A 121,864-nucleotide genomic window follows, 5' to 3' on the forward strand; every position below is an offset into this window, starting at 1 on the left:
TCTACCTCGAGTTGATCGAGGAAATCCAATTGACAGCCGCGCACTGTATACGCAAGGTCGAAGACTGGATGCACTCGAGCAAAGTGGAGTTAGCGCACCATAAGACGGAGGTCACGGTTGTGAATAACCACAAAATAGTGCAACAGGTGGTTGTCAGAATCGGAGACTGCACCATCACCTCAAAGCGATCTTTAAAGCTCTAAGGGGTTATGGTTGACGATAAGCTCACATTTAAAAGTCACGTCAACTATGCTTGCAAGAAAGCTTTAACGGCTATTGCAGCACTATCTCGAATGATGGCGAATAGCTCAACGGTGGATGGCAGCAAGCGTAAACTTCGTGTCAGTGTGGTTTAGTCTATACTTTGGTATGGAGGCCCAGTGTGGTCCAAAGCGCTAGCTACTAACAGTTATCGTGGTAAACTGGAGAGTACCTAAAGGCTCATGTGCCTGAGGGTTGCGAGTGCGTTTCGTACAGCTTCATACGACGCAATCTGCGTCCTGTCCGGCATGATGCCTATCAGTATAGCCATTAGGGAGGACGTAGACACACGTGCTTCGACCAACGTGACACAAGGGGCATAGAGATACCAGAAGATCATTATCGATGATCAGATGGCAGCAAGAATTGTCTAATCCCACGAAAGATAGATGGACGCACCGACTTTTTCCGAAGGTATCCTGATGGGTCGGGAGGCGCCATGGAGAAGTTAACTTCCGCTTGACACAGATCCTGTCAGGTCATGCTTGCTTCTGGCAGTATCTACACAGGTTCGGGCATGCGGGGTCCCCCATGTGCCCCGAAAGCGTACATGCAGAAGAGGCTACTGAGCGTTTCTTCTTCGTATGTTCCGTTTTGCGCGTGCGCGTGCGCGGAGCGACATGATGGTAGTGAGCGGGCCAGACATTACTTCGGACAACCTAGATCAGAGGATATGCGAAGACCCTAACATCTGGAGGGCAGTTTGTGCAGCCGCCTTTCAAATAGTCCTAAAATTGCAAAGCAGGCGACAGATTGACCCCCGACGCGCCAGTGTTAGCTAACTGCCAGTCTCCAGGTTAGATAGCTAATTAGCTAGGAGACTTGATAGAGCCAGGATGTTGCACAAAGCACAGAAGCCGCCTCCCGAAGCAATCCCTAGCGGTCGTCCCGTCGAGTATTATGGGCTGGAGATTGAAGGGTTGTGTGGGTCGAACCCTCAGGTGCTTAGCAGCAAATTTTCCCTCTACCTGAAATGAAAAAAACCTAAATTAATCCACCTAGCGATCAGACCCAGCCTTTCTCATTCAAACTTATTATTTGCAAAAATAGATTTACATGAACGCTTCAATCCAATAAATGTATATTCACTCTTAAGGTTCTAAAAAAATGATGTTGTAATCCATACATATAAAAATGCAGTCCGGTCTGTCTGTATGATCCATAAAGGCTCGAAAACTACCGAACCGATCGACGTGAAAATTTGTATGTAGGGGTTTTTGGTGCCGATAAAGGTTCCTATGATAGTTTGAGACCCCTTCCTGTTCTGGAAGGGAGGGGTCCCATACAAATGAAACACAAATTTCTGCACATCTCGAGAACTAACCAACTAAATGAAACGAAATTTGGCAGGTGAATGTTTTTAGAGGTAACAAATATTTCCATAATGGTTCGACGCCCCTTCCTCTTCTGGAAGCACATGTTTCTGCACATCTCGCGAACTGATCAACTGGCAACATCCGGTTTCCGGAAAACAGCCAAAAATGGCCGATTTCCACCCAATATAATAATATTCGGATCTAGAATGATACACAGAAGCACAAATTGACCACAGCTACCATTTTGAATTCCGGCGACTTCTGGTTTCTGAAAAACAGCAGAAAATAACAAAATACCACCCAATAGGAGTGTTTTTTAACCAGTAAAAAAACAAAGCCTTGGTGCTACATTCTGATTCGGAACTTGACCTTCTGTTTATTTACACACAGACTTCGCAGCCGACTGTTTAGTGTACAGGACAATTGCGGGGCTAGTGCTACGATCCTACTGACACTAACAGTATCTCCCGAGCCGAGACTCGAACATACGACGACTGGCTTGTTAGGCCAGTATCGTACCTCGAGACCATCTGGGAGATCTTTCTTTAACCAGTATGACGTTCAAAATCCAGAAATTGTTTCCAAATGCCATTATGAAATCCCAAATGGCGACTTCCGGTTTCGGGAAAACAGCGGTAAACGACCAAATACCACCCAATATGGGTATTTCCGGAATCGTAATGATGCACTGGAGCCACAAATCGACTTCAGACAACATTTTGAATTGTAAGATGGCAACTTCCGGTTTCTGAAAAAACAGCCTGAAATGGACGATTCCCATTATATATGAGTAGCTCCGGAACCAGAAAGATGCACAGAAGCAAAAAATTAATCACAGACACCATTATGAATTGTAGGATGGCAACTTCTGGTTTCTGGAAAAACAGCCAAAAATGGCCGATTTCCGTCTTAGATGAGTATCTCCGGATCTAGAATGATACACAGCAGCTGAAATCGACCACAGACCCTATTTTGGATTCTAGGTTGGCGACTTCCGGTTCCAGGGAAACAGCCGAAAATGATCGAATAACACCCAATATGGGTGTTTCTTCAACCAGAATGACGCTCAGAGTCTAGAAATTATTACCATGTTGAAATCTAAGACGGCGACTTCCGGTTTGTGAAAAACTGCCTAAAATAACCAAATACCATCCAATATGAGTATCTCTGGAACTAGAATGATGCAATGAGCTAATAATTGACGTCAGGCACCATTTTGAATTGCTAAATGGCAACTTCTAGGAAACAGCCGAAAATGACCGAATAATACTCAATATGGATATTTCCGTAATCGAGATGATGCATAGAAACCAAACATTGACCCTGGACACCATTTTGAATTTAAAGACGACCCCTTTTAGTTTCTGGAAAACAACCAAAATAACTAAATACTTCCCAATATGGGTATTTCCGGTGTCAGATTGATGCCAGAAAATCTGCTGAAAATGACCGAATACCACCCAACATAAATATATTCAGAATTAAGGCGATATACAGAAACCAAAAGTCGAGGATGTTGTCATTCCGAAAAAAAAACATTATTTGACTTCGATCATATCCTATGGTCGATTCGTCGTGCATTTGCAGACTTTAAACACATCGCAAGGAATCTATGAATTTGGAACGTTCAAATAGTACGACACCACATTTAAATTATTTTGAGGCCACATATATCGATCAAAGCAGGTATAGTTTTAAATAGTCTTTGTTCTTTCCTCTCCATAACTTTTGAGCCACATATCAAATTGCTATGAAATTTGTTATTTGTAAGTTTGAGAGATGACTCGTTCGTATGACACTAGTTATGTTCAAATAAGTCATGTAGTCTTTAAGATAATAGACTTTCGTTGTTTTATTAACAATTTTATACATAACGGTTGCTTAAGTTCGATTATAATCAAATGAAATGGGAACGTATAGGGCAGCCAAACTTTGAAACCACGTGTTCAATCATAATTCATCAGTTAACCTTTAACTAGCTCGATCATCTGATAATAATATTGATCAAATCGGTTGTGTAGTTTCTGAGATAATGAAGTTTCATGATTTTCACATTTCGGTACATTACAGACGAAGTTACAGTTCGATTACAGTAGAATTCATTAGGGTGTTATGAGGCAGCTAGACCTTTCATTTGACACTAATTTTGTGGAAATCGGGTCAGCCATCTCTGAGAAAAGTGAGTGAGTCCAAGTAGTCTTCGGAATATGTTCCTTTGCATAGCTGGATTTCACATTTTTAAACATAACAGGCAAAGTAATAGTCCGATTGCAAAACAAATCAATAGGGTCTTATGGGGCTACTAGACCTTCCATTTGACACTGATTTTATGAAAATCGGTCCAGCCATCTCTGAGCAAGATGAGTGAGATTAAACAGTCTTCACAACACGTTTCTTTTCATAACTTTTGAACCATGAGTCCAATCTTTATAAAATTCAAAAGTTAAGGGTTTTTCAGGTAGCCCGTTTATTTGAAACCAGATATGTTCAAATCGGTTGCAAGGTTTTGGAGATAATGATGTTTCATGATTTTTACATTTTGAGACATAACCTCTAAACTAAAAATCCGATTACAATAAAATTGAATAGGGTCTTATGGAACAACAAGACCTTTCATTTGGAATTAATTTCATGAAAATCGGTCCAGCCATCTCTGAGAAAAGTGAGTGAGAATAAAAATCTGCACATACACACACACATTCACACACACACATACATACAGAAAATGCTCAGCTCGTCGAGCTGAGTCGAGTGATATATGCCATTCGGCCCTTTGGAGCACTTTTATACTTTCGGTTTTGCAAGTGATTGCTATACCTTTATAGGAGAAAGGCAAAAACCTTTGCGGCTTGCAGAAACATTTTGACGCGGAACTGCCCGGGTATCGTAACTGGTACCAACGAATTGCGGGATTCTTTGAGCCACAGCTTCTCTGCGTGTGTCGCTGATAAACGTTGAGGTGAAAGAGAGTAAAGATGAGACAGAAACTCAGGAAAAATTAAGTTTTAATTGTATAGTTGAAAAAGTACGTCTTATTCGGACGAGAGCTTAAATAGAAATGAGGTAATCTAAAGCCTTTCGTGAGTTTATAATAGTTATTGTTAGGTGGAGGAAGGTCAGCGGTTGTGTTTTTTCTCGAAATAGGTATAAATTCAAAAATAATTTGTAGATATACTTTGAAAAACGTCAGCAAATCCAATGGATTTTTTAAATTCATTCTTGTTGGACATGAATGTATTGTGGAGAGAATATCCTTTATATTTCATGTTCATTTTCAGACGTCAATTACCGATAAACAATTGTATTTACATCGTACATTAGGTAGTGAAACCGATCGTCATAGTAACATGCATCAACTACATGAATAAATTATAGAACTTCGATATTGTGAAACTAAATTTATAATTTTAACCACTTGTCCTGACTAATGGACTAGACCAGACCAATTTAAGACCACATCGTTCATTGTGGTGGATTCAAGAATTATTGAGCTCTTGTCCTTTGTGGAAATGTAATAAATTCTCTTTCCAATGCATGCGTTGAAATTCTTTCCTCATTCAAAAACTTCGACGGGTACAACTTCGAAAAATGAGAATGAAATTCGTTCGGATGTTGTAAGAAAAAAATAAGTGATGGAAAACCTGAAAGTAAACATTCCAGGTTAGAGCTAACTGGACTTTCTAATCTAGTAAAATTGAAGCTTTTAATAACACTGTTCAGTCCTACGTTATCATTCCATACAACCGCCTAGTATTTTTACAAATTGGAATTGGAGCACAATTAAATCCGTTCTGTCTTCTGTCTGTAATATTTTATTATTCTTATTTGTACTTTCCTGTGACATATTCCTTATCCTTGTGAAATATTCTCGTTTTCCAAAAGATCTCTCGGAGTATGGTTGAAAATATTGAAATGAACATGAAGTTGACAGTATCATTTCTCTAAAGTCTAGTTTCTGATGTATTTCTGTGTGTGTGAGTATTTTATTGATTTGTTTATTTTAATTCATTTTTATCAGCGAATGATGAGACGCTCCAACCAATTCTTTGTTTCATTTTGGAACCAATGAAATATACTCAATACCGCATAGAATACCGCATTATTAAGTAAAAAAAATGCTGGAATCACCCGAAATTATCTGAAAAGTTGTCAATAAGTGCATCAAATGTATGACAGATCACAGGTTTGGCATGTTATAATTATGGAGAATAATTCTATATTTCACTCAGCTTTCAATCTATCTACTCATATAACATATCCTTTTTCAAGCTTTGGAAAATTTGTGTAGATTTTAAACAATTCAGCAAAAAGTAAGAAATTTACGAATATATGAGTCATAATGCGTAAAATCTGTAGTCTATAACTTTGTACTCGACATGAAATCGAATTTGAAGTTTTCAACAATGGGACACCCGAAACAATGTTAAATTCTAAGAGATGGCGCTGTAGTGGTAGTGGTAGTAAAATCGAAATTTCTACGAGCATTTTGCTTATTGACCGGAAAAACTGCTATAAGTTACCTTGTTTTCATATTATTCTAACTTTCTAGTAGGTAATTTTATTATATGCAATCTATTTTAATCAAAAAACTTGATTTTCTTATACAACTCCGCTGACTCAATATAGTAGTACAGCAAAATCAAGTTTTTTGATAAAAATAGATTGAATATAGTAAAAGTAAGTACTAGAAAGTTAGAATAATATAAAAACAGAGTAACTAGTAGCAGTTCTTCCGGTCATTAAGTAAAATGCTCGTAAAAATTTCGATTTTACTACCACTACCACTGCAGCGCCATCTCTTAGAATTGAACATTGTTTCGGGTGTCCCATTAACTGCGAAAAATTGAGAATTCCGATTTACATTATTAAAATGTAACGAGATCATTTGGATGATTAAAATTTCACAAATTTATTTGATGCATTGCCTTTTGAAGTAAACCAGCTCTGTAATGCGTGTAACATTCAAAAAGTTAAATAACAGGAACGAATAAAACTATAGTAACCCGAATCATTTCCTAAATCTTTCGTCTGGCAGTGTTCGTCCAGGCTCCCGAATCGAGCCATAAACACACCCGGTTAGTGAGCGTTATCCCTCGAGGGCAAATCAATTCGCCTGTCCCGAATTAAAATTTATGATTGTCAACAGTGGCTGATTCCCCCTGGTTAGAGAGCGCCCTGCAATAAAGGAAAAACCAGCAGCAGCAGCAGAGGGGTAAATGTTCTCCACGAATCGAAAAACGGTAGTTTAATTGAGGGGACATTATCATCCGCTGTGGCCGGCGTGTAAGATTATGTCCTTGGGACAAACCGTCGTCGGTCGCATGCGGAATCATATTTCGGCTAGAGTGTCTCGATTCTACGCTGACTAGGACCGAAGCTTTATGATTTGAACGTTCTTTTCGAGGGGGGTTATGAGAGTTTTTATGTTCGAAGATTAACACGTGGACCATCTTAGTGCAGAACCGTTTCGTAATAAATAACCTTTATGGCAATGAACTGACCATTGTAAATCATTCAACTAACTGGCCGATCGTGTTTGTATTTCGGTATCATTTTAACTTCGGTGGCACCCAAGTTGAAACGTGTTCAACAAAACCAGCTGCTGGGTGAAATTTTTAACTAAACACTTGAATGAGTCCATGAGGGATTAGGCGAACGCCAGCCAGCAATGTTTTGAATTCAGATTAAACAACATCGATAGGACAGCTTCCTTTCAATTTTCGTACCTGATTCGGCACCAGGATACAACAAACGATGTAATTTTATACCAGCTGATGGGCACAATCCGCCTTTTCTTTTTCAGGATCTTCGCTAATCCTGTTTATCTGTGTATGCTTCTACAATCACGATCACTCTGACCGGAACATCTGGTGTATCATTTTTGGACCGATCCAATAGCTATCGCTGTTGAGATGATCGAGTGCTGCTACTTGGGATTAAATCTACCTTGGAGTAATTGAACTTTTCTGTACTTAGTATACCCAACGCGCTGAAATTTTCAACCATCGATTTGGAAACAACAGTAAATTTAAGAATGGAGAAACAACGAACGAGAGGAAAAAAACCTTCTCAAGTTTCCAGGTGTTTCCTTTCTTCGGATTTATTCTTTGTTCCCACTAATGCATGCGTACCTGAATACTGGATTGTGCTCCTTTTCAATCCTCTTCTCCAGCGGTAGGCAGAGGCATCCTGTTGGTTGAAGTGTTTGAACAAAGGAGTTTTTTTTTCGGATGCTGCAGCTTTAGAGAGCCGCAAACCAGCAGCTAGGAGCTGCTTGGGGTGGATGTATAATTATTGTAGAATTTTCAAACGTGGTCAAACTTCAGGAATACTCTGATTATTCTGAAAAATTTCGTGGCGTTTGCTGGACGAAATTATCAGACTCTTACCCGCCAGGGGTTGTGAAACTGTCCGGGAAAGGGGGAAAAATTGCTCCCTTCTTACGATTTAATGTCTGCTCGTGTGCGTGCCCTTCTCGGGGATTAGTGAGAATTTCAGAAGGAGACATTTATGCTGTGGTAACGATGTGCGAAACTGGACGATTAGAGGGAAAGAATTGAATGTTTGTACGATTGTTATGATTGTTTGCTGCGTGGCAAAATAGCTTCCCGTAGAGGGTTATAATTCAAGGACACATCTCTCCCCTTACAGTCATTTAGTCATGCGACTTGAAGAAAATTTTATTTTGTACTTCAACACTTCGCTCGAAGCACTGCCGTAAAGTTAGGAAAGTAAATTTTTGGAAAAAATTGAGTTATCTATTCATTTAAAACTGAGTAAAAATTTCACCCTCGTTTAAACTGCATGCATTACAGGCTAGACAGCAAACAACATACAATTAAAATGTTACGCATGATTTCATCTCAACCGGCGAATAATAGCAGAAAGGTGTTGTTGCATCTCTCTGAATGTACCCTGCGATGCCGGTACACTGCTACTGTCTAGAACAGCTGCAACAAACCAGATTTTGGAAGCAAAATTGCACGAGCATATGAACAAAAGACAACCTCGAAAAACTGCAGTAGTGCAACCAACGGCACCGGTGTGTGCATCTCCAATTCGAACCATGCTGCTACTCCGATCCCGGCGTCACGTCCGTCGATGCCAGCGGTTGCCTCCTTTAGTCTCCTCGAAACAACTGGGGCCCGGGGGTGGTGGTGGTGGCGATGGTAGCTCAACAAAGGTGCGGAAGATGATGATGGATTTCTGCATTTCGTTTGGCGTAATGAAGATTGATGACAATGTGGTCGCGCAGAACAATTCCGCCGACAGTTGTCTGACAGTAGGCACACGAAGGGACCTGAAGAACAAAAACAAAATCAATTTTACCTGGAAAACTACTTTGTGAACAGAGGAAAACAACATTGTGTCAGTTACTCTTGGTGGGCAGCGTGTACGACGGCCTCAAAAGTACACAGTAAGAAATACAGACAAAAAAAAGTATGCAGAGAATGCGAAAAGGTACAGTAACCCAGCATCGTCGGGTCACCTCCTTTCCACACCCTATAACCATTCCGAATTTTTTTTTACTGTGTCGATATGACCATTCGGAATGAAAAAAAAACAGCGAATCGACAGTTGCCATGCGCGCACAATTTTCGCCCAAAAGTGGCTGCTGGCCAGCCGGCAGAACAAAAGGATCGACCGGTGTGTGCGTGTGCAAGCGTTCGATGGAAAATCCTCGTAGTTTTATTAATACCTTGCCCGATACAGGCCCAAGCGCCAAAGGTACGTTTTCTTCGGCTCACGCACAGCGAAAGAAATCAGCTCTTCCTGTGTGCTACAAAAGGAGCAGATGCTGAATGGGCAGATCGAATCGTAATGGTTCGTATCCTCTAGCTAAAAGGATCAAACGATAGATCCGGATACGAGAGGAAATGGGAAACAATATTAATAATCTATATGCAATGCCTGAATGAAAAAAAAAGAAATTAAGGAATTAGTTTTTATTTACAATATTAGGATTGGTTTTTGATACTTACGCGCAACTTAAATTAAATGAAAATTAATATAATTTCATAAACAGTAACAATACCTATAATCATCAGGTTATCAAGCCTAAAAAAAAGTTTTATATAATGTCTCAATAGAAATTATGGGTTCATTTTTTCATAGGTCGACTATAAGAAAAAGAAAGTTCCACTATGGTTATAGGGAGATAGATTTTCAAATGGCCCGCTGAGGTGAAATGTGCAAGCACGACATTTCACGTATTTGGTCGGCGTGCGACCAGACCGAGCCAAGCGCCATTTTCTTTAAAATTGAGTTATTAGCACCAGTGGATGTGCAAACTGATAATCTATGTTCCATTAAAGAATGAAATCATTTGAACAGTTCATAGGCGTGTTATAATAAAAAATCTCTGTTGCTCTTTGTGAAAAGAACGAAATTGCGTTCGACCAGAGTGAACCGTAAACACAGACATGGCATCTAAAGAAAGTGATTGCTTGTGATTTAAAAGCAAACTATGCGATTTATTTTAACCCGTAACTGATTTCTCCGCTCCGGACAGCTCGTTAATACGACTGTCATCAGAATTAGATAAATAAACAGCCAGGTGGTTTTCGTAGAGCCGAACCTTGTTTCAATGGGTACATCACTTTTTTTTCTAGATCTTGTTGAGCCAGACCGAACCAAGTGCATTTTATTTTCATTTGATATTTTTCAAATAAAATTAAATTTTTTCTTTTAACAAACGTCAGGACTGAGTTAATATACGTTTAATCAATAAAATTAGACAATACCCGCTTCAAAATACCAGAGCATTCCATGTTGATACTATCTTAACACTTAGGGGAATTGTGGGTAAAATGAACAGGGGTGGTAAAATGGACACCCGTTAAAATCTCGACTATTACGTTGAAAAATAGTACAAACTTCTTTGGCACCTTATCTTAGAAGCACTAGAAGCTATTTGAGACAAAGTATGCGACATGAAATAGTGAACAAGTCAAAATAATAAACAAAAACAAAAAACACGTGTACATTCGTGGTGGTGATCTTATTTTTAGCCTATAAAAAATAAGGTTTTTTCTAGTGTAAAACAGTATTTTAGAGCGATTTTTCTGCAAATATCTGTACTCAGACCACTATCCAGCAGAAATCATCAAAGGTTAGTAATTGTTTAAATGATTTTCTCGATATATTAAGGTATTTTCAATAATATTTATGTGCGGGTAAAATGGACAGCCCATGGTGATCGTGAAAAAATTGTGTTAATTTCTATTGAAAAATCTAGATGCTTCGTGTTTATATCAGAAAAACGCAAAGGTAAACTCGGACCGATGAACAGATGACCGCCGCTAAACGTACCATTGAATGCGGAATGTCCGTAAAAAAAGCTTCCGCCATTTCTCAGTTTCTTGCGGATAAGGTCATATATTGTTATTAATTCTACGACAAACGGTAAAAATTGAACTGTTGGTGAATGCATAAGTGTGTCACGTGCTATGGAACAACATTTCACTATCTGTAAAAGGATAATTGATGTTCACGCCCAAGGTGTTCATATTACCACCTCCATATGTTCATTTTACCCACACGTGTCCATTTTACCCCCAAAAAACTGCTTTCGAAAATGCTCATGAAAACTCCGAAAAATATTATATTTGAGTATTTCTTCTTATTTTTTGTATCAACCATTAGTGACTCAGTTAATGTGCGCTATCGACTCATAGTTGTAGTGTTAAACTGTGGAGGAAATTGGAAAATGGCTTGGGGTGTCCATTTTATCACCCCTTCCCCTACCCTTGGTACGCTGTGGCACCAGGAAACAGAGCAACAGAAATAAAGCTCTGCTTAACTATCAGCTGTATAACTTTTGATACAGATTGGACTGAGAGTTAAAGCAGCGTTGATATCTATGTATTACGTTTGACTAGTGAGAAAAATTAGCTTGTTTAATAGGGCGGTTCGATTTGTAGGGGATCAAAAAATCGCTTAGGCACATATGATTTTCGGATTCTAGGGATCAAAATAAGATACTTTGCTCAAAAAACCATACCTCTAAAATGAATTCTGATGTCCCTTGTACTAACGTGTAGGTACCCAAAAGGTCAAATTTCAAAAAATCCTGTGTTGACCCATTTAGAGTGCCCCAATCGAGTCCAAATGTATGACCGACCCCCACTAACTTTCCCTCTTTGATGGCGAACAGAGTAGTTCGTGTTATTTTGTGGTGATATTTAATCGTTATTTTACGTGTGAAATAGTGAAGTGATTCACGGTAGATATATTCTAACGTGTTTCGGTAGTGAATCTACACAAGGCTAAGTACAAGAACAGTTGCTTAAGCAGCTTGTTCGCATTAAAGTTTGTTTAAATAAAATCCCCCCAGCGCATTAGCTGCGGTGGTGATCATTTTTTTTTTTGCCTATCTCTTGTTTCCCTGCATGTCTGTTGGTATAGCGTCCCGTGTTAACGTGTGTTGTGTGCGATGATTTGTTCTGGCTGTGGAACGGCAATTGTCCTATCGGATTTGCCGTTGAAATGTGTGGGCTTCAACTGTGCACGTTTGTTTCACTACAAGTGCACTGGACTCACCAAGGCAACGGCAAAGATTATAACAGATAACGATAACCTTTGCTTCAAGTGTGATGAATGTTTATCAAACCAGTGTTGTGGTGGGCAGCATTTGGTTTCGGACGTCAAGCGTATCGAAGAAGAGATGAAGAAATTATCTTCTCTCACTGATTCGGTCATTGCAATGCGAGACCAAATATCGGCCCAGATAAACAACGCGTTGAGTGCCGGTGTTGAACAGTTGAGATTAAATGTTAATGAGTCTCTTGAAAAATTATTTTGTGAGCAATTTGAAAAATTGAATAACTCAGTTTTGGAATTAAATACGCGTCAGAATATAGCTGCGATGAAAGATGCTCGCGTGCGGAATGGGCCGGTTCCTTCTGAATCGGACCAAATCGGCAAAAAGCGCAAAATTGAATATGATAACAACGATCAAAATGATGTCTTTGATGACGACGCAACATTTGCGGAAGTCGTTAAAAGACACAGTAAAAGTAAAAAAACGAGTACAAGTCAAATGATTAGTAATAGTAATAATAATAATGGTTTTAAACCGGCCAAACCTAAGACTCGTCCGGTTATTGTGATTAAACCTAAAGAGTCCAAACAAGCTTGCGAGGAAACTCGGAAGTTTTTGAAAACTAACTTAGATCCAAAAACACACAAAGTTAGTAATTTTAGGAACGGTAAAGATGGTTCCATTATTGTTGAATGCGCTATTGGCGAAAATGTTGAAAATGTGAAAAATGGCATTGAAAATAATCTGGGTGAAAATTACAGCGCTGTTGTACCCACATCGGTGCCAAGATTGAAAATAGTGGGCATGAGCGAGAATCTTTCTCCTGATGTTTTCATTGACTATTTAAAGAGTCAAAATGAAGGCATCACAATAAATAATATAAAAGTAGTAAATACCTTTGAAAATCCACGCTTCACTTATAACAAGTATAGCGCGGTAATAGAAGTTGATTTAGAAGCGTATAATAGCTTATTAGCTGCTAAGCAAGTGAATGTAGAGTTTGATCGATGCTTAGTACTTCCCGCGATAAACGTGTTGAGATGCTTCAAATGTGGAGAATTTGGACACAAGAGCATGGATTGCAAAAATTGTGATACATGCTCTAGGTGTAGCCAAAAGCACAAGACATCTGAGTGCACGTCTACTGTATTGAAATGCGTTAATTGTTTAAAAATGAATAGAGAGCGTAAAATGAACTTGGACGTCAACCATGCCGCATTCAGTTCAGAGTGCGTGATTTATAAAAGACTTTTTAATCAAAAGAGAAGCAGCTTGCGTTTCAATAAATAGCAAACAAGTTCCAAGAAGAGTGTGAATCACATTGATTTTCTGTATTTTAATATTGCAGGGTTGACAACAAACTACGTTGCATTACGTCAGGTTGTTGAAGATAAACGTCCACTTTTAGTGTTCTTATCAGAGACACATATTGTCGATATTGAAGCATTTGATCAATATAGTATTCCGGGATATAACGTTGCTGCTTGTTTATCACACTCTAGACAAACTGGCGGTGTTGCTATTTATGTCAGAGAATCGGTTCAGTTCGAGCTTTGCCGAAACGAAGCTAAGGATGGTAACTGGTTCTTGGGCATTACAGTAATTCGTGGCATGAAGTTGGGTAATTTTGGTGTTTTATATCATTCTCCTAATACCAGTGACCAGCGTTTCCTTGAAATATTGGAAAACTGGCTTGAGGAATTTCTTGATTTTAGTAAATTGAACATATTGGCTGGTGATTTCAATATTAACTGGCGTGATGATGCAAATTCGAATCATTTGAAGCGCTTAGTTGAATCTTTCAATTTAAAACAAAGTGTTGACGAATATACGCGCATTTCTCAGCGAAGTAGAACTTTGATTGATCATGTTTATTCCAATTTTGATTCTATTCGTTCAGTTACGAATTCCGACTTGAAAATAACCGATCATGAGACATTGATGATTAATGTATTAGATATAATGAATGATTATAATGATTTAATAAAATTGAAATGCTGGAGAAAATATTCGAAACAGGCTGTTTCGAATCTTGTTGAAAGAAGCTTGGATTTTCCAATCGCGGGCCGTAATTTAGATGATTCGGCAGCTGTTCTTACAAACATCTTGAAAACGTGTACGAATCAATTAGTTGAACACAAATTAGTTTCTCTGAAAAACTCGAACAGCTGGTACAATTTTGATCTTTTGCGCCTTAAACGCAAGAGGGATAAATTGTACAAAAAGTTTTGTAGGTCTAACAGGCAGAATCATTGGAAGGAGTACACGATCGCGCGTAATAAGTATTCACAAACGTTAAAAAAGACGCGTTGTGAATATATACAGAGGAAGATTATTCAGCATCAATACAACAGCAGAGTTATGGAAAATTTTGAAATCTTTATTAAAACCTAGTAATAATAAACCGCGGTCCATAACTTTTGATGGCACATTAGAACAAACAGAACAAGTAATTGCTAGTAAGTTCAATGATTATTTCATCAATAGTGTTTCATTGATCAATCAATCAATTGAACTGGTCGATGAACCGGATGAAATAAAACAGCCGACTAACGTTAATAGTAGATTTGATGGTTTTCACCCAATCACAATGGATGACCTTAAAAATATTTGTTTTTCATTAGGTAAAACGGCTGGAGTAGACAATGTAAATGCTAGGGTCATTCAAGATTGCTTCAATGTTATTGGTCACACTCTGCTGAACCTTATTAATAAATCATTGCTAACTGGGTACGTGCCTAAAGTGTGGAAAGAATCGTTGGTTGTTCCGATTCAAAAGGTTGCTGGAACGATTAAAGCCGAAGAGTTTCGTCCCATCAACATGTTACACACGTTAGAAAAGATATTAGAACTTGTTGTTAAAGGTCAGCTGTTAGAATATTTAAATAGTAACTCGTTATTAATTCCGGAACAATCTGGCTACCGGGAAGGCCATTCGTGTGAAACCGCGTTGAACTTAGTACTAGCAAAATGGAAAGACAACTTAGAGAATAGAGACACAATATTTGCTGTTTTTTTGGATCTAAAACGCGCTTTTGAGACAATTTCTAGGCCCTTATTGTTGAACACAATCAAGCGCTTTGGAATTTCGAGTACTGCATTCAGATGGTTTGAGAGCTATTTGTCTGACAGAACTCAACGGACTGTTTTTAATGATTCGGTATCTAGTCCCGTGGAGAATGATCTTGGAGTTCCACAGGGAAGTGTATTAGGGCCCCTTTTGTTCATTATGTATATAAATGACATACGACGAGTTTTACGTTTTTGTGATATCAATCTTTTTGCCGACGACACCGTATTATTCATTGCAGCTAAGAATGTAGAAGAAGCCGTTTCACACTTGAACGAAGATTTACGTTCTCTAAACAGATGGTTGAAGTATAAGCAATTGAAATTAAATATAGATAAAACTAAATATATGATTTTCTCGCGCACCGTTGTAAATGACGATGTCTCTGTTTTGATTGATGATGAGGCAATTGGTCGCGTTCGGGAGATTAAATATCTTGGCGTGATTATTGATGACAACCTAAAGTTCAACGCTCACATTGACAATGTCATCAAGAAAATTGCCAAAAAGTATGGAATTCTATGCCGTTTGAAAAACGAATTAACGATTAGTAGTAAAATACAGCTATACAAGTCAATCATCTCTCCACATTTGGATTTTTGCCCTACCTTTTTGTTTTTAGCCAATAACACACAATTATTGAGGTTACAGCGTTTGCAGAATAGAATAATGCGTTTGATTTTAAATTGTGATAGATTAACTTCCTCTACCTTTATGTTGGACGCTTTGCAATGGTTATCCGTGAAGCAACGAATTGTCTATTTGTCTATGGTGTTCATTTTCAAAATAATTAATGGTTTGCTACCTCAATATTTGTGTGATCGAATTGAAAGAGGAAGAGATTTTCATAGATATAACACTAGAAACGCGGATGAACTAAGAACACCTTTCTTTCTAACAAGAGCTTCACAAAATTCATTGTTTTATAAAGGTATAATTTTTTTCAATTCGATGCCAAGACATGTTAAACGTGCACCAACGCTTGCGGAGTTCAAGAGACAATGTATTTCACACGTGAAAGTTTCTGTTGTACAGAACGAAAATTAAAACTTTTATAAAATGACGAGAGTTTATCTGACGAAGTTTAAATAACGGATTTATTTTGGATGAACTATTTATTTTTGGAACCTATCTATTTATTTATTGTTCTATTGAAGAATGTAACTGACGAAGTTTTTACGAACGGATCTGATTGTGTTGTAAAATTTTATTCATATTTTATATTAGATCTTTTTTAATATGTAATGTAATAACAAAAACTACTGTGTTCGTCACGGTGGTGATGATGGATTTTTTCCTTTATGTTGTTGTAGCTTTAAAAAATAATAGAAAGTGACTACATAAGTTTGAGCCTCGCGCGCGGAATTCAGATATAAATGGATTCTTTAACAATGCTTAGAGAAAAATCATGAAGTAGTTGTGGTTAGTCTGGCTGAAGGTCATGAAAACCCTGTGCTAGTTTTGTGTAGCTCTATAGCTCTTCACATTCTTACCGATGTGAATCAAGTAATCAGTTTTTGAAGAAATTTATATCTGGAGGTAAAATCAGTTCGTTTTTTTTTTTTTGTATAACTGATTTAAATGTGACTACATTAATTATCTATAGATAAATCGTCCAGCTCAAACCTTTGTAGGGGTATGTGGCGGGACCATCATCATCATCATCATCATCAACTTTGGAGGGCCGACCCACCCATGCTAGTGTTACCCCCTTGGGACCCCCCTAGGGGGTCTCCCATACAAAAATATCAAAAAATATCAAAAAATCACCATTTTTGGCACTTTATATGACGAAAATCAGTGAAATGGCTATTATTTTTCCGCACAAATGAAGTTTCTAGGAAAAAAATGTTTTTTTTTTTGTTTTTGGATTTTTGTTTTCTCCTGCTTCACATGGGATTCGGTCCTGAGTCTTCAGCGCATACATACACAATTACACATATTTCTGAGCCATTCTCATTGCAGATGGCGTTTGCAGTTGGCGTCCCCTTGAACATAAAATCGTATATCACTCTGTTACATCATATGTAATATTTTTATTTCGACCAGTCAGGCGAGCACCGCTGGTATGCTACCACAACGGCTACCACGCACGGACGCTCCGTTTCCACTGTTCCCACGCACACTGTAGAACCAGAGTGAATAAATAGAGTGACGCAGAGTCTGAAACCAGAAAACCCAAACGAACACTGCAAAGTCGGGTGTTTTCGTCAATGAAATAGTCTGCTGGGAGGCAACAAAAATCCATCCACTGTTTCCTCACAATCGGATTCTCCGGGAACCGAAAAAAAACTCACATTCCTTACTGTTTTTTGTTATTACACAAAACGCACTTCATTTTATCTATCTCTATCAAACTTTATCAAACGAACTTGTTTTAAATTTAAATAAAATAACTATCTTTTCACTCTGACAATAACAACACTCCGTTGAAGTCAACTGGAACCAGGGTTGCCACATTTAAATCTGTGTTTTCCCTTGAAAAAATCTGAGCATCTGTATAAGAAACAAACATATCTGTAAAAAAAATCTGTATTGTTTAAACATAAAAAACTTTGTATTTTTCAAGTTTTTATGGTACACAAACAAAATTTTTAGCTAAGAAAGGTGTGAGGAGTTGAAAATATGTTCAATTTGCTTAGAATTTAATAAAATAAAATTTGGAATGTTTATAAAAATTAATGTCAATTTCGGAAAATCTGTATATCTGTACTTTTCGACGAAAATCTATACACCTGTACATACAGATCCTGTACCGTTATTTCAGCCAAAAATCTGTAAAATACAGATTAATCTGTACATGTGGCATCCCTGACTGGAACTTGAGCAAAAAGGGGCTGCCAGAAAAATATTTTGGTGGATACATAAAAAAAACGTGTTGCTGTTTTGACTGAATTTCTCTCTGCGTCACTCTATCTCAGAGATGCCAGATATACAGACAAATCTGTATTATACAGACTTTCTGTGTTGCGATACAGACACGCATAAGCCTACAGATTTTATACAGACATTTAGTATAATACAGATATTACACAGATATCTGATATTACACATAATGGTTTTACCAGTATACACAAAAAAACGAACACAAAAACCAAAAGTCACTGTAGCCGTTGCTGGAAAAAGTGAACTAGGAACTGAACACTTTGCTGAACATATTAATCTTGCGTTTTTGAGAGTGAAATCATGACAACGGGAATCGAGTCAGGCTATCGGGGTTTTTAATCGGCCCCGTGGGCACTAATCTGCCTGTTTCGCCCCTAGTAACAAACAGCTGATTGTCTCGATCGATTGCCATGCAGGTGAAAAGACCGTTTGTTCTATTCGGAGCAATATCCAACGTTGAAGAATTGCTTAAAATGTCCCAAACCATGAAGGTACTATTTTTATAACCGCGAGACTTCTGCCATCATGTATCAGTTTAGCTACATTACGGCGAACGGCGATTTTTATCACGGGAAAGACTCTTACTTCTATGTGTTACTTAGATTTAAAAGATAAATTAGTTATCGATTAATCGACCAACTATGATAGACTCGAAAAAGAACAATCAAAACAAGCAATAAAACAAAACAATCTGACAGGTCGACAAATAATTAGGTATCAATGTATCGGTAACTTTTTTTCGCAGCGGTATACAGACTTATACAGACATTTTTATGGATTATACAGACTTGCCAAAAAACAGTCTGGCATCTCTGCTCTATCTATTCACTCTGTGTAGAACTAGTGTAGGTTTCGTATAGGATAGAAACGTCAACATAAATCATTCTACATCGTCCGCCAAAGAGTCAACACCTAAAATAAAAACCTGAAAGTGAAAGTGAAAGTGAAAATTGTTAAAGTCAAAATATATTTTTTTTAGTTTACAATGAACCCGCAAGATAAAATAGCAACAACATCATCAGCTATCGAAAACCCAATGAGTCATATACCCAAGCATGATGTTGCTGTTTTTGGTGTGTCTTCTGATTTGAATGATAATAATTTACCAACCGATCTGGATATCTTGAGATATTATTTTTACTTAAGCGAACGTGCAAAAACAGAACAAAAAAAGTTTTCTTATAAACAATTCTCTAATCACGTAACAGATAGGTTGGTTGGAATTTGGGAAAAACTTGGTATGGAAATAATTTCAAAAAAATATGTTGCTGTTAAATTGAATAGATTGGTTGACAAATACCAAGCCGAAATTAAGAAGACGAATAGAGACCTTTTAGTGTTTACCGGTACTCTGAACGAAATTTTTTATATTGGAGCATGTAAATGCGATTTGACGGCAGCTCAATGTAACTGCGGTTTGGTTCCAGAACGCCTCAAAGAGTTTATGCACGATCAACATAAACAGAGAAGACTAACAATTGATGCATTTCTGATGGAAATTGAAGAGCAAGGGACATCGTCATCAATGCCAACAATGCCAACATACGAAGATTCTGATGATACAACATACGTAGACGTACCGATGACGGTTGATGAAGATGTTATGAATAGAAGCACAAGTTCACAATACACAGAAAGATACGATTGTTTTAACTTTGCCTTGATGTGTGACAGATTTGGTGTGTCTGATAGAGTAGCGTCAGCATTGGCAACCAGTCTTTTCAAAGATTTTGAAATGAAAGATCAGCATGGCGAACCTCTCATCATGGATGAATCGAAAGTTCGTAGAGAAAGAGAGAAATGCAGACGAATAGTGCTCCGCAAAAGGTTTGATGATTCCAGTTTAATAGCGTTTTCATTCGACGGCAGAAAAGATGATACTTATACGAGAGAAAAAATTGATGGTAAGTATCATACTAGGATGGTAAAAGAACCTCACCTTGTTATTTTGAGAGAACCGAATTCCCGATTGATTGGTTACGCAAGACTGGTAGAGGAAAGTGCTGAATACAAAACAACAAAATTGAATGAATTTTTCAACGATAAAAACATATCTCTGGATGCATTGATTGGCATATGCACTGACGGTGAGCCAACTAACACTGGCACACACGGTGGAATTATACGAAGATTCGAATTGCTGCTAAAAAGACCATTGCATTGGTTTGTTTGCCTTCTACACTTCAACGAACTTCCGTTTCGACATTTGTTTGGGGTTTTGGATAAATCATCCACCACTGGACCAACATCAACAACCGGGAAACTAAGCAAGCAAATTGAAAATTCTGAAGCTCTTCCGGTAAGTCATTGCTATCACTCATTTATTATAATTTTCTAACATTTTGAATGGTGAAATCATAATCAATTTATTTAATTATTATATATTTTTAGGTGGTGAGCAACTTTCAGAGAATTGCGTTGGAAAATATGCCTCCTGTTGCAGAACAGCACGAATATTCCACCGATTCGCAGTACGTATACGACATGGCACATGCAATTTCTAATGGCGTGGTTTCTGTGGATCTGGCTAACATAAAACCAGGGAAAATTGTACATTCTCGCTGGCTCACCAAGGCCGCTAGATTATTACGATTATATGTGACAATGAAAAAACCACCTAAAAATTTAAGAATTCTAGTTGAATTTATAATTAAGGTTTATGTGCCAATGTATTTTAATATCAAGTATTACAGCTCTGTCGTGTACGGTAGTGTATTATTTTTCAAGTACATTACTTGGGCACAATTTCTGGAGCCAAATTTACGCACTGTTGTCAATCATGTAATTAAAAATAATCCATATTTTGCACATTCGGAAAATATCTTGCTATCAATGTTGTTTGATGATAGGAAAGAGGTGCGCGACTCTGCTATCAAGAAAATTTTACGATATCGAGACAACGTTGAAGACCCATCGGAACTAAGAGAATATAAAAAACCAGATATAAACTTCCATTGCTTCGATTACACGAACATGATCGATTTGACTGATAAAAATAACGTATTTGAACCACCATTCACGCGAATCATTCCGTATGAAACATTGATAGCATATTTAAATGAAGATGATTCACCATTCACTGATCCGCATATTCCATTACATATACAAGGAACGGAACAACACGTTCAACTGCTAGCTAGCGTTTCCAAACGAGTAATATCGGAAAATGTAGAGGCTGTTATGGAGGCGACATTAGAGAGCCGTGCGAAATTGCCCAGAAAAGACTTCAAACAATAATTTTTTAGTTTCTTTCCTATGTTCTGATCGAATAAATTTTTAAAGAGATAACAAAAATCCAAAAACAAAAAAAATACATTTTTTTCCTAGAAACTTCATTTGTGCGGAAAAATAATAGCCATTTCACTGATTTTTGTCATAGAAAGTGCCAAAAATGGTGATTTTTTGATATTTTGACGTGGGACACGTCTTTGTTTACTATACTGGGATGCATTCTGTAAAATTGGAAATGAAACGGGCAAATGTTGCGTCAGATTTCAAACGCTAATAACAGCATAACCACATGATGGATAACAATAACCAATATGTTGTTGGATAGATAAAATGTATAACAATTTTGTAATGTGTTAATTATCACTCTAATTTCATTGCTAAGCGGTAAAATTGATAATAATTTCAATAACAAATTTACGCGAATAATGAACCAATTACATGCGAGCATTCCTAGCACAGACGACGTGAATGGACACCATCCGTTCCCTGTGATATTCCCTGTATCAATTTCGAAATAAAAATTGACAGAGTCTCCCCGTCCCAATAGGTCAATTTATTTTTGCTTCCATGAGCTTAGACTAATATGATGTCTCGAAGGTAAAAGTTTTCCTAAAAGTTTGAAACAATACCCATCCTTGAACAATCTCTAAACCTGCGTGTTAGGTACTGTAGAACCTAATAAAAACTGATGTCTTGAAAGAAAACATGCCAGTAAAAGCAACAGTACCAGTGGAGTATAGAACCGCAGGTCTCTCGTCGTCTATGATTGCATTGGTACTCTTCTATACGTACTGCAGCAGTACTATTCGTATTGCAGTGGTACACTTTTGTCCGTACATTTCTATTCGTATGCAATTGAGGAAAAACTACAATGCTGCTGTTGATGGTGATTGAAAGTTTATTTCATAAATATGATTGCCATGAATTACTCAACAAGAATTGTAAATTTTTGCAACGGATATTTTTTAAATTTTATCTTCGATATTCACTAAATAATCGTGACCGGATAGTATCGAAAGAGTAAATTCCTAAATATATACATTTATAGAAGAGTAAGAAGTTGCGAATGCTTGTGATTTTTTAGTTTATTTAGTAAGATTCGTACAGAATCTCTTTTTATATTTCAAAACTGTTAGATGATATATTATTATTCTAAGATTTACCATAATAAACGTATATTTCCTGTCTTCGTAATACAGCGAATGTAGTTGCAGGCAAATGAAAAAATTGTCAAGCAAAAAATAAAAATGTAATTGTGGATTTCTACGATTTTTTGCTGGAACTTGTTAGGAATTTTGTTCAAAATATTTTCTTATGTTTTCCAATTGATGAACCTTTGTAAGGGCTTCCATATTATTTTGAAAGTAATATCCATACTATAGATTTGATTTAGTTAGAGTTAAATAAGACAAAACCATTCATTATGATAACGTAAGCATTATTGGATTTGGTTTTTGAAGATATAGAGATAATTCTGACTTTGACGCATTATGAGAAATTCTTGGTGCTTCTTCAACAAGCACGATATGCTTGTGCCTTGTTAAATACATATTTTTTTGCAAAAAAAAAATACTAAAGGCATAATATCGCCAAATATAAATGATATTTCTTCGAGTGTTGTTGAATATATTCCAAAAATTGATTTCCAGGGGAGGCTGAAAATAAACACATTGATTCTGTCTGCAGACTCTGTATATTTTGTAACAAAAAATCCCCTAATTACAGTGTTTAGTCCCACGTCACCATTTCATACAACCCTAGGGCTGTATACCTTGTAGTATTTTATATTTTTGTATGGGAGACCCCCTAGGGGGGTCCCAGGGGGGTAACACTAGCATGGGTGGGTCAGCCCTCCAATGTTAGTGGGGGTCGGTCATACATTTGAACTCGATTGGGTCACTCTAAATGGGTCAACACAGGATTTTTTGAAATTTGACCTTTTGGGTACCTACACGTTAGTACAAGGGACATCAGAATTCATTTTAGAGGTATGGTTTCTTGAGAAAAGTATCTTATTTTGATCCCTAAAATCCGAAAATCATATGTGCCTAAGCGATTTTTAAATCGACCCACCCTAATGTCCATGTTCTCCTGATACTTGTTCACTGTTTTACCGCATGCACCAACCTCCCGGCCAAGTGCACGCAGCGATTTAGCCACTTCTCCCTCGGTCTTCCTCTTCAGCATCCTTTGAAGCTTCTTGTCGCTCAGGGTCGTTGGCCGTCCAAAACCGGGCTTTCTTTCAATGCTCTGATCGTCGTCCAATAGTGTCAAGATGTAGTAGATGCCGGAACGGGCACACCCGGCGTCCACAAAGCGGAGTAGCTTCACTTTTTTCGCCATCACAGTTAGAGTTTGACTGATAGAGCTGTCAATTTTTTCTTTGTTAACTCATAGGTTACTATGATTGATAATGCATGAGTAGTTTCGTCAGTGCGCTTAAAGGTAAACTCATGAAAAATCGTCAATTTTTGTTCATTTTTTTGCCGCAAACGTTATCAAGAGACATCGCTATGCGCTTTCCTTGATATTAAAGGTGCTTTTGACAATACATCCTATGCTTAGATCAATGCAGCTCTCCTGAAGAGAAGAGTTGATAACACTACAATGATCTGAATTCAGAATATGCTCCTTAGCAGAGAATTCACAGCTATGTTGAGAAAAGACTGTCCACAAGGAGGAGTCCTCTCCTTCCTTCAAAAGGTCAAATATATGACCCATGGTCAAAGAGTGTAATACAGGCTTTAGTCCCAAGACATACAAAAAAATCCAAGCGTGGGAAGCTCCCACTAGTGTTTATCGAAAAAAAAAACCTTAAAAAACAACGCCGCTGCGTACTTTAACGCACTTTGGGACCCATACGAGAAGAATTATTGCACCTTTAAACGGAACGGCACATCGGCCCACACGGCCATCATAGTCCGAGCGTCTCTCTCTCTCTCTCTCTCTCTCTGAGTATGGCTTCTGCCAGGCTGAATGCCAACGCGAGCGATCGGGCGAGATTCTTGCCGTAGATCAATAAACAACCGTAAGTAGAGCTATTCATTAACCTACGGCAAAAATCTCGCCCGTCGCTCGCGTTGGCGTTCAGCCTGGCAGAGGCCTATCTCTAATAAAAACTGGTATAACTTTACTGCCGTGAGATGACAAAGTGACGTAAAGGCCATTTTTTCGAATATGGGTTTTTCATGCCAATTTGTTCATTATTCGAAGACCTATCCTTTGGTATCTTCCGTTTCGTTGTTACTTATTCGTACGTTGTATAGGTTAAAAAAAAAAACAAAGTGACGTAGACACCCATTTCAATACAAAAGTGGCGAGAAATTCATGCGTTTTTGGGCCGTACTGAAAAACTGATCACTTGGATCTACGTCACAATGTCATATCACGGCAGTTTAGGACCCAATTAAAACCATCGAAGCAGCGCCAACTACAGATGGTGTTATGAACAGATACGCAAAGAGTGAGGTCGAAAACTCCAAGTGAACCGTCAAATCGAGGCTCCAAGTGTGCAAAGTAAACAAACTCAGGAGTGTTACTTTTCGTACAGAATGTGTATTGTAATCAGTATAATTGTTGTGAACCACGTGCAATTATGGTTTGAACGGAAAATGTGTTCGTTATGCTCGTATTATGAGTGATGCATTGAAAATTATAAAAGTGTATAAAAGCTTTGAAACTCAGTTATACATCCTTACAAAGCTTCGGAATTTCATTACACTTTCTAGTGCGTATGAAAAGTCATGCGAAATTAAATGTGGTTGCCAGAACTGTTTGGAATAGAATATTAGCAAAGGGTTGCCATATTTACCGCTTTTCTCTTTGCGTATCTCTTTAATACAGTCTCTAGCGCCAACTACATGTCGAGTAACGCTTGTATTACTCTACTTAACGAATCCTTTCGTTAATCAACAAAATTTAATGTGTTTACCTGTGTTTTCTCACCTTACTCACCACAACCGTGTTACCCAGTTTCATAAATTTTGTTTTGAAATTTAGCGCGAGGTGCGAGCTAATGAAATTAGATCAAGTACCCATTATATTATATTAAATAGAGTCCTACAACAATGAACGATTTCACACTGAAAACAATCGCCTCAGACTTAGTTCCAACCAACTATCTTTCAGTGGCAAATAACGCCCGTACTAACCGCGATAAACGAATCAAAGTTTTACTGGAAAAGGTAAACTATTCCGCTATCACATAAACAGTAGAATATTCAAGCATACAAATTCTAGAAAAAACTTCCAGAGAATGGATGGGATAATGCCACTATAGAATATTTCATCGGGGAGCTAGCCCTAATGGATAGCAACAACTTCATCAATCCTTGCGGAATGGGAGAACGTGAAGGAAGAGTTATCTGCGGTAAGTTTCCAGTCACGATGAAAAACGTTATGAATTATTTGTCGCATTGTAGAACTGGTCCGCAGCCGGCACTTCAACTTTGCCCACGGCGTTGGGCGATCGGGTAATCTAACTGAGCCGCAACCCAAAGCAACTGGTTCGACAATCATGAGCAATCTTACCAACAGTTTATTGCTCGATTTGATACGAGAAGTTGGTGTTAGAAGTTGTAAAAAAGCTATTCTTATGCCGCTGGCAACTGGTATGACGGTAATGTTAACTCTGTTGTCGTTGAAAGCAAATCGACCTGAATCTAAGTACGTGCTATGGTCTCGAATCGATCAAAAATCATGTTATAAAAGCATAAACACCGCGGGTCTAATACCGATTGTTATTGATACTATAACTCGGAACGAGAATGGTCATGACATGCTTGGAACGAACGTTGATGCTTTTAAGTCTAAAATAGAAGAGCTAGGAAGCCATAACATCTGTTGTGTCCTATCAACGACAAGTTGTTTCGCACCAAGAACTTGTGATAGTATTACAGAACTAGCGGAACTTTGCGAACGAAATGACATTCCACACATAGTTAACAATGCCTATGGCTTACAGAGTACATATCTTACTCATCAGATAGAGCAAGCCGGACGCCATGGGCGTATAGACGCTTTTATCCAAAGTACTGATAAGAATTTGCTGGTACCAGTCGGTGGAGCAATTATAGCAAGCTTTGAAAAGTCGTTTCTGAATCAAATTTCAGCATCATACCCTGGAAGAGCATCTGGTTCCCAAACTTTAGATGTGCTAATAACTTTACTATCCTTAGGGAAAAATGGTTATTTGAAATTGGTTTTAGAACGTAAAGAACTTCATCGATATCTCCTGGAACAAATGAAGGAGATTGCTGCAACATATGGGGCAGCGTTGCTATCTGGCAAGAATCCTATTTCGATGGCACTGACATTGAATCATTTCGACTCCAACGCAGACATGCTCGGTTCCATGTTACACCTTAGAGGAATCACTGGCTGCCGGGTGGTCAATTCCAAGGATTGTAAAACTATAGCCGGTCATAGTTTCCAAGCGTGGGGTGCTCACTGCGACTTTGCATCTGTTCCGTATCTGACCGCAAGTGCTGCTATCGGTGTTAGTCGTGACGAAATTGATACCTTTCTCGAGAAACTAAGACGTGTTTTCCAAGACTGGAAAGCTGAACATACTAGCGTTGCAAGTGATAAAACGGATCAAGCAATTTAAGGTTAATTATGTACTTATAAAACTATATTATAAATTGTTTTGTTATTTACACTTCAAATCACTATGTTCATTTTCACTAATAGTTTCTGAATCGCCACCGTATTCACGATCAAGATAGTTCAGATTGGAGCTTGACTGTTTCAGAATTTCTGGATGCTGTCTAATCAGCTGATTAGTGTACGCCATGCTGGACAAAATAGATTGCAAATTCCAATCGTTTCTAAGGAGCGAATATTCCAACTCGAAATGTCCATGACGAATGCAGCGTATGCTTACACAATAAGCGACCGATTTAAGACTCAATCCAATCTCGTGAATCAGAGTACCCATATAAGCTTCGGTTTCATCGATGGCATGGATTTCTACAAATACGAGCGAAATACTTATTGAGAGTGAATGTACAGGTGAATGTAGCTTACCAATTGTGAAAAACGGTCTACGGAATTCGACCAACTTGATACCATAAATCATAGGCTGTGAGTTGTCCGCCGGACGAATAGTTCCTTTAACTGCCATATCGTATGCCGCCTGCGACTGAATGTCGATACCGCAAAGTTCGAACATTTTTTTCTGATGTGAGGCCTGCATTGACGCCAACAGCCGTCCAATTTTGTCCGACCCAATGTGATTTACGGTGGCTTTGGCTGTTACCCTTGAGCCTTCGAAGTGACTTTCAGTTGCTTTACCAAGAAATCCTGTTATCCTGTATACTCGCAGGGGACGATTCTGTTGAATTTGATAAGCCATACTAATGCCCTTATTGATGCCTAAAACTTAATTTTCAAGAACATAATTTTCATCGGCTGGTATGACGATTTATTTTTATTTCATACCTAGTACACCACTAGTTAAGCGACCATGGTTAGCACTCATGCGGACCTTAACATCTTCGGTTTGATAACGCGGACCAGCAACTAGCACATTGTCGGATAAATCTTCCGTTCGCCGTACAAGGTACTTCGAGTTCGTCCCCGATTCAATTGCAATACGCTGCAGGGGTGGTCTTACCTTCATTTGGTTTAGATCTTAAATACAAAGCTGTTAAAATTTGTGAGGGTTTAATATTTTCATCAATATCATTTACCCCTGCAAAGATTTCCGATAATTGTGTGTCGAACCTGCTGTACTGTGAGTCTGGCTGGTTTATAAACATTGATAACTCCATTCAAATATCTCCAAGCTACAGGAGCATATACAACTTTCGCAAGAGCCATTTCAAAAGTTTGTTTACTATTGCTGCTTCTTTGAACTGATCTCTTTGAAAAGGGGTTTTTTATTTAACTGTACATTACTAAATCTTGCTTGAATAATGTTGCACTTTGCACTAGAAACAGTGACCATAGTCGTTGTTTACATTTTCCATGCGCTATATAGTTTCGTTAAGTTGAATATCAAATCATCTACGCTCGTCGCTTTTTTTTTTGCTAAACTGAGTGAGTATTACTCATATGGATGGTTTTTAATCTTTTGTTAGATAGTTAATTTTAGACGTACTATACGTTACAATCATTTTTGCGTTTCGTCTGGTTCTGTTTACTGTTTTGTGGTTTTGTTATGCTCATATTCCCGGTGTTCCAATATATTTTTAGAAATTGTGTAACTTTACGGGGTATTTTTGAAATAAAATGTCAAATTATAAATGATATTTGAATTCAGCCGCTTTTTCCATTTCAGCTGTTAACGTAGGAATTCGGCATCGTTGCATAATGGTCGATGCAAAGTTGGAAGCTGTACCGGCGGTTGAAATCGATGAAGGTATTTTCAAGTACATCTTGATCAAGGTGTACGGAAAAGAACGAGCTGACGGAAGTGAACCCAGTAAAAATATAGTTCGTGGATTTGCTCGAGCCCAGTGGCACAACGATATTTACGAGGAGGTCAGCAGTTCCTTGGCCGGTCTAGGGCTGGAAACCGAGTGCCTCGGTGGAGGACGAATCGAACACCGGCCGGACCAGAAACTTATCAAAGTTTACGGTTACTCTCAAGGGTACGGAAAAGCGGACCATCAAGAGACGAGACGAATTCTGCTGACCAAATACGGCGGTTTTCAGATAGAGACGTCCGATGAAGGGTACTAGATCCGAAACCCGCTCAAGCGTTTTAATAAAATTTATCTTGTTTTGAATCTGTAAATTTGCGTATTTAGTCATCCGGTAATTTATGCTTCTACTTATACTTTCACTTTAGAATATCGTCAAATAAATGCTAGTTAAAGCGAGAACCGTGACCGTGATTTGATTTTCTTTTTGTTCTTCATTTTTAAGAATGCACATTTCCCAAAAATAAGCATGCAAGCCACCCTCATTTTCCAAAAAATCAGTAAAAAACAATTAGGTTCAGTATAGCTCGAAACAAAATCCTAATACACCTCACCTTAAGAATTTCGGATGGTCAATAAAAAAAGTTTCATTTCAATTCTTAACTCATTTCAACCATTTTTATTTTTTCTATTTTGGACTGTTTTTTTTCTCTCTGGCATTGAAATCGTAGTATTATAAATGAAATTACAAAAACAACTCAATTCGATGCGTATTCAAAATGCAACGGTTTGATCCAAAAGCGGAATGACGTGACAAATTACGTTCGTAAAAATTGTTTACTTGTTTCTAGTAACAATACTGCTCAAATTAGAACTATAATTGAGTTAAAAATTTATTTTATTTATTTATTTATAAGTATGTTTCTTGTAGTCGTTTAATCGACTTCCTCGATGGTAGGTCCAGAACCGGTTCCGGCACCAGGGGCAGCGCCACCAGCTCCAGCTCCTGGCGCACCACCTGGGAATCCAGGCATTCCACCAGGTGCACCACCAGCGCTCTGGTACAACTTGGTAATGATGGGACTGCAGACGGATTCCAGCTCCTTCTGACGATGTTCGTACTCTTCCTTCTCAGCCAACTGATTAGCGTCCAACCACTTGATGGTGTCGTTACACTTGTCCATGATCAAAGTTTTGTCACTGTCGGTGATCTTGTCCTTGAGTTTGTCGTCCTCCATGGTGGCTTTCATGTTGAAACAGTACGACTCCAAGGCATTCTTGGCGGAAATGGTTTCCTTCTGTTTCTCGTCCTCGGAACGGTATTTTTCCGCTTCGTTCACCATTCGCTCGATGTCCTCTTTGCTGAGACGGCCCTTGTCGTTGGTGATGGTGATCTTATTCTCCTTGTTGGTCGATTTCTCTAGTGCCGTCACATTCAAGATACCGTTGGCATCGATATCGAAGGTTACCTCGATCTGTGGAACACCTCGCGGCGCTGGTGGAATTCCAGAAAGTTCAAACTTTCCGAGTAAATTATTGTCCTTGGTCATTGCGCGTTCGCCTTCAAATACCTGAATCAGCACACCAGGTTGGTTGTCCGAGTAGGTGGTGAAGGTCTGGGTCTGCTTGGTTGGAATAGTGGTATTTCGCTTAATAAGAACGCTCATAACACCTCCAGCGGTTTCGATACCGAGCGACAACGGCGTAACATCGAGCAACAGCAAATCCTGCACCTCCTCCGACTTATCACCGTGCAAAATGGCTGCCTGGACAGCAGCACCATAAGCAACTGCCTCATCGGGGTTGATGGATTTGTTGAGTTCTTTACCGTTGAAGAAGTCCTGCAGCAACTTCTGCACTTTCGGGATACGGGTGGATCCACCGACTAGGACGATATCGTGAATGGCAGCTTTGTCCATTTTAGCATCACGGATAGCCTTCTCGACCGGTTCCATTGTTGAACGGAAAAGATCCGAGTTCAGCTCTTCGAAACGAGCACGGGTAATCGAGGTATAAAAGTCGGTACCCTCGAACAACGAGTCGATCTCAATGCTAGCCTGAGTCGACGATGACAAAGTACGCTTCGCACGTTCGCACGCCGTACGCAGACGACGCAGGGCACGCTTGTTGGTGGACAAATCTTTCTTGTGCTTCCGCTTGAATTCCTGAGCAAAATGAGTTACCAGCCGGTTATCGAAATCCTCTCCACCAAGATGAGTGTCACCAGCGGTGGATTTGACCTCGAAAATACCATCGTCAATCGACAGAATCGAAACATCGAACGTACCTCCGCCAAGATCGAAGATAAGCACGTTTCGTTCGCCAGCGGTCTTCTTGTCCAGTCCGTAAGCGATGGCTGCTGCTGTCGGTTCGTTGATGATACGTAAGACATTCAACCCGGCGATCGTTCCGGCATCTTTGGTTGCCTGACGCTGAGAATCGTTGAAGTAAGCGGGAACGGTAATGACGGCATTGGTTACCGTCTTACCCAGGTAAGCTTCGGCAGTCTCCTTCATTTTGGTTAGAACCATCGAACTGATTTCCTCTGGGAAAAAGTTCTTCGTCTCACCCTTGTATTCGACCTGAATCTTTGGTTTGCCCTCGATAGACACAACTTCAAAAGGCCAATGTTTCATATCGGCCTGCACGGTGCTATCGTCGAATTTGCGACCGATCAGTCGCTTAGCATCGAAGATTGTATTCGTCGGGTTCATGGCGACCTGGTTTTTGGCTGCGTCACCGATCAAACGCTCCGTATCGGTGAATGCAACGTAGGACGGCGTCGTCCGGTTACCTTGGTCGTTTGCAATAATTTCCACCTTGCCATGTTGGAAAACTCCCACACAACTGTAGGTGGTTCCGAGATCGATTCCGACTGCTGGTGCCTTGGCTGCCATCTACAAACAAATGAAGACAAACGAGATTATTTTTTGATAACTGAAAAAAATGAAAATTAGAATATAACCTAACAAAGGATTGACCACTTTTAATTTTTAAAAGTTCAATCCACAGCATTCCATATTTTCTAGGTCAAATTTCAATACTGAATGACCAACTTACATCATGCAAAATAGTGATTCATGGTTACTATTACTCGGCAAACTGGCTTGGCCATGATTCTTCGTGAATGATGAATCATTTTGTTTGAAGTACAATATACAAACAAAACTGCCGTCTTTCTTTCAGATTTGATCTACAGCCAACTTCATATATTGATAAATAGGGTCAACGGCTATAACAAGTAATATACCTACTTCCGTTTTTTGCATATTTGCTCCATGTTTTAAATCGAATAAACTTCGTTTTTTTCTACAATTGCAAACATTTTTAATTTTTGAAAGAAACGTGAAATTTAACTGTTCAATAGTAAAACATGAATATCGACAAGGGACAAATATGCATGGCTCGATGCATGCACACGCGCATCAGCAGCTGCATTGGATGCATCGCCTCTGCAGTGTCTGCACGATATCCTTGTAAAGACTTGTATAAGACGTACATCACAAAAAGCAGTATGAACAAATTCACATCCATCTGCAAATTTACATGCTCCGTAAAAGGCTTGCTAACATTGTAGTTGAGCTTGCAGTTGAACGCATTCGAGGTTATCCGGTATATTCAATACACAATTAAACAAGAAGTCTTGTTCAATGAAAAGTAACTCATGACTAACGATTACTATCACTAGGGAAAAATTTAACTAAGGTTATTCAATCTACTAACTTTGCGCTACGTAAAACTTCTTCTGTGCAATACTTATTAGGGTCGCGTTGCTCATTGAGGTTAAGCATCGAATCAATTCCAGTACATTCTAGAACACACCTGGAAGCATGCGGTCTACTTCCGCATTTTCTTTTTCTACTACATAGAAGTTTTAATTTAAAATAAAACTGACCGCTAGATCTACATGCAGATTGCATAGATTTGAAAGAAATTGCCAATAACTTAATTAAACAAAAGAAAGTGATTAAATTGTTGCACCGGAAAGCCATTTTGTTTCCATGAGATTTTGGATGAATCATCTATAATTTACACGCCCTATCATCGTGTTACATATTTCTTTGGAAAATCTACATAAAGGATGATAAGCACAAATTTTACTTACCTTCGTGTGATTAAACTAGTTTTTAAGGATTTTGAACACTTAACCGTGTGACTGCTAATTGCTTCACTTAATTCCTTTTTCTTTTTTCTCGAACGGGATGATCACTTCTAGGAACTCGTTACGCGTGCACTAGCAAAGCGCTGTTCAATGAATGAGCGCGTAATACTCGAACCATTTTATATATAACTTTCCGCATGTTCCAGATGGTTCTAGATTAGTCAGCCTATACACCAGAGAGACGCCGAGACACTCACCGTTAGCAACTGTCAACATCAAAACGGGTGACAGCAATGCAAAATTATACAACTCGCCCGTTTTGATGTTGACAGTTGCTTTAACGGTGAGTGTCTCGGCGTCTCTCTGGTGTATAGGCTGACTATTCTAGATGGATGGACAAGGTTGCCAGTATCCAGTACATTTTCTATGTTAGTCATTTTAAAGATTCTATTTAGAGAATATTATGCTCCATTGATTTCTGTTTTTTTTTAGACGAACAAATCTTACCAACTGTAAGGCCCTGGCCATAGTGGACGTGAACATCAGCGCGAACCAATTCACCCTGACGAGCTTCAACGTACAGCTCTACTTACGGCTGTACATTAACCCACGGCAGGGCGAATCGGTTCGCGTCCACTATGGTCAAGGCTCAACGAGCATCGAAACATTTCTCGCGTAATTTTTCAAAGCGACCTATCTAAATTGAGAGACTCTCTCTGTTTACTTTCTCTTTGATCAATAGTTATGTTATTTTTTCCATATTTCATAACATTCAATGCATAGTAAGCAAGACAGTATTACTATCTCTCAATTAAGGGGAAGAAAGCTTATGTCGAATTCGTTTTTACGGCAGGACTATCCCGTCCCGGACTACGCTTTGCAGCTGAAAAAAAAAACACTTTCCGAGCAGTTGCAATGGTGTGCGTAATACCGGTAATACCAGAGGTAACTGTTACTTTTGTTTTGGTTCATTATCGCCATTGTCTTTTATCGCATTTGTGCTACTGTACGAAAATTTGCCAATTTACTGAAAATTGACGAAATAACAAAATAAAATAAATAAAATTCAACCTGATGTTTGACACGCGAAGAACAATAATCAAAGCAAACCGATTTTGACACATTTTTTTTTTTTGGTTTTGACACATACGTGAGAATGTGTTGGTGTCTTCAAAACTGCACTCTGTTTCTTGCGCGGACTGTCCGGGACAGAAAAAGGGTAGTCCGGGATAGTCCGGAAAATGTAAAACAACAGTGATAGGACAAAGTGTAGTCCGCGGGGTAGCTACACCGCAAAAACGAAAACGACATTAGAAAATATATATAATGACGACGTAATTAACGGAACAAGGTGAGAGAGGGGAGAATCTGTCATTGTTACTTAGGTCCCTTTGAAAAATTACGCGAGATTTCTTTAGAAAGTGTACAGGAAATGGATAGTAATGTATTTGTGTGCACACATTGTCATCCTTTTATGACCAAGATCTAAAACTCAGATCATTCTGTGAATACGGCATCCCAGTTCATAGAGGCTTGCTTGGCAACACAGAGAAAATGGAACCAATGACACGTGTGGAGCATGGAACCCATGGAACATTTTAATCATGGAACAGATGAAAAGAAAACGAGTTAAGTGAAACGGTACATCCAGAACTTCTTTTTCTGGCGTTTGTTTTATTGTTTTTCAAACTGCTTCTGACAACTGGCACTTAAAGACGACTGGGGGATATTTTGGCGCGTTTTTAATAGATGCGATGTTGTCAATTCTTAACAGAATCGTTTATCATGTTACTTTTAAAAATTTCTAATAGTCAAATTAAATTTTAAAATAAGCCTTGTTTGGTTGAAATGATTAGAAATGTACAACATGGGTGCTTTAATCGCTTTTTTCTAAACACATGTCTACTGCTAAAATTTAATTCTTGGTTTTTCTGACTTAATTAAAAGTTGTTTTAAATACTACTCAAATTAGTACAGTTGTCTTTTTTCATCTACTTAGGATTTCAGCTTGACAAACGTAGTACGATGTGTTAATGAACTATTACCTTTTACTAGTACAAAACCAAATTTGGAATTGATGTCTTCGCAAAAAATAAAACAAACTTATAAGCTGCGAATCGAAACATAACCTGCTTTTCACTTCGTCAAGAATTATGAGACCAACCTTCGAATTATTTCAATTATCTACCTAGTACTAACATAGTACAACGCTCACGAAATATCTAACAATCGAGGAAGAAAATATCCGTGTTTGGAAGTTATTGTACATTGCTTAAGTGCCTCATCTTTCCTAAACGTAACCTGAAACAGCTCCTCTAGAAAAGGCACAGTGGGGAGGAAATATGTTTTGATTTCCGCTAGCACGTTGATGGCTCCCTTGTACGTACTGTCCTTCCGGTAGCAATGCATAGCCCACGCAAAAGCTTCTATAACGTTTCCGGTCTCGCAAAACAACTGGAGCAATCCTTCCAGACTTGGCCAATGGTCTGGGTTTCGGGCAACGCATTTTTCGTAGCATATCTTCGCTATATGTATTTGTCCGATAGAAAAGGCTAGTTTAGCAAGACTGTATACAGTATAGACATCTGTTTCATCCATATCCACTGCTTTACAGAGATGTTCGAGTGCTAAGTACGAATCGTTCTTTTCCTTATAGATCAAACCAATATTACGGTGGCAGTTGTATTTTATCATAAATAGCTTGTTTTGCGCATCGTTTGTTATCTAACAATATAAATAATCAGATATTAGTGGTATAATGTCCCCTTGCATATTTATAACTACCAAAATAGGTTTATACTCACGTTAATTAGCACTTCGCTATCGATCAATTTCAAGAAAGCTGCTAATGCCTTATCCAACTGATTTTGATCTTTTAATTTCAATGCATCAAGGTATTCGGACAGGATAGCTGTTTCCTATTTAATAAATGACTAAAATGTATACATTCGACTTATTAGTAATAGTTATGACTTACTGCATCTTTGGGTTCACTCGCATTTTCGTTATCACTACAGCTGCTACTGTCGTCCGAGTCCTCGTTAAGTGCACAGATTCGTAACATATTTGGTATTGACTAATTTTAATGTTTTACAAAGCACACAATTTGTTCAGTAGTGCAGTGTACTTTTAATTCTAAAGGTTCTTAACCTGCACAGGTAAACAAAACACGCAAAACAGTGATTGACAGAGGCGAGTACAAAACAAAAAATCAAGGGGCTGCTCTTTTTGATGTTGACGCGTTTGGCACACGCTCGCATGAACTATCTACCGGACTGAGTTATTTTTACTCAGTTTTGAACGATGTTCATATTTTTTTTTAAATTTGCAGCCTTAATATTTTCGTTCGAATTTAATTTATATCCAGGTAATCATATGTAGTACAATTGAGCTACCCGCTCTGAAATTTTTACCAGATTTCGCTTTATTTTCCTAAAATTCCCAAATATAATAGCCGAAAATATTTAATTGCCGAATTGTTGGTTTAATGATTTTTATTTTTCATTTAAAATTATTTCTATTTTTCATTTAAAAATCGAAAAGCAATGATGAATTTTATGTTCTAAAAAATCACGTTTTGCTCGGAAGATTACACTCTTTCACCTGATAAATAAAAATCAGAAATCCGTGAGTAGCTAAACAATCCAATCAAAACGATATTTATTTTCGACAATCACATCACATCACAACTACATTTTATATCATTCATACGAACAAAAACTTGAACGGCTTGGCACTTCTCGAAAATTAACGGAATGGCTCAGTTCTTATCGTCCCCTTAATACTAGAACTAGATACCTCGAAATTTGTCGATTTTGAGTTAAGTATGTCATCATATAACATATTTTGAGTTAAGTACACTCGGGTCTTTTTTTACGCGGATTATTTTTATGAATTTTATTGAACGCGATTTTTTTACAATACAGCGGATTATTTTCACGAGATTCGTAGGATTATTTGTATGCGGTTCCAAATAAGTTTAGTATAAGTAAATCTAATCTAATCTTTTAAACGCGGTACAATCAACCGCGTAAAAAAAGACCCCAGTGTATGTCATCTATAACATATCCAAAACTCGTTGAAACACGATTACAAGAAAAAGTGTTATTCATCAATTGAAAAACTAGATATCTCAACGAAAAACAAGCGTATTTTGGAGTAAAACTAAATAACCCGGTTTTTTGTTGATTTTTTCGTTGCTATAACGGGCCTGAACCGATATGGATGCGTTTCATAAAATCTGAACCTTTAATAATTGCATTTGAATCGTCATCACCAGAATAGGTAAAATTTTCAAACTCGTTTTTCTCAAAACGTCAATTTTCGAGTTATCTAGTTCTAGCATTAAGGGGACGATATTTGGTCGGCGTGCGACCAGACCGAACCAAGCGCCATTTTTTTTGAAAATTGAGTTTTTAACACCACTGGATGTGAAAATTAATAATCTATCTTTTAAGAACAAATGAAATCATTTAAACAGTTCATAGTAACATTACGACAAAAATTTCCTGCAGTAGCTTGCCGAAAACATACGGGGTGGTAAAACTTTCAACGCCGATTACTCGAAATAATGTTTTTGGCGCTTGGTTCGGTCTGGTCGCACGCCGACCATTTATACGATAGAGCTCTTCGTGGGTAGATTGATTCCTGTTTTTCGTCGAAGTTCACCAACGTTTCCGGTGTTTCTCAGGGCAGCAATTTAGGGCCTCTGTTGTTCAGTTTATTTTTTAACGACATCGTCTTGCTACTTGGAGCCGGCTGTAAATTACCTGTATGCTGATGATCTAAAATTATGTTCAGTAGTTCAATCCTAGGTTCAATCTGTTGGCGAATGCAAACGTTTACAAACGCTGTTGATTACGTTTGTTGATTGGTATCGACGAAATAGGTTTGTCCTTAGTGATTCTAAACGTCAAGTTATGACCTTTCACCGAATAAGCAGTTCATCAGTTTTCATTTACCGAATCGATGGGCATGCCCTTAAGAGAGTTGACCAGGTCAACGACCTTGGTGTTCTACTTGATAAGCATCACTCGGCTGTTATCACAAATGCTTACGTCAACTTGAATTTATCACAGAAGAGACTTTAAACGCCCACACTGTTTATAAATGCTTTATTGCTCGTTGGTACTGCCTCTGATCGAAGATTAATCTTTAATTTGGTGCCTTCATCAGCTAAGGTGTAATTTAAGCATCGACGTGTTCAGAAAAGATTTCTACGATTTGTGCTAAGAGATTTACCTCGTTGTGTTAGGAGGTGAGATCTCGTAAATCTTCGTCTACATGGCCTTGAGACACTGGAACGATGAAGGAATGACTCCCCAAGAACGCTGTCTTTAGTAAACTACACTTCTTCTTCTTCTATCTGGCGAGCATGCTGCTCTGTCAAAGGGCTAGTGACTCGACTATATGCCCTGTTGTAAGCTTTTAAAAGATTTTTACTCGGTACAGTAACTTTTCACAGGTTTAGTTTACACCTTTTTACGAATTCTACAATCTCCTTATATCATTCAAAATTTCCAAGATAACGATGACTTCGAACTGTTTCCAAGAGGATTCCATCTATGTTGACGTTTAAGTTTTTTGTACCATTGGTAAATAGGATAGCTTTGGTTTTTTCGGCATTTATCTTGAAGTTAAGGCTTGCTGCTAAGCCGCAGAATTCATCAATCGTGTTTTGTACCTTTACTTCTAAATCTTCCACCTTTCGGGCCTTTACGAGGATTCCGAAATCATCCGCGTATTGAACCAATATAACATCTCCATTTCTTGATATTTCGTGTAATCCCACGGTATACAAATTGAAAAGGGTCGGCGATAGTACATCGCCCTGGGTTATTCAAGTGCATGATGATTCGCCGATTGCGGAGAAAGCCTGTTATCCACACAACTATTTCGTTGGGGACGGAGAAAGACTCCAGAGTTTGCTCCAACTTATTTGTTTGTACCGCATTAAATGCATTTGTTAAATCAACGCAAATCATCGCCGAAACGAAACCATCTCGCTTATTCTGCTTGATGCAATTCACGACATAAGTTAGGCAGGTACTTGTACAAGTATTTTTCCTTAAACCAAATGACGTTCGAGGAAGTATGTTCTGAGCTTTGATGAAATCTTGTAGCATGTCTAATACAGCAGTGTTTACAACCTTCGTTGGTGTGGGTACTAACGAGATTGGTCGTTTACCAGCCGCCGTACTCTGATCCTTTCCGGGTTTTGGGATAGCCACCACTTGGATAGTTTTTAGAGATTCATCTGGGCCAGTGATGCCACATTTTCATCTGTACTTTAGAGCTCAAAAAATCTTATCACCTTGGTAAAATTTGAAAAAAACTGTAAAATAAAAACAAATGCAATATAGCTTGTTTAACATTTTTTCAGCGAATTCATTCATGCACACGTTTATGCGTAGCATATGAATATAATAAAACCTCCGACACACTCCACCGCATTTGAGTTAATTTATATTTTTCAACTATATAAAGAAGTTTAATTTACGACCCCATGAAAACCAAAAAAATCTGTATAAGTCTGTATTATTTCCAGAAAATCTGTAATCTGTATATGCAGATATCTGTATGTAAAATACGCAAAAAATCTGTATAAATGCAGATAAATCTGTATATGTGGCATCACTGATCTGGGCTACCATTCCACCACATACGGTTTAAATCTGCAATGATATTTCGTCTCACCTTGCCGGAGCATTTCATATGAAATACGATCTTCTCCAGGGGCTGATTTTTTCTTTTTTCTGTTCAGGATGTTTAACCATACCTCTTCATTGAGTAGATTGTACTCTGCTCCTCCTCGTTGTAGTTGCTGGTATTCGTTTTGTCCAAAATGGACATCCAGGAATTTCTCTGCCTCGTCTTGTAAGTCCATCAGTATGTTGTTATTGGTTTTAACGTTCCTTTTTTCCAGTGAGTCGTCCGATTTTCGCCCAAAGTTCTTTCGATCCCATAAATGGGTTGATCTCGTTTCGAAAATTTTCCAAATTCCTGTCAATCTCCAGTCTTTTGGCTGCCTTTTTCCTAAACTCCAACAAATTTTCCAAACTCGAAACACGGTTGAAATTACGCCTCGCTTCTGTTTTTTCCTTCCATGCATTGTCCACTTGTTCACACCACCAAAATTTTGGTTCTCTCTTGTCCTTTCTTCTGTTCTGTTGGCATATTTTTTTAACTCTTTTTTGTAGATCACTTATTCCATTCACTGATTCGCTGCTTAGTTCTGACAAGTCGGTGTTTATTCTCTTATAGTCCAAAATGTATTTTCCAGACCGGCTCCTCGACTCTGATTGTATGACTGTTTCCACGGCAAGATGCTGGCTTCCGATTCCCAAGTCTAATACTTTCCAGGATGTATTCATGTATAAGTTACTCGAACTAATAGTGACATCTATGGCAGTCGGTGTTTGATCCAGTCTAACTGGGATATATGTAGGTGAACCATCGTTCAGGAGTAACAAGTCATAATCATTCACGAGTTGCATCAGAAGCTCTCCACGCTTGTCATTATTTTCGTTTCCCCAAAGGCGGTGATGAGCGTTAAGGTCCCCACCAATCAGTACTTTCCGGTAAGGTTGTAAGGTGCTGAAAATCTTCGATAAGTCGTCCTCAACTATTCGCTCTGACGGAGTTACGCTGCTGCCACCTTCAATTTGTTTACTCTGTGAGTGCAGAAGATAGGAATTTCTTCAAGAGTGAATGAGATAGCAAACATTTTAATATTTTTCCCCAAAATTCGCATACGGGCAGTTCAATGTGTGTGAAGAAGATGATTTAATTCCGTCAGGGCGAATAGTGTTGGTTCCGGTTGGGTTAATATATATGGACACTAAGACCAGATCTAGTGACAACACCCTAATAGCTACTGCTTAAGTGGAGTCGGACAGTGTGGGAATGGCTAGTTGTACATAATTGAAATTATTTTTTAAAAGAATCGCTGCACCTCCGTAGTTATCGAATCGAGAATGCAAAATTTCGTGGTATGACGAAATATGGTATTTGCGGGTCTTTTCTAAATCCGCATGTGTCCATGTTTCTGAGAGTAGTGACACATCATAATCATCTGCTGTCAACACTCGATGGAGCTCTGACTTATGTTTATGAAGACTTTGGATATTGCATTGCAATATCTTAAAAGAACTATTCATAGTGAAGAGGATTATATTATTGTTCTAGTGAAATCGAAGCATTGCTTCGAGATGACTTTGAATTTCTCTTTCACGTCCCTTGGAAGATCTTGTTGAATAAAAGTCGTGTAAAACGTCATAATTTTTTCGTTGAATTGCATGTGTGCTGTTTCCCAGGTTTTTTGCTGAGCTGCCTCAACCAGCTTTTCCAGTTTTTTTTTTTTTATTCTCGCTTATTTTCCGTCGGTCTAGTTCCGCCACTGTTGTGGCCAATCACCGACGCCCAGGAGGCGACTCCACACCCAGGACCCTAACTCACGACCCGTTTATTAACGGACCGGCGCCAACGGCTTTACTTCCTCATGCGATGGAAGGCGTGATCCTAGAGATTTTTCGCCTCAGAAAATCTCTCGGTGTCGGCTAGGATTGAATCTAGACCAGTTGGGTTGGTTGTGAGTGGATCACGCCACCTCACAACCATCGACACCTATGTCGGCGGTGGGATTCGAACCCAGGCGTCGAGCGTGGTTGGCGGAGACGTGAGCTTTTCCAGTTGTTTTTGCTCGGTTACGCGGTATGGGTTGTTCAGTCCAACACCATCACGTCGCTCTTGTTTCTCCGTGCTATTTCGTTGTTCTTTTTGGGCTAAGGATGCTTGCTGTTCGGTACTAAGTTCTTCTGTCGAAAGCCGTCGTTTGGTCGCCTTCTTTTTATCCTTTTCTTTGGGGTCCGACTTATATAATTTGACCACCGGCTGCATTTTTTTATCGAGGTAAGTTTGTTCTTTCCCACTGTTGCTTGAGATTCTCTGTGTTTTCGTTGACGACGGAAGCAAATGTTTCCGTTAGTGTAGGATATTCCTGTATGTTTGATAATAGTTCAAAAGGGTTCCTACTGTATACCGGATACAGATCGCGGGCCTCTGCGTATGTTAGATTACGTCTAGCCCGAATGTTGTTTATGTTTTATTGTTTTTTCTTCTCTGTGTTTGTTGCACAGATAGTAGTATTTGGAAAACCTTGTCTGTTGTAGGTTTATTTTCCAATTTAGAGAACCTTCATTCATATTTGAGCGAAGACAACTGCATGAACAAGGGAATTTCTTTTTATTCGACATCAACTACTAGAGGATAGATTGTTTGACTTTATCACAGATAATGGGCTGAATCCCAATTGAACGAAAATTTTACGAATTAGTAATCGTGGGATTTTCTAAACATGGTATACCTATACATAATGTTCGGGTATTTTGACATGCACGCAAAAACCTGACAAGCAGACAGTTTTTGATCCTCAATGACTTTTTTTTTATCACGATTTGACACTATTTCCCAAACCAAAAACACAAAACTAAACACTCGGCGGACATTGTTGCAGAACACATTCGGGATATCTAATACGAAAAAATCCAACTACTGAGGCGCTATTTTTTTAATTGTGATATTACCTACTCTAAAGAGTACATCCATACCCGGCCGACCGCTTGTACTTTGTATAATAGTGTTGATCTTCTGATGGGTTGCAGTTTTTGTCGTTTGGTCCGATAGTTGCATAGGTGCAATAGTTCGGGCTTCGGGTTGCTGAACTACCTGGACCTTCTGCTCCTCACTAAACGAGAAATCGTCCTCATCGGAGTCATCTTCCAGATTCATACGTTCGCGCATGTTGTTCAGTGCCTCGATTATATCGACAGCATCGACAGTTTTTCTCACCCGTTGGGATTTGTACGAATTGTTCAGTTTACCTTTCTTCACATTCAGTTCCCTAGATAGACGCCGTGGTGGGAGACGTCTTTTGGCAGTTACGATGGAACCGTCTTTAGCGGTTTTGAGGTTTTCGTCGGTTGATACTGACAAAGAATTTTTGCTCGGCGGCAAACGAGGCCTTTTGTAAAGATCATTCAGCAGGGAAAGAGCTTTCACTTTATCAGTCGCCTGTGTGGGTTTTACTTGATCGCGAGGTGGTCGTTTTGGGGGTCTGATTCTCGGCACGCTGGTTGACGGACCGTCTTGTATGTGTTGCTCAGCCTTTTTCGCTTTGGAAAGGAACGCTGTAAAACAAGGAAAAATTGTTTTTTATTCAGTATCATTACACCAATCGTGATTTTACCTCTATTGTTTCTTGTTACTGGTGTGGCACTTGAATCAGATGTGTGCATTGGAGCTTGTGGCACAAAATTTCTGCTTATTTCGTTCTCGATATCCTGAGGAGAGCTCGGACTAGGTCGAGGCGATTGAAATTGTGGCATAGTGGGATAGGTTCTTTGTAAAGAGTAACGCACAATATCTTCCAATGTTGAGTGCGGCGGATATTCGATGGACATTTGTGGAATCTCGACCACCGGTACGTTGTAATCATGTTCAACATCTTCATTTATTTCATCTACATAGTAGAAACAATTGCTTTCCTCATCGAAAATTTGAGAAGGTGTCTGAACGATCAACGAGTTAGTGTGATCCATTGTATTACAATCTGCATAAACTATTGTATCTTGAGAGGAATTCTCTCGACACGTTGCATTGTCCATGTTTTGCACGCTCTGTTTATATGCTTCTGTAATACGTAAAATATTATTGGCTCTCTGAATAACCTCCTGTAGACAATCATCATCCACTGGCGGAGTTTCGAAATTTTCCATCATGTTCTCGGTTTCTTCCTGTGCTTCAACTTCTGGCGGTTCTTCTTTAATAATAACATCATCATCGTCTATCACAATGATTTCATTATTATTTTGGAACTCCTCGTCACACTGTGTTGGTTGGAAGCGCAATCGAATGGGATCACTCTTCTCCCACAACTCTTGATGCAATTCAATCTCTTCCTCATTTGCGTCATTCAAATGGGTCCATCGCCACCATCGTTCAGTGCTTATAATCGTCGGATTTAACAATTTCAGCTTACCAACACGACTGTAGGTTTTCTTGGGCACCTCTATGAGGGCAGGTTCTACAATGAAATCTAACTGATCGACGGAAGAACTCGGAAACGATAAGTTCATGCTGCACTCGGCTTTCACCTCTTTGGACGCTACTGATGAGAAGTTCGTCTCAGAAATATTTGTAGCTTTAGACACATGGAGATCTAATGGTTCTTCAAAATCCAATGATTGTGACCTCCTCAAAGAATTTTTAAACAAATTAGGCTCATCGCAATATCCACCTGTTGGTGTTGCATTTAATTCTTCGATGACATAGTCTCCGATGTTGGTTACATGAGTCACTCTAGATTGCAACATATTCGCAGAGGAACGTGCAGAGACTACGCTGCATGTTTCCGACAGCGAAATATCAGCATTGTCTAAAAAGAGAATCAGGCGAAAATGGTTAAAAACAATTGCAACTTGGTAAAATTTGAATATTAATCAAAGATTTTTAAATTTGAATATTAATCAAAAATTTTCATAATATCATTTCAACTCACCATCATCGATATTATCATTCTCCACTTCATCATGGGGCAGCGGCGAATGTGGTTGCTGTTCTTGCGACAGCTGCTGATCATGGTCATCATTTTCTTGAAAGTCATCATGCTCATCGCTACGGCACGTTTCACCGTCGGCGCAATCGGTTTTAATCGGCAACGACTCGGTGCACTCGCGTTGTTCAAAGTTCTGGGGCAATAAAGACGGATTTTCTCTACATTCGTCTCGACTGTCATGCAATTCTGTTACTGCAAAGGAAAATGACGATGGTGGCGGGACAGCTGGTGGCAAATTGTCGGGATCAATCACGGTTATTTGAGCCACAAGATCTAGGTTCTCAGCTGGTGTCGTAACAGACTGCAAACATTGATCCGTTGACTGAATTACTGGTTGCACAATAACGGGAGAGCAAGTTGAAAAGGTAACTCTATCGACAGCAGTCAATGATTCCTTATTTGTCACACTAGTAGCGTGTGGCTGTGAATCATAGTCTGATGGATGACCGACTAAAAATGCTAATTGCAGCTGATAAGCTGTATTCATTTCAGTAGATGCGTGTTGTAGATTACTTTGCAGTTCACTTTGGTGTAGGACATCTATATTCGAAGAGGATGCTTCATGTAATTTTTCTTGAAGAGAAATCTGACTGATGGGTAAACTGGCAGTAGGTGAAGAGTTTATATCAAACGGACGATTCGCTAGATTAAGTTGATCCAGGCAGACAGTCGTTTCTTCTGCAAGTACTTTCGTTCGTTTTTTATTTCTGGATAATCTTGGGCTGTTGTAAAGTTTCGAAAGCTGCTCGAGAGATACTTGTTTTTCGATTCTGTCATTGGTAAGCTCAAGCTGTTGTATTGGTAATGTAAATGTAATGGAACTAGATTCTTGCTCATTAGATAAACGTTCGGTTTTAAAATCAGCGTCTCGAGGATTTTGCGCAACCAGCAGCATGGTCCAGGTAAAAAGCATCCGAAAACGGTCTTTAAAGGTTTCCAAAGCATTTTGGTATTCTGTATCATTTTCTTCACAAGCAACATCCTCCTTGCTTTTGACTACCGATTCCTCTGGATAAGTAGCGTTCAATACTACTCCTCGCAAACCCAGGAGGGTGTTGTAATTAGGAGGAAACAAAAAGCAATACATTGCCCTTCTTAGAAAAAATTCTAAGCCTGGATTGAGCTCCACTGTAAGACTTCTGCGGATCATTAACGCTTCCTCCGCTGTAACACGTTCCAAATAACTATCTAAATTTTTTACCGTTGCGGGACAATTTAACAACATGAAAATTGCCTTGTTATTGCTGAACACTCTCTGGTTATCCACAGGCGGACTCTGATCATTCATCTTATAGTGAAACGAATACTTCATTTTTTCGTATAAATGCTTTTTGAAGATACACTTCAAGCTGTTGAAGAAATGCGTTTTTTTCTTCACAGTCGTAAATTTTGGTACCTTATTCTGTTTGTTTGTTCCACTGGAAGACGGTTGTTCTTGTGCATCAGCCATCTCGGCTTCACCCGAAACGGGATCATTGCGAATATCTATAATAGTTTTAACCCAATTTTCATTCGTTACGCTAGATGATAGCTTTTTGTCTTTTCTGGGCACATCGTCTAATGTGGCATCGGGAAATTTTTCCAAAAATTTCTCAATTGTGTAATATCTCGTTCGACAGCTAAGTCTGGAGTGGTTACCCAAAACCTTCGAACAAGCCGCCCAAGATATTTTCCGTGGGCCTTCATCCGTAAGATTTTCTTTGATGAAATTCATCAGTCGCATATCGTCTTCAATAGTCCAACCAGAATGCTTATTCACGTATTTCAGCGTCTGATTGTAGCGGGCCCATATCTGGCGATTTGTTCGACCTGGAAGGAGATTCGGCTGGACGAAGCGAAAATCATCACCGTATTGCTGTACGTAGGCAATTATTATGCAGTCCTCTTCCGGGGTAAATTTAGCTTTCTTCGTTGGGCGCATCAACGTGAACATGTACCGGTTGTAGCATTGAATTTTATTCCGCAGCGGCATTTTTTCCACAACTTTGTTCCAAACAATGTTTGTCCCTATTCGATTTTCATCTACCAATTTTACTAATAGAGCATCCTCTTCGTCTGTCCATTTTGCGTGCTTGATCTGAGCCAACTCGGAGAAGGTAGTCTGATAATGTACAAAGCATTGGTATGGCGATCGTCCAGGCACATATGAGGCAATCGCTGCCCAATCCTGTCTTTCGTGGCTTTCAACTGCTTCTAACAATTGTCTCTCCTCTTCTGCTTTCCAAGCATCTCGTATCAATCCTGGCAGCATGTAATTATTCCAGATACCTATACAAGCCTCCACTGAATGACGTCCACTTATGTTAACATTAGAGATCCGTAACCAATCAATTGCAAATTTCCGATCTGGATACTCTTTGGGAAAGTTTTTCACTTTCTCCCACAGATCCGTTATTTCTATTCCTTTCAAGGAAACAATCTCCCGTCTTAATCTTTCCGCTTCCAAGCCATTACCAATCTTTTTAATTTTTAACCGATTTTCCACATCGATAAATTCAATAATTTGTTGCTTCACTCCTTTCAGAATATTGACCTTATCCTTGACCGTCCAATTTGTATCGGTAACTTCGAATAAATCCAGCGGGAAAAATTCTTTGAGTGCATTTTTTCGATACAGGTAATCCTCATTATGCGGTCCCGGATACAAGTCTTCATCCTTGAAGAACGGCTGTCCACAAATGTAACCCGAGGTTCGCGACTTTCCGGTCAGTGGCTTGCGATTGTTTCGATAATCATCGATTTGCTTTTCAATCTCAATTTGCCGCTCCTGACAGTGCGCAAGCAGTACTTCCAGTTTGTTCCGCAGCACCTTGAGCATATTATGATAACCGCTGTTTAACTTCAGAGCATTTTCGGTTGTAATGTTCACATCCTCACAGATAATATCTTTCGCAGTGGCCGTGTAATCGACTTCCTTCTGCTCTTTATCCTGGAAAGAAAATCCACTTTAACAGTTGATATCAGGGTGATCGACTGTAGACAATAGGTGTTTACTTCTCCCCACGTAGAATCATGCTCCGATTCCGATTCAGTTTGAAAACTTGGATAACTCTCCGGATCGGAACTGAGCTCTGACATGGCTGTTAGAAAACTTCTGTTACTTAGTCGTTGAACAGGTTTTTAATATGAATATCGTATATATAGGTAAATATAAACGAATAAAACTGAGATAAATTCTTCCGAAATATGAGCATTTCACCAAACGATTACGTTACGATTTGACAGTATGAAGCCAAAGTGAATAATGTTAGGTAGCTTATTACGCCCATGTGTTATGCCGTGTTCAGGGTTGTTTTTTTTCTCGAAAATTTCTTAAATTTTTTTATCGAGCAAACCAAGAATGTTGGATGGAAAAAATTTTCCCTGCAGAATATTTTAAAACAAATCATCATTGTTAGCTTTAGCTTTATTTTTCTTGATTTCAAACTTATAATTTGGCAATAATCTAATATGTTAACTGAACACCGTATTATTCATTTTTCTCTACGTGATGTTGATACATGATTTTGTTAATTTATCTTTTAATGTTTTCGTTAATTTTTTATTAGTAGCAACATAGCTTTTAGCTTTAAAAATTGAGCTTTTGGCCATTGAGGGCCATGTGATTCCTGGCTTTAGACTTCTTTCAGTTTTATATTGACAATATTGAGTATTAAAAAGCTGGATATAATCTATATGTATATGTCCTATATGTCCAACCATATGTATTCATACTATTAATTAAGCCCTGTTTAAAGTTTCAAGCGAAGTGAAAATCTCACACAAAACGTTCATTTTTTCACGCGCGTAAAAATGTACCCTGCAAAAATTTCACTTCGCTCGAAACTACAAACAAATTCGATTCAGCGAAATCAAAGGTTGTAGATGTCATCTTTTTCATTTGGGCTTACTTTTTTCACGCATGCACACACTAGCGAAAAAAGGAGCAGCTAGCGAAAACTTGACTTTTCAGCGCGTTTATATTCTGTCAGTTCCGGCTAATTTTCACTTCGGTCGAAGTGCTTCGCTTGGATTGTTGGTGAAATACATGGGTGGTTCCACAATTTTTAACTTTGCTTGGAACTGTAAACCATACTTTAGATTGGGAGCGTTGAAGTTGTTTCTATTCGGCGCATTTGTGTCAGTCAACAGTAGTGGCTACAGCACGACTTTAAGTTCTTCTCGTTCGATTATTTCTAGAGAAATTATGCCGTAGCCGTTAGCTAAAGAAAACGAAACGTCATTGCCATGATATATTGGGATTCTCCACGAAAATACTTACCCTCGATACAGACAAACAGTCGTTCCACCCCATACAAAATTCCAAAAAAATGTGGCTCCGATTAATATTCCGCGTAGCTGAAACTCATTTGAAATGACCGTTATCTGATCCACGAAATTAAATTTCGCAACACGTCTGTTCGTCTGTGCCCTCTATACCGTCACCACTTATACCCCGTTCACAGTACACCACATACATACCTGATATCAGGCGATTCGTGCTATAGAGGCCATAGCACCATCAATATCACCTGATATCCCATACAATCGGACTGTCATCAAATACCACCTCGGATATCATGTTCGAAAACCAATAATAACCACATTTCCAGCAGTTGGCAACACGGCCAACAGACATTTGACGCAACCCTACCAATTTCGCAATTCGCGTTGCATGCGAGAAAACAGGAAGGATGTATTTGTGCTATTTTCATCCCACTCCCACTCCCATTTTCATCAGCTCACTGTAGTGTGAACGCTCGAAGTGATATCCGATATCATCTGACGATATCAGGCGATATCCGGCGTAGTCTGACAAGGCATTAGTGTCGGAAAATAAAGCTAAAGTGGTAGTCTATTGTTGTGTAAAGGATTGGCCCACGCAATACTAGAGCAACAGATCGGACAACTTTTGTTTCTCACGCTTTTCGATCCACAGTGCATCCAAGTTGCGACCGTTCGTACAAACCTGAAGCTGTCAAAAGTTGAAATCAAACTGAAATCAGCTGATCGCAACTGTCTCGTGGATTACCTTATTTGTGTTGCACACAGAAAAATAAAAATACCCAAATATGCGCATTTTTGACGCAAATCAGCCCTTCTGTACTTTTGGGTAAAGGTGATTTACCAACTTTTGAGTACCTGCACGGAAGTCATCATTTAGGTAAAATCAGATACCTTGAATCATTAATATCAATATCAAAAACTCCATGCAAATTTTTAAACAAAATTAAATATTAGCATAAAATGCTGTTGCGTTGTTTTCAACAATTTTTATGCGTATTATCTACCTGTCGTGGAGACCCGTTTGTGGAATACGCGGGTATTTTACCAGCCTGCAGTTTACAGTTTAAGTGAAGTGAAATTCACGAGTTCACACTTCGAGCGAAGTGAAAATTGGCTGCAACTGACAGAATATAAACGCATGCAAGTTTTCGCTTGCTGCTGCTTTTTTCACTAGCGTTTGCATGCGTGAAAAAAGTAAACCCAAGTCAAAAAGATGAGATCCACAACCTTCGAGTTCACTGGATCGAATTTGTTTGTAGTTCCAAGCGAAGTGAAATTTTTGCAGGTTGCATTTTTCACGGGCGTGAAAAATTAACGTTTCGTATGAGATTTTCACTTCGCTTGGAAATCTAAATAGGCCTATAGCGACATCGCAAGGGACTGTCGTTATAGTGAAATGTCGCAATAATACAAAGAATTTTTGTATATATAGAACAGAAGGTACCATTGAGAATGTCGTTATAGATTTAGCAATGTCGTTATAGAAAGATTCGACTGTACTATTGTCGCAACAAAGAATGACAAGTATGAGTGTTGGTATGCCGTTATAGAGGAAGGTCGTAATAGCGAAAGCGAGTCGCAATAAAACGAAGAATTTTAGTATAAAACTGAGGGACCTTTTAGAGTGTCGCTATAGCGAGATTTGTCGTTATAAAAAATGATATTTTAGAAGGATTCAACTGTAGTTTAAATGAAACGCAATTATATTTCGGTTTGGACCGTCCTCAGCCTAAATATCTAAGTACAATTGCCGTTGCGTTTGCGACAATTTAACAGTTAGCGCATACATATTGTTTCAAATTAATGTCAACGGAACGCAAACGCATGCATTGTGCTAGGGCCATCCCGCATAATCAAAAACCATTGCTGCATTGGTAAGGATTTTAACTGTACTTAATGAAGTATGGTAACTGTTCGTGATAATGCCTTTCATCAGTTATAACTGTACTAAACTGAATGACTTAAACTATTTATATTCAGTATCCCCACATAGGATAGTGAGCACTGTTTGTCCACCACACCTTCAACGGTTGAAGCTCCATCGAAAAACAAAGAGAACCAGTATACGCTGTAGTCGCAGGTGTTTGTCAAACTATAATGAAAGGAAATCAAATTGGTCACAAATCTTTCGGCTTTAGTATTTATACAATCCTTTTTTCTATCCAGTATCTTCGAGCAGAACGATAATAAAGTCCACATTGCACGACGACGAATGCAAAACAGCGCCCTCGCAGCCTGGAAGAATACAAATATGACCAGTCACAAAAAGAAATGTGCAAGATGGCTGGCAAGTGATGATATCTGCAGCTGAAAAACAAAAACATGATTTCGCAAAAAAAAAGAAATCGCCACTGACAATCTTTATATTCAAAACAATATCACGACTATTCCACGAACGATTATCAGAATATAAATCAATATAAACATACCATTCATGAAATGATACCTGAACAACTGGAAACTACTGCACAATAACATATTTATACTATTTGAAGAATAGTTTTAGTACAAAATTTTGAATTATTAGTTTACCATATCGTGTATAATATCGAAAAAAATATGTTCGGGAAAATCGCTGTTTTTGAATGGTAACCATACCTAACGCCTAGTTCACCAAATGGTTATTTGTCAGTTTACTATAAACTAGATGGTCAAAACTAAAGCTGATATGGTATGTAAATGGTTATGTGACTGTTTTATAAATGGTTAAGATACTATACGGGAAACAATTCGTGTATGGTATTTGTTTATGCGGGATTACATTATGACATTGGATACTACACGCTCGTAAATAATAACTCATGAACTGAGCAACTCTAACTCAGTTTAGAACAATGTTCTCAGACGTCAAAAAATGAGTAGAAGTCCTTTTTGATTTTGAGTAACTTTGACTCACTTTTTGGGTTCCCTTCATATAACTTCTTTCTGAGTAACGTCGCATATAACGACGTCCATTTTGAAAGATGATTACGATGTGCTTCAGTTTGTGACATATGTTTTTAATTGTGTGTGCCTCAGAAGGCATTATAACTGTTTACTTTTATTACAAGGTAATTATTGATGAACATGTGGTGTCGTTTACTGGCCGTGGCGGATTTCTAGCCAATAATGAAACTGAACTGTACCCAAAAAATGAGTAATGTCGTACTCAAATTTTGAGTAATAACGACTCATTTTAAAGACGCCTAGTGTTACTCAGTTTTGAGTATTTGTAAAGTTACTCAATTTAAGAGTTGTTCCACTTTTTACGAAAATGCGTCAAATGTTACTCATTTTAGAGTCATTATTTACGAGCGTGTATGTATATGTCGTTTTGAAATGTTACACTTGAAGCTGTTTCGAAATTTGAGAGCGAATTGATTTTGTTCTAATCTAACCCTGTTCGGGCGAAACATCTAGCCTGACAGCTCGGTTTCGCCTTAGCGTACAGGCTTTGGCCTCGGGCAGGTAGGATTGTTTTACTGCTGTAGGACGCTTTCAAATAATTGATAGACAAAATTCGCTTTGGTTTCGATTTTGTGTATAGATTTTAACAATTTATCAAAAACACCACATTTAAAATGTCCCTCAAAACGTACGGCGACAAGCCGGTAAGCTTCCAAATCGAAGAAAATGGAGAATATTTCTGCATCGGCTCAGAGGTGAGTTGCCTTGTTACTTGTGTTATGGCCGCTCGTTGCATGATGGCTGCTGTTTTATTTTCAGGTCGGAAATTATCTTCGATTGTTTCGTGGTTTGCTATATAAAAAGTATCCTGGCATGCTCCGGCGTACACTGAGTCCCGAAGAACGAAAAAAGTTGCTTGACTCTGGAATAAGTAATCAATTCCTGGCGAGTTCAGTTTCTCTACTGAGAGCAAATGAAGTTCAGGATATCCTCGAAGGAAACGATGAAAAATACAAAGCCGTGTCGGTTACAACATCCGAGCCGCCTGCTCCACGGGAGAGCAAATCAAGTAAAAAACAACCCCCTTGGGTTCCCACGATGCCGAATTCCAGCCATTTAGATGCTGTACCGCAGGCCACTCCAATTAACCGGAATCGAGTACACAACAAAAAGATTAGAACTTTTCCCATGTGTTTTGACGATACAGATCCCACGTTAAATGTCGAGAATGCTTCACAGACAGAAATTCTTGTTCCCGTTCGGTTGGATATGGAAATCGAAGGTCAAAAATTACGTGATACCTTTACGTGGAACAGAAACGAATCAATGATCACTCCGGAGCAATTTGCCGAAGTTTTATGTGACGATTTGGACTTAAATCCGACACCATTCGTGCCGGCCATAGCTGCTGCAATTCGGCAGCAGATTGAAGCTTATCCCAGCGAACCAGTAGTTTTGGAAGAGGGCTCTGACCAACGAGTTCTGGTTAAGCTCAACATTCACGTGGGCAACACGTCTCTGGTCGATCAAGTCGAGTGGGACATGGCTGAGAAAGAAAACAATCCAGAGGATTTTGCTGTCAAACTGTGCGCTGAGTTGGGCTTGGGTGGGGAATTTGTGACCGCTATATCCTACTCGATTCGGGGTCAATTGTCCTGGCATCAGCGCACTTACGCGTACAGTGAAGCGCCCCTGGCAACGGTTGAAGTACCCTTTAGAGCACCGAGTGATGCAGACCAATGGGCACCGTTCCTGGAAACACTAACCGACGCCGAAATGGAGAAAAAGATCCGAGATCAGGATCGTAACACGCGACGAATGCGTCGGTTGGCTAATACCTATACGTAAGCGGCTCGTTCCGGCAGGAGTCATGGATATACTTGTATCTTTTCTTTAATGTGCTAGATTATTAGTTGATAAGAGACGCTCATCGTCTGTATTGCTATTACAAATTAATAATTCATAAAATATATGTCTACTGTGGAACTGTCCATTTATGCACAAAATAGTTTTTTTTTTAGATTTTTGATTTGTTCTACCAAATTCTCAATTATAGTTAACAGTTATCAAATATAAGTTTAGTAAATTTTTAGGGTACAGAGCTTTACTTTCTGTATGACTGAATTGTGCGGCGGCGCACAAGCAAGTTTTTGTTGACAACTCAAAATCGATATTTTTCCATTCTGCCTGGCATATCTCCATCGAGTGAAACTCCCTAATTCAGCCCGGAACATCGTTGCAATGCCAACAAAACAAAAAGCAAGCTCGAACAATGCTAGGGATGGTAATTTACATCAACGTTGCAATTCAACAAAGCCTGTATTATCTATTTTGCAGAGGATTTATCTTCGGAATCGGTGGAAGTCCTTCGCGAGCGATTGAACCAAATGAAGAGATTGATTGCCGAGCGGCAAAACCAGAACACTAGTGGCAGCGCTTCCGATCTTTGGTCTCCGCCTATACGATCCAGTTGCAGTGGCATCATCGACGGCAATTTCCTATCGATGGCATTCGGGGGCGCATTGATCGTTATTCTGTCGGTGTCGGTGTATGCTTTCTATAATTTGTACCATGCCGTACTGAAGAAATTTCCCTCGCAACACACCGAGTTGTAAACTAGTGAGGGCTGAGCTCCGTTTGATGTGCCAAGAGAGTGGAATAGTGTGATTTTTTATATCTGTATAGACGATCGTTTGGAATTGTTCAATGCATTTCAGAACTTGAGTTTTTCCCTGACTCCTAATAAATAAAACAAGCCTGAATGTGGGCCAAATACTGCAGCTAATCTAGAGTGCATGATATTTAATGAGAAAATTGTACTAGATTAAAAAATTAAACAATAAGTGCAAAGGTAATAGACTACAGAAGCGCTCATCATTATACATGAGTTGTACGAACAATTATTCTTACATTTCAGTTTATTTTTATTTGGATTGGAAAGATGATTGACGGTCTTTTTACTGAAAACCTATACTGCTTCCTTTTTGTTGAAGTGCCGGAAATCTCTTATTTCGCTCAACCGAATTTAGGAAAGCTTTTGCGTATTTACACGAGAAACTCAATAGACTGTTTTATTTTTCATTAGTACCCATGGCTTCAGCCAACGACGAAGATTGGGCAAAAAAGAAACACCAGTTAATAGATTTCAGTACTGTATTATCGCGATTGCTCCACCGTGGTCCTTATCATTTGCACCCGGGGGCTATCAAATCCAAACGACGAGCGCATGAGTTTTCTTTTCTTTAGCAGTTTCTAGTCCGTTCAAATAATTTCTTAAGCCTGTATTACACTCTTTGTCTAATGGTCAAATATTTGACCTTATGACATAATGGTCAAATTTATTTGACATCATGGTTGTTGTTTGCCCGTGTTTGCCCCATGTTGAAATTGGAGAGTGACAAACAATTATCTTTAACCAAATTTTTATTTGTCAAAAAGTGACAAATATTTGACGCTTGGTCAAAGAGTGTATTAGAGCCTTTATCCAGCTTTCTACGCGCCATAATGGCGGACGCTATAATGCAAAGTTCGTAATAAATTACCCATCCTTTTGACAACTCTGCTTACGTCAGTTCGAAGTCTTCCATAGACCTTTTTACGTACGAATGTATTAGTGCACCTAGTTGAGGAAAGTATTTACAAATCGCCTTTTTGTTTGCTATGCTATGTTTTTGGCAGCTGGACAAATATTCAGTTGAATACTTGTTATAAGTTCTAAACTCGTTTCTGAATGAATTTCTCATTCGTGATCATGAATCGGGGAAAGCTGCTTAACATTATCGACCAAAAATGGTAAAAAGTGATAAAAAGTCGGAGCAACGAGATGCGTTGATTTACATTTTGGAGGAAACAAAAGCAACTTTACATGAGTTTACACGTTCATTAGTGTGCGTAGGTGAAAAGTCACTTATCTCTATATATTTTATCGAAAGAAAAATATATCTGGCAACATTTGTGTTGCCAATTTTTCAGAAATCGTAAATCTGACGTAAGCAGAGAGGTTCGCATATTACGAACACGCATTATAGCGACCGCCATTATGGTGCGTTAAAAGCTGGATACACAGCAGAATTGGGTTGTTTAGCTTTTTTTTTATATCATCTGAAAGATATTGTCGATTGTGGGAGAATTTATCTCGCAAGATGCATGAAAAACGCCGTTTAAGTGCGCGGGTATAACCAATCATGTTGGAGTCTTCTACAAAAAGTGCGCAAACCCAATTTCCGCACTTTTGTAGAAGATATTACCGCGATTAGACGGCTCGCGCTTTTCTACGAGAATTTTCCGCGAAAAAATTTGTCGCAATCAAAAATATGCATTTTCTAAGTAAAACATGATTGAAAAAAAAAATTCTATCTTTGTCCTTCGCTTTTCAAATCACGATTAAATACTGCTCGAAATCACTACAATGACATTTCGCCCACATACTTAGACATACGTAACACTGGCGATTTTTTTTTTGTACTCTTTGCCCCACACCACCCGGTACCAACACCAGTATGAACTGCTCGACGAAAATGAACGCAATGAATTTTCTTCAAAGCGGCTCTACTCGAGCCCTCAACAAAATCCCTTACGAAACTGTCAAAAAGTTGTTTACAAAATCAATGCTGCATTTTTCGAGTGGGAACGAGACAAATGCAGGGCTGCGCAGGTACACAACCTCCATAAACTACTCAAACAGAGGTTTTTTTTACAGAGGTTGGTACTTTCGAGTAGTTCATTTTGTACCAACTTTTTTGGAAGATTTCTTCCTGAGTGTTACGTATGTCTTATGTATGTGGTTCGCCTATATATACCAACTGTCATTGTAGCGATTTAGAGTGAATTTTTATTCTTCATTTAAAAATCGAAGGATAATGATATGAAGTTTTGACAAATCACGTTTTGCTCAGAAAATTACACTCTTTCAGATGATATATAAAAATCGGAAATCCGTGAATAGCTAAACAACCCAATTATATGGTTGTAACACGGATTAAAGGGAATGTCAGGAAAAAACGAAAATCATTGATTTTAGTCCAGCTATAAATCATAAAATATATCAAATTAAATAAAACAATAGATTTATTGCCAAAATTTTCTTCAAATGAATGGTCTTGCAAACACAAATACATTGAAGTTACTTTTAACACGGAGGCGGTTCTCAAATGTTTCAAAGCTCGAGTATTTAGTTTTCGAGCAGTTACAATTGGGTTGTTTAGCTATTGACGGATTTCCGATTTTTATGTATCATCTGAAAGAGTGTAATTTTCTAAGCAAAACGTGATTTTTTAAACTTTATATCATCATCCGTCGATTTTTAATTTTTAATTAATAAAAAAATAAATGGCGCACTGTCATTGTAGCGATTTCGAGCAGTTTTAAATCTTGATTTAAAAAACGAAGGACAACGATAGAAATTTTTTTTTAAATCACGTTTTACTTAGAACATGCAGATCTTTCAGATGATATGAAAAACTGATATAGCGAGCTAAACGAGGGAATGCCTTTTCCTATCCCTCGCTGTACATTTGACAGAGTAGAACATCGAAGGTACGGAAACGTCAAACCTGATACGAAAACGTTACACCTGATACAAAAACGTCAATATCGGTCGAATTGTTTTCATTACTTTGCTGTTTCGGTTGGGGCTTAGCCCTTGCGCTTCTCAAGTAGACACCGTGGACCTGGTTATTATCCAAAAAGTGACAAAACTATTTATAAAAAACTCTTTATAACTTATATATGAGCTTTCCGTTCGAAAATCAGGGAGCGACGAGACTTTTGTATCTCTAGCAAACACAAGCAAGAAAACAGAAAAGAACAAAATTATCAGATTTGATGTTTCTATGTTGTACTCGATGTTATAACCCATAGCACATTCCCTCGGAGCTAAACAACCCAATTGTTTTCCAAAAAAAATCATCTGGCATCTCTGATTGTCATCGGAAAACGTGCGAGTTGTTTTGCCGAACATTGAAACCAGCATGTTTTTATTTGTGCATCGGTATTTATAATCATAAGAAACTGAACTCTTTCCCACTTAAAATCAAACCAAATATATCTTCAAAATATGGGCCTAACAAAGCAGTATTTGGCCTTCAAGCCAGTGTCCATTTTCAACATAATTGCCAGTGGTCGAGCGAATGTTTCGTTTGTCTCTATAGGCGGCGAGGATGGCCACTTCGTGGCTGTAGCTGCAGCCGAGAAGGTTCTGATTTGGAACACAAGGTAGGCACGTTGCGATTATGTTAAACTGTTGTAAATCTCGTTACTAAAACTCTTCAGGCGTGGCGAAAAAGTCCTCGAGTTAACGAGAGATAAGCAGGAAGTAACCTATCTCCGACCCAGCCCTGACCAGAAGCATTTGGCCGTCGGTTACGTAGACGGAATAATTGAGGTATTCAATTTCGAAAGCCGTCAATCGATCTGTACATTCGCGGCACATCGATCAGCGGTTAGTGCCATGAACTACGACCTTATCGGGCTGAAGTTAGTGTCTGGTGGTTTGGATAACGATTTGGTGATCACGGACGTAGTGGCCCAAAGTGGAAAATGTCGTTTAGTAGGACACAATGCACCAATAACGGATGCCTGTTTTATGCAAAAATATCATGATTTTGTGATATCCAGCTCTAAGGATACACAAATCAAGTTTTGGAACATTGAAACGCAATGCTGCTTCAAGACCATTATTGATCACCGAAGCGAAGTTTGGAGTATTGTTTTGATGAAAAATGATGATTTTCTTGTGGCTGGATCGGGTGATTCTCAGCTTGCAGTGTACAAAATTACTGAAAATGTCAACAGTTCTTCACAGGAACTCTCTGGTTCTCCAGATGATTTGTTGTTAGAGTCGGAAACAACTTGCCCCATTCGATGCGTTTTGGCAGGGCATATACAAAGGTTCGGCTTCGGCAGGACGATGAATCTGATTGCCGAGAGTGGTGGACAGATTTTGGGCTGCCATGGTTCAGATCGTAAGATTGAGCTCTTTTATTTCTACAACGATGATGAAGCATTAGCACGGCTAACGAAACGTCTCAAAAAGCTGGACGCTAAAGTTGATAAACAGACGACAGAAAATACGGCCCAGCGTCAGCTATCGTTGGTAGACGAAATTAAACGTTTGCCCGTAGTTGCAGTACCAGAAAAAATTAAGTCGTTTGACTTATTGCTAGGAACGACAGACGAACTTCGCATTTGCGTTACGTATATCAAAAATCTTATACAAGTGTATACTCTGAACATCGTTGAAAAGCACGCTGAGGTGAAGGTGCTTCACACAGTTCGACAACAAGGGCATTCTTCGGAGGTACGATGCGTCACCTTTAGTTCGGACAATCTGGCAATAGCTTCTGGTAGCGGTGAATCGCTCAAACTATGGAGCCGAGCATCGCAATCTTGTCTCAGAACCATTGAAACGGGTTACGTTATCAGCTGCTGTTTCGTGCCCGGCGATCGTCATGTGCTGATAGGTTTGAAAACGGGCGAACTGCTGATTGTGGACATTGTCATCGGAGAGATTATCGAGCGGATACAAGCCCACGAAAAGGAGTTGTGGAGTATCGTTCTGATGCCAGACTCGCGTGGCTGTGTTTCCGGTGGTGGCGATACAACGGTCAAATTCTGGAGCTTCGAGCTGGTAGCGGATCCCAATCGGAAGGACAACAGTGAAGTGAAGGTAAATGTTTTTGGGTAATTTTAGAGTCTAATCTTTTTAAACTTTTAAACATTGCTTTCAGATTCTGTCGCTACTTCACAAAAACACGCTAAAGATGGAAGAAACAGTCTTGAGCGTGCGTGTTTCCCGTAACAGCAAGTATATAGCCGTAGCTCTACTGGATACGACGGTGAAAATTTTCTTTTTGGACACACTGAAGTTCTACCTTTCATTGTACGGGCACAAGCTTCCTGTCCTCTGTATGGACATCTCATACGATTCAAGTCTAATTGTAACTGGATCTGCCGATAGGAGTATCAAAATCTGGGGAATGGATTTCGGTGATTGTCACAAATCGCTGCTCGGACATGATAACTCCGTTATGGGTTTGCAGTTCATCCCGAAAACGCATATGTTCTTTTCGTGTGGAAAAGATGGTAAACTGAAGCAGTGGGATGCAGATAGTTTCGAAAAAATTGTCACTTTGCCCGGTCATGTTGGTGAAGCGCACGGTCTGGCTGTAAGCCCAAATGGAAAGTTTGTCGTAAGCTGTGGGTCGGATCGAACGCTGCGACTGTTTGAACGTACAGATGAAACCTTGGTGCTGCAAGACGCCCAGGAAGAAGAACGTGAAGAGCTGGAGAACAATACATTGGCAACTGGTGAAGATTCTGGTATGCCCGGGCTGCCTGGTTTGAAATTACCTTCGAAAAAAACTATTGGAGCTGAGAAAGCTGCTGAAAATATTTTAGAATGTTTAGAAGTGAGTAAAAAATTTGAACAGGAAGAGAGCCAGAACGCAGTTCCTCCATTGATGTATGCCTATGAAGCAACCAATACGGACGATTTTGTACTGGCGGTCTTAACGCGCATTCGAGCAAGCGATTTGGAAGAAGCACTCTTACTTTTGCCATTTTCCGCCGTGTGTGATCTGTTGGAGCGCATTCCAAAGCTCACACAAACGCGACAAGATGCAACGGAAACTATTTGCAAAGTTGTGCTATTCCTGTTTCGTATCCATCAAAAGCCTATTGTCAACCATCAAATTTTGTTACCAGTGATACAGGAAATCATTGCGACACTCCAAGGTGCTATTGTCGAACAGCGAGACATGATCGGGGTGAACTTCCACGGTATGCAGATGCTACAACGTGAACTGGAAGCGAGTCAAGACATAACTTTGTTCCGAGATGCTACCAAGAACAGAAAAATGAAGGATCAAAAACGTAGAAGGAAAGAACTAACCAAGCGAACCTTCGTACAAATTAGTACGTAAGTGCTACACAATACAGGTAACAATTGTAACCGAAATTGATTTCTTTTCTACCTTCGAACTAAAATTGGGTTTAGTTATGTTGTAATGCTATAGCATATTATTCAAGACATTGGACTAACGTCTTCGTCTATCGTAATCGCGCTCTCGTTCATATTCGCGTTCTCGATTCCTATCGTAGTCTCGTTCCCGATAGTCTCTGTCACGATCCTTTTCTCGCTCTCTGTCTCTATCAGCATGCCTTCGATCACGATCATCTTGGCGATCTCTGTCATGACGTCGTTGACGGTCACGATCTTTCTCACGCGCTTCTCGTTCTTTGTAGCGATGATCGGCCAGTGGTCTGCAAAAATAAAATTTTGTTAGAAAAATTTTGAAATATGAATTAAACTGCCTTTCAAACTTACTCCCGCCGCTCGTAGTCCCGGCTTCTATCATAATCCCGGTGCCGCTCAGGACCCCGGTCTCTATGAGTTCCACCCGCTTCTTTTGGCTTCTCCATTTGTCGTTCCCTGGATGCCGATCGATCTCGTTTGCTCTCCCTGGTCTTGATAGTTTCCATTTTCTTTCCCCTTTCCTTAGCTTTCAGTGCCTCCGCGATTTCTTCCAAATTTTCATCGTCACTAGGCATTTCTTCGTCCAAATCATCGTCCAGAGCGGAAACTTTGGGTTCTAATTCATTATTCTCCTCTAAGACATGTCGCTTCTGAATACGAGGCAAAATGATATCGCAAACACGCTCCTCCCGAAGCAAATCGTCGATAAACTCATCCATGTGCACTAGCTCATAATGCCCCATCCTATTCTGTCGCCTGAGCTTGCGGTTGTCGTTGTACAACGGCTCCAGGTACTTGTAACAGTCTAAGGAAGACCCGGTTAACCGAAGATAGAACGCTCCTAGTGCTCGCACATACTTGAACTCTTCATTTTTGATAAACTCCACCACGATGTCCTTCTCAGGCTGAATTTGTAGCATTTTCAGCGTTAGACACAGAAACGGTGTGGGCTTAATATTTCCTCCAAATACGCCACCAAGAAAACGTATGTCCATTGCCTTGTCCACCAACAGTTCGGCGGTAAGAGCAAAACATTGCTCCTTCCAGTACTTGGAATCGTAGATGCGAGAACGGATGATTTTCTCGATCAAATACTGTGGATTGGTGCCGTGAACATTTTTGGCGTCCTTCACCGTACGATTCGCCATCACTGCGAAACGCGTTCAAGCTTTTTGGATACTGTTTAGCTGTTAAACTAAGTTAAAATAGTAATATTATAGGCAAGCGTCTAAAAAGATGTAAAATAACGAAAAGAACACACGAAAGGAATATTTTGTTGATTTCGCCGCACACGATTTGACATCGTTGACATCCCATAGCAGGGCTGCCAGTTTTATGTTTAATTGAAAATACAGGGTGGTAAAAACCTGGAATTCATTCTACGATCAGGGAAATCAGATAATATCAAGGAAAACTGAAAAATTATCAGGGGAAATTGTTTAAAAGATATGCGATTCTTTTTAAACGGCTCCTTAGCGCAAAACTGAATTTTTAGCATAAAAGGCTGACGCTGTCAAATCTCATACATTTGCTGCGTACCCAACATCTCAACGGTCCGCGGTTCCTCCGACAGATATGAAAAAGGTCCAGCAAAAATTCCATTTAACTTGAAATGTTTGCAGAAATAACTCCTCACTCTCACATTAAAAAGAGATAGCATGATGTCATCCCCTTCATTCGGGACCGCTACTGTTCGGTTCCAAATCTGATCGAACTTTTTCACTAAGATTTCGAAATTGGCGAAATTGCCAGGAGGGAAAGATGCTCGATATAGTAGAAAATGATAATTCGCGACTACGAAGCTCATAAAGATTTTAAAGGCTGCTCACACTCACGTAAACTCTCGTATAGATTGTCAGAGTATGCGTGTTGACAAAAGCAAAAATATTTCTTTCCTTTACTATCTTATGCGGAAAACCAAACAAATATCAGAGGCTTCGTAGTCCCGAATCACGTCACTTTCTCTCAACAGTAATGCTGGCTGGTAATGATATGAATATATCAAAATCAATAGATCAAACATTTGTGGTCGCAGTGATGAGTCCATACAAAGAAACCTTCAGCGACTCGGAACAATTGGTAACATACAGGTAATTGAAATTATTGACGCAAATTAACGAACTAGCGATCTAAGCTGTTGGCGTCGCCTCGTCCTCTAGAATAGGGGCCTATGGCCGAATTTTCAGCCGGGTAACTGAGTTTATGTTAGGTATGTAGCATATTTTTGGGCTTTAGGTTCAAGGCTTTCGTCAAAAATGAAACATCAAACGTAACCAGTTCACGGGTTTATATTTACAAACCGCCCTCCCCATCACAGTTCGCAGCATGCGACTTGTTTGCCATAACATCATTCTACCGTCTGAACCGGTCAAGCCAAATACTAACGCATGTTTCGGTACATTGGCTGTTCATACAAAACTGCTGCATATTGTCATTTTATACAACCAAGAATCGAGTTTTAAATAATGAATCTTGTTACAAAAGTGGATACAGATTGGTTATATTTCTTACTGCAGCAATTCGCCGATAGGTATATTTGCAACAATCTTGAACTGATCTTAGAGGGTAAATAAATAGGATTATAAAATAGCTTACTATATTATTACAGTTGTCGCTAGCTTGGACTAAATCAATAAGCAAAAAGAACAATGTAGTGCAGAAGTTTTTTTTTAGTTGGAAAAAATATGAAGTAATATGGCGAGTTTCATTTATTCAAAATGATAAGGTTATTATCAATCACATTCCTAAGCATTTACATTGCTTGCTGTAGACTTTGAATTCAATGTTCAGCTAGCTAAACGATTGATCCTATCTGAACGCCATTAATAGCTCCCAATATCGTACCTAATAATAATAATGCAATAAACTCCTACTAAACTAGTGATCTGTTAATTTGCGCTAAAATCGTAGTACGGGTTTATCGCGAAATAAAACCCTCATAATTTTTGAGTAATTTGACCCTAATCTGGCAAATCGATACTGATAATGGGCACAACCGGTTTGAGGTGATCACTTTTTTTGCTTAGCGCCTTTTTACCCTTTTTGCCGCCGTACTTTTCGAACTCTTCCAGCTGCACCGTGGTGTCCAGGGGAACGTTTTGACCTCCACTTTCTGTGTGATATGATATGTTTCCATATTCCTGCAGGCAAGGCAGTACGCCCAGTAGAAACTGACAAAAGCTTTTCCTTATACCAAACCACCCTGAAAAAAAAATAGATATCTATCAGTTATAAATCAATATTTTGAAGCAAAACTCCGAAGCTCACATTTATTGCCACCTTTGGCATTGAAACTCAATAAAATCAGAACGAAAAGCGCAACTAAGAGCGGTCCACAAACTGCAATAAAAGGCCAGTCTAGATCTTCGTCCAGCTTGTCCGCCAGTAACACCTGAAACACGAGGATCGGAAGCACTGTGGCGCAGTTGCCAATTGCTGAGTTAATGGCCGATTTCTTTTGCTGTGAAGAAACCTCGGGCGTTCTCAGCAGGATTCCACAAAAGATTATACTATACAACACCGCCACCAGGCTCAGGCAAAGAACAATCCACAAAGGTACGAACACTACTTCCCAGCTCCAGGAAACGAACCCGTCTAGCTTAAGTGGTAGAAATACGAACTGAAGAGCGTTCACTGCGCAAAATAGTTCCAACTGAAAGGAAGAACAGGAATTGATTACTTTTATACTAGTTTGGGCTTGTTTCCTATGCAACCTCAAATGAGCGGTCGTGTTTAACAGCCCATACACAAGCACCAACGCTGGCGACGCTACCAAAAATTAGAGGGATAAACACCAGGACCCAGAGGTGTCGGCCAGATGTTAACCTATCACAGGCCAGTAACTCGAACATTAGCAGAATCAAATGAAGTGAAAGTGATATTAACATTGCCTTGAAGTGAGAATAAGAGTCTCCTTCGACTCTACGAAGAGGTTCATAAGGAAAATATTGGTTATAAACAATTTTTGAGAATAACTCGTTGCTATACCTGTAATGTGGGTAGCGACACCATACTACTGCACCAACGATCGCACCCAATGTGGCAACAGATTTCCATAACCAGAGCGGTATAAATATCACCCAGTACGGCCAGTCTATAGGATTGAAACTTTTTTTTATCTCGAACTCAAATAAATCTTATCTGTATCAGCTTACCTAAGTAATCATCTAATCGGAGGCTAAACAAAACCGTAAATGTAAACAAACAGCAATGCACCACAAATTTGCTAAAACAAAAATAGAAAGGCAGAGACATATTGGCAACAAATCAATATTTCATTGAAGAATTTATTTAAATGGGAAACCTTGAAAGCATAAGAATCTAACACCGAAATCGACACAAGGCAAGAGTCACCACATCAGCGAAAGTTCAGCTTTTAAACTAATTCAGCTTACCTCGGATTGAAGTCCTGGAACAAAGATTGAAGGTTCATTGTATGGCTGGTACTGCTGTCGGGTTATGTGTGCATGATTACGGAGAAAAGGGAAAAACTGAAAAATTTGCTAAACAAACTTTTATCTTTCAATGATCAAGTGAAACAATCGCGAACTTTTTTGACCAGTGGTCAACGAATAATCATTCACCACAGCGATTTTCGGATAGATTTCCTTGGTTTTGACAGTTGCACGGAGACTTTCTGTTTTTATTCCGCGTTTCCAATTTCGCCCCAGTGCTAAAACGTTGGGCAAAGTATTTGCGAGGGATGGAGCGGGTAAATCGAAAATAATAAAGAACCGCGAAAAAGAAGGAGTAATTTTTGAGTCCTGGAAAATAAAAGTAAAAGCAACGTTTTCGCGTGACGCTATTCGCGACTACGAAGTTGAAAGAGATTTTGAAGGCTGTTCGCACCAAAGCGAACTCTCATATGCAATTGTCAGAATGTGTGTGATGACAAAAGCAAAAATATTTTCTTCCTTCGTTTTCTCATGCAAAAACCAAACAAATATTAGCACCTTCGTAGTCGCGAATTGTTGTGCAAAGGAACATTTTGATTTTATTTGATTTTTATTAGAGAGTCTTTAACTTGAAAAGTTATTCAGTTCTAATTCTAAGTGATCTTTTCATTTTGGAACATGAAATATTTTATATAAAGCAAAGTCTTGGTGCTACATTCCGTATCGGAACTTGACCTTCTGTGAAGTCTGTGTATAGCGACCCTCCCAACTGGTCTTGTGGCACAGAGAACAGACGTTCATCTTCTTTTCAAAAAAAGTGTAAAAACTTACAACCGTCATTTACCACTAAGTGGTAATGCTCCCGCTATGTGGCGCTTTTGTCACTTACAAACCAAGCACTGATATCGATAAAATATCGATACAGCAATATTTATGCAGTGCAACTGGGGCACCACAAGACAGATGTCGTTAGTGTATTAACGTATTTTGATTCAAATTTTTACACACGATTTTCAAATTTCTTTATATAAACATGAATGTCTGTTCTCTGTGCTGCCCCTGTTTACATAGTTGACGTAACAACCAACACGATCATTGCGATAAAAACGCGTTTTTGTTATTTTAACCCAAATCATTATATTGAGATACAATTTCAACAAAATAGTCTGTCAATTTTATGAAGATTGATGTTTGAAAAGAGGCCCCATGGATTATACGAGTCAACCCGTGGTAATTGATCCAGAAAAACCGCTACGCCAGTTTATGTGAATAAACATGTATTTTTCTCGCAGATTGTTCGCATAGCTTGGCGTAAAAACTTGACTACTTTCTACTTTGCCTTGCAGTTGATTCAGTTTTATCAATCGTGTTTCGGTCAAACGTTAGCTATTGTCCATCGGCAGTTTCAATTAGACAAACACGCAAAAACACACATACAAACACACAAAAAAATATGCAGACTTACATTTACGCTAAGGTGGGTGATAGTTACATGGAAAAATGCAAATTTGACGGCACAGAGCCAGGACAAAGTTTTTCTTTGATTCAATTTAGGCCCCCAGACAATGCTAAACCTTCCGGATATGGATTACTTGTGCCTCTGATTGGTGCATTACATATGCATGTACATAAATTTGTATGAAAATTAGTATAGGAAAACTTTTGCGCATGTTTCTTTCTAGAGAGCTATCAATCAATACACTTCCGGTAGTGTCAGGATTGTTTGGAGCCCCAAATAGAACCTTAAAAACGTTCTGGCAAATCGATTAAGTTAACCCACCGTAATATACACACACGTTTTAATTATTTCATCTGATGCAAATATCCACTAGTAGGGGGAAAGGACACGGTAACTTTACACCTTCCTGAGGCTGAGTGTTTTGTGAAAATATTAATTTACAATACAATTATTCAATCTCACTTTCCCCTTTACCCCTTTCCATAGAACATTTGTCGAATTAAACGACTTAACTTAGACAAACAGACAGTTGTTAGATAGTCGAATGAAACGACTTAACATAAACAATTGCACCTTGTATGGAGTGACGCCAGTTTTTGCAACCAATTGGCAGTTACGCCAAAACGTTTTTCCAATATTTCTCAAAAGTTTCAGAACAAAATGGTTTTCTTTTTGTTTGTAGTGTATGTATCTTAGGGAAAGGAAGCTGAATCAACGAAAAAGTGTAATTCGGTCATTTTGGAGTCAACTATGTAAACAGGGGCAGTTGAGGTACGACGCTGGCCTAACAAGCCATGTCATCGTAGGTTCGTGTCTCGGCCCAGGAGAAACTGTTAAGGCTGGATTACACTCTTTGACCAAGCGTCGGATATTTGACACTTTTTGATAGATAAAAATTTGCTCAAAGATAATTGTTTATCATTCTTTAATTTTTACATGTGGCAAACACGGGTAAACAACAATCATGATGTCAAATAAATTTGACCATTATGTCAGAAGATCAATTATGTGATCATTGGTCGAAGAGTGTACTACAGGCTTTAGTTAGGGGTGAGACACTATTGATATATTGCGAAATATTCCCAATATTCAATATTAAAAAGTATTTACCGTTCCATTTTCGGGCATCCCTCTATCTATATCATAGCCCATTGCTGTTACATCAAGCGTTACATTATCGTTGGAGGATGTCAATTGACAGATAAATGATAAATATCAAAATATATTAACCAATATCGTGTAATATTAGCGAAATATTTTTCATGAAAATAAAGGTGTCTAGCCCCTAGGGCTTTAGTGTCAGTACGCAATTTGCATGAAACGATCAAAAGCAAAAATATCCAGTCGAGCTCAAATACAGGGGGCGCGATATAAATCCAAACGAGTTCCATACCTTAAATTCAATTTACTTTGAATCAACTTGCGGCGGATCGGTTTTCAATCACAATCAAAACAATGTGCTCGGAGCCAGTATAACGATTTATTCACGTTTTGTTCTGCGGCTCTCGTTTAAGTGGTAATTTTAAAACTCAGTTGCGGCTTACTTAAAAGATGAAACATTTTTCAAAGGTACGTTTACCTCCTTGTATGAAATAAACTTTAAAAAAAAAAAAAAAATATTTTCAGAAAACGTCCCATCAATCTTCAAACGCAATGAAACCTGTCGAGCTCGATTACGATTCGATGGTCGAAGATGGGTTGGACAATGAATCAATTGGTGAAGAAGATCTGACACAAGCCAACAGCGGAAGCGATAGTGGACATCAAAGTACAGGTGGGCGCTTCGTTAAGGCACCTGTATGCAAGGTCAATGAAACGGGCAAAATGAAACGTAAGGCGGAGGATCCAGAATTGCAACAACATAAGATGAAAGCAATGAAGCAGCTGTACAAACCTCCGACGGTGGACGAAATTAATCGTCTAAAGGAAACGGAAAACATTTACCATTCGAATCTGTTCCGTCTTCAGGTTGAAGAAATGATAGATCAGGTTAAGGTGAAGCCAAAAGTTATGAATTACGTGGAACGATGGCTGAGTGATTTTCGGAAGCTTTTGCGTACCATAAAAGATGCCGATACCGAACGGGCTCTCGATGATATCCATTATGAGGGTATATCTTTTCCTCCAACGCTTGCGGAGAGTACGACTAGCATTGGAAAAGAAAAGTTCATGTTTGCTCAGCAACGCATCGTTCGCCAAGTTGGAGCGACAACTTTAGGTACCAGTTATGGAAAGCTGCTAACCGTTGATTTGGTTCTGGACATTCCAAACAAATGCTTTCGAAACGAGGATTATTTAAACTTAAGATATCACCTCAAAAGAGCACACTTCCTTTGTCATCTGGCACAAGGGATAGCCAAACAGAGTAAATATCAACTCGCACAGAACATTAAATTCGTAACACTTAAAGGAAACGTTCTGAAGCCAGTGCTGGAATTAACACCCAAGGACGAGAAATTTGCTAACCGTGTCAAGTTTCTTATTAATGCTGTGTCATCGGAAAAGTTTACATTAAAACGGTAAGTGTCACGAAATTTTAGCTGTACCTAGTTATTTATGGTGGAATTTTTGTCGGATGCTATTGCTACAATACTACTCAAGAAATACGCAATACATCGTTTGAATGGTTTAATTATACCATTTAAATATAATTTCAATTAACATTCTTCTATGTAAAATTGATGATCAGGTGTTATAAACGGCTGATTCGCTCGGTCTAAACTGACAGTGGTAAATTGCTCGCCTGCCGCATGCGGGGGTGGTGATGCTTTTTTATCTGACCCAATCATATATTGGTTGTAGTAAATGTTTTTAATAAGCCATCCACCACGCCAAACACCATCATGAAAATACTTTTCAAATCCCCATACTCCATCATCGTCACGGGTTTGATTGATTTTTCTGTGGTACGAAAAAACTGGTGACCGATCATCATGGGTAGATGTTGTCATCGGTCCCGCGAATATGTACTCCCTAGCATCGATGATTTTGATGTTGTACACTGGGTCTGCATGCCCCGGAATACGTTCGATTCGAAACGAAGATCTTAAAGGAACTCCGCCCTTATGCCAAACTGCCATAATCCGATAATCTTGATTATTCTGAAAATACCCGGTACCAAACACTAAGTGTCGAAGTTTATAACTGCGAAAGCGGACACAGTCCGTAACCGGGGAATTAACATAGACTTCATGTGATATTTCACCTTTGATCACACTAAGAACGGTAGATGCGAAAAACAGAAGTATTCCTTTGAGTAGCATGGTTACTGTGGCTTCTAACTGGTGCTGGTGGTTGTCCGAGGTGCTGCTTTTTAAAGGCTTAGAAAATACCGGCTAATCGATTATGCTATGCTATGTTAAAATTTGTTCCAAGTAATAAAGCGGAAATTGAATCACGCTTACTTTAGCATTTTATCGTTCATTATTTCGATCTAATACAATTTGATTGATTGTTGATAAAGTTACAGCTAACCCCGCTGACGGTCAGAGAGATATTGACAATGTTAATCGCTACACATCGGTTTATCTAGAGTGTTCTATTTGGCAGTCTAGTGATTTTTTTCCACTTTCAGCTTTTCACCTGCAAAAAATAACGTAAGACCAACGTTGATTGGAGAGGAAAGCTTAGACCCCGTGTTATATCCGACACCACACTACAATGCTTCCATTCTGTATGACATGCGTGCCGTTAAGAATCAAGAATTTTTAGAAACCATTATCGATTGCGATAATGTTCGACAGGCCATCGTGCTACTGAAGATATGGATTCATCAACGACGTTTTGATATTGGTTATTACGGGTTTGACGGTGCAATCGTAACCTTTTACATTGCCTATTTGATTCAAAATCGAAAACTACATCGGACAATGAGCTGCTATCAGATAAGTCGTCTGTTCTGGAACCAGCTTGCCAACAGCAGCTGGGACACCACTGGCATAACGATGGAGTCCACCGCTGTCACTGATCTGGCTGATTATCGCAAATATTTTGAGGTAGTTTTTCTCGACAGCTCAGGCCTACTGAATATATGCGTTAACATGTCTGCTGAGTTGTACCGTCGCGTAAAACAAGAAGCTGCGACTGCCATTCAATTGTTGGACACCGAACAACTCAACAGTTTCATTCCGTTGTTCCTTTGCAAATATCCTGTTTACACACAGTATGATCATATTCTTAGCATCGACAAACGCGACCTGATACGATCAGTTGTCGAAACATTTGGTTCCGAAGAAGATAAATTGGACTACTTCGGCAATTCGTACGCACATTTCCGTAAAATGATCTATCAACTGCTGCGACGTGGCTTGGGAGCGCGGGCAACCTTTTTGGTTCCGATTCAGTTGAAGGATACCGATGCAGAACTCAGCCTTACTATCGGAATCCTGTTGAATCCGCAGGAAGCTTTCTCCGTTGTTGATAAGGGTCCAGAAGCAATAGATAAGGCTGCTTCCGATGATTTTCGACAGTTTTGGCGGGGAAAAGCGGAATTGCGACGCTTCAAGGATGGCTCTATCACGGAATCATGCGTATGGGGAGCATCTTCTGATCCCATCGGAGAGAAACGCCTTATTTGTCGTAGAATTGCCCTTTTTTTACTGAACGCACACTATGATATCAGTGAGCAAAAGGTAACCTACGCTGCTCATCAGTTTGAGGTATCCATTAAACCGGAAGATAGTGAACGGCATGAGACCATCGAGGAACGCTCACTAGCCTGCATTCGGGCGTTCGACGATTTAAGCAAAATTTTAAAGAAATTGGATGGCATTCCCTTAACGATCAATGGATTGGTTGGAACCGACGCAGTATTTCGCTACACAGATCCTGATCCCCCGAAAGCTACAGGGAAAGCCCTACTTGTCGACAACCAGATAATATTTTTGGCGTCCCATGTCAACAACGCAACAATTCAACTCGAGACGAGTAGCAAGTGGCCCGAGCAACTGGAAGCGATAAGACGTCTGAAGGCGGCGTTTTACCTGAAAATTGCAGACTCAATTAAATCCAACGCGAGTCTTTCGACACAAATGGCCGCGCAAGCATATGCGGAATATTTGGATATTTTCTACGGTATTAATGAACAAGTTTTAATCTCTTTATTATGGTTTAAATTTTTACTTTGTTGTTATTTCTAGAAAAGTACGTTTTCCGTTTCCACATTGTCCATCACCGGGAAATCACACTGTTACGGGAGTATCTCTCGGAAAATCGAGTTACTAAACAATATCGCGATACGGATCGTAGCATTCAGTTGGAAATGCAAGGTACCATTATGCCCAAACTGACAAGCATTCTGCACGGCTTACATCAGCAACATTTCTCTTTCGGATCGGTGGCGGCCATGGCAAAACGCTGGCTTTACTCGCAGTTGATAGATCCATTTCTGTGGCCGGACGAGTGCACGGAACTAATGTTGGCCTCTCTCTTCGAAAATCAGGGCCCGATGGTGCAGCCACAGGCGGGATTTCTTCGATTTCTAGAGTATTTGGCTTCTACGGATTGGAGTAAAGAGCTGATTTTACTGAATTTCAACGAAGAAATTTCTGACGAGAAGATTGAGGAACTGGAGAAGCAATTCACCGAACGTCGAGATCTCTTTCCACCGCTAGCTATAGTGACGTCCTGTGATGGGGATAAGTATGGACTGTTTGCCAAAAATGCACCCAGCCATGAAGTACTCAATAGAGTAGTGTTTCTAGCAAAAAACGTCGTCTCGATGATAGAGGATGATTTCAACGTTATCAGAAATAGAGTGCACGTAAGTATTCCGCGTCGTCGTTGGAAAGAAACTCATTTTTTTGTTTGTTTACAGATATTTTATAAACCGTCGTTCGTTGGATATGATCTAATTATCCATTTGGACTCAACTATTGTCCCGGCGGTAGGAATCACTGACATTGAATTCTACACCCGAGGCAAGAGAGAAAGTATGATAGCAGATGAAAGCAAGCATCCTGCCGCTGGTTTCAACCCGGTACAGCTCTACCTGACCGAGCTAAGGGATGGCTACAGAAAATTTGCCATATTTTTCTACGATCACTGCGGCGGCGATCGGATAGCAGTTCTGTGGAAGCCAGACGCACTGGAAGAAAAAACGTTCACGGTAAGATGATCGATCGTAATGCTTTACTCGGAGAATGATGGGTAAAAAGGGTTGAACTTTGTTTTATATTACAGACAACCAACGTGAATGGATGTGTTTTATCTAAGACGGGCACCGTGAAATTGAACATCGAGGCTCTAATTAAAGATTTCGAGATTTTGGGCAAGGGATTAGTTCGCAGCATAAAGCGTAACAATTGAGCAGAAAATAAAACACACTCTTTCAGCGCAACGGTATGTACAACTTTTATTTTGTGATGTATTTCTTCGAAATTCTACCGATGATTACTATCTCATTTGAAAAGATGTTTTAACGAAATACGGCAACGTAGTGATCGGGGCGGCGTAATTCCTCAGCCACCGTCCACCCTCGTACACTACTTGATTGTTATTGCCATCACGCCACGTTCCTTTCGGTAGATAAATGTCCCGTGCAATAGCGAATTCGATCAAGACCGGTGCCACTAGGATGTCTTCACCAAGCAGATATTCTGCGAAAATAAAGCACTGTCATTTGAGTTTTCTTTAAAGTGGGCGGCGCCTACCATCGTTAACTCTCAAAGCGTCATCATCGCTAGGATCCAACCACCAGATAGGTGGATTGACTGGAGTACCCTCTGCTACAGCAAGCCGCATTCGCTGCAAAATGTACTCGGAATAGTCCTCGTGCAAGAGAACGAAACGTCTTGTCACAGCCACTGTCTAAAAAAAAAAAACCATTTCATCAATGTGGTTCCAATCAGAGTATCAAACTTACTTCATCATCAATATCCCAGGGAGTTTTCGAGAACTGCATGCTGGGCATAAACGTGTTCGCCTGCAGCCATCTGATGAACAGCTCCTTCGTTAGAATATCGTCACCGTACACATTTCCGCCGATCATATCCGGCAGTACAAATGGGTAACCATTCAAATTCATTTGTAACAATGTTGGAATCAGCGACTGTAGTCCATTATTTAATCCCCAATGAGTGTCCAGGTCCAGCATTCGCACAAACACTGGCAAATCCTGCGTTGTCCATCCTGTTCTGATTTCTATCATCGACCCGAACTCGGCACACATTCGCACAAAATTAGTTGTCATACTACAGGGAGATAGGGCTTTCGTTCCCGGAATGTCTGGGTCGGCCGGAGCCCAACTGGTTTCTCCAGCGTCAAATTTAAAACTGTCAATCCCCTGCTCCCGAAGTTCCAGCAAGCGCTGACGAAACCATTCAACAGCCAGGGGATTGTTAAAATTAATATACGATGCTTCATTTTCTCCACTGTTCCACCATTTTGTATTGTATCCGATAGTTTCGTTGTGGGATTTGACGAGAAATCTGCAAAGTAGTCAGAAGAAAGTTGAAAAAAAAAGTGTTTCCGTTAGTAATTCAATACAAACCCTTTGGACAACGCTTCTGTGTACCATGGCTGGCAGTTTTTGTTGATGAACGGATGAATCCAAAGAGTCACACGGAAGCCTATTTCCTTCAACTGTTCCGTGAGTTCAGTTACATTCGGGAACGTTATGGGATTGAATATCAATGATCCGTAGCAGTTTTCCCAATAATCGTCAATATCCAACTGCGCATTTTTGAAACCGTACGCGTTGATTTCATTGGCAAAATCCAGCACAGTCTGCTGATTGATTGGTCTACCATATCGTACCCAAGTGGACCATATGGGGTGTCTAACCATGCGTTCGTCGGGTATTCCCACTGGTTTGTTCAGAACTTTGTCTATCGCCTTCATGTGGCTCTCTTTGACATCTCGGGCAACCCCTATTCGATAATTGAATTCGAACGTTTCATCATACGTGTAGTAAGGGAGCTCTTTTTTAGCGGTTAAGCGAAGTGAACTTTCATCTTGGTCGATAAACAGTGGAACTTCTTTCTCCACATAAAAAAAGACGCCCGCCGAGTTTATCCAATAGCGTTCCGTGATCGCTGCACTGTTCAACTCCTTCGGTACATAGGCGTAGTCCTCGAAACGTAACCGTTGCACCGGATAATACTGTTCCTTTTGCTCCGGTCCACCGTACCACTGGACCTCTCGGCTCCGCACAAGGTCGGCCGTGTGGATCACATCGGATATGATCTGCCCCTTGCGGAGCAGGGTGCGGGTAATACTGATCATGGAGAAATTTCTCGTATCCTCGAGATCCTTGATCTCGATTTGCTGTTCGTTACCTTCCAGCCGGAGACCACGTGGGATCGACTCGACCTCCGAATCATCCGTGAAGTCGTAATCCAGTGTGATGCGCTGGATTTGCGTGCCATCTGCGAAGCGAGAAAAGAATGGAAAAAATAGAAATTCAAATGGAAACGTTAAAATCAATTAATTACGATGGCTTTCTTGCGCACGTTAGTACGCGAAGTATTTTCATAATAATTGCAGAGCTCGGAATAGCTCAACATCTGTTACACGTAATAGGAAGACCTCTAGGTAAATTTTTGAAAAAGCAAATTTTCTGCTCGGTTATGAATGATTCTTTTATATTTGGATTGCAAATCACATTTTGCTTATTCTTTTCCATGCATAAGAGTTGATTAATTGATTTAAGTCTCACTGTTTGCGCGTCCTAAGTAAGAACACACGATTGATAATTCCAGTTTCCATCATTATTTTTCAAGATTTATTTTTCTGCTTTCAGGAACTGACATCTATTTTTTTATGATCTGACAAATATTAATAACATTGTTCGTCTCTTTTTCAAGCAGTTTGAATGCTCTACACAATAACTTTCTTTTATTATTATGATTGTTAGCGGTCACAAGATTTATTATTTGATTATAATAATTCAATGTTAAAGCGAAAATTTAGGTAATAATAACATTATTCCCTAAAATATTTTATATTTTTTTTTATTTTTCATTTGATATTTATCAAACTTTTTATCAACATTTCGTTAGCTCCACCGTAGAAACCCAAGCCAAGGCCCATATTCATTATTGCGCCTGAACATTCTTTCAGATTTATGGATTATAACACCCAGACGATTTTTGTTTATTTGTTATCGTGGCATTTTTAAACCTGTTTAAAATGTGCTCTAATGAATTTTGACATTTTCCTACTGTTAATGTTCTATTATTCCTGTGTGAATTCCTCCTCAGCATCCAGGTTCGGCCAAGATTTACGACCATAAAACACCCCCGATCATCGTTTTGTCGAGCGCGAATTTACACAAACTCATTAACGGTGTGGTATACCGTTAATGTATTTCGGAAATTTCTTGTCTGTTAACTGTCGATTAATCTATGATGAATTTTCTATTCCTTTTTTGTATGGATTAACATTATAAGTTTGGCCTTGTAACATAATCATATCATATTTCACCATATTCATTTAATCATATTCCACCCTTTTTAGAATTTACTCTACTTTATTTATTTTACTTTTTATCCGACATACTAGCCGATTACGTAAACTTTCTCGAGATTCAGTATCATCTCTCTAGAGATGGTCGGGTTTGATGTTTTTCAAACCCGTACCCGACCCGAACCCGATTTTTTTTTTCGGTCAAAACCCGAGCCCGACCCGAACCCGAAACTTTTATTCTTTCAAACCCGAACCCGACCCGAACCCGAAAATTTTATTTCATTGAAACCCGAACCCGACCTGAACCCGAGATTTCATTGATTTTATAGTCGGGTTTCGGGTTTGCATACCCAAACCCGACCCGAACCCGAAAATATTTTTTTCACAAAATCCGAACCCGACCCGTACCCGACATTTTCAAAAATTTTCAAACCTGAACCATCTCTACATCTCTCGTTGTTAAAGTAGCTTTTTTGCATGCCTAAAGGGCATTAGGGCTAAGAGAGTTGTGTGTATGCCTAAGAAATTTTGCATATTTTTCAATGAAAATTTTTCTGCACTAACATTTAAAAAGGGCTAAAGTTTTTTTTAATCGATATACATATCTGAATAGTGATAAGAGATAGAGAAAAGTAGTCAACGGATAAATGTAAGAAAATTGCCTGAACTCTTACGTACGGTAATGACAAGAGTTAGAGAAAAGTTGTCAAGGAATGGTTTCTAGAGAATCGTCCACCTTTTCCAATGTTGTTACAGATAAGTTAAGGAAAATGCAAAGTTTCTTAGGGAATTAAGGCCTTCACATCCACAAAGTTTCATTGAACTATGTGAGGGGGCTGCCAGCCCCTCAGTCGTGTTGGCGCGAATTCCTTTAATGGCTGAGCTCGAAAATTGATATTCTATGTTACTGTTCAATCTATAATTTGAACCGGATTGTAAAAAGGTCAATCTTTGGTTAACCCTCCTGACCAACCGTAGAATATCGACCATTTTTGATTTGAATGAATCTTGCAAACGTGCATAAACTGAATGTTTTCCGCGAGCGGAATTTTGGTATTGGTTATATTCGAAGCACTGTAGCTGAAAAGCCATCAGTTGTACAGAATTGCAGAAAAAGGATGCTGCCTCGCAGAATAAAATAAATAAAAACCTTTTTTGGCAACAAAGGATTCTAAAAAAACTTATTTTAGTTTACAAAAAAAACGTCATTTATTTTTTCTAGAAACTTGAAATTTTACTAGAACTTTTGGAACTTCTTCATTAAAGCTCAAGTTTTCAAAAAATATATTTCGACATTTTCAAAATATTTGTATTTCAATGATTCTTAATCAAAAAGCTTATAATAATTAATTAAGAGCTTTTGAAAATATGAATATTTTAATGAACATCTCGGTGTGAAAACTTCGCAGATACCAAAAATTGCAATTTGCTTTTCTTGGCGTCCAGCCAATTCAGGAAATACACTAGTCGTTTTGACGCGGTTTTTTCACGCGTCTTTTTACGCGGATTTTGGAATTCACGTAGTTTTTACTAATTTTCGCAATTTTTTACGCGGTTTTCTCAAAAAAGTCGGTTTTCGGGTAGTATGTTTTTAATTGATTTTTCATTTTCAAATCGTTTATTTAGAGTGGCAGTGATTTGGCCTAACATTTTCTTATCTTTTCTTGATTTTCAACTTGATTCGCAGGCGGAAACAACACTGCTATTGATTCTTTTTCAAAAGTATTTAGCAGAAATGATTAAACACCGTCAGCAATTGAAGTATTTTTAACGCGGATTTCAGAATTTACGCGATTTTTTAAAGCGCTATCTCCCGCGTAACAGAAGACTTTAGTGTATTTCAATATTTAGTTTAGAATATTTCATTTTTTCAAATATGCTTTTGTGTGAGTTATTTCTAGTTCTTCAGGAACAATGATTAATATAACACAATTCATTCATCGACTTCTAAGAAATTGGATTTATTACTTAGAAGTTAGTTTCGTCCTTTGAATTATTCAGCCCATGGATCCATTCTATTAATCTCTGAGGCGTAATTGTCCGGATTCTACATGTCACCATGCTTACCAAAATATCGATATTCGAGCTTTTTTGTTTGCCGCAAACTGAAAATCACTATCTCGGGCTTCAAAATAGTCGAGTTTCTAAGCATAGTCCGGGTTCTAAAAATATGTAGATGTATAGATTTTTTGAACATTTTTTACTTTTACACAGTTTCACCGAGATCATAAATTGCGAATTTGATTTCGAAATGTCGTTAGACATCAATTTGCTGTTAGTTTGGCGTCATGTTAATTTCGGAAACACAAATATTGGGGAATATTTAAACATTTTCGTCGGACACCGGTTTTTACTTTCTGGACATAGAGTGTGGGTTGTAGAAATATCATTATAAAAGAGCATTTCTTCAAACATTTCTTTAGTTTTACATCAAGTATTCTATGAAACAAAAATAGCTATCATAGATTCAAAAGTGGCGCCGGACATCAATGCTTGGTCCCTGGACGCCATTCCGATTCTAAAAATACTCGTATTCAGGGGCGACTCGTGGCTGTTGAACCTACCTGTTCAACTAGAAATTCTAAAAATCAGAGTTTGGGGAAGTAATTACAATTTTATCCGCGAATAAAAGCGGGTAATTCCCTTTGTTACTATTAAAAAAAAAAACTAAAAAATAAGAAAATAAGAGCATGAATTTGGATTTAAGATTCATTTTTTGCCTGACGTCCCCATGTGCATTGCACAGGTTGCACCTATGGACGAGTCGCCCCTGCTCGTATTGCAGGGTATAAGATTGGTTTTCGTGGATATTCTGGAAGCGGAAGTCACCATCTTGAAATTTAAAATATCGTCGCACACCAATTTCTAGGCGTGCCCCTAGTTCCGAAAACACCAATATTGGTGAGCAGGCTTGTTATTCTCTTTAATTTGCGGAAAGAGCAATGCAGTAGTGGCAGTCCACGCTGCTTGGCAAATCTATTTCGATCAGACTGAAATTTTTTGCCGTTGTTTCCGTCTGATAAAAAGGTCATTTCATGATATCAGTTCTTCATGTGGACTAACGATTGCTGTTTCAAAAAAGCCTACCCAAAAACGTGACTGACGGATAAAATTTTCATTATAGAAAAATGGCTTCTTTCATTGAAATTGTGTCTTCAGCAAAGTTGTAGGTAATAAAATCGCGGTTCTAGAAAAATACACCATATATACAGTGTAATGCATCATAATTTTTTTTTCAGGGCAAATTGTTACAAATCGTCATAAAATATAAAATATCTCAAAGAGTACCTACATTACCTACAACTTTGCTGAAGACACCATTTCAATCAAAGAAGCTGTTTTTCTGATATAGAAAATTTTATTCATAAGCCACATTTTTGGGTAGGCCTTTTTGAAGCAGCAGTCATTAGTCCTTTTTGAAATGGAATGACCTTTTTGTCAAACTGTAGAAAATTTCAGCAAAATAAGAGATAACATGCTAAAAAAATATTTATTTCACTTATTTTCCACTATGTGTTGTGCAGTGTTTCTGCAAAAAAAAAAAAAAATTAATATACTTGCTGCTCACACCACAGCTGGGCAACAGAAACAAAACTTGAGTGGTGAACTCTACTGAGATTACACAGGAAAACGCGGTGTGGTGCGTACTGCTGAAATAAATTCGATAGCATTCGAGGACCACGGGCGGGACGGGGGTTTCCTACCTAGATGCTCTCCTCATTATATATATGCTTAAGAGACACACAGTAAAAGTACTGCCGATACCGTGAGCTCTGTTTTTCAGTTATTGTGAGTAATGTCCTTTCTTGTGAGAAAGCTCATACAGGCATACCTCGATTTTACGCACATGATCGTTTTTGAAATGTACGTAAAATCGAATTGTACGTAAAATCGAAGCAAGATTTTTAATATTTTTTATAACTTAAAATTGATTTCCGTAATTTGAAATTTGCAAACAAACATGTAAGGGTACATCTAATTATTACGTAACGCACGAATGAAAGGTGAACGGTTTGGAAAGTCTTACCATCCATACAAAAAAATTTCAAATTCCTAAAAAGGATTGCATTCTTTGTGTTACCTAATTATTAGACGTTCTCTAATCCATCATGCACAGTAGTGAAATCACCTCGATTATTTAAAAAATGCTCCTTCAGCTGCTGCACAAAGTAGTTCCACAAAAAATATCCCAGTTTCAATATTTTTATTGTCATTTCTGATTTGGCTGAAACTTTGCATAGACGTTTCTATGGGCCAAAGATGCCATTTTGTGCTATTGGTATTTTTTTAGGAACAAGACTTATTTTGTAGAAGTTATTTTAAAATCTAACTATTTTTCGTAAAAATTACAAAAGATTACCTAGCAATTTTTTTCCTAATTTCTCTATGATTGGACAGTTTCAATGTTTGGGTAATCTTTTGCAGTTTTTATGAAAAAAAAAATTTTTTTTAATGATCTTTTTTAGATAAACAATATTTAAATTTTCTTATGACTTTTTTCAAAAAAAAATTATTTTTACTGTAGGGTAGAGCGGGGCCAGTTGGTCATTTTTGGTCAAAGTGTTCTGTAACTTTTTGTAGGAAACATTATGGCAAAAACTCATTACATGGAAATTGTGTGTTAAGTCTATAGCATCTAGAAAAAATATAAACTGTACAGAATAGTTTATGATTTTGCGGATATTCTATGTTTTTTGAGTGGATGTCAAGTTGGCCAACTAGCCCCTCAGCTGGGGTAAGTTGGTCAGGGTGTGGGGTAAATTGACCGTTCATATTTCGGAAGGACAATTCAGTTTTTTTTCCTCACTGCATTAGCGGCAGCCTGTAGCATCTCAGCGGAGGTCAAACCGCATCCGGTTTTTTGTTTATACGTTTGCTTTCCGAAATCCCAAACCATCAGAGAAGTAACTCAAAATTGCATGAAAAAAATCGTGTTACTCATTCATACCTGACAAGAAGTATATGTTGAAATTTCCCGAATAGTTTAGTTGGGAACTAAATCAAAAACAATAAGGATTAAATTGAGAACAGGGGCCAAATTCTAGATTCGCATCTGCAATCACAAGCACAAAACTATAGCTACATTAGTTTTTTTTTCGTTGAAAGCTTGCTTACGCCGAAATTTTCATCAGATAGAAAGCATTTGTCGATGCATTAGTGTACGTTATAGTTATTTTAGATCAATGACTAAGCATTTATATTGCTCAAAAAAATATTCATTAAAATGACGATGAAATGAAGATAACTTTTACCAAATAGTTTATCGCTTCAAATAATTGGTTTTGCTAAACAAAGCAAACGCTGTTTGCGCTTGGATTAAGTTTGTGTCACGAAATGCACTGTTCCTGAAATTGCATTCACTTGGTTACTTGCATTCATTTATGATGTGCATATGACCAACCAGCCCCGCTAGTATGTGACCAACTAGCCCCTCATGTATTAAATATGTAAATTACTCGAAATATATGAAAATAAAATTTTGGCGAAAGTTTTCTTTACACAACTTAAAACTAACGAAAATGACTTTCATAATACGTTAAGCCATGTTCATTTCAATTTGGCTAGCTTTGTTTAAACAAAGCTAGAATTGATGGCCAATTTGGCAGCAACCTGTATTTATTATACGTTCTAATTAGAACTGCACTTCATTTTGTCATTTAGTTTCTCTGGTTATCTACTACGTATCACCCATATAATACGATTTTTTAGATACCTAGATTCGAAAATATTCTCATTGACCAACTTGCCCCGTAACCAACTAGCCCCGCTCTACCCTATATTTTTATTTTGGAAAGACAAAATTAATCATTACATCTTTGTTGAAGACGTCACACTGATAGAAGACATCGTTTTGGACTGAAGATAATTGTGATCATCAATACTTTCCCAAAATAGCACTTTGAATAGCATCTCAAAAATGAGTCATGTTGTCCAAATTTATTTCAATTATTTATTAATGTATTCTATTCGAACTTTTCTAACTCATCGTATTCATTATGCATTTCTAAAAAGTGCCTTCCCTGTTTTGGTGTTACACAGTTTATCAATGGCTCCAAGTTTTTGAACGACATGAAATAAAACAATTTCTAGTTTCCATTAGGTGCTATCCATATCCCACGTGGACGTATTTTAGCTTAATACAGACAACCCCCTCTCTCGTCTTGTGGTAATACGATAAAAAAATTCCTGAAATATTATACGGACGATGATCATTTTCCTACCTTCCACCTCCCTAGTTATAATTTGAACGTATTTACCATGTTTCTCACCAAAAAACGTAGTCAACAGTATTGTTTTTTAGCTCGTTTTAAACCGCTCTACAGTTTGCTTTTGACAACAACTCTCTATTTAGTTTAGTTTTCAGGAAATTACAATTTTAATGCAGCAAAACTTGTGGGTTGATTGCCAGTTTTATGTTCATTCAGGCTATCCATCAGACATGCTGCATTTATTTTTTTCCCATTCCTAACATAGGTGGACACTTTAAAGCTTTTCGCTAAGGTACGCAAAATTCTTCGCTTATAAATTCTCATTTATTCAATACATCACTCAACTAGCGTTGCTATTATGAAAGCACAGATAATATTTAACAACAGCAAATCAAACTGATTCCTAGAAAGATGAAGGGTTCATTGTTGAAACAACCCATCGATCAAAAATGATGTAAAATTTGCCCGCTACCAAATCCTATTTAATGCTTCGTCGACAAAATTAATTGATACTGAAGGCCACATTCGTCTTCCATTTGTACTCCTGCTGCCTAGGGACTGTGATCTATCCGTCATTAACGAGTTACCAAGGAGATGATGAAATGTCCCACATTAAGCTATGAAATTGAATTTTTGGCAAACGGTCCATTTCTGATTGACGGCTCCTTGTCAAGCTGGCACGGCAGATATCTAGTCTAATAGTGCTGATTCCAATATTAAGCTGCTTCTTGCCTGTTTCCTTATTCCAAAAAGCAAACCCTTCCTTCGGTTTGCTAAACGATTTTTTGGCTCCCGTTTCTGGCTGGTTTAGATTGTGGTCCAACCAGTTCACTGCCAACCATCCCTGAAATGAATGGGACGTGTTGCATCGTGTTTACAACCCGGATGATTGATGGATGCTTGTTTTGGACAGATTCGAGCTGCAAACTCCCGCGTTCACTAATTCCACTTGAATTTGACCGTCACGGCTTCTCGGCGATCATGTCTCAAGTGGATTTTCAATAGAAGGATGCGCTGTTGCCTCTACGTGATTGGCTGCCGTGGCGGCCAGTCAGTGCGATTTGGATTATAATTAGTACACTGACATTGGACAAAAGATAATGAGAATGGTATGCCAGCCAAAGTGCAGGTGGTCCAAGAAATCCACGGTCCTGTCTATTTTTCGAACGGGAACATGCAGCAGGTTTAATAGGAGAATAATGGATGCGAAAAAGGTGTCCAATTAACCGATGCTATGACTGATGTATTACATGAAAGAGAGCATCTAATTGGACAGGTGACAGGAAATTAATGAAGATAAATTGAGTAGTATTTTTTAAAGTTGGTTAACGGTAGCAGTTCTGGTTGATACAAAGTTTAAGCGGTGATAACCTAACAGAACATAGAATGTTTTGTACTTTTCACAAAAAAATATGTGGATTACAGAAAAAAGTCAGACACGTCACAAGAATGAAATCTTCACAAACAACGTTTAACGGAAAATATTTGCTTGCAAAAAAAAAAAAAAAACAGATCACACCACTTACTGAATTGTTTGGACATTTTTTAAAGTTTTTCAAGGGTTTTTCGCTGACAATTCTTATTTAGCCTTTGAACTAGATTCAACCCAATTTAAAAGTCTAAATCTTCGCTGTCGCTTGGGGATAATGTGCTTTGGTCCTATAAGTATTTTCTATATCAATGGTTGACTGCGAAGTCTATGTTCATTGAATAGATGTTCTTATTCCGAATTGGAATGTACCATCTAGGGTTTATATTGATTTTTAGGGGTTCCAGTAATTTTGCCCCCAAATAAAGATTCTTTTTTCAGCCTTTTCTGACCTTTTGTTGCACTCTCATCGTAAATATGAGATAGTTTTTACATCGATGGTACCTACACTGGTTAGTATCGACTAGAACCAACGCGCCTCTAAACTCTGGATATGTGTATTCTTCGCTCGGATGTGATCCAACCATATCTTTCGAAGATCAAACGCGGCAACCGTTTAGCGTTCATTGACTTTTATACTAGCGAGAAATGGACGTTTAGTAAACATTTCATCTGTTTACCCAAACGTGACAAACACCAGACAGTCGAGTGCCAACCTCGTACGGAAGCGCAGTCCACCGCCTCTGCACTGTATGCCAAACGGTGATTACAATTAGATATGGTCGCATATACTGAATTCACTGGTCGGTACGGGTAGTGGTTTCAGAAAGTAGTTTATATTTTTTGTGTATTCCGCACTCTGTTTGGTGGGTGTTGGTCAAGATGGAGTGGTTCTCATTTTGATTCGTAACCTGGCCAGTATACTTGCGGATCGGATAAATTTATCCGTAACTATTTCCAACTTGGTCGCGGTACATTATTACCGCCATACGCGTCATTAACCCGCAATTTTGTTTACGCTCGTAAATTATTAGCGTATTTCGCTGGCTGCCACCCGCCTGCATTCATCACACTACGAGGCGTAAAGTATGTGCGGCTTTCCGTGGGAAATACGATTATTAGCGTTTTGTTGACTACTAGATTTTCAATTTGAGCATTTGCTCAGGTGAAACTGTAATTCCCTAAAACTCAGATACGGCACCACTCGGGTGCGGTATGCTCTGGGCGGTTCTGGCAGTCGTTAGTCGAAATCGTTACGGTGGAAGCGATCAGTCATCGGTCCTGATGTGGCACGCCAAGTGTCGAGGAAAGTGATTTGGCGGGGACTTATGCACTATTAAGAAACCAATAAAGATTTTGTTTTGATTGCGCGGCTTTGGCACACGACACACGTCCGAGCACAGTTGCGGTCAGTGAGCCGTGGAAATTCGCGGGAAAGAAAATTGTTGATGATAAAAAAAAATTCTGTTCAGATTCCATCGCTACTAAAACGCTAATGATGATGCGGTTTATTGGCCGTTTTATGTCTTATGCACATATTTACGCCCACGTTTTACATTTGGCTGTAGAAAGTAATGTTGTAATATTATTACCAAAATTGGATTTCGGCAAGCAGAAAAAGTGTATTTGACATATTCCAGCGTAAGGCGACACCATGAGCAACCGACTTTGGCGTACATTTTAGCATGGATATTAAAATTCTTGGCTTAAAGAGTATATGATTAAACAGATCGTACATAATGCCAACTAAATGTTATGACAGGTTGGTTTAGCAGTTTAGATAGTTGTATCATGTACTGCAGCCCGATACATTTTGTAACGCGACACCATCGCTAAATTTCGCCTTTTCAACCTTTGATGGCATACATTCAGATATCAGCTCTGTAGTAAGTTCTTGGACCCTGGTTTCTTCTGGGCATTTGTTCCGGAGACCAAATCAAACAAAATGACATATTACAACATATAAAATACTGAATTTTCAGCGAACTGTTCCCAAAAACATTTCGGTATGTTTGTCGATGGTGTCGCGTTACGCAAAACAGTCTCCTGCAAATGGTGTCGCGTTACGAAAATGCGTGCTTTGTAAACGTGGGCATCCTGATAAGTTTTAGTCATACTATCTTTGGCAAAGTTGTTGTTTAGGCTAATACCAATAAGTTTATGCTATGACATTTACATTCAGTTTAAAATTGCGCCGATGAAGGTGTTCAAGATTTACATTACTTTAGCCCGTATCGTACTTGAAACGTTTTTCTTCATAAAAAAGCTGTATCTCATTCGGATCTTGATCTTTTTTGATACAGTTTTCTTTAAAATCAAGGGGAAACAAGTATTTATGTCTATATTTTCTCTTCGCATCCTCCACTTTTCGACTGGTAAACAAAAGTAGCTGTATCTTTATGAAATTTTGGGTCCTTTTACAGAGGCCTCGGTGAGCAGCTTGTCTCGTTTGAAATACATACATATTTCTGCTACAATCTTACTCGAAATTGAACGAATTGGTCTCTGTCCAGAATAATTAGACCCGTATTGTTTTTTGTTTGACCACCCAAATGTCCTTCCTGAATTAGGGTAGCGCGAAAAATCGACTTTCTCACCAAAATCTAACTTTTAAGTCCCTCGACCGATTTCAAATCTTTTAGCAGAAAAAGCAGGTAATTGTTAGACCAAATACCGATCGCCAATAATGTTGTTTTGCAAAAACTCAAAGTTTGATTTGTCGCAAGCAAGGTTTCGCTACCGTTTTTAATCTAGCCTGTGTCTCTGGAATGGTACTTACCTTAAGGTTCCCCTCGATCAATTCAAAACAACGGAAAATTTCGAAATGTCCCAAAAAAAAAGTTGTATTATCACTGATAAAACACTGATAAAAGCTCAAAAACTCGTTTTCGGTAACTTTATAAAAACACAAAATTTTCGTAACGCGACACCATAACTTTGACTAGAATGCAACAATTTTACATACCAGCATAGGTCTCATCGAGTGCTGAGAAAATCCTGAATACTACCTTTCTACAGTGTGTAACATTTGAACAATACGAAAAGAACAACTATTTTTGTAACGCTTCACCATAATAAAGCGACTGTTTTTCAATGAGCTACCAATTAAATCTACTAAATAGTAATGATAACTGCTTATAGACCATAAATACATCCATGAAACCCCTAACTGACATGTCCATAGCTTCAAAATAAATGATATTAGGCATATTTCTTTAAAAATAGTGCCAAAACTATGATTTTTTAATCTGTTATAAGTGTTTTTTTTTTTATTTAATCGTTTGATCCAGTTTTGCATGTCAATTCAAATGGAACAGGCGGTTTCCGTGAAGTTCAATATATCCTTTTTCACCCACACAACAGTTCTGGATTGAATATGCAGTTTGAAATTTCGATGTCTTGGCGTAGAAGAGCGTGGAATGTGTCATTTTCGCGAGATTGTTATATCTATTGACCGAACTATTGTCAGAGTAATTAAACCAACTTTTTTATAAACAGTTCCTAATTTTCAGTGGTCATAATGTTTTGCAGACTTCTAAACTACTCAGTACCTAAAGTTTACGCAATACACTGATTACGGTTCTGTTCTTGTCGTTTTCGGTAAAAAATGAGAAAGAGTTTGAAATCGGCAGCGCATAACAGTAAATATGTGAAATAAAGCACAAAAAAATAGTCGCAAACGGGTTGAACAGATGATAAAAGTTAAACGAGAACTAAAGAAAAACATTCGAAAACATTTCACGGCTATTTTGTACAGAAATCAAATTATCCCAAACAATAATTCGGAAAAAATCATTCTATTCTATCCGAAGAAGTCAGTTACGTGTTGCCCTCTGTTTTCCCGGTATTCGCGGGAAATGTATCATTTCGTCTGTTTTCTCTTTTGTTCGGAATCATTAGCATCATTGGATTACAAATTTCGAGAACATCACAAAAGACATCCCGTTTTAAGGACATTTCCAGTTCAAGTGTCTCGACTGTTTTATACTGCTAATGATGGAATACTCCTTAAGATTTCATTTTCACTACTTTTTGTTTAAATTAAAGTAATAAAAGCGATAGAGAGATTTTTTTTTCATTTACTGGAAAGGTTTATTTTGGACACGTGAAAAAAACTGTTTCTGAGTCACTTTTTCACCTCGAAAAAAAAGCAAACTGACCTCTTTTTGAAGACTCCGTTATGGGCAGAAAGAAAAAGTAGAATTTTCACAAAAACACTGCGATTAGGCTTACATCCTTAAAAAAGATTCTCAAGCTCAATTTACTGAAAATTTAGCAAAATACTAATAATAATGGAAACATGCTTTAGCAACACTACCAAGATGTTCGATATTTGATGCCGAAATTTCTGTTAGGTTAAACCGAGATTTACGGAAAATGTGACAGCTGTCATTTTTTATAATCGGAAACTCTGTAAACTTGAGAACGTCATCTGATGTATTTTTAACGACGAGGGGGCTTTATTTTCATTATTTGTAAACTATTTATAGGTTCTGCATGAAAATTTGTATACAGACGGATTCGAGTATCGGATATGCTTCTAAAATGTAAGCGACGTTTTATTTTATTAGCATTCACAGGGAGAGAGGGGGATGAGTTAATCTATTGGATCAGTTTAGGATGTCCAATAAACATTAAAATGATTTACCAAAACATGCTGAATTTAATGTTTTCTAGGCTGGTTAATTTCCGAGGGTCAAAAAACAAACCTATGAATTTTTGAACAGATTATTTATTAGGCCAATAAACAAAATTTACATTAGGGTGGGGCAATGTGATCGATTTTCCAGAACCAAGTTTTTTTGGTTGCATTTGGGGGCCCAAACAGTTCTAAACTTGCTGGAATTCTGTTGGTTTTGTCTTCGCTTGGTGCATTGAATTTCAAATTTGTATGAAAATTTCTATGGAAAACCTAGGGAAAACCTAGTTTTTTGCATTTCCTTTTCTGGAAAGCTTAGTAATACACTACATCACGCTAAGGGATAGTATTTTGTTTGCTTAACAACTTTGCCGAATACACTGAAGAGCTAGGATAACCCTGAAGTTAAGTTTGTCGAATCAACTGCTGAAAATCATTTTTTCTGCCAACACTACCAGTGTACCGGGATCAGTAGGATTCCCATCAGAAGTAACCTCTGAAACATGTTGTACAATGTTTCTAAGGTATGCCTAGAATATGTCACAAAATATCAAAAAATTGGTCGCAGTGACGAAAATACCCAACACGGAAAAAAACATGCCTAGAATATCAACCTATATTTGTTTGATTAATCCAGTTGAGTGTATAAACTCGATATGACAGGTTACTTCTGATGGAAACCCTGCTGACGCCGATGCGCTTGTAGTGTTTTTGACAAAATTGTTAAACATAAAAAAACCTACCTTTTGAAGTCATGAAACGTATGGTTTAAACCATTTTGGGCTCTTTAAAATGAAAAATGCAAAAAAGTACGTTTTGCGCCAAGTGGAGACAAAACCAATCGATTTTGGATATATTAAGTATTGTTCGGGCTCAAAATAGAAGAAAGAAAATCGGTTCTGGCTGTGTATTATCAAGTTTCATTTTACGACTCCAAACTCTAATACACATTATCAGTTTTTAAAATTTTACACGACCATTTTCGCGGCCGACCTAGTGTTGATATGTCACCGTTTGTGGCAGAACATATTATGTAAATTTAAAATAAATCTTAGTAAACTAGCTGACTTCGTCCAGCTCATATTTTTTATTTAAATAATTTTGAACATTCCGAATTGATTGACTCAATTGTTTATTTTTTAACTATCTGTGTAGAAAAAGATTGATTTTGGGAAGATTGGGATCACTGCGTTCCCAAACATCACGCTCAGGTTCAAACATTTCAAATAGTAGTTTCGAAATTAGTAGTTTCAAAATTGTATCTTTTCTCCATGCAGTCTTCATTATAGATTACCCACTAGGGAATCGGTGCGAATAGTTTTTAGAATACTTAGATGACTTGCTAGGTCTCCTACAAAGAGTTTCAACGTTCTTTTGATCCTTAGAGCGTTTTTTTTTCGGTTTCTAATTGTATAAATTGATGCAGTGGAAGCATAAGAAGTAGAGCTTCCAATGTCTTGGTAGGTGTACTTCTGATTTCACCCGTTATTGAAACAAAGATAGAAAAAAGCACCAAAATATAGTTCTTGAATTGTGAAAAAATTGTGTTTCATTTGTATTTGAGACCTCTTTTCAAGAAGAGGGAGGGGTGGCGAACCACTATGAAAATTTGCCTTGCTTCCAAAAACCTTCAGATGCCAAATTTGGTTCCATTTACTTGATTAGTTCTCGAGATGTGTAGAAACTTGAGTTTCATTTGTGTTGGACCCCACCCTTCCAGAATTGGGAGGGGTCTCGAACTATCCTAATCACCTTTTCCGGCCCTCAAACCCCCTATATGCGCCAGTCTGTTCAGTAGAAGGAAGAAGAGGAGTCTTACCAACATAGAATCTGTTCATTTTGAACTTGTATCCACCAAAATCGATCACCCTGTAAATTTGTATACATGGGCTTTTAAATACAAAGTTTTATCATCATAGGCACCAACTTTGGCAGGGGGAGGGACACTTTTTGGTAAAATGGTAAAAAATATGGATTAAGTAGGGTTTACACTGAAATAAAAAAAAATATTTTCTACATTTCTCAAAAAAAATTGATAACTTGCTTTGTAAACACGGTATAGCTAACTATTTTGAACAACGACGATAACATGTTGTACATGCTTAATGGGTGACTGCATGTAGTACTTTTCGGTAGAGATGGTCAAACCCGAACCCGACCCATACCCGTCGGGTTCGGGTTTGAAAATTTTTGAAGGTGTCGGGTGCGGGTCGTGTTCGGGTTTGGCGGACAAGAAATTTTCGGGTTCGGGTTTGAAAATGTCGGGTTTAGGTCTGGAAACCCGAAACCCGACTATATTAGATAAGCATTTTTATAATATAATGATGTCTAATTTCATGCAACTGTAAAAATCAGTAACAATTCGAAGCCATTCGAAGCTCAAAGCTTCAGGGCAGCCTCAAATTGGTACAAAAAATCGATCCCCCAAAAAAAATCTCAGGTTCGGGTCGGGTACGGGTTTAACAGTTTCGGGTCGGGTTCGGGTTTCACAAAAACAAAATTTTCGGGTTCGGGCCGGGTTCGGGTTTGATAAAAAAAATTCGGGTTCGGGTTTCAACCAAAAAAAAAAATCGGGTACGGGTTTGAAAAAAGCGGACAGTTTAAAATGGAGAGTAGATAAATGTTTACGGTTCATAGACGATTGTTCACCGAGTAGTGCATCAACTTTATCGAAGACGCGATGATTATGTTTCATAGCTAAAGCGAGATGTTTTTGTTTTGACCGGTTCTGGCCAAAAATGCGACTTCTCCCCGCAAAAGGGGGAGGATCATGTGAAGACAAATTGTTATTATATTTTAGAGTGTCGCTTATACAGTTAATATTACATTAAACAGATTTCAAATAGTTAATCTAACGTCCAGATACACCTATTTTAGTATTGTAGGGGAATTGTGGCAAAATTGACCTGTTGTTGACATTTTATGTAGATCAGACACTTACCAATCGATTTCTGAGACTTTTTTACTCGATATAAGACATAATTTGACTACCACTTTTAGATATTAGCGCATTACAATTAATGCTCTACATACTCGATATTATTTTGCTCGTGAAAAATAGCAAAACCATAGCCATAACCGTTTTAGTAAAACCACCGCGTTGAGCTCAGTTTTTGTCCGACTTGAGAACTGTTTTTAAGATGGGCAAGAAGATGCTAATAAGTGGCCACACTCTTAGAATCGAAAATTTCCGATTTATTGAAAATTCTGAATGGCGCCTTCTCTCATCACTGCGACCAGAGACGTTTGATCTATTGAGACATTGCCCAGGTGTTTTCTGTACTCCGCACTTCATATTATTGGCAGTATCATTATTGAAGTAAATGATACGCTCTTTCATTTATATCCGTGCTTGTGTGTGTGAGAGCTTACCCTTTCGTTTCTAGCTAACTTCTCTACTATACCGAGTCTCTTTCTATCCTACCAAAGCAAAGCTTTGGTGCTACATTCCGATTCGGAACTTGACCTTCTGTTTGTTATACACAGACTTCGCGGCCAACTGTTTAGTGAACAGGACAATTGCGGGGCTAGTGCTACGATCCTACTGACACTAACAGTCTCTCCCGAGCCGAGACTCGAACCTACGACGACTGGCTTGTTAGGCCAGCATCGTACCTCGAGACCATCTGGGAGACTTTCTATCCTACCAATATCGCCAAATTACATTTCCCTGAAGTGAGACTACACCTAACGTTTCTCTTTGGCCAGGTTAATTCTAAGAGAGACGTATTATGTCAAGAGGAACGAGTCTTATCAAAACCTCGTTCTTCGTGCCAATATCGCCAATTACAATTCCCTGGAGAGGATATATATTCCCGAGATCAGTTTTATTATAAGAATGACTTTTTATTTTGCCAAGCAGAAGAAGTTTTATCGAAACTTCGTTCCTCCTACCAACACCGCGTCACAATTACAATTCCCACCAGCCAAAACCACGCCATAATTACAATTCCCTGAAGAGAACTATTACACGTTACTCAGACAAGTTTTTTGTATAAGAGGGACTTATTTTTGTTAGGATGAAAGTCAGCAGGAGTACTATAGAATTCAGCTTGAAGGAAGAGTATGTATTGGAGAGCCTGAGAATAAGTCCTTTGACAACCAAATGGCCTGATTCTACTAAGATTCGAACCCCCGACCACCCGCTTATCTGAGCGGGCTCTGTGCCCTTGCAGCTAAGAAGCTCCCTGGCGCCATTGTTGCCACTTTAGGTGAAATGGGTCCAAACTCGGGGAAATTAATTTTTGCATAAAACTACATAAAAAATCGTGCATATAGAAGCCAAGGCAAAAAAAAAAAACATTGTACTGTGTTATTAAAATGGATGGAAATCCTTTTTATTTGTGAAACAACAACACTTCTTAAATTATTTTAAATTGAAATATCCGATAAGTAAATCTAGTACCAGAATGTCTCGTCAAGTGTCTAACAGTTTTGCTTTTTGCTATTTTCCTTGGGTTTTAATAGAAATTGGAAATTGTTAGAAACGAGATTCGGAAAACCAGATTTCACTAAAATATAAAATGTACTGTAACATGGTACTGTTATTATTTGTACGAAATTACACATATTTAGGAGATAAGCGGTTGTAGTCGTAAACTGACTAGTGCAGCAGCGCTTGCCGGCTAGCAGCTAGTTGAAAATAGAGTTCATGAAATTTGCTTAGTTTATAGACGTAGTTGGGTATAAAAAATGATTTTTGTAAAATTGCAATTTCAGAGTTCCAAGAATTAGGTATACACAAATTTCAAGGCAGTTACGATGATAAAGGGTTATAACTTGCATATGTAAGGTACAACCTAGACCAAGGTGCAATCTAATGCGACCAAATCCGAGCTCAATGGATTTTAAACTGCACTAAACCATTTCATAACCATTTCAAAAACTAAAACAGATTCTTTTATTCTTGCATATATTTAAAATGTGAGACTGTCCGAAACAAAGAGATTGATCTGCGTAAATACCGACATAACGCTTTTTTAATGTTTTCAACACTCCAGTGGCTGCTTTCCTCAATAGAAAATTTGAAAACATTAAAGGCTGGCACCATCTCTTATCGGGCACTGAATTCCCTTGAAAAGCACAAACATAGCAAAATCGATTTTATTTGACCTTGACCTTCCGAAAGTATATTAATTCTTCTGTGTGAAAATTGATGAAAATCAGGAAGAGGGCCACGATTCTAGCACAATCCTGGCAATCTTGGTTCAAAGTGATAATACTTTTTTCACACTGCCAAATTTATGAGTTTGTTTACATATGACGTTTCACAATTGTATCCAATAAACAGCAAATTAACTACTTCTCTGTACTTTTTCCGAAATTAAAAACTACCTACTCACCCCTGATCAGACTGATCACGTACCGATGATCGGGTTGCTCCACCAGCTGGATAACGAGGTCACTGTTGCTAAACTTGTAGCTCTTCATTATTTCTTCGTCGTCGCGTAAAAGCAATACCAGAAGTGTGGTCAGCAGTGCAGCAGCTATCAGCACTGCCAGCACCGAATACACTATACATTTACGAGTCACTTTGAAAGCCATCTTCTACTTATCGCTTCAATCGTGGTGTGTGTTTGTAAATAATTTTTTCATCAATCAAATACACTGTAAATATTTTAATCCTTCGTATTGAAATGTTCTCTCGGAATACACTTGTAGTTTGGGATTAAGCTTCAATTAATCAACTTGCTCAGCTCGCGCCACTCAAGCAAAATCGAACCAATCTGTTGATGGATATCCGAAACGTCTGCCGATACAGTTGAAAGCAGAAAGATGGGATTCGTACTTTCAGCAAGATCGTTATTTTCGTGGAGACGAGTAGTGTATATATTTTCTTTTATAAATAGATTCACTTCAATTCAAACAAGAATATAAACACTCTTACGAGGCAGCACTTCTAGATTCACCCGCGGAGTGGAAGGAACTCGTTGAGAGCAATGAGGTGTACCAAAAAAAAAACGCAAAACATATTAACAGTCAGTTTCCTTGACTTTGAACATCGGATGTCTGTCACCGAGCAGCAGCGGCTTGCGGCTCATCTGGGAGCAGCACGTGACCTCAAAAATAGCCAACGGATCACGCACTTTCGGTCGCTTTCGGATGCTTGGTTCTAGCAAACGCGATAGTCAATTGAATACTGAAATGATTTGCAGCGAGAAATATTACCTTATAATAGAGCAATCGATCCGAAACTCATCATAAACCTACATGCCTCGATAACGTATTGAGGAGATACTAGTTGAGTGATTGAATTTGCGTGTATAAATAGATCTGGGAGATAGCACTCCGGGGGACGAAATCTCGATTGATTGATTTTGGCAGGTGTTACTACTTTAGTAGATTTCGATGGGTCCAAGAATTTAGGATTTTTTCTTTGATGTAATTTATGGACCAATGAACGAAACGTACATTTATTTAAACCATCATTCGCCTTGATGACTTTTCTCATTTTGGGTGAAAGTCAATAATTAAAATATTTAAAATATTTTTAGAAATTCAGCAAAAGGAGAATGTAAATAAAACATTTCACAGGAATTTGACGGCAAAAATGTTGGAAAAAACTAGTTTCACTAAACCTATTTTCTTTTATTTTTTAATAATTCAATAAAAAAATCGGGACTTTTTTCAATCTCGAATATGTGTGACCTTGAAAACTTGTTAGCCTGGTTTGTCTGTCCTTATGACTAATATTGTTTATTATTTTGAATTCACTCTTGAGAACTGCATAAACAAGGTAAAATTGCTGATTTTTATTGTCAAAATAATGTTGATTGTGTAGTAGACTGGGACACAGTTGTATGGGAAAAAAGCGTTGGTGTAATTTTTTCGCTCCAATGCACTTTTCGTGTTCCTTATGGGTCCTGTAACAACTGTGTAACTTTTCAGATCGATCGGTGGAACCCCTGATTTGCGCCCGATTTTTAAAGTTTCCATACGATTTTATATGAGAAAATCCACTTTTTCAAAACTTATCCTCTAGAAATTTTCAGTTGGCTCCTAAAAATATACCAATACATGATATTTGTAGGAATTTTTTCTGGGAATAATTCTTCCGAAGACTGTAAGGCGCTACAAAATTTGTAGAAAAAGTTATTCACCTTAAACTGATCGAATGTCTGACGAACGGCTCAACATTGAATTTTTCCAGCAACACTGCTGCAGCATGCTGCTGTTGCAAACTCAACAACGTGATGAGAAACAGTTACGCGTAAAATTAAGCTTGAAAGCGTGATTTTCCGCTCATAGTATCTTCGGAGAAAATGCTTAGACTATCAATCCCTATATTTTGATAGTATTCGTTGTGTGATTCATACCCCTAAAAGTGAGAAATCAGCTTTCTAAACACCCCTACGTAGTGAAAAACATTTTCGTGTGGGATTAAGCTTGAAGGTATGATATTTTGCTCACGTTATCTTCATTATCGGAGAGCTTGCTTAAAATATTAATTATTAAGTTTTAATGTAGATTGATTACTCCCCCTAAAAGAGGGAAGTAAACTTTCTAAACACCCACGTCGTGTGACTCTGGTGTCTTTCAGAAAAGAGTTTGGTAGATACATAGCTACAATTTGTGCAGATACATGGCTAGCAGGTCACTACGAACCACGGTAAATGAAGTCTATTGAAAAAGAGAAAAAGAGAGTATTGATCTTTGGGCGGGATGTTGGTTGAGCGGGCACCAAGGTGGGCCGCTGAAAGATCCGAAACAACTGGAAAAGGGTAGGTTTTCAAAGTTTTTCTTTAGCTCCCCGTGTTGATTGCAAACCGCTGTCTGTTGAAAATGGAAACATCTTTGGCTCCAACTTAATTTTTTATTACTGATAATTATTGCAATTTATATTGATTAAAACATATACAAAAATTCAACAGAAAAGGTTATCACCTTTCAATATTTCAGAGGCTTTTGTTGTCTGTGGGATTCGACAACTTGTAGCAAATAATTCTGTTGATGGGGATCTTTTGTTATTTTGTTGTTGTTGTTGTCGCTGACAAGCTTCACGGCCCTTTCTGCAAAATCATTCACTACTGCAATTGCCTTCACGCGTTCTTGTGCTTCCAGATATTGTTTATTTGATTGCCATTTTTCAGGTTTTTCTTTAAGAAAGTCCGTTGAGATTTTCATGATTTCGAAAAATCGTTTCGTTGCCTTCGTTACAAAGTTAGAAAGTGTAGAGTTTTTCTGAATGTTATCAGCCTTTACTAAGACTAGCATTCTCAAGTTGTTTTGCCTTCTTAAGTTTTTTTTGCTTCTGTTTACCTTTTTTCGCTACTAGAACAGACGAATGTCTTCTTCTTCCTAACCTGTGTATACCTCATTGGTTCGTAGTGACCTGCTGGCCATGTATCTGCGCAAATTGTAGCTATGTATCTACCAAACTCCTTTCTGAAAGACACCAGGGTATGATCTATTGAATTGGCACCAGAACCCAAGTTGTCACACGAGGTGGGTGTTTAGAAAGTTTACTCCCCTTTTTTAGGGGGAGTAATCAATCTACATTAAAACTTAATAATTAATATTTTAAGCAAGCTCTCCGATAATGAAGATAACGTGAGCAAAATATCATACCTTCAAGCTTAATCCCACACGAAAATGTTTTTCACTACGTAGGATTGTTTAGAAAGCTGATTTCTCACTTTTAGGGGTATGAATCACACAACGAATACTATCAAAATATAGGGATTGATATTCTAAGCATTTTCTCCGAAGATACTATGAGCGAAAAATCACGCTTTCAAGCTTAATTCTACGCGAAACTGTTTCTCATCACGTTGTTGAGTTTGCAACAGCAGCATGCTGCAGCAGTGTTGCTGGAAAAATTCAATGTTGAGCCGTTCGTCAGACATTCGATCAGTTTAAGGTGAATAACTTTTTCTACAAATTTTGTAGCGCCTTACAGTCTTCAGAAGAATTATTCCCAGGAAAATTTCCTACAAATATCATGTATTGGTATATTTTTAGGAGCCAACGGGAAATTTCTAGAGGATAAGTTTTGAAAAAGTGGATTTTCTCATATAAAATCGTATGGAAACTTTAAAAATCGGGCGCAAATCAGGGGTTCCACCGATCGATCTGAAAAGTTACACAGTTGTTACAGGACCCATAAGGAACACGAAAAGTGCATTGGAGCTAGTACTTATTTTTTGTCCCACCCTATTGTGTAGTTCAATTCAAGATACTGTTTTGGAGTTACTCAATTGTATTTTTATTGTCGTAGTCTCACTCAGATTTCGCCTCTCATTTAGATCTACACAAAATTGGTTGTTGATATGTCAGGTTTTCAAGTGCACTGCAAATATAAATGGGTTCTATCTTTTTTTTCTAGCTGCATTGTAACATTAATAATCAATTTTTGTATCATATATTTTTACATTGATTTTGCGGTGCACAATTTATAGATTATAAAACTTTGAAGCTATTGATCTCATTTAAAATGTTCCGTGCAAATTTTTGGCCCCAAGGTTTTTTTAAATTTTAGTTTCATCCATAAACTTCACTCTGTTGAATTCAAAAACACTCCGCGGGATGCGATTCAGTTTCACCAGTTCAGCTTGATATATCCAAGCACGTGTAATTTTTTTTATTCTTATCAACAATAATAATAGAAGGCTCAGACGCAGAAAGCATAACGGGGCCGTAAATTCTATTGGAGTAGGGAAAAGCCTGCTTGAAGAGAATTTATATGTTTATTTCTCCTCAAATAGGCACAAAAACCCTCTCATCTTTTCAAACAAATAAATACCATTATAGATATATAACAAATCAAAATTTAAAACTAGGATATATAATTGATCTTGAAGAATTCTTTATAATTTTTGCAGTTTATACAGTCCGAGAAAAAATCTGGTGCGTCTTTATGTATATTTCATATGAGATTCATGAACAAGTAAAATGTTCAACATGTATTGAAGGTATAGTCAATTCTGACACCTTTTAATTGCTTGAAGGAATTTCTTCATATGTTTTTTCTTCCTTATTTCTCAACTTATCCACAAGGTTTCTCTGAATGTCCTTGGTTCTTCTTCCTCTGTAGATTCTAAAATACAGTATTGGACAAAACATTTGAATGTAATGTACTTCTCGACTTTCCTATAATTATGTTCCCGTAAAACTGACGATTAGAATTTAACTACTATTCACACAAATAAAAACGACACGAAACGAGCACGGTTCAATGGCACAGGACGTCTTTCTATCGCGAAAATTAAAGGTTGAAGCGTGAATTGTAGAACGTTTGTCGCCCCCACTTTGATGTATCGCTTTCTCGTTCAACGCAACGCTTGTGCACAAATTCCCGCTATTCGATTTTGTTTTAGCGAATTTCAACAAGTTATACTTTTGGGATTTTCGAAAAGAAGTCCGGCGCGTGCGGACACGGGGATAACTGTACAACAAGGCGACTTATGGTGTATTTCATGTCGCTTTTTCACACGGGATCACTTTATTTCATCACCACCCACAATCTGTAGCCACCCAGTGGCGATGGTTAACCCGCTGCCGGACGGGTAATGGCGCCGGGGCAATTTTCCCGCCCAAGCAATACTCTGCTTAACGGCCCTCACTGCTGGATAATGCCGTGTAAACCGAAACCGATTCCACTCGAAACTCTCCACTTTTCGCGGTGTACGACTGATCGCGCCGGAGTCCTGGGACCGACTGAAAACACAGGTTGGTCGTACTTTACCGCGAACGGTGCCAGTCCGTATGGCACGAGTTGAACCGCACACGATCGTTAAATATGATCATTTTTTTTTCCTTTCATCCTGCTTTTCATTGGATGCGGACGGCCGTGGAATTTGGGATGCCACCAAAACGTATTAGCACACAGGGAAAAATTACTGATCGGTAGACTTAACCTTTCCGAGAGTTCATTTTATTGTTGTAACCGGTGGCAAATGTAAAACATCCGGCTGCTAACCGACTTTTTATGCAACATTAAAATTTTGAAATTAATTTGAATGTCCAGAATTGATCCCAGGTACTTTTTCTGTCGTGCAAGACGTACGACTGGGTGCGCTGCTGGGAAACAAGCGGAGAAAAATGTACGATTTGTGGTACGATAATTTGGTAAAGCGCACAGGAGAGGTTCGAATGTTTTATGTGTACTGCGGAAAGTCTGCCAATCGCTAGCAGGGCAAAAAATTGCTCTTGATGAGATTCATTAGTCTTCGAATGTAGCAGAAAACAACACTTCACCTATTTTCGCTCAAGTGGGTAACATTGTCCGCTGGGCTAACAGTTTCAAAGCAACAGTTTACTCGTTTTCTTTATAGAACGTGTATTTTCCTTTCTGTCAAACAAATTTTAGCTTATACTTTATCTTTGCCGAAATTGTTCAAAGGGAGGAGGAAAATTCTCATTCGAGATTTATGAACAAACGAAATGGTCAACGCGGATTGAATGTACAGTCAATTCTGATCTAACTGTTTTTAATTGCCGACCAGAATATTTATGACAAGCTTTAAAGAGGAATTTCTTCATACGTGTTCCTTTTTTCTTTCCTAATCCACAAGGTTTCTCTCAAACGAATATGTTAACTCGCGAGCGGATAGTACTGAATTTCCTCGGTTCTTCTTTTCCTGTAGATCCGATAATACTTCAGCTAAAAAATACGAAAGAACACCGGTTCAATAAATTGAATAAGTCTTAAACAAATCAAGTGGAACGAGAGTCTCTACCTAAAGCAAGAGTTATCCACTTAAAAGGGTCACATCCGCTTGGAATATGCTCTGGTGGGCGAACAAAATAGCTGCAACGGCGTGAAAACAATTCCTGCGGGTGGATGAATTCTTACCGAACAAAGCGGTAAGCAGTTGAGCAACTGAGTAGGTACTTAATTTAATAAATGATAATAGTACGTTCACGAAAGTACTTGATAAAAAAATTAACCACACGATCGTTTGACAAGTTCAGAAACTAATGGTTTCGAAGTTATGGGTTTTTAAACCTTCCCGATGTTAAGATATGATATGTTTAGATACTATCAGTGCTGAGAATATTCACTGTCATGATATTCAAAAGCAGCGATTTTCAGCCGTCTTCATATTGATAATCATACTACCCATGTGACCGTTGATATTCATGATACCAAACAACCGATGAACACCGACAAGATAAACTTTAGCACTCGTGTTGATATTTTGATCGTCAAAAATGAAAATCATATCAAAATAGTGAAAATCAAAATTAACCTTATTCGACCATTTGTACCTCACTGGACAGTGTACAGCGTCTGAACAGATTTGCACTACTTGGATTGATAATCACCGGAGCTTCTTTGAGTATCATTACGAGGCCTTTGATATTCATTCCACTGTTCTGTCATTGAATATGAGAAACGATATTCATGCATCGTCGCAATGAACATAGGTTACTGAGTTGCATCAGAGAATAAATGTGCTGACACTAAGATTAATTCAATTCATCTACTCATGAATAAACATTGATATTCTAAGGCACTGGATACTATGACTGAGACTTTTTTGACGTGAGACTACGTCGGTCTTCACTATAGTGGGGTACATTCTGTAAAAACAGAAATGAGCATGTAAGATTTTGGGTTGGCGGAATGGAAGATTTCAAATGCGAATAGCTCTAAGTTAGAGCTCCGAAATCTCACATTCAATCCTTGCAATACACCTGAAGTGAATCTAAGTGTGCACTCACTATCACCCTTTACAGTGATACTGAATTAAATCTAGTTACCCTTACCCCAAATTTAGAGTCTCTAACACAACTGTACCGAAGTCAATAATTAGTATGTCGTTGGATAGCTAAAACATACAAGATTTTTATAAAATGCTAACTATTCTCACCGAAAGGTTCAAGGTCGAATTTTCCCATACACATTCCATACGACTAGTGCATTTCCCAAACGTAGATATCAAAAAGGTAGATACAACAATTCCAAGCGTTGATTCGATATATATATATATATATATATATATATATATATATATATATATATATATATATATATATATATATATATATATATATATATATATATATATATATATATATATATATATATATATATATATATATATATATATATATATATATATATATATATATATATATATATATATATATATAAACTGGTACGCACGTTATTCCAAGAACGCTAACGTAAGAACGCTCGTTATTTCAATTCACCAATTCTGTATTCTAAAGGCGAAGCGGACGGTTCTTCCTGGAGCAGCAGAAAGCGGGTGGTGGCAAGTATTAGTCGACTTGCTCAATCGTACATCAAACGGCAAAGCGGACGGTTCTTCCTGGAGCATTAAGCCTATCCATTTCTCAAGCAACAGCAGTAGGTATGCGGAGAAGTGGATTCATCAACTGATTGTGTAAAATGCTTCGTACTATGTAGTGTGCGTGCCTTTTTACTGACCATCGGATATGTATGTGTGACATCTCTTGTGTCGCGTTGTCTATAGATTTTTCGAGTCTCAACTAACCACATTTATGTTCAGATAAACCAGATAAATTTATCATACCGTCGAACCTGCGTTTGTGCACTTAGGCACATATGTACTCTCATACTTTTTTATTAAAATTTTCATTTGAATGTCGCTGAAATAAAAGACACAAACATTTAATACATGGGTCATTCCATCTCAAATTTAGACACCTCATGTCAACGACCTTCTTAGATTTGGTCACTATGGTCACTATGGACAAAAAACCACAATTTTGGAGTGGATTGGACCACCTCTCGCTCTGTGGGATGTGGGTTTTCTTCTAAGTATCACATCTACTACAGTGGCGGCGACAGAGCAGAACGGGGCGTCGGTTTCTCGTTACTAGGAACCAAATGATAAGTCAGACGAGAGAAGTTCTTTCGTCCCGTTATTGGTAGGAAAAGCCTTCACTCTACCATCAAACGACAACGATTTGAGGTTAGTGAACTTCGCCGCGGCCAGGAGAACGGCCATCTGTAGTATCCGTTTAGCACGTCTGAACATTCAAAAGCACAGCTGGAGATACCTGGTTCCAGATCGACCACATGCTGATCGACGGCCGACACTTTTCAGACGTCATTGATGTGCGGTCCTTTCTAGGACTAAACATCGATTCGGATCACTAAGTATGAAAGGATGTGTGAAAGTAGACGAAGGTGATCACGAAGGTAAGTTTCCTAAGTTTCCATATATCAAAATATTCTTAAACATGTTCACATCACTCTATCTTGTCAAAATAGAGATCCTTGGCATATTACCTTTCCTACTAACACAACACCCTGATTCCTGTAACGTCTATGAAGGTAGTATGGGTTCCCTGCACCTTCTTAAGTAGACGTTGAACTAACATTCCTACTTCCTTTCCCCGGCGATTGTAACGACGTAGCCAGGTATCCAATGGAAAGCTTAGTTTGCAACTCACATCATCTGTAAGAAGGATACTAGTCCCAAGTTTCTTTCCTGTGACAACAGATGATGTGTTTGTGAAGTTATTATTATTATCACTATATTTATCCTAAGCTGATCATTGTAAGCCACCTACGGTGTGTGCAATCCCTTTTGCTATGCTATGCTATGCTATGCTAAACATCGATTCGGATCACTATCTCGTGGTAAGCAAGATTCGCGTCCGGCTGTCCAACGTATTTGAATCGAAATCGGTGAGGAACATACGTCTGGACATCCAGAGGTTATCAGCGAAAGGAGTAGCTGCAGAGTACACTCGGAAAGCTGATAGACGGGTCGGTGAACCAGCTGGAGTGGACCTGAGCGAGCAGTGGAAGCACATCCATGATGCGGTCAGCGAAACAGCGCGAGAAGTGATGGACATGACAACGGGAATTACATGTAGTGGGTGGTTCGATACTGAGTGTCTAGAGGTGACGGAAAAGAAGACCCAAGCCTACGCCAACACGTTAGAAGCAGCTAATCGTGTGACGCGTCAGATGCGGGAGGAATACCGGGAGGCAAGAGCTGCCAAAAGGAGGCTTCATCGCCGTAAGAAACGTGAGCACTACGGCGAAGGCGAAGAACTGCTTCACCAGGTACGACACAAGAAGCTTCTATAGAACGATTAACGGAATCAGGAACCGGACCGTGCCAGTACCTGCCATGTGTAATGAGAAGGAGGGGAATCTAATTACCGATAAATCGCAGGTGGCCAGGCGTTGAAAGCAAAATTTTAAAGTGGTGTTAAACGGTGAAGAAATTCAAAGAATCGTCGAGGGGAACAGGATAGAAATTGGGGAGGACGGACAAGTTGTGGACCCACCAACATTGGACGAGGCGAAAAATGCTTGCAAAGCGCTGAAAAACCACAAAGCCGAACTTTTCAAAGTCGGTAGCGACCGGCTGTGTAGTGTAATTCACCAGATTATCCTAAGAGTATGGTCTGAGGGAAGGATGGTTAAAATTGTATCAGAGAATTATCATTAGAGAATCCTATTGGATTCAGATCACGCATAATACGCGATGTTTTGTATCGTCTCTCGAGAAGAAAACCTATGTGACAAATAAATTGCCGAAAGAATACTCCGTTAACTTCATAGCCTGTTAACTGTATGCGAGATTATCGTCGCTCATTAATACGATGTTTCGATTGTCTCAGTGGCGTAGCTATGGTTTGGTGGGCCTGGTGCGGTAACAAAAATGTGGGCCCCCGATGAAAATGACTGGACAGCTTTTTGTTTCCTAAAAGGAATTGAGATTAATAACTTCTCTGCAAAAAAACTCATAAGAAAAATTTCCACAAATTTTTGGTAACTTTTCAATAACAAATAAATGTTTTTAACTCGTATGATAAAAAAACGGCACCAACTTTGGGGGGCAAGGCACTTTTTGATAACCCCCCCCCCACGCTCCCAATATTTGTTCCATTTGTCTCATTTTGCCCCCTCAATAAATCGAGAACGATGGCGTTTCTGTTTTGTTTTCCTGATAGTTTTATTTGTTATTTTGCGACTCCACAACCTATTCACGCCATTTTGCAAAATTGTGGTCTATGATAGTTACTATCAATATTGACATTCCAATCACTTAACGTCAAGACGTATCGCACGTGAACATTTTAGGCAGTATATTTCTAGAATCAGATAAGTCATTAATTCTAATTTTTCTAAATTCAAATAATTCTATAAAGTCGGTGCCCATGCCCAAGTTGCACAGTGGTTTAAAACGCGAAAAATATTACCGTCAGCTTTTTGAGTATAAAGATGTCAATTGGGTCCTAAAGTTTAAAACGGATTTCTGATTTTTATATATCAGTTGAAAGAGTGCAGTTTTCTGAGCAAAACACGATTTTTAAAAAATGTTTATCCTTTTCCTTCAATTTTTAAATAAAAAATAAAAAACTGCTCGAAATGCCTTAAATGACAGTTCTCTCATAGACCTTTCGAGCAGTTTTTTTACTCTTCATTTAAAAATCGAAGGAAAACGATAAACATTTTTTTTAAATCACGTTTTGTTCAGTAAACGCGGCTTTTTCAAATGATATATAAAAACTGGTATAGCTTTAGGACCCAATTCAATGCAATAGGGTATTCGACAAAGTTTTTGTAGATTTTAAGGGGCATCTTTTGATGCAAATCAAATTTTGATTGATTCACGGAGAAGTGAGATGAAAATTTTATTTTATTATTTTCTTATTAAATCAAAATGAAGTCTTCAGCAAAGTTGTTGACATTCTTATGTAGAAAAACCTTGCTGAAGACATTTTGGTTCTATCTCTTGAAAATCGACCACATACAGGTAGTTTTATATACAGACATTCTTAAAATTTCTAAAAATCGAAAAATACCAAATAACATTTTCTGATGTGATTTTAGAGGCCTACTATGTTCTAGACATTTTTTCATATTTAAAAAATACATCATTCATTCTGTCGAACATACCTTGGGCAAATTTTCAACTTCTCCATAAGGTTTAGGACATTTTAGATAAAAAAATGCACTTTTTCAAACTAAAATTTCTCGAAAAGCTGCAAAAACAACAGTCTTCACACGAAATATGGGGATTAGTACTAGCTTCCCCAGGTGATTTCACTAGTTCCTTGCAGTCTCTTGAAGACGTGAGCGTGGGTGAAAAAAACTAGTTTTTTTTTGGTTTTTCGGCGTTTAAAATAGTAGTAAAGAAATAAGAATTTTATCTCACTTTCAGGTGAATTAATGAAAATTTAATTTGCATCAAAAAATGCCTCTTGAAATCGACAAAAACTTTGCCGAATACACCATAGCATTTGAATGACATCTTTATACCCTAGCTGATGATCACGTTTTTCGCGTTTTGAACCACTGTGCGTTGCATCGAATGTTTTCTGCGATCGAAAAGCATTCAACTTCGGCGTCAGTCGAATCACAAATCATGGTGAAAACTGAACATCGGTATCATGTTTACTCTGCCCGTGTAGATTACGAGAGCAGAGTAGCGAGCACAAATACATGAGGTTGAGTTCAGATGATCATGTTGACCGGCTAGATTTCGGGGCCCCCTTGAGTGATGGGCCTGGTGCGGACCGCACCAACCGCACCCCCCCAGCTACGCTACTGGATTGTCTCATTTGCTCCAATCGGTAATTCATTATCGTCTCCCGATCCGATCGAGCCGTGGAACGAAAATCTTTGGTTTGAATCAGTGATGCCACATTTTCGTCTGTATTTCGGAGCTCAAAAAATCCTGTCTCCTTGGTAAAAATTCAAAAAATCTGTATAAAAATCTGCATATGTACTGGACATATTCTTCTCGAAAAAAAACGCATTATAGCTTGTTTAACCCTTTATAGGGCCGTGGAAACTACGCAAGGAATTGACATAAACTTAAGTAAAACGTATTCCTTACAGGAGGAACAACACATCTGTACCTTTGTTCAACAATTCACTATTGAATCAATTGAAAAAATTGGTGGCAATATAGTTGCCACTGCCCGTTAACCCCCAAAACGATGGAAACAATTTTTTTGCAGCTGCATTGTAAGCTTCCTTTTTTGTAATAATAAAAAATGAAACATCATAGTAATTAGATTGTAACAGTAGGACTTCATTTATCTTGCATGGTGAAGATTAAAGTAAAGAATTATTCAAGTGGTATTCTGAACAAAATTTTAGGAAGAAATTTGAATTTGGTTGTCATATACACCATGTATTTTAACAAAACAACTGCATAATCTAACACAGTAGGTCCTAAATAGAAAGTTGCTGGTGAAAAATTTACCAGTTGGTTGGATTTTTACAAAATTAAGAAGCAATTCCCGAACGACGTTCTAAAATCTTGGTTTGTTTACATAAAAATGAATATTGCACACTTCGAGCAGTTCTAGAAAAAACTAAGGTGTTCTAAGACACCTTTAGAAGTCTTTGGTTAAACGAAATTTAAAAACAATATTCTTAGTGTAGCGAAAAAAATATATTTTGTTGGTGGCAATATAGTTGCCACTGCCTTATAAATGGTTAACATTTATCCCGTGACTCATTCATGCACATGTTTATGCGTGGCATATGAATGTAGTAAAACCTCCGACACGCTGAACTGCATTTGAGTTAATTTTTGTTTTTCAACTATATCAAGAAGTTTAATTCACGACCCCATGTAAACCAAAATCTGTGTAAATCTGTATTATTTCCAGAGAATCTGCAATCTGTATATGCAGATATCTGTATGAGAAATACGCAAAAAATCTGTATAAATCACGGGGATGGCACCGCTGTCAGCTACCATACATTTGACGCGTTACCAACATCACTGGCACTGGCACCCGAAAAATGGTCAGTTTACCCTTATATGATGTTGATTCGGGCAAACCGACCAAATGTTGACAGCATATCGGATAATTTCGAGCAATTTCTCCAGATTTTTGAATGTATCGTGATATTCCAAGCGATATTTCGTACAATAATTGTGCCCCAAAACAAATAGAAGCAAATTGTGACGGCATAAAAGTAAGTTTTGTGATGAACGGTACAGAAATAGATGTTCGTTACGCTTGAAGGCTACCATACCAATCCCTTGGTATAAATGCAGATAAATCTGTACATGTGGCATCACTGGTTTGAATCACCTTGTGAGTGAGAGTGTCCCGATAATCGTAAAATTGTATCGCAAACCAAAACTCAGAGAGGGAAAAAACTGCAAGCGTTAGACCAACTAAAAGGCAGCACAAAACAGGGATGATTGTTCAAACGATCGCAATCACTTTCTTTTCCGATAATTATCGTCTCACGATTCTTCTCTTTTGTTTTGACACTTAGATTCTATCAGCGAAGAGTGAATCATCGGTTTGTAGAGCTATTGGAAATTCCATCTATAAGAGAGAATGAATTATCTCAGCGAATCTCCGAATTGGTTCACTCGGACTGGCATATCGTACGATAAATGTTAGAACCGGCTGAGAGACGAAGTTGGCTCACACGCTGAAAAAAATCGAATGTTTTTCGCCGATCACCATCATTGGTCTGAGGAACAACTACCTACGGACTGGTTTGAAGGACTCGTATCTACAAGAGGGGACATAGACTCGACTGTAGTAATTATCGAAGCGTAACCCTCCCCAATTCCGCTTATAAATTTCACTCCAATATCCTGAGACCGTTGCAGGCAACCTTTGTTGGAGAATACCAATGCGGTTTTCGAGCGGGTCGATCTACAACGAACCAGATGTTCACCTTGAGACAGACCCTCGATAAGTTTCGAGAACACAACTTACAGACCCATCATCTGTTTATAGACGGCGTACGATACAATGAGACGCAACGAGTTCGATTTCTCTTCACTCGGATTACAGAATTTACGCGGGTTTTTCTTACGCGGATTCCGGAATTTACGCGGTTTTTTTACGCGGACTCCGGAATTTAATCGGTTTTTTTACGCGACACGTATCCCCCGCGTAAAAAGCGACTTTAGTGTATATGTATTTAATTTTTTTTTTTAGAAATATAATTCATTTGTACAGCTCATTAGGCCTTAACGATAAAAACATAACAGCTGGAAGTACTGTGTTTGATTGATTTGTTTTTGTTTTGCTATCAAAATATCGGAAACGAAAAAAATGGCAAATTTTGCGACTGGTGCTGATTGTCTTTGAAAATAAATTTCAAAATAAGGTTAGTGGTAGGTGAAAATGTCTGAATCATCAGAAATTATACTGACAAAAGGTCAATTTTAAAGTTACTGTTAATAAAAGTAATTGTTCAGACATTATTCTGCGATAAAGTCGCAGTGTTGTTTTAAAACAACTTGTTCATATTAGCACAATACAAAGTAAATCTCTCAATTTTTTATGCATATTGGTTAGTTTTAGAGCAGTAAACCTGTTAAACAAAGATTTTATGTTTTTAGATGATTTTTAAACGTCGTAGGACGCATTTAAGGGATAAATGTCAGTATAAGCACACTTATCCGAATTCGGTTTGCCAAATTATTCTTTTGCTATCTATGCAACTGGAATTTTCTTGTGGATCACGATGAAAATGAATACAGTTTATTCAATTTCAAAGATTTTTATTGAGCCTCGGTGAAGTAACAGTAACCGGCAAAGTAATATCCCGGATCAATAATATTGCCTTTCTAAAACATTCATTTGTATTGATTCTGGCTAACGATAGAAACAATTATAATCGTTCAAACAAACTATACAAATAAAATGACAGGTTTTTACATTCTGCTGATGTTCTTTGTACTATTTAATTCAAGGTAAATTACTGAAGAAATCGCTAGAAAAATAACATTGCTTGAACACTTTCTACACATTTCTTTCTCAGGTTGATACTAGACTTAACCTGTTACTGCGCACAACAACACTACAACATAATACAAAGGTTACACTTATTTCTTTATGAATTCTCACTTGCTCCCTTCAGATTTGGTCATCTTCGATAGTGATTACACTCACGGATGAATAAATTACCATAAGTCATCACAACTAAGCAAGATGAATATTCGCTTCCTCCTACCTCTAATGTTATTATTAATCCTCGACTTAATTTAAAACGCGTCATTGGCTCGCGCTTGCGGGCCAACGACTAGATCGAACTGTTCCATCAGTGCGCTTAGATTGTTCCTGAGCTGATCAATTTCTGCCCGCTGATTGTTGATAATTTTCACCTGCTGATAGATTCGTTCCTTCAACTGGCGGATCTGTAGCTGGCCATCGTCGTTCGTCGTATCGTCAAACGGGGTAACGAAGCGACGAATCACCGTGGGTGCGCTGCACATTCGTTTATCCACGTTATAGATTATGCTCCGCTGTCGGACCAATTCCAGCATGTTCCGATATGTCGTACAGTCCAAGGAGTTATGCTCGACGTCGAGTATTTTCAGCACTTTGAAGCGCTGGGCAATAATTTGGACATTAAGATTTGTGATCAGATTATCGCGAAGTGATAAATTTCCTAACCGTGGAAAATTCCAAAATTCAAGAGAGGTTTGGTTGAAAAGATAATTGCTCGATAGATCTAGGTGATAAAGATTAGGCAAGTTGATATTTATGGTTGCCTCAATGGTTTTGATTCGGTTGCCACAAAGCAGAAGCTGTTTAAGCTGCTTCATTTCTGCGAAGATTTCGAACGATACGTGTTCGATAAGATTCTCGCAAAGATTCAACTCAACGAGGTTCTTCAGCTGTTTAAAGTTGGTTATGTCTCTAAGTTTATTCACGTGAATTCTTAAGTATCTCATACTGTAGGCAACATTGGGATCGATTTCCACCGAAAACATGTCGTTATCTCTAAAGTATAGTTGTTCAATAGTGTTTGGTAGAGTAAGTCGATTCACTGTGGTTCCACGGGCAAAAACTCTCAAAACTCCTGCGTTGAACAAACTCAGATTTATTAGGTGCGAAAATATAGGAATCGACCCATTCAGGAATCCAACTTGCTGCACTTTAGGGAAAACAACGGACTGAAGATCTTTATCCGATCGTATCGATACATTGTGAAGCTGACACCAGGAAAGCACATAGTTGTCGCAGTTATACTGTTTCACTAACAGCGCGGTCGTGAGTTGATGGCAAATAAGCACAACACTGTAAAATACGAGTACGATTAGCTATTTTCACATGCGCAAACCTTGGCAAACTTACCCAGTAAGCGACAGTAGTAACCTCATTGCAACAGCTTACTTTCAATATCAACACCCCCTGATGGAATGGTTCACAAGTAACTGAACCCAAGTTATAGGCAGGCAGAAAACCTGCTAGGAAGCAGAAAACAGCCATTTTCTCCGTTTGTGTTCTATGCTCACCTATATTAACGAGCTTTTAAATTCAATAAATTCTTCTCGACTAGCTAAGGTCACGACGATATGACGGCGCGGTGAGTCGAGGTTTCTCGCGAAAACAGCCCTCTCTGTGCTGTTCCAGTGCTCTGTCTGTTGACGCCAGCATTCCGTTACCTTAGCAACCATGCGGTCCATGGCTGCTGTAGATTAAACTTTGTTCCACAAGTGAGCGGAGACTCTCACACATTATTGTTCTAGTTAATCATTTAGTATGTAGCTTCCAAAGCACGTGAATGTCGAATTTGTAATTGTAATCGTAACGAATAAACTGTTGGGGTAGAATGGGTATAATAGTGGGCGTCATTTTCAGTTGTAATAATTACTTCCTGAATTAAGTTAATTCAAGTTAGCATTCCCGACAATAGAAATCTAAAACATTAAAACATTAAACAAAATTTTATATGTATTTGGACTCGAAGTTCTATTTCGTCCCTAGTGTGTTTCAATACCGCTCTTACAAAGGGTGTCAAACGGAATGATCATCGTTTAACGCATTGTCTATAGTCAACAGTTATTAGGAATTTACATTACGTTACATAAGCCGGCTATGCGTACATTAACCGCGTATAAATAATTGAAAGAAAGCTTCGGAATTTGAACTTTGAAACACATTTTTTCATAGAACGCTTCATTGTGAAAAGGCTAGTTGAAAAAAATTTGAAATTACCGAACATTTTTTAATAATTTTCCAATTTATAGAAATCGTCGTAAACATTTATCTTCAGTAAAAGTCAAAAGTAAACATGATTCTAGTTGAAGTTCGATATCAAACTGTTCTACAATGGTCTAGAAACCGAATTTAGGGGGAAATTTAAATCTGGAGCTCGATAGCAATATTCTGGACAAAAGCATTCTTCTACACGCAAACTTTCAAGTTTTACGCAGCCACTGTGTCCTCTCAGTTCACACATTTTCTGCGTTGTAAACGCACAAAAAATGTGTGGAAAGCATAACGCATCAACTGCACAAGGAATACAAAGACATGATTAAAATCCAAATGTGTATTATTGGGTAACGGGGGTATTTTGGCCAGCTTTGGGAAGTGTTCGCACAGTTCATTAAAAACAAACAAAATTTTTCAACATAAATTCCTACTCTATTATACCATTGTTAAAAGCTGAGTGTCTATTTTAATATACACCGTTCAACAATGCAATATATTGAAAAATATCCTAGTAATATGAAAATTTCTACGAAGTACTAAAAACATATTTTGGTCCACCAAATTTTTACTTTGGCCCACCTGTATGTCTACAGACGTGTATGGAAATAGTTCGGACTAATTATATTTAAGATCATCATCGGTATTTTTGGAGCAAAAATAGTGGGTTTGAGGAGAACATCCTTCTGCTGTGATTTTTTGTAAATTTTAGGCATCTAAAAATGAAATGATTTGGCTTATAGCGGTTTGACAGGCATTCTTATCTAATTTCATATCGTTAAATGTGATAAATTAAGAAGTAATTACCTGTAAATTGTCACAAGCTGCTTCTTTGTTCACGTGCAACGGCCGAACGGTAATCAAAGAGATGTCAAAACTTGGCATGGCCAAAATATATTTGCTTCAGAAAGAGGCAAACATATTTCGGCCATGCGTTTAACTACTTTTTCAACTTTTTCCAACATGTTAGAGTATACAAACTGTTTTAATGACATTTTATTGATGTTACTACACCAACGAATTGTTTCAAAAGCATACACATTTGTTACAATAGCTTCCGGACGTTGACTTGTATATTACCACTTCCTCTTGACTTTGGGTTGACTCAGCCATGACTTTGAATATGTATGAACTGATTCCAAAATAACACTACCTAGAGCCAGTCTTTCGCCGAAAACTATAGTATAGTATGATTCTTAGGTGTGTTATTTAATGTTGCATGCATAATTTTCTAATATTAATTGAGTTTATCAGATAAAATGCGTAAAATGTTACCGGATGGGCCAAAATATGCATGTGGACCAAAATACCCCCGTTACCCTACTACACGGCAAGGCAAATCGTCCTGCGCCGTTATTCACGTCCACTACAACCCACAGTGGGGCGACTCCATACAAAGGCTGGCCAAGCAAAAAAAGTGTCGATAAATGCGACAAAAACTTGGTATTTACATAATTTTGGGGCGCTGAACACGAATTTGGCATCCATTTTTTGTTTGGGGCTGTCCATAAAGCACGAAATCCAATTTTTAATATTTTTTGGCACTTTTTTCCTTTTTTATAGAATTATATGATCTTTGACCACAAGTAGTGGCACCTGGCGTCCTCCCCATTGAAAAACAAAGTAATTTATGGACGACCTCTCGTACTAAACAAATTTTGCCTAAATATATATTTTTTTTAATGCACTAAAACAACATAAGTAATACAAACTAATTACAAATTGAAAAAATCATCATCAGCATAATCATCTTTCGCTGTGATTGCTAAAATCTTCTGTTGAATTGTTTCCAGAAAATTTGAAGTTCATTTATACTTATCAGCAGGAAAAATGTCTTTCGCTGCAATTTTCATTTCTTCTAGTAATTTTCGATGTTTCATTGTTTGATATATATGTTATCTTCCTAATCCGGTTTCTATGATTGAAAGAGGACATTTGAATACATGTATAACACCATGAATTTACAACCTACTAGACATTGAATTAGGTGGTGCCGCTGAAGTTGAAGGCTCCATAATAAAATTCAACGAATTTATGAATTTGAAAACCAATACACTGAAATGACACAACGTTCTGAATGAATACGAAAAGATGCGGAGGGTGACGACTGTTCTTTGTTTTTTTCTCATAAAGCAAAACGTGTGCTTAAATTTTGTATGCAAACGAGTGTGAAGCAAAAGCAATCTTCAAACGAGCTATTGTTAGCCGGAGTTTGATGGTATGAATTTGCTGCTAGTATTTGACACTTCAATCAGTTTAGCGAGTTTCATGATCATAAATTTAAAAGGGCTGAATGTTTTTAATATTGTTTTAAATTTGCAGAAAGTGATAAAGTTTGACATAAATAGAATTTCATAAAAATTTATTTACTCTTTTCTTGTTTAACACTTATTTTATAACTTTTCATTGATAAATTTTGAGATTATTTCCTAAATTTATATTTTATCCTTACGGATTGAATACGATATCATAAATTTTCATTAATGGGGTATCATGGTTATGATTGGAATAAATCCTGGATAAAATTTCAACTTCAAAAATAAAAACTAAAAAAATCTGCTATCGCTTTTTTAACTAAAGTGACAATTTGCGCAGTTTTGCGCTACAGCGGACAGTATGCATATGAAAGCTTACGTTTTTACCTAAATTTTGAATGTAGTCACAACCGTGGCAAACTGCGGTAACTAAACTTTTAAGCTACTTTTCTACAAAAAATCACGTTTTTTTAACTTTTTCTAGCGTCAGGTCTACTATGACCAAATTTTACAATATCTAATGAAAAGGGTTTGTTTTGCACAATATTTTCAACAACTTTTCCTTTTACGCCAAAAAACTCCAAGCTATCATTGAAGCTACCGAACGTTTCAAAGTAATGTACTTTTTTCAAAAAAAAAAAGACAAAAAACGTCAGTACGCCAAGATTTGAAAAGTCATAAAAAATTAAGATTTCATGATATTGCGCCCAAATTTTGGATTTAGACACTTGAATGTTATAGCAATAAAGAAAAAATATTATAAAACAGCTAACGAAAAAAAAATTTTTGGCTGATGGCCAGCGATTCCCCACTGTGCAACCCGAGCCACAGGCTTCTGCCAGGCTGAATGCCAACGCGAGCGATCGGGCGAGATTCTTGCCGTAGGTTAATGAACAGCCGTAAGTAGAGCTGTTCATTAACCTACGGCAAAAATCTCGCCCGATCACTCTGCTGGCGTTCAGCATAGCATAGACCACACTGGTGGGCGACGCACTTGGTTGAAGAGAGCAGCAAATCGTGCTGAAATATTTCTCCAGAGAGATAGCAAACTGGTATGATCTTTTTCCCACGAAAGGACAATACGCTCAAACCAGCGTTGCCAACCCTCCAGTTTTTCCTGGATATCTCCAGTTTTTTTCGGGCACGCCAGCGAAACAGCTAAAGGTTCCAGTTTTATCCAGCTTTCTATTCGTTACCTTATTTATTGAATTCATTCCCCTTAAATGTTTGGTCTTTTCAATACTTAGTGCATTCATGCCCTAATTTAAATCGACTTCCGGTTGAATCTTCAAAATTTCGAGTACGCCAGATTTGATACCTAGTGACTAAATCTCCATCAGTAAAAAATAAAAATAGCAATGAATTGTCTCTTTTCCCTTTTTATTTTCATGAAATAATACGGTGCAATTTATGTATATTATTGTTATTTACGCAACATTTTTGAACCGAAAATTAAACAAATTCCTGCAGAAGCTTCAAATTTTTGTATCCAGTTTTCACCAGTTTTTTATTTTAAATTCTTCCAGTTTTTCTTGCAGAAAGGTTGGCATCGCTGGCTCAAACACAACAGAGATCACTGCAGAACGTGCTTTTACTGTGAAGGGAAACATATACCCAGGTACACTCAAAAAAAAGTTACGTGAAAGTTCCTATTGTAATGGTTCATTTTCTGTCACTTTCGATTATTTATGTGCCAAACATAACTTCTACGTGAAAATCACATGCATAATATGTCTTATCACCTGCCATCTACTTTAACTTGACAACGTCAAACAAAATGTTCTAGAAGAAGTACCGCGTGAATTCTCTGTGCGAAAATATCCAGAAATCAAAATGGCGAAATTTCAGAACATAAAACAAAAGTTCCCGATGATATGTCAATAAGTGAGTTTTGGAAAACCATATTAATTTGATATCGAGTTTTGAGCTTACAGATTCAACAGAGATTCAGTCCAGAGGACGAGAAATTAGCTAAACATGCAGATAACAATAATTATCGCCAGCGAATGTCATTCTATTTACCAGTTTTTAAATCGTTTAATTTATTCACGATTTGACGAATTCACATACCCGGGCGATTTATTGTGCAACATATTCGATAATTTTTGAAAACCATCTCCTGTATCTTCAAAATTAGAAAAATTATACGTTGTATAGAACTTAATAATTATCAGATACTAAAATGCTTTACACTTTACCGGTAGGTAAATTCTACGTGAAACTCACATAAAATGCATACGTCTATTGCATAAAATTCACAGGACAATTCATGGAACCATAATGAACTCAATGAACTCAAATGAAATTCACGTAGAGTTTATGTGAAAATAACATTGGAAAATATTCGCATAACTATTCCGGTAACTATAACGTGAAAAGTATTTTGAGTGTGTGTATTCTCTCTAGAGTGATTCACCACTCTTCTCTCGCTCAGCTGTGGTGTAAGCTAAAGCCCTAGAGTTAAAGTTTGGACGACTGTCATTGAAAAGTTCCAATCGAACTGTTGAAACTCGTTCCAATCGAACATAAGAATGTTTGACATGTCAAGTTTGTTTTAGTAGATGGGAAGTATTGTGATTTAGCAATAGCGAAAAAAGAGATGAAACTCGAATATAATAAAAACAAAACATTGAATTCCAAAAATCTTCACGATATTTTATTTTTTAAATGGTTACAAAAATCATAACGCCATAGACCTCCTTTCTATTGTCTCTGATCTTTTGCTTCTGATTAATTTTCAATTCTGTTTTTCCTCACTGTTGACAACTGGATGAGATTTTGAGTCGGCTGTTGGTGATACATGGAATTTTCAACGGACCTTGGGTAGCTTGTTTGGAGTGAGCGTAATCAATCGACATATTATCCGGTGTCCCATTGAGCCACAAACTTATACACAGGTCCCGGTAACTTTTAGTGCTTTTCCATTTTCCGACGCGAAGCATAAATCATCGTGATTAAAGTGGAACTGCAAAACATTTTTTTTTATTCGGATTGATATTTTCAAAACGCCAAACTTACGCTACAAAGACGTGTCGTTTCTGTTATTAAAAAATCCTCCGGTAATTAACAAAACTCAAGCCATTTTCGGCGATGATTTTTATTGGTGAGGAATCGAAAATAGCTTATGTTTTCGTGATGTTTGACTTGAACAGAATAGAAAACAGCACTTCATTTTTTTTTCACTACTATAAGTAGCAAAACAAACTGAAACAAAAAACTATGAAACTGAAAATACGAGTAGTCATGTAATGACTTTTATTTTTTGCAATGTTGCTGGTTCTTTGAAATTTTAGAATGGCTGCCAGATCGACGGAAATTTAGTCGGCCAAACTTTAACTCTAGGCCTTTAGTGTAAGCAGGGTTGCCACAATTATACGTGTATTTTTTTCGACAAAATCTGTTTCTTTGTATCTCGGGCCGAAAAATCTCTATCGAGCAAACTAAGAATGTTGGATGGAAAAATTGTTACTTGCAGAATATACGTAAACATATTAGTGTTTTTTGCTATTGCTCTACCTTTTTTTTGGTTTTAAACTTTCAATAAGTAAGACGATAATTAAATGTATTAACTGATGATTATTCATTTTTCTCTACGTGATGTTTATACATGTTTTTGCTTAATTTATCTGCATCTGTACCAACATAAACAGTAAGCCGATAAATCTACAAAGTTAACTGTTACAGTCTACAAAACAAATAAACAGTAAAATCATAGTCAAATGCAAAATTTTATGAACATATCCAATGTCTCCTATTATTATTAGGGGGTTATATACCTTTTTGGTCGATAAAAATGAGGGAAGTTTGAATTTATTTTTAAGTGCATAGCACCATTTTTATTGCATCAAAGTGGTATTTTTCTGGAAGTACAGTTTAACAACAACGAAAAATAACGTTTGATTTTGAGATATACAAATTATTACTGGAGTAATGGCCGTTTTCCCGGAAACGCTTTTTTTGCAAAAGCTTGCGGTGATCCTAATAGAGACTCAGCGGGTCAACAAAGTAAAAAAACTCATTATTTCATTAGTTTAGAAGTGTGCCGTGTCCTTGAACGATCGCTTTTATAAGTATTTTGGTTTCAGTGCAAACGGGAACGTTTTTCCCAAAAAATGCACGTTTTAAGCGCTAAAAATTGCATTAAAAAATGTTTTGCGGCAAAATGTAACTGTATTTTTTAAAAAGCGATCGTCCAAGGACCGGCAAATTCAATAACGAAAATTAAAAAAAAAAGATGAAGGAAATCGGTTCAGTAGTTTTCCCGCAATCAGGATCACGGAAAAGTCATTTTTTGAGAAACACTATTCCGAGATAAACGCGTATAAAGTTCCAAATTTAGCTTCTGCAGCCGTAGCGAGGCGCGCGTCAAATCGCTATAACTTTCTCCTTATTGCTCAGATCTTAATAAAATTTGTGAAAATGTTCTCAAGATGTTGTACTTAAAGATAATGCACTAAAAATTTTTTTCGATTTTTTGGAAACTAAAAAGGTATACAACCCCTTGATGATTCAATGTTGTTTTTGAATGATCTGGTTCTTGAAAATGAATCGTTCAGGTGATATTTCAATAAACTTAAAAGTACCTCAATTATCAGCAACCAATGCTGGTTACACTGCATCAACGGGAGCAGTCTCCTGGAAATCGCTACCAACACCACTACAAATCATTATGACGATACCAACAACGATGAAATCGTTCAATGAATCAAGTCAATGAATGAATTGTGTTATATCAATCGTAAATTTCAATAGATCAGTGTTTGCTACTGAAAAACCAAAAGCAGAGCGAAGCCTTAGAGCTACATTCCGATACCGACACAGACCTTGCAGCTAACTGTTTCAAATTTTAGGGAAAAATAATTTGATTTATTCCTTTTTTGATTTAATGTGTTTATTATTTAATTTTCATATCTTAAATTCGAAATTACTTGAAACGGATGTATTTACGAAGGTAATTGTCATCTGCTTTTCGATTCAAAATTAATTCAAACTTTAAATCACTGGAATACAAATATTTTGAAAAATGTCGGAATTAAATATTAAAAAAAACTTCCATGTTCATTAAAAAATGTTTTCATTTTCTCCATCCTAGACTTCATATCAAAAGTTGCATTTTAAATTCTAGTTCCTTTGAAAAAAAAAATTTAAAAAAAATTTAAATGTTTATTAGGGTGGGGAATCGTTATATGGAAAAAATGAAGCTTGATAACAGAAAGCCAGAACCAAGTTTTTTTTGTTTTATTTGGGGCCCCAAACAAATTGATAATGTTGGCAAAAAAACAAATAAATTTTCATACAAATTTGAAATGCAATGCGCCAAGCGGAGACAAAACCAATCGACTCCCGGAGAGTTTGGGGTTGTTTGGGGCCCTAAAAGGAACCGAAAAAACTTGGTTCTGGAAAATCGATCACTTTTTCCCACCCTAATGTTTATATATTTTTAATAAAATGAGAACGGAAGCTTTCAAGCGAGAACAGCATTGTAGTTTCTTTAAAATCTATTTCAATTGGTAATAAGGCTGATTCAAATTTCAAATTCTTTTTATGTCCAAGGTTAACTTAGCAAAGGGGGTGGCAAAAAATAAATAACACCGAGACGAAAAAAAAGAAATATCTTTGATCAAAGTTTGTGTGCAAGTTATGACGTTTGTAACTTGCACTCAAATAAATGTTGAAAAATAACACTTTATTATTATTATTATCTATTTCGCTTGCCTTTTGACGACACTCTCTATGTCACTGGACTTGTTTATTGCTAAATTAAGCATTAATGCTGTCGTGAAACAAACAAAATAAATAAAACGGTATGAGCTTTTTTTTCTTTCCCTTCCAATATTTAAGATTTTTCCGTTGAAAGTTAAATTTCTCATATATAAAATACTTTTAGATCAATATCTACAACTTTATTTTACTTTACTCCCCAGAAGCAAGGGTGATCGTCAAAAGTGCTTCAATGAAAAATCAAGATTAATACAAGTTTTATAATAAAATCTAATTAGAATTATCATTCGTCCGGAAAACCTAAGAAAAGAATATTTCATCATTTTGGTTCATGACTTGTTTTGCAGAACATTTCCAAAGACACTGAAGGGCTAAAAAAAATGACACCATTTACGAGATGTCATTGAACTCATACGGTAGATGATACAATAGTTGTGGTAGCACCAATAGTTGCGGCATCGCTTTTAAATTCATCGTTTAAACTAATTAGAACCGAACCCTTCCCCTGCCACCGTGTATTTACCGATACTTCATGCATGATCGGCCACAAAAGCTATCGCTCTCACTACTAAATTGCTGTATTATGCATTTATGACCTCTTAATCGATGCTTACCCACTGCTTTTGGTCTTGTAGTTCTTTTAACGAGCCTTTCACAGCTTCAGTCGCTCTTTTAGTAAACACTAACGTCAAAAATGTAAGCGCAAACATGGTACTAAGCAGAGGTAATAGACTCTAACTTCCAGTGTTCCAGTGGCACCATTTGTGAAAAAAAAATTCTTCTGAATATTTCAAAATGAGCGCCATTGGTCGCCAATTTCAGCCCTTTTCAAATGTTAGTCTAAAGACATTTTATAAAAAGTATGCAAAATTTGTTTTATTTTAACAAAGCCTACATACCCTCACTGAATTTTGCCAACATCTGACCAAATTGGCGCAAAATCCGTCTCTTAGTTAACTTCGTGCATTTTTGTATTTACTTGCAAACCGACTTGTTAACCTATTAAAAACAATATGATAAATAGTAAAACAATCAAAAACCACTTCAAGCGAGGCAAATACCTTCATTTAACCAAGCAAACACGAATGTTTTATATACCGCAACTACAGGAACACCCATTCACAACTAAAGGAACTCTACCGCAACTATTGGAACAAAAGCGTGCAACTTATTTTAGTTAATTTAAACCCTCAAAGCGGGTTCAAAGTCAATTTTAAGGTGCAAAATTATCAAATAGAACCCATTTCAACAGAAAATAGTGAAACGGACCAGCTAGATTCGTTTATCTTAGCCAAAACATGGCTAAACATGCATAACTCGTGCTTAGCTCCTCTACTATTGGGTCATTTACCCTATCTTCATAACTGTGTACAATTTTTTTTTTCTTGTCAATGAAAATTACTCTCTAAGTGGAAAAACGGCTCAAGAATGACATCCTCAGGGGGGACCCTACTCTGTCGTGGATGCAAATAAAGTGAGTATTATTATTACGTATTACGCTGTTGGCAACAGCGGCTGGTGGTAAGTTTTTCTCAGCATTTACTAGCCAAAATACCCGAACACTTTACTTTACTCTGAATATCCGCAAAAAATCACGAAAATTCATTATTTTTTGACCTTCAAAAGAAGGGCCTCCCCTTAAAAACTCAAACACTTCATGATAAGTTGTCCTATGACTGATAAAAGCTGATAAAAGTTATTTTCCCCAGTAAAATTCTTCGAAAATTACAGCCAATCATTTTCAATTTTCATTTCCAATTATCGCAGCACTCTTTCAGATACACTAGATTTTCGTCCTAGTAACGTGCTGTTATACTCAGATGAAATAGATCGCGCGCATCGTTCACGGTTACGGAATAAAATTTGACGACAAATCCCACCAAATGATCTTCACCTCAAAGCGAAAACAGAAAAACTAACAGTCCACTCAACCAAAATGAACCTCACCGAAACACTTTTTCACTGTCACTGACCGATGCCTTGACAATCTTCGTTAACTGATACACTGATTTTGTTGTTTTGTTTCCATCGCATGAAATATAATGAGGTGTTTTTACAGTTCACTTCCATGCAAAAAGCGGGAAGGGACAACTCTGAAAGGATTGTAAAAAATAACGTTTATGGATGCTTTTTTTCACTTCCACTCAAGAGTGTCAACAAATATCAACCCGGCTATGACAACAATAAACGAGCATCAAAGTTGATCAAAGCAGAAAAGTTCCAATTATATTCTTTCTAGATTTACGAGATTTTTTAGTGGCAACTAATACGCACACAGTATAAATGTTGTTCACACCTAATAAAAACGGGCTGCGGCAGGTCCATAACCTTAGCAATTTATGGCGTGTAATTCTCAATTTTAGAAATCAAAATATTTTAGTTGCGGACAATCTACATCTTGCACGATATATTTCTTGCTAAACACTTTTCGAAACACGTTTCGACAAAACCCTCTCCATCGTGTTTTGGTACAGAACCAAGAAAAAACTGGGAATAATAGTAATAATTTAAATACGCCTACCACCGGCGAACGCAGTGATTCTTGTTGCAAGTCGCGGAAAATTGTGTGAATTGCCGTTTTTGTTTGATCTCAAAGTGGTTTATGGTTTGACATGCCGCCACAGAGGAAAATATATACGCTCACAGCCGGACACTGGATGTTTCGTCTGCCAGAATGTGGGCCGTGCCGTACCGTCGTGGTCAGTTTGCTGCGGGACAGATGATGCGCAGAAAAATGATTTAGCTTTTTGGACCACCATCCTAATCCGTGCTATAATCAAAACAATCATTTATCATACGAGGATTTTAATTCGCTGCTGTTTTCTGAATTGTTACGGAATTCCGGAAATGTCTAATGTATAGCAATCTGTCACAGGATCCGATGTTGGGCGAATTCAACCGTTTCCATATTTTCGCACAGTTCAAACATTGTTTGACTTTACTGGCAAGTTGAGAGGAAATATAAACTAGGGGCTGATGAATCTCTACACCACTTTTTAAGTAGGAT

At 38.2% G+C, this 121,864-nt stretch overlaps 15 protein-coding genes across 25 annotated transcripts; 7 read left to right on the top strand and 8 right to left on the bottom strand.

Moving 5' to 3' along the window:
- The first annotated feature begins 17,114 nt into the window (after positions 1 to 17,114).
- Positions 17,115 to 24,198, top strand: LOC129732160 (uncharacterized). The gene is made up of 2 exons (XM_055692721.1): positions 17,115 to 20,375; positions 20,468 to 24,198. The coding sequence occupies exons 1-2, from the start codon at positions 19,062 to 19,064 to the stop codon at positions 21,311 to 21,313; spliced, it is 2,160 nt and encodes a 719-aa protein (XP_055548696.1). The 5' UTR covers positions 17,115 to 19,061; the 3' UTR covers positions 21,314 to 24,198.
- Positions 24,199 to 24,440: 242 nt separating this feature from the next.
- On the top strand, positions 24,441 to 28,275 carry LOC129731966 (O-phosphoseryl-tRNA(Sec) selenium transferase). Of its 2 annotated transcripts, none has more exons than XM_055692400.1 (3): positions 24,441 to 25,491; positions 25,547 to 25,676; positions 25,729 to 28,275. In XM_055692400.1, the coding sequence occupies exons 1-3, from the start codon at positions 25,375 to 25,377 to the stop codon at positions 26,913 to 26,915; spliced, it is 1,434 nt and encodes a 477-aa protein (XP_055548375.1). In that variant the 5' UTR covers positions 24,441 to 25,374; the 3' UTR covers positions 26,916 to 28,275. The 2 variants fall into 2 exon arrangements, with proteins under 2 accessions (XP_055548375.1, XP_055548376.1); XM_055692401.1 differs by having other exon boundaries at positions 25,357 to 25,491; positions 25,560 to 25,676.
- Positions 26,922 to 28,306, bottom strand: LOC129731967 (pseudouridylate synthase TRUB2, mitochondrial). The gene is made up of 4 exons (XM_055692402.1): positions 28,000 to 28,306; positions 27,749 to 27,940; positions 27,335 to 27,688; positions 26,922 to 27,277 (listed from the first exon to the last, which is right to left on the bottom strand). Exons 1-4 carry the CDS (start codon positions 28,127 to 28,129, stop codon positions 26,958 to 26,960), a joined length of 996 nt encoding a protein of 331 aa, XP_055548377.1. The 5' UTR covers positions 28,130 to 28,306; the 3' UTR covers positions 26,922 to 26,957.
- Positions 28,307 to 28,373: 67 nt separating this feature from the next.
- Positions 28,374 to 29,136, top strand: LOC129731968 (sex-regulated protein janus-A-like). Its single transcript, XM_055692403.1, has 2 exons — positions 28,374 to 28,524; positions 28,590 to 29,136. The coding sequence occupies exons 1-2, from the start codon at positions 28,470 to 28,472 to the stop codon at positions 28,991 to 28,993; spliced, it is 459 nt and encodes a 152-aa protein (XP_055548378.1). The 5' UTR covers positions 28,374 to 28,469; the 3' UTR covers positions 28,994 to 29,136.
- A 406-nt stretch (positions 29,137 to 29,542) lies between these two features.
- LOC129732094 (heat shock 70 kDa protein cognate 4) lies at positions 29,543 to 32,947 on the bottom strand. Its single transcript, XM_055692609.1, has 2 exons — positions 32,780 to 32,947; positions 29,543 to 31,571 (listed from the first exon to the last, which is right to left on the bottom strand). The coding sequence occupies exon 2, from the start codon at positions 31,569 to 31,571 to the stop codon at positions 29,610 to 29,612; it is 1,962 nt and encodes a 653-aa protein (XP_055548584.1). The 5' UTR covers positions 32,780 to 32,947; the 3' UTR covers positions 29,543 to 29,609.
- A 1,503-nt stretch (positions 32,948 to 34,450) lies between these two features.
- On the bottom strand, positions 34,451 to 35,943 carry LOC129732098 (calcineurin-binding protein cabin-1-like). The gene is made up of 3 exons (XM_055692613.1): positions 35,754 to 35,943; positions 35,581 to 35,694; positions 34,451 to 35,500 (listed from the first exon to the last, which is right to left on the bottom strand). Exons 1-3 carry the CDS (start codon positions 35,838 to 35,840, stop codon positions 34,988 to 34,990), a joined length of 714 nt encoding a protein of 237 aa, XP_055548588.1. The 5' UTR covers positions 35,841 to 35,943; the 3' UTR covers positions 34,451 to 34,987.
- A 6,112-nt stretch (positions 35,944 to 42,055) lies between these two features.
- Positions 42,056 to 47,607, bottom strand: LOC129732092 (uncharacterized). Its single transcript, XM_055692607.1, has 4 exons — positions 47,385 to 47,607; positions 44,334 to 47,319; positions 43,023 to 44,210; positions 42,056 to 42,963 (listed from the first exon to the last, which is right to left on the bottom strand). The coding sequence occupies exons 1-4, from the start codon at positions 47,466 to 47,468 to the stop codon at positions 42,326 to 42,328; spliced, it is 4,896 nt and encodes a 1,631-aa protein (XP_055548582.1). The 5' UTR covers positions 47,469 to 47,607; the 3' UTR covers positions 42,056 to 42,325.
- A 4,461-nt stretch (positions 47,608 to 52,068) lies between these two features.
- LOC129732095 (SWI/SNF-related matrix-associated actin-dependent regulator of chromatin subfamily B member 1) lies at positions 52,069 to 53,548 on the top strand. The gene is made up of 2 exons (XM_055692610.1): positions 52,069 to 52,297; positions 52,362 to 53,548. The coding sequence occupies exons 1-2, from the start codon at positions 52,217 to 52,219 to the stop codon at positions 53,388 to 53,390; spliced, it is 1,110 nt and encodes a 369-aa protein (XP_055548585.1). The 5' UTR covers positions 52,069 to 52,216; the 3' UTR covers positions 53,391 to 53,548.
- A 120-nt stretch (positions 53,549 to 53,668) lies between these two features.
- LOC129732099 (uncharacterized) lies at positions 53,669 to 54,327 on the top strand. Its single transcript, XM_055692615.1, has 2 exons — positions 53,669 to 53,826; positions 53,880 to 54,327. The coding sequence occupies exons 1-2, from the start codon at positions 53,784 to 53,786 to the stop codon at positions 54,155 to 54,157; spliced, it is 321 nt and encodes a 106-aa protein (XP_055548590.1). The 5' UTR covers positions 53,669 to 53,783; the 3' UTR covers positions 54,158 to 54,327.
- Positions 54,328 to 57,205: 2,878 nt separating this feature from the next.
- Positions 57,206 to 60,492, top strand: LOC129732093 (WD repeat-containing protein 3). Its single transcript, XM_055692608.1, has 3 exons — positions 57,206 to 57,755; positions 57,813 to 59,208; positions 59,270 to 60,492. The coding sequence occupies exons 1-3, from the start codon at positions 57,598 to 57,600 to the stop codon at positions 60,461 to 60,463; spliced, it is 2,748 nt and encodes a 915-aa protein (XP_055548583.1). The 5' UTR covers positions 57,206 to 57,597; the 3' UTR covers positions 60,464 to 60,492.
- Positions 60,493 to 60,532: 40 nt separating this feature from the next.
- LOC129732097 (pre-mRNA-splicing factor 38) lies at positions 60,533 to 61,840 on the bottom strand. The gene is made up of 2 exons (XM_055692612.1): positions 60,868 to 61,840; positions 60,533 to 60,803 (listed from the first exon to the last, which is right to left on the bottom strand). Exons 1-2 carry the CDS (start codon positions 61,662 to 61,664, stop codon positions 60,578 to 60,580), a joined length of 1,023 nt encoding a protein of 340 aa, XP_055548587.1. The 5' UTR covers positions 61,665 to 61,840; the 3' UTR covers positions 60,533 to 60,577.
- Positions 61,841 to 62,786: 946 nt separating this feature from the next.
- On the bottom strand, positions 62,787 to 65,156 carry LOC129732096 (transmembrane protein 185B). The gene is made up of 6 exons (XM_055692611.1): positions 64,911 to 65,156; positions 64,671 to 64,741; positions 64,504 to 64,609; positions 64,230 to 64,437; positions 63,784 to 64,168; positions 62,787 to 63,718 (listed from the first exon to the last, which is right to left on the bottom strand). Exons 1-6 carry the CDS (start codon positions 64,946 to 64,948, stop codon positions 63,477 to 63,479), a joined length of 1,050 nt encoding a protein of 349 aa, XP_055548586.1. The 5' UTR covers positions 64,949 to 65,156; the 3' UTR covers positions 62,787 to 63,476.
- A 2,638-nt stretch (positions 65,157 to 67,794) lies between these two features.
- LOC129730098 (nucleolar protein 6) lies at positions 67,795 to 72,705 on the top strand. The gene is made up of 6 exons (XM_055689141.1): positions 67,795 to 67,938; positions 67,996 to 68,888; positions 69,944 to 71,442; positions 71,508 to 72,130; positions 72,185 to 72,475; positions 72,550 to 72,705. The coding sequence occupies exons 1-6, from the start codon at positions 67,921 to 67,923 to the stop codon at positions 72,673 to 72,675; spliced, it is 3,450 nt and encodes a 1,149-aa protein (XP_055545116.1). The 5' UTR covers positions 67,795 to 67,920; the 3' UTR covers positions 72,676 to 72,705.
- LOC129730099 (myogenesis-regulating glycosidase-like) lies at positions 72,696 to 98,687 on the bottom strand. Of its 10 annotated transcripts, none has more exons than XM_055689151.1 (6): positions 98,452 to 98,687; positions 93,334 to 93,598; positions 73,859 to 74,735; positions 73,232 to 73,796; positions 73,020 to 73,176; positions 72,696 to 72,965 (listed from the first exon to the last, which is right to left on the bottom strand). In XM_055689151.1, the coding sequence occupies exons 2-6, from the start codon at positions 93,533 to 93,535 to the stop codon at positions 72,763 to 72,765; spliced, it is 2,004 nt and encodes a 667-aa protein (XP_055545126.1). In that variant the 5' UTR covers positions 93,536 to 93,598; positions 98,452 to 98,687; the 3' UTR covers positions 72,696 to 72,762. The 10 variants fall into 10 exon arrangements, with proteins under 10 accessions (XP_055545126.1, XP_055545125.1, XP_055545124.1 ...); XM_055689150.1 differs by having other exon boundaries at positions 93,334 to 93,645; XM_055689149.1 differs by having other exon boundaries at positions 93,334 to 93,717.
- Positions 98,688 to 108,458: 9,771 nt separating this feature from the next.
- On the bottom strand, positions 108,459 to 110,430 carry LOC129730693 (TLR4 interactor with leucine rich repeats-like). Its single transcript, XM_055690220.1, has 2 exons — positions 110,024 to 110,430; positions 108,459 to 109,966 (listed from the first exon to the last, which is right to left on the bottom strand). Exons 1-2 carry the CDS (start codon positions 110,047 to 110,049, stop codon positions 108,928 to 108,930), a joined length of 1,065 nt encoding a protein of 354 aa, XP_055546195.1. The 5' UTR covers positions 110,050 to 110,430; the 3' UTR covers positions 108,459 to 108,927.
- Positions 110,431 to 121,864: the final 11,434 nt, after the last annotated feature.

The sequence above is a fragment of the Wyeomyia smithii genome, chromosome 3 (genome assembly GCF_029784165.1).
Source record: "Wyeomyia smithii strain HCP4-BCI-WySm-NY-G18 chromosome 3, ASM2978416v1, whole genome shotgun sequence".
Classification (NCBI taxonomy): domain Eukaryota; kingdom Metazoa; phylum Arthropoda; class Insecta; order Diptera; family Culicidae; genus Wyeomyia; species Wyeomyia smithii.

Coding starts and splice junctions, on each gene's coding strand:
- LOC129732160 (XM_055692721.1), top strand. CDS start 19,062: ATGAACCCGCAAGATAAAATAGCAACAACATCATCAGCTATCGAAAAC. Junction 20,376..20,467: donor AAAATTCTGAAGCTCTTCCG/GTAAGTCATTGC, acceptor ATATATTTTTAG/GTGGTGAGCAACTTTCAGAG.
- LOC129731966 (XM_055692400.1), top strand. CDS start 25,375: ATGAACGATTTCACACTGAAAACAATCGCCTCAGACTTAGTTCCAACC. Junction 25,492..25,546: donor TCAAAGTTTTACTGGAAAAG/GTAAACTATTCC, acceptor TACAAATTCTAG/AAAAAACTTCCAGAGAATGG. Junction 25,677..25,728: donor TGAAGGAAGAGTTATCTGCG/GTAAGTTTCCAG, acceptor GTCGCATTGTAG/AACTGGTCCGCAGCCGGCAC.
- LOC129731967 (XM_055692402.1), bottom strand. CDS start 28,129: ATGGCTCTTGCGAAAGTTGTATATGCTCCTGTAGCTTGGAGATATTTG. Junction 27,689..27,748: donor CTTAACTAGTGGTGTACTAG/GTATGAAATAAA, acceptor TTGAAAATTAAG/TTTTAGGCATCAATAAGGGC. Junction 27,278..27,334: donor TAGACCGTTTTTCACAATTG/GTAAGCTACATT, acceptor TCGTATTTGTAG/AAATCCATGCCATCGATGAA.
- LOC129731968 (XM_055692403.1), top strand. CDS start 28,470: ATGCTCATATTCCCGGTGTTCCAATATATTTTTAGAAATTGTGTAACT. Junction 28,525..28,589: donor AAATTGTGTAACTTTACGGG/GTATTTTTGAAA, acceptor TTTCCATTTCAG/CTGTTAACGTAGGAATTCGG.
- LOC129732094 (XM_055692609.1), bottom strand. CDS start 31,571: ATGGCAGCCAAGGCACCAGCAGTCGGAATCGATCTCGGAACCACCTAC.
- LOC129732098 (XM_055692613.1), bottom strand. CDS start 35,840: ATGTTACGAATCTGTGCACTTAACGAGGACTCGGACGACAGTAGCAGC. Junction 35,695..35,753: donor CGAGTGAACCCAAAGATGCA/GTAAGTCATAAC, acceptor TTTATTAAATAG/GAAACAGCTATCCTGTCCGA. Junction 35,501..35,580: donor ATAGCGAAGTGCTAATTAAC/GTGAGTATAAAC, acceptor TTATATTGTTAG/ATAACAAACGATGCGCAAAA.
- LOC129732092 (XM_055692607.1), bottom strand. CDS start 47,468: ATGTCAGAGCTCAGTTCCGATCCGGAGAGTTATCCAAGTTTTCAAACT. Junction 47,320..47,384: donor ATGATTCTACGTGGGGAGAA/GTAAACACCTAT, acceptor TTTTCTTTCCAG/GATAAAGAGCAGAAGGAAGT. Junction 44,211..44,333: donor GAATGATAATATCGATGATG/GTGAGTTGAAAT, acceptor TTCTCTTTTTAG/ACAATGCTGATATTTCGCTG.
- LOC129732095 (XM_055692610.1), top strand. CDS start 52,217: ATGTCCCTCAAAACGTACGGCGACAAGCCGGTAAGCTTCCAAATCGAA. Junction 52,298..52,361: donor ATTTCTGCATCGGCTCAGAG/GTGAGTTGCCTT, acceptor TTTTATTTTCAG/GTCGGAAATTATCTTCGATT.
- LOC129732099 (XM_055692615.1), top strand. CDS start 53,784: ATGCCAACAAAACAAAAAGCAAGCTCGAACAATGCTAGGGATG. Junction 53,827..53,879: donor CTCGAACAATGCTAGGGATG/GTAATTTACATC, acceptor TCTATTTTGCAG/AGGATTTATCTTCGGAATCG.
- LOC129732093 (XM_055692608.1), top strand. CDS start 57,598: ATGGGCCTAACAAAGCAGTATTTGGCCTTCAAGCCAGTGTCCATTTTC. Junction 57,756..57,812: donor GTTCTGATTTGGAACACAAG/GTAGGCACGTTG, acceptor AAAACTCTTCAG/GCGTGGCGAAAAAGTCCTCG. Junction 59,209..59,269: donor AGGACAACAGTGAAGTGAAG/GTAAATGTTTTT, acceptor CATTGCTTTCAG/ATTCTGTCGCTACTTCACAA.
- LOC129732097 (XM_055692612.1), bottom strand. CDS start 61,664: ATGGCGAATCGTACGGTGAAGGACGCCAAAAATGTTCACGGCACCAAT. Junction 60,804..60,867: donor CGGGACTACGAGCGGCGGGA/GTAAGTTTGAAA, acceptor TTATTTTTGCAG/ACCACTGGCCGATCATCGCT.
- LOC129732096 (XM_055692611.1), bottom strand. CDS start 64,948: ATGAACCTTCAATCTTTGTTCCAGGACTTCAATCCGAG. Junction 64,742..64,910: donor TTCCAGGACTTCAATCCGAG/GTAAGCTGAATT, acceptor TTTTTGTTTTAG/CAAATTTGTGGTGCATTGCT. Junction 63,719..63,783: donor TGCCAAAGGTGGCAATAAAT/GTGAGCTTCGGA, acceptor TTTTTTTTTCAG/GGTGGTTTGGTATAAGGAAA.
- LOC129730098 (XM_055689141.1), top strand. Junction 68,889..69,943: donor GAAAAGTTTACATTAAAACG/GTAAGTGTCACG, acceptor TTCCACTTTCAG/CTTTTCACCTGCAAAAAATA. Junction 71,443..71,507: donor ATATTTGGATATTTTCTACG/GTATTAATGAAC, acceptor TGTTATTTCTAG/AAAAGTACGTTTTCCGTTTC.
- LOC129730099 (XM_055689151.1), bottom strand. CDS start 93,535: ATGGCTTTCAAAGTGACTCGTAAATGTATAGTGTATTCGGTGCTGGCA. Junction 73,177..73,231: donor CCTGGGATATTGATGATGAA/GTAAGTTTGATA, acceptor TTTTTTTTTTAG/ACAGTGGCTGTGACAAGACG. Junction 72,966..73,019: donor CGCTTTGAGAGTTAACGATG/GTAGGCGCCGCC, acceptor TTATTTTCGCAG/AATATCTGCTTGGTGAAGAC.
- LOC129730693 (XM_055690220.1), bottom strand. CDS start 110,049: ATGAGGTTACTACTGTCGCTTACTGG. Junction 109,967..110,023: donor TTACTACTGTCGCTTACTGG/GTAAGTTTGCCA, acceptor CGTATTTTACAG/TGTTGTGCTTATTTGCCATC.